This window comes from Lontra canadensis, unplaced genomic scaffold, assembly GCF_010015895.1.
Source record: "Lontra canadensis isolate GAN:19392208 unplaced genomic scaffold, GSC_riverotter_1.0 scaffold75, whole genome shotgun sequence".
Taxonomy (NCBI): Eukaryota; Metazoa; Chordata; class Mammalia; order Carnivora; family Mustelidae; genus Lontra; species Lontra canadensis.
In genome coordinates this window covers 1,205,335-1,327,230 of record NW_022631069.1, presented here as the reverse complement: position 1 = coordinate 1,327,230, position 121,896 = coordinate 1,205,335, and the positions used below count along the sequence as shown (strand labels likewise).

The window sequence follows — 121,896 nt, the reverse complement described above, 5'->3', positions numbered from 1 at the left end:
TGCATACAAAGTGATTAACATTTTACAAGCTTGCATAATGCAGGAATAGTTCGGTTACATGAGAAGTTCACTTGTGGAATAGTTTATTGTCCAACAGTGTTTTTAAATGAAGCATCACTGTATTTACTGGCACTATTTCACCACCGCTATTATTTTGGTTCATTGGTAAGCCAACGAACTTTAGTAAAATGATATATAAATGTTGTACTCAAAGCAGACTTTAGATACAATTAAAAACTTGTATAGTCCTATACTTTTGGCATACACTGTATGTCTACAGATGTTTGTGACTACAACTTTGAAAACTTGTTTAAAATTTGATTTCTCATCAACATTTTTATTTTATAATAAGTTCTGGTAATTCTGCTCTTTCCTTAACAGTGCCTGCAAATCTCATCTTGCTTGAAACAATAGATTAAAACCAGATTGGCAGTTGGGGAACGCTTTCTATTGCAACCATGTGTGTCAGAAGAAAGGATTAGGTTTCCTTGTCCAAGAACATCAAGGGGAACCTCCACCTCTGCAGACACACCTTTATTCCTCGGTAATGGAGAGTTTATATCTAGTTAGATTTAAATGGGATAAGGAAAGGGTTTAAATCCACTCTTAGCTCTAGCAGTGTAATCAGCCCTCCAGTCTCAAAGTATCTAATTTTGTTTTTCTAATTTAATTCTAAGTGTCAGGTTGGTATTAGATGCTGATCAAGGTAATGGAGAGTTGCCCTACATATTTATTCACTTAAGGAAGAATTTTGCAGACTGCAAATACTAGATGGCATCTATGTTCAAAACTTACTTAAAGCACAACCCATTCACCTCTGACCTTTCCTTTATATTAAATATGTTTTTCAAATATGGAGGAGGAGATTCCATAGTGGAGGTAAACCTAGCTCTTCATAAGTTGGGGTAGGGCCATGCCATCTTATGCTGGACTCAGATTCTAAGGACCTAAATCAAAGTGAGACAGAATCCACCTTTCTGTGAGATCACTTCTGAGTGTCACCAAAGTATGCAGGAAACTGTAATAATGACTGGGAGATTGCCTCCCCCCCCCCACCACCACCTTTGGCTTAATTCTAGTTCTGCCCCTCATTTCATAGCGATGAAAGTAATCCAAAGATACTAAGTACCTTGACAAAAATCACACAATGAATAAGAGTAGGATAGAAAGAACCACAATCTCTAGACAAGGTCTCTACATTAAGTGACACCAGTATAAAGTGAAGTAGTTAAGGCTAGGGCTGATCCAAAGGCAAGGTTTCACCTGAAGACACATATTTGTGTCACACGTCCAAGTCAAGGCAACTGAATGGTTTTTAAAGGGTTGATGTACTCATCTCTGACCCCTAACATTAAAAGATGCTGTCTTTCCCTAGCAGTCTGCGGGGAAGTGCATATTATACCATCTTCTTTGTGTGAGGATAATAAGCGGAGGCCTATCTGGTCTCTGGGAGAATGGCTTAGGAGGCTTAAGGGAGACTTTACTATCACTTTCCTGGAAGATGCCATCTAGCAAAATTAAGGGAGTGGCTGTGTGATGTGGGTAGCAAAATAGAATTATTCTCAGAGCGCATTTCCCTTAAAATTAAGAGCTAAGGCATAGTTTCTTCCAGATTCAACTTTTTTTTACCTTAAGAACCATCTTTCCTACTTCACAACTGGGAGTGGGAGAAGGTGACAAGGATGGAGAGAGCAGACATAACTGGATAATTTGCATGCACTGATCTTCAGAGAAATGACTCCATTACTGGTAGAGTCCTTAGCGTGGGGTACCAGGAAGAGGACTGATTTTATGGGGATGGTGCAGGCCCTGGAACTTTTGTTCATACTTAATCTTTTCTCTATATACTTTTTTCAAACTTCCACATCAGAGTACAGCTCTTCAAAGAAGACAGAGAATTGCTCCTGTAAGTATGGATCCAGAATGGGGAAAACAATTTTCTAGAAATGTAGGAGACTACTTTCAGTATTTTCTATTTCCATTGTTCACCCTCAGTCTTGGGATACATGTTCCATGGAAGAAAAGGAGCTTAGAAATCAGCGAATTAAAGTTTTGGAAGAGCATTTTACTTTGTTCTCTCTCTTTGCATGACGTATCTGTTCCAGAAGGTACGGCCCTGAAGACAAAACTTATATGTTACCTGAATACTCATTCTATTTTAAAATCACCCGTTGCTCCCAGCTACTTCATAATGGGTGAATAGGCTTCCCACTTCTGAGTCTATGTTTTACAAAAAGAACTAGGTCTCAACAAAGTTTCTTTGAATGTTTTTTAAATAGGCTCCTTTCTATTTTGTCTAGTAATCAAACTCTATTAGATCCTTTCCCATATTCTATCTCTGTGGTGTGATGCTAGGAACGACTGAAAGTGAGACACCATGGTTAGATCGTGATCTTTCTTAAAAAACAACATGAAAAGATAATCTTGATCTCCCTGAAACAGAGTGTTAAACCTCACTGCTTCAGTCAGATCCCATCTTAACTAGTTAGATCTGGAAAAGTTAGACTTTTCCAAAATCCACTGACAGTTGCAATCAGCTGAGATTTTCTTTACTTTTTGTCCTTAATAAGTAGAAGTGAGCATGAACTCGGAGAAAATTTGTATGCTGACCCCATTACTGATCTCAGTGAACCATTTAACCTTCATGTGCCTCTTTTGTCATATCTGTAAAGTGAGTAAAAATAGGAGGGTTACAAAGAAAATGAAAACTCTAATTTGGAAAGATCTTCTGTACCCCTATGTTTATTATAGTATTATTTATAATAGTCAAGATATGGAAGCAACGTGTCACCTGGTAGACAAGTGATTAAGGAAGATCTCTCACACACACACAGAGTATTATGCAGCCATGAAAAGGATGAGATCATGCCATTTGAGACAGCATGGATGAAACTAAGAAGGTATTGTGCTAAGTGAAGTAAGTCAGACTGAGAAAGACAAATACCATATGATTTCACTCATGTAGAATCTAAAAAAGCAAATGAGTAAAGAAAAAACAAAATCAGATCTATAAATACTATAAATACAGCTACTCTCCACCAGATAAAATGGGCCCTACTTGTCATCCTGTCACAGCCGGGTTAGATTTATGAAAAACAGGGAATATTAAACTTTTCTGACTTAACTGTGGCCATGAGATGGCTTTCCACATAATTTTTTTTTTTTTTTTGAGAGAGCATGCATGTGCGAGTGTGGGGAGGGGCAGCAGGAGAGGGGGAATCATAAGCAGGCGCCACGCTCAGTGTGGAACCCGACATGGGGCTCGATCTCACAACTCTGAGATCATGACCTGAACCAGAATCAAGAGTTGGATGCTTAACTGACTGAGCCACCCAGGTGCCCCCTCCACATAGCTTTTCAAAGGGTAAAACAAGAAAGGGTATCCTGACCCATTTTCATTTTTTCTAGCTGTCTTAGGTGGCAGTTCACATAGTTCCCAATCATATTGCTTTTGTTATTTCTCAGAAATGTATTCATTATTTTGTAATTGACATTCACAGTGATTTACATGCCTGAAGAGCTGCTAACCCAAGAGTTCTCGAAGAGGGTTATCTAGCAGGTGCTGTGATCTTAGGAGAGGAAGGTAGCCAATAGCCATCCATAGCCTGGCAGGTGTGGGGAATGAGATGATGGGGGTGATGGCATAGGGGTGATATCCCTGCCTCCCTCTCTTCTCATTCTCTGATCTTATCTTTTGGTTCCTCCCATTTGCTGAACCTTGGGTCAAAGGAAGATGATTTATCTAGTCCATAAAAGTCAGTCCTTGTACCCTATCCCCCATCTCCCAGAAGCCCAGAATAGACTGAAAAATGGTAACGGTGGATCTGGAAGGCCAAATGGAAACATTCACTACAGAGCTACTATCCACCTACAGAACAAGAAATACAACTCTGAAAAAACTAGATCTTATTAGGATAACTTTATAACCAGACATTGCATTTGAAGGCAAGGCTATGTTTTCATCTCTGACCTATCAGACTACTTGGGATGTCAGAGGGGGCCTCAGTAAATATTGGCAGATTGATTAAATGGACAAATGAACACATGTGAGGAAGAAGAGGGAGGTGTGCAGTGGGATATTTTAAAGATAATGCAGGGAATGGGGGTGGGGGGGATTTAAAGCCTAAAGTAAGCCCTGGAAGCATTTTAAAAATCTCTGATATATGTCTGCTTTCTTGTGGTTTGCTCTTTCCACTAAAAAGCAGAATGCATAAAATATTCTGATTAGTTGAGGGTGATTACTTAGGTTCCAACTAATGTTTTATATATAAATCTAAATTACTGCTTTTCCTCCATTCTGCTTCTCTTTCTGTTTGGTCAAATCCCTGTGGGAGGGAGAAACATTCCTGTGGTGGGTAAAATAACTTCTATGGAAATTATTCAAAACGCAATTTCTGTAAACACTATGTGAAGATATGATTTATTTCTGGATTCAGCCCTCGTGCTTGCATCATCTCACTATTTATCATCAGGCTCTCTGTTTGCCAGCATCTCTTCTCAAGGATCTGTCCTTATCAGTTCTGCATCTAAGTTGATGAACTTCCATCAGGAGGGTTAAAGCATTGGGAAACAAGAGAGAAGAAATTGTGTTCCAGTAGGCAATGGGTGTACTGAAAAGAACACTGGATTTTATACCCAGTTCTGACCCTGCTAAAACAAGCAAGGTGATATTGGAAAGTCCTTAACCTCTCAGGCTGCTTTTTACCTGGAAAAAAAATTGTGAGTGGTTGAACCAGCTAATTCTCAAGGTTTCTTCCAGCCCTTAACCCAATAAGCTTATGCTAACACAGGGATCTCATTTTTAACCAAGGATCTCCTGGTACTTTGGCTGATAGAATGAAATATGCTCTCGTTTTGACAGATGACCCAGCTGGGACCTCATGATTTCTTATCTATTAATTATTATGTTATTAAAATTAATCATGCCACTACCACTAATTATTATAACTATTAATTATTATCCTGCACTGTTCATGTGTGGAAGACCTAGAAACTGTCTTGGATAACCTGTTGGATGAATTGAGCCAAAATATGACTAACTTGAAGAGCATGTTGTTAGGAAATCATTTTGAGAGTAAATTCAAAGGAAAGGTGAAATAACGGGTCTTCTAATATGACATGCATCTCTGGGGTGGGGGACAGGTTGGCAGCTAGTGCCCAGGGAGAGAGCCTGGAGGTGGAGCAAGAGCTGGAGGAGAGGGGGAACCAGTTACTCTCAAGTTCACCCGGTCAAAGGCACCATTACTCTGTTCACACTATTTACTCATTTACTGCTTGCTTACTGCAAGCCCATAAAACTAAAGGACCAAAAAGGCGCTCTTGTGTTACCATAGGCACCACATACAATACTTCTTACAGTTACCACCTGTATCACCTTCTTTTCTTGGCTAGGGTTTCCTAGTTCCCACTCTGAAAACTTAAGAGACAGAAGGACCTGGAAAGCTGGCATTCCTTCCTTCCTCCCACCCATCTCCCATCCTTCCTTCTTCTTTCCCATACTTCATCCCTACTTCTTTCCCATACCACCTACTATTAACCTGAAACTATCTAAAGTACTGGGATCCACGGAGGAGAAAGATGAGGATCCCACCTTGGGGAAGCTGAGTACTGCAGGGAAGATTTGTCAACTTGTTAAAATACAACAGGGTAGATGCCGTTCTAGAGAATACACGTGGTAGTGGGAACTCAAGTCTCCCATTTAAAGAAAACATGAGCGGGTGCCTGGGTGGCTCAGTGGGTTAAAGCCTCTGCCTTCGGCTCAGGTCATGATCCCAGGGTCCTGGGATGGAGCCCCGCGTCGGGCTCTCTGCTCAGCCTGCTTCCCTTCCTCGCTCTCTGCCTGCCTCTCTGCCTACTTGTGGTCTCTGTCTGTCAAATAAATAAATAAAATCTTAAAAAAAAAAAAAAAAGAAAACATGAGCAACTAGGTGACTCAGTGTGAGTCCACAGGGTCACTAACAGAACAAGGATGCACTTCTTAGGGCCTGTCTACCAGTCAACACGTTGCACAGCTCCTACACCAACCCTGGTTACACTTAGCAATTACCTTGTCACTGTCAGCTTCCCCCTCAGTAAGAGCAAGACGTCCATGCCGAGGGCACAGAAGTTCACATGCAGTAGGACTGCTTTCTCCTTATTCTTCTCATCCTAGAATTGCTTAGGGATCAAGGAAGGAAGGAAAAAGAAAGGGTCTCTACACCGACCTTTACTGTGTTAGGAAGATCCCACTCCACTCCTTTTGTCAGAATAATAAGGCCTCATTTCCTAGAACACTGCGCTTAGCTCTCATAGATTCTTAGACCTTTCCAGTTGTCTGACATTTAACACTGTGAGGCAGCGGGTTGTAGTGGGGTGGGGAGAAACAATGCTTACAACATATAAACACAGACTCTTGAGGGCTTGACATTCTTTTATGTCCACATAAGCAAATACTTTTGGGGGTCTATCCTGTACCAGGCCCCATGCTAGGTGCCAAGTATACAATGCTGAGAAAGATGATCTCTGCACTCTTCAAAATCCCAGGTTAATGGGGGAAATGACAAGCAACAAAAGCATTTCAGGGAAAACGTCTTTGTATAAAGACTTTTTCATTTTGTTTGACTCCGATTCAGGGGCAGTCCTGGCTCTTCCCCTTGCTCTTTGTATGGACTTGGCCAGGCTTTTGAATGTCCTGGGCCCCTGTTCCCTCATCTGGAGATGGGGCAAAGGAAAACAAATTCCCTGAGTGCCCTTACAGCTCTGAGGTGAGAACTGAGCTGTTCCTGAAGGAGGGACTGAATGGAATTTCGAATTGGAAAGAGGACCAGGGTGCCCTTAGGAGGGGTAGCTGCAAAGGAAGCATGTCTGTGCGCCTGAATGAGGCATCCTGACAGGGGAAGTTGAAGAGAATAAGCTATGAACACCTCTCTGCCTGCTTCCTCCTTTAAACCCTTCGTCTACTCCTAATTAGCAGCTGGAACAACCCATTAAAATGTATGACAGATTATGGTCACCCACTCTCCTCAAAACCCTCCAGTGGCTTTACATGTTATTTGGAAAAAATCCCAAGTCCTTACCAAGGCCTGTAAGGCCCAAATGGTCTGCATTCTCCAACCGAGCCTCCCTTTCTGGCCTCTTCCCCCATTGCCTCCCTCTTACCTTACTCTGCCTGGGACATACGGGTCCCAGTCCTCAACCCTTGTTATCATCTGACATCTTCTACTTAATTTATTTGCTCCTCCTCTAGAATGTAACCATCACAACAGCAGAGAATTTTGTCTGTTTTATTCTGTATCTCTAAATCTTAGAATGGTGGATGGTTAGTAACGTATTTGTTGAGTGAATTTCCCCAGTTTACAGATAAGGAAGTTAAGATCCAAAGAAGGAAAGTGAGCGAGGTCAAACTGCACTCCAGAAGGAGAGTCCAGACTTGTGAGTACTTGATCTTCTCTCTCTCTGCCCCGTGGGCTCCATGGTAGACAGAATCATGGGCTCCAGAGATGCCTACATCCCACTCCCCAGAACCATGGCAGAAGGCACTGTGCAGATGTGATGAACTTAAGATCTTGAGATTGGGGAGATGATCCTTCTGATTGTTGAGTTGACTTCTGACATCCTTTCCCTTGGCTTCTTCAACTTGATTAGACTTGTTTGTTTATTGATTTATTAATTCACTTAACCAGTATTGACTGCAAATATTGATATATCCCTTTTTAGCAAAGGAAAAAGGAAGGATATGAATGGGGAACATTTATATCTCTATGTAATTTGTTTTAAAAGCAGTGGGACTAAGTGTGTATATATGTTTTACTTTAATTTGAGGATTTCCAGTATTTTTTTAATTTTAAAAATAAAAACAAATATTTTCTGAGAGTTACTCTGAACCAGGCATTATGGTAGACAACAGACATAAATGAAAATTCCTGAACGACACAGAGCTCAAGAGGGGTGACAAGTGAACAGAGGATTGCCCTACAGAAAGCAAGTGCCAGCAGGGGGCAGTCAGGGCTTTGATGGAGCCCCAGAGGGGTCATCTAACCTTGCCTGGAGGACAGCATCGGTGGGGGGGTGGGGGGTGCGTAGGGGAGAGCAAGTAGAGAATCCCAAAACTAACATCTCAGTTGAGTGGTCCAGTTGTTACCAAGGTTTGGGCCCTGTGGCCTTGTCTGTGTCCGGCCGTGCCTATTTTGTTAAACAGAGCCAGCCATTTTGTCAATGCCCTTTCCCCCAGTCCTGGTGTCCACCCCTGGTCCCTTCACTCACTGTGTCCCACGCCCTAGCATGACACAGCATTTTCAGACCTTTCCGAGGAATCTATTTAGAGCCAATATCCTGTGCAGCTCACGAGGAGTCAAGGCCATGATGAGATAAGGGAGGGGCTTATGATGAACACAGACAAAGCCAAGGGATGAATATGCATGATTTCATCCACCTTCCCCAGACAGGATGCTTTCATACCACTTTCTATAATTCAAACAGTATGTTTCTCCTTAACATACTGTGAAGATGTGATGGCTATCTATTTTCAAGCCACACAAGATATATTCTTCTCCCAAGATGGGGTTAGCACCTCTTCTGTTGCTCCCTTGGTTGGCACGCTGTGCTCCCATGTATTACAGGGTCTTTCACACCCTATCCCATCTCCTGACTGTGCTCCATGGACCCCTCAGATCCTTCTAGAGCAGCAACTGGTCTTGCTTGAGACATTGAACGTAAAAGAAAATTCCTGAACTACACACACTTAGAACTCAATAGGGGTGACAAGTGATAAGTGGGACACCCTCAGCACACAGAGTACTTAATAATCACTTCATTGAACTGAATAGTATACGATGTAAGCACTAGTTTGGGCAAATTTTGAAACCTCTGAAGCCACACTCTCATTCGGGAAGGCTGGAAAATGGTTTTCCAATTTAATGATTGCAAAGCAAAAAAAAAAAAAATGTTCTGGCAATTCTCAAATAAATATTCACCAATGATGTTTCAGCCTGATTTGACAGGCTGAGCAGGGATGCAAGTTGAGTACGTAACAAAAACCATATTTGAGTTGCCCTCTTCCTTGTGGTTGTATAGGAGAAAGAGCACAGGAGAGACGAGGGAAAAATGCTTTGAAAACTCTGAAGTGAGTTGCAGATGTTAGGTTTGCTTTCCCACAGCTGCAGCAGAATCTGCCCTGTGCTCAGTCACTAGCTGACTCAGTGCACATCAGTGGACATCACTGGATGGGACTCAGGAATGGTAAGTAGGAGCGGTGACTTGTTGCCTAAGCATTCAGCTGTCCTGGGCCTGGCCAGGGTACAGATGGCTTTCCACATCTGGAATTGCTAGAGGTTGGTGACGGAAGGACTCGGGCCCTGCTTTCACTTAATCGGTGATACAGTTTCCAGAAATCTTGGCCCAGTAACACTGTTCAGGTACCTACTTAAGGAAGTGAACTGTTGATTGATTTTTTTTTTTTAATGCAAACCAAACAAGTGACAGTGACACATCCTGGTACCATTTCATACCATTCCTGACTTCTCAGAAGCAGTCAACACCAGTTGCCTTTTCTGGCAGGGGTCAGCTAGCCCAAGGAGCCTGCAGTTCTCTAGAGGAATTGCAAAATACTCCTAAATATTCTAGAAATGAAATTAAATATTCATTTGATTTTAATTTACATATGCCATAGTTTTAGAAGATGTCAGGACTGTGGAAGGACACGGTCAACCATCACATGCAGCAACTCTGAGACACAGCTGTGAATTCTCAGACTACGGTCCTGATGGCCTGCCTTCCAATGCGTCCAATGTCTGTCTGATTTTCATCCTGCCCAACTATGAGGGTTAGCCAGTACTTTTCTCCCTGTGTGCCTGGGAAATTTTTGCAGGTCCAGGATGGTCAGATACTATTATTTCATAAAGCTTTCTTTAGTCTAGTCCGCTCTAGTACTTCTTGATCTTTCTCAAGTAAGTATCAGTCAAGTATTCCTCAATAACAAAGTAACTAAGTATCCACATTTTCTGATTGAAATGCAGTTTTGGTATGAGGACACTGTTTCCTGGTCTCCAGGATTTAGCATGTAAGCATGTAACAATTAGGAATGCTAGCTAGCATCATGGTCCAGGAGGGAGAGGATCTGCACTTCTCCATCCCAAGTGCCTCACTTGGAATTTCTTGCTCTTTTCCTTTTTGCTTAAGCATTCCTTGGTGTGTTGCCTGGGAAGTTAGATGTGTTGTTATAACATAATGAAGAATTACAGAAGACAAAGCCCAACTCACTTTTCTTTTCCCTACTGGTTCTGCTGTACCTTAGACAAAACTCAACCATTCTCTTTCATAATGTAGAATGGCTATTGCAAAGAAAGGAGGTAGAAAAAAGAAAATGTTCAGGGGACAGTGGGAAACAAATGCATTATGTTTTACTTAACAGGGAACTGTGAGTAGGAGTTATGTCCAAGAACATGAAAATTGCTTATTTAAAATACTTTTTCAATTTTTCTTTTCTTTGTTTTTCTTCTTTTCTCCCCCAGAAGAGCTATAGGTATAAGTTATATATATTTTTTCTGCTTTTTAAAATTAAGATATAATTGACCTACAGTGTTACATTAGTTTCAGGTGTACAGTAGCAATTCTATACATTTCTCAGTGCTCAAGATAAGTGTACTCTTTACCCCTTTTACCTACCTCACCCATCCCCCCACCTACCTCCCCTTTGGCAACCACCAGTTTGGTCTCTGTATTTAAGTCTATTTTTTTAAAAAAAGATTTTATTTATTTATTTGAGAGAGAGAGAGAGAGGGAGGGAGAGTGCACAAGCAGGGGGAGGGGGAGAGGGAGAGGAACAAGCAGACTCCCCACTTAGCAGGGAGTCCATCACAGGGCTTGATTCCAGGACCCTGAGATCATGACTGAACCGAAGGCAGACAGTTAACTGACTGAGCTACCCAGGCACTCCTAAGAGTCTATTTTTTGTCGCTTTTTTCTTTGTTCATTTGTTTTGTTTATGAAATCTCACATATGTGTGAAATCATATGGTATTTTTCTTTCTCTGACTGACTTATTTCACTTAGCATTATACTCTAGGCCTATCCATGTTATAGCAAATGCCATTCTTTTTATAGCTGAGTAATATTGTAATATTCAATTACATATATATATAGATAGATATACATCTATCTATCTATATCTATCTATCCATTTATCTTTCTCACATCTTCTTTATCCATTCATCTATGGATGGGCATTTGGGTTGCTCGTATATCTTGGCTCTTATAAATAATGCTGCAATAAACATAGGGTTGCACATATCTTAACCCACTGAGCCACCCAGGTGCCCCTAGGGTTGCACATATCTTTTTGAGTTAGTGTTTTTGTTTTCTTTGGGTAAATACCCAGTAGTGGAATTATTGGATCATGTGGTATTTATATTTTTATTTTTTAAATATATATATATATTTTTTTTAATTTTTTGAGGACTCTTCATACTGTTTTCCACAGTGACTGCACCAATTTACATTCCCACCAACAGTGCATGAGGGTACCTTTTTCTTCACATCCTCACCAACACTTGTTATTTCTTGTGTCCTTGAATTTTAGCCATTCCAGCAGGTGTGAGGTGATAGCTTATTGTGGTTTTAGTCTACATTTCCCTGATGATCCTGTTGAGCATGTTTTCACGTGTCTGTTGGACATCTGGATGTCTTCTGGAAAAGTGTCTATTCGCGTCCTCTGCTCATTTTAATCAAATTATTCTTTTTGTTGTTGTTGCTATTGTTGAGTTGTGTGAGTTCTCTCTATATTTTGGATATTAATCCTTTATTTTATATGTCATTTTCAAATATCTTCTATCATTTGATAGGTTGCCTTTTTGTTTTGTGGATCATTTCCTTCACTTTGCAAAAACTTTTTGTTGGGTATAATCCCAATAGCTTAATTTTGCTTTTGTTTCCCTTGCCTTAGGAGATTTATCTAGAAAAATGTTTCTATGCCAGATGTCAAAGAAATTACTGCCTATGTTTTCTTCTATGAGTTTTGTGGTTTGAGGTCTCACGTTTATATCTTTAATCCATTTTGAGTTTATTTTTGTGTATACTGTGAGAAAGTGGCCCAGTTCCATTCTTTTGCATGTATTTGTCCCATTTTCCTAGCACCATTTGTTGAAGAGACCATCTTTTCAATATTGTGTATTCCTGCTTCCTTTGTTGTGGATTAATTGACCATGTAAGTGTGTGTTTATTTCTGGGCTCTCTATTCTGTTTCATTGATCTCTATATCTATTTTTGTTCCAGTATCATTTTAAAAAGAACACACAAACATGCTAATGGAAAAGAAAAATCTAAATGTAAAGGAAAATACAAAACAAAAGTAAATGTTCTGTTTTCCAACATCCTACCCCAAGTCTCCAGGGCCAAAAGAAACACTGTTAGCCATTGGTTTTGCATCCCTCCTGAAGAAGTCCATGCATATTACAAAAAGGTCACAAAAAAATCACATGCTGTCTTTCTGTACAAGTCCCTCAACTTGATGCTTTTCCCTTATTGTGTCTTAAACATCTTTAATTATCAGTAAAATTTTGTATCTTGGTTTAAAAGAAAATTACAAGCTTGATAGTATTCCATTGAGTGAAAGTATTATTATTTGCTTATATAATCTCTTTTTGGATTGTTTTTTCATCATTACTATTGCAAGCAATACTTCAGTGAACACTTTTGTAAATATATACTTGTGCACAAAAGAAAATAAATCTAATATCTTCAGGGTAAACTTCTAAAAGTGGAATGGCTAATTCTGAGATTACATGCATTTGCATCTTGATAATTATCTCCTAATTTAGCCTCCAACCTGTTAACCAATGTATACACTCAGCAACAATGCATGAGAGTGTGTTTCTCAACTGTTCCCATCCCTGGAAATTTGTTATCTCTGGGTTCAGGGAAATACTTTAACTTTTTACTTTCATAGACATCTGTACTATATAAACAGGATATAAGAGGATGTTTCCTTTTATAATTAAGAAAGATTAAAGAGATTTAGAGCACTTGTTTGTAACTGTTCGGGGAATAAGATTCTACTTGCAAATTACAGCCCAGAAGAGAAGACCATTCATCAAAAGAAGACCACAGGAGGGGGAAGTTAGAGACAGAGCTCTGGTAAGAGCAGACTCACAGAGGGGAAGGGAATATGTCTTACTGGCTACCTACAGGTAAACACTGAGGGAGGTAACCCTATGGTAACAAGATGCAGAAGGCTAGAGATAGCTATAAATCTCTAACAATGTTACTATCTCCCCCATGAGATCATAGCCCTAAAATGAGAATTGATTTTTACAGGATATACCTACAAAGCAGGGACAACGGTCAAGTACTGCCCTTCGTTCTCCTCTTGTACCCTAAGGACAGTACAATCTGGATTTCTCATTTTAAATTCTTCTAGAATGAAGTGTGCTCAGTTCCCTTTTTCTCACACAGGCTGGAACACTTGGATCTATGCCCACATGAAGACATTTTCTTTAATACCCCACCCTCAGAATCATAACTGTAGAGAAGATTTTCTGGGCAGGAATTTTTTGCAAAACAATATCCAGATTCAAGGGGGAAAAAAAAAAAAACCTTAGTCACAAGAATGTAAAGTCCTGTCTGGTCTGCTACAAAAGATATTTCTATAACATCCAGTATCTCATATGCAATCAGTAAATAGGAAATTAATGTCGGTATTAGATGGAATCTGTGGAACTCAAACATGGTTATCCTGGGCAAGGGCAGCAGGAATAGCAAGAATAAAACTATAACCTTCAGTATGAAAGGAAAAACTTTTAGGGTGCCCATTGCTACGCAGTAGGTCTTTCCAGATATTTTAAGAAATTTAAAAAATAAGTACTTAATTGCTAATGGTAGTACAGAATTGTATTAACCCAATGAAGTGGAACTTGACAATTCTAGCATTTACTCTTGGTTATGGGCTTGAACTGTGTCCCCTCCCAAATTCATTTATGCTCAGTGCCTCAGAAGGTGATTGTATTTGCAGATAGGACCTCTAAAGAGGTAATTAAGGCAAAACGAAGTTGTATGTGTGCTTCCTATTCCAATACGACTGGTGTCCTTATAAGAAGGGAGATTTGGACATGGACAATACACAGTAAAAGGAAAGACCATGTCCGCACACAGCAAGCGGGTGACCATCTGCAAGCCACGGGGAGAGGCCTCAGAAGATATTAAACTTGCTGGCACCTTGATTTTGGACAGTCTCTAGAACTATGAAAAACTAAATTTCTGTTGTTTAAGCTACCTAGTCTACAGTATTTTGCCACAGTAGCCCTAGCAAGCTAATACACTCTTGGACACATAAAAAGGAAACAACAACAACAAAGAGGAAACAATATAATTAACATTATTCATTGTGATAATATTTATGAGAGCAATTAAAATGGAAACAACCTAATTTCCTTCCTGTGGAGACTAGTCAGCTATGGTATATCCACGCATTGGGGTGTGATGAAGCCATGAAAGACAGTGAGGAAGACCTCTGTGACCCAATATGAAGTGATTTTTGGGATATGCTCTTAAGTGAAAAAAGCAAGATGCAACAGAGTTTATGGAATATGTTAACTTTTGTGTTAGAAAGAAGGAAAAATAAAAATATTTTTGCAAAAAATAGAAACACAGGAAGGACAAATCCAAAATGATAGGCTACCCACCTGTAACCTTAGGTGGGATAAGGGGCAGGTAATGAGCTAGATGGGATGGAGCTGTGGGCAAGGTGTCTGTGGGTTTATCTTTTTATGTAACATGAATTTTTGAGTATGTAAATGTTTTACAAATTCAAAACTAAATTGAATTGAAAAGACTGAAAGAAGCAAACCCTGAAAGTGAATACAACCAGGAAAAAAAAAAATAAACCTAACCGTTTATCAAATTGATACTATAACAATGCAGGTTAACAGAATTAAAGTAAATTTTGGACACAGTAACCCGAACAGGATATTGTCTAAGGATCAAAAGATTTGTAACAAACTCTGGAATTTAGGTTTGTTGTTAGGATTCGTTTGGAGTACAGAAATTACTTTATTTGTAATGTAGGATAGAGCAAAAGAAGAAAATACGTTGAGATGGTTAAGAGCTCGGGTTCTTCCTGTTTAAGATAAATGTACAATAGGGAAGGGTGAGGAAGGATGTGGAAATTGGAGGATTCCATTATGAACTCTGTGTCAGTAGCAGTAAGTACACCTGGAAATTCGGTCTTGGTGCCTAAATACTGTTCCTTACTAAAAACAACAGGGCTCTCTGGGAAAATGGCCAGTTCGAAGTTTGGAGCAGAAGAAGCACAAGATGTACCCAAAATAGGTAGTACCAGAAATCAAATCAAGGGAGTGTTCAAAGACTAAGAAGTCATGTCTAAAGGACACAGGAGCAGTTCTGAAGGGGCTGCCAATGGCAAAATTTGAGACAATCTGAGCAACACAAAGAATAACATATATTGACATATATATCATGTAATAACATATAACACATTAGTAATATATTGTATTAAATATTATAATAATATAATAGCATGACAAATTGAACTTTTAAAAAAAGATTTTATTTATTTATTTGACAGAGATTACAAGTAGGTGGAGAGGCAGGCAGAGAGAGAGGGGGAAGCAGGCTCCCCACTGAGCAGAGAGCCCGACGAGGGGCTCGATCCCACAACCCTGGGATCATGACCCGAGCTGAAGGCAGAGGCTTAACCCACTGATCCATCCAGGTGCCCCAACAAATTGAACTTTTAAAAGTCCCTGTGTCCATGGTGATACTACTAAAAAAAAAAAAAAAAAAAACAAGGCAGGAGGAAGGAGAAAATCTCTTTTTTTTATTGAAGAATGTCAACTAATACATATAGAAGAGATGATAAAATTATAAATTTACCATTTTTCAACCACCAATGGAAGAACTGATTCAGATAGAGATCTTCTTTTTTTTTTTCTTTAAAGATTTTATTTATTTGACACAGAGAGAGAGAGAGAGAGAGATCACAAGTAGGCAGAGAGGCAGGCAGAGAAAGAGGGGGAAGCAGGCTCCCTGCCGATCCCAGGACTCTGGGATCATGACCTGAGCCGAAGGCAGAGGCTTAACCAACTGAGCCACACTGACACCCCAGGTAGAGATCTTCAGTATTGGCTGTTAACTAGACTTATTTTGAGGATCATTTCACAGTACATACATGTGTTGAATCATTATGTTGTACACCTGAAACTAATACAATGTTGTATGTCAATTATATCTCAATTTAAAAATAGAAGACTGAAAAAGGATTGTTAATGGTGAACTGTTATTGGAGAGCACAGTATTCATATATTTCAAAATATCACATCATAGATTGCTTATTAATTACAAAGACAAAAGATATCTTTATGATGAATAAATTTAGCAGATGCCACTCAACCAAAGGATTAAACTTAGCTTCACCAATGCAGCAAATGACATTAGCTGTAGGTACGGTGATACAGCAGGAAATGTGTGGCATCACTTAAGTAATATACTTGTCAAAAATATTTAACCTGCATCAGAACTCGAGGAACCAATATGAGAATCCAGATTGTTAAACATCCTTCAAGACTACTGGCATGGACTTTTGAAAAATGTCAATGTCATGAAATTATTTAAAGACTTAGGAGAGGAGGACTATCTGAGAATATAGAAGATAAAGAGACATGGAAGCTTAATGTAATCATAATCCTTGGTTTGGTCCTACATTAAAAAAAATAACAAGAAAAGGATATAACTGCATCAATGGAGAAGATCTGAATGTGGATTCTATATGAGATAATATTTTATCAGTGTTAAGGTTACTGGTATGATAACAATAACATGGAAATACAGTAATTTTTCAGATACATGCTGAAGTACTCAGGGTTGGAATGTCATGATATCTGTAACTTACATCAGATGGTTTGACAAATAATCTCTTATAGTTTTATAATTTTAGGTTTCACATTTTGATGTATAGTCTTTATTGAGTTAATTTTCAGTATCTGTGTGAGTTATGGATCAAAGTTGACTTCTTCGCATATGAATTATAAAATTGTGCCAGCACTATTTCTAGAAAGACTTTCTTTTCTGTTCTTAATTGCCTTTGCACCTTGGCCAAAAATGAAGGGACCATACATGGGGCACCTGGGTGACCCAGTTGGTTAAGCGACTGACTCTTGATTTCAGTTCAGGTCGTGAGCTCAGAGTCCTGAGATCGAGCCCCGCGTTGGGCTCTGTGCCCAAGGGGATTCCGGATTCCGCTGGAAGTTTCTCTCTCTCCCTCGGCTCCTCCCCCTCAAATAAATAAGTAAATAAATAAATAAATCTTTAAAATAAAATCAATGGATGATATGTGTGTGGGTCTAGCTCTGGCCTCCCTGTTCTGTTCCATAGATCTATTTGTTTTCCTTAACTCTGATACCACAACCTCTTGATCACTGTGGCTTTATGATACGTCTTAAAATTAGATAGTCTAAGTTCTGCTTTGTCCTGCCACTTCCAAGTGTTTTAAGTATTCTCGAGTCTTGTCATTTTCATATAAATTCTCAAATCATCTTGTCAAATTCTACAAAAAACCTGGGGGTATTCTGACTGGGAAAGCATCGAATCTATCAATTTGGAGAGAACTGACATGCTAACGATATTGAAACTTCTGATTCATGAATGCAGTGTATTGCTCCATTTACAGGTCTTTTCAAGTTTCCTTCAGTGATATTCTGTAGTTCGCAGTATAGAAATATTAAACACCTTTTGTCAGGTTTATCCCTAAGTACTTCGTATTTTTGACGCTATTATAAATAGCATTTTAAAGTTTCTAATTGTTGCTGGCATATAGAAATGCGATTGTATTTTGTGTATTGATCTTCTGTCTTCCAAGCTTGCTAACCTAATTAGTTCTAGTAGCTTTTTTGTAGCTTCCCTAGGATTTTCTACATAGACAATGTCATCCATGAATAAAGACAGTTTTACTTCTCTCGTCCCAATTGGACACCTTTTATTTCCTTTTCTTCCCTCTGTACTGGCTAGAACCTCCAGTATAATGTTCAGAAGTGATGGAGCAGAGATCTTTGACTTATTCCTGATTTTGAAGGCAAAGCATTTAGTCTTTCACCATTAAGCATGATTTCTCAGCTATAGGTTTCTTTGTTGGTGCCATGTATCAAGTTGAGAAAGTTTTCTTCTTTTCTTTCTTTCTTTTTTTTTTTTTTTCCAAAAATCAGGACTGAATATGGGAATTTGTCAAATGATTTTTCCTCTGTCTATTGGGAGGATCACAAGCAGACCATTTTTTAGTTTAAGTCTGTTTTCTGTGAGTACTTTAAAGCTGTTCAATACTAGCTTCTTGCTTGCATAGTATCTGACAGAACTCTGTGTCGTCCTTACTTCTATAACTGTGTGTGAAATGTCATTCTCAGACTTCTAAGATTTCCCCTTTATCACTAGTTTTAAGTAATTTGATTATGATGTGCCTTAGGGTCATTTTCTTCATGTTTCTTTGGCTTGAAATCCATTGAGTTTCTCAGAACTACGGGTTTATATTCTTTAGCGAGTCTGAAAATACTGCAGACATTCGTTTTTCAAATACTTGGTATCTCCCCCTGCCCCAACTTTCCTTTCACAGCTCCAATTTCACACATATTTGGCTGCTTGAAGTTGTCCCATGGTTCAATAACACTTTCTTTCTCTCTTGTTCCTCTTCTTCTTTTTAATCTTTTCTGCTTCAATTTGGATTGTTTCTATTTCTGTGTCTCTACATTCACCCGTCTTTGCTTCCATGATGTCTCATCTGCTGTTAATCCCATCCAATGTATTTTTCATTTTAGACATGTTTGTTGTCAACTGTAGAAGTTCTGTTTAACAAAATTACACTTCAATTTAAAAATCTTTCGTATCTTTTTTAATATGTCGATATTCTAATTTTTTGAACATATGGTGTACACATATCTTAACAGTTTTCCTGTCCTTATTTAGTAATGCTAGGTCATTTGGGGATACATTTTAATTGTTTGTGTTTTTTTTCTCCTCATTATGGGTTTTATTTTTCTGATTCTTGGCATGCCTGGTCATTTTTTATTAGATGAGCAACATTATGAGTTTTATCTTATGAGATGGGGGATATTTTTATATTCTTAAAAATATTATAAAACTTTGTTCTGGAATATGGCCAAATTATCTGAAAGCAGTTTGATAACACTTGGGCCTTGCTTTCAGGCTATGTTTGGTGGGACCAGAGCAATATCTAGCCTAGGCTTAGTTCTTCCCCACTGCTGAGGTAGGAACCTTTTCATTACTAACCCTGGCCTCATGAATCATGAGGTTTTCCACGCTGGAGGATAGGAATGGCTGCTGTCCTGGCTCTGTATGAACCCTGGGACAGCTTGTTCTTTGTCTATAAAGTGATCTGTTCTGTAGTCTCAGGTAGTTTCCCTACTCCCATGATTAATCCGTTATGGACTGAAACCATGAAGAGGGCCCACTGTAGTTCTCAGGTCTCTCTCTGCAATTTTCTCATCTTCCCTTCTCTATGATGAGCACTCTAGCCACGTTGGCTTACCTGGATGCCCAGCTCCATCTCCTCAAGTCAGGGAGACCGCCAAGTCCTTCTCTCTGTGTCACGGGCTGGAAACATTCTTCAGACAAGCTAGGCAATCCTAGGGCTCACCTTTTTAGTTTTCCATCACTCAGAGACCTTTGGCCATCATTGCTTGTTTCTAATCATCTTGAGAGCTACTGTTTCATGTATTTGTCTAGGTTTTTATTTTTGGTAAATCTAGTCCCTGATACTCCATCTCAGCCAGAAGCAGAAGTCACATTATTGTTTTTTCTTTTTTTTTTAAAGATTTTATTTATTTATTTGACAGAGATCACAAGTAGGCAGAGAGGCAGGCAGAGAGAGAGGAGGAAGCAGGCTCCCTGCTGAGCAGAGAGCCCGATGCAGGGCTCCATCCCTCATGACCCAAGCTGAAGACAGAGGCTTAACCCACTGAGCCACCCAGGTGCCCCACATTATTGTTTTTATGTATCTTTACATTTCCTCTGAGGCAGTCTCCAGCTGATCTGCTTTCCTGGGCTTCTCTCCCACATCATCAATACTAGTCTTGTTAGTGGTCTGGTTACAAAGCTGAATATGTTTTTCTCCATTTCCCTTCCATTGGAACATGTAATTTTTTGGTATGCAGTGTTTCTGAGGAGTAAGTATATTGTGGAAGAGCAGTTATAACCTGCACAATTCAAGAACCTATGCTATGATTGGGACGTTATTTTACACAAAACCAGAGAATATATAAAGACATATTTTTAATAACATTTTCAAAAATGAAACTTAATGGGCAGATCTTTGAGGGTAAATTTCATTTTGTGTAAATCACGGTGTTTTTGCCTTTCCTCTGGTGCCCAGCACATTGATCCTCAAGACCCTTTGTTGATATATGGGTAGTCAAGGAATGTATTATTTTCATTCCCATGATTATGCCTCGCTTTTATATATGAACTGTCTACTGTAAATTAGGTATTCTGCCAGGCACTTTACACAATATCTAATTCAGTCTTCACTGCGGCTCTGTGATTCGGAGATTTTGTCCCCCAGGGAAATGGATTCAGGGAAGATTTATCTTGCTCAAGATCTCACAGCTAGAAACTGATACTATTGAGATTCTAAACCCAGGTCTGTCTGATTCCAAAGTCCAAGCTCCTTGTACTGCTTTGTTCTCTGTTTCATGAAACAGGACAAAGCTTAGTGGTTCTTTTCTCTAATAGGAACTCTCTTATTTCCTTTCCTTCTCTTAAAGAAGGGTATTTTTTAAAAAGTGCTTTAGGACAAGACAGTCCAACGTGCAGCAGAATTAGTTGAAGAAGCATGCACCTTGAGTTTTCTGAATTTACTCATGGATCAAATTTGAGTCCAGGGTGATTTCACATGACTTTATTAAACCTGAAAACCAGGAAGAGATTATGTTCAATAAACACAATAACCTAAAAATAGGCCAGAAAATCCCTGGTTCCTTTAAAAACAACCTTATGGTTTCTGCCAATAGAGATACACTTACCCTTCAAGCACCACCCCAGTTCCTTCAGTCATGACAGGAAACGTTCACTCAGAGACTCTTTCCAGAGCTATGCAAGGGCTTCTCTTAGGAAGGGCCTAAACTTGATGAAAAATGGAGTTTTGATCTCAAATAGTTTTCTTAATAATGTTGTGGTATGGGTTGAGCAGGCATGTTCCCCGAAAGGGAGAGGATAAAATTATATTGACCGCACAATGGCGCATTTTACGGTCTCCCACATGTTGTTCCTCTGCAACCAGGAAGCTAGACTTCAAGTAACTTGGGGGTTGGGCTTGAGCCTGCAGGAGCTATAAACGGTCTGGTCAGTGGAGGTCAGTGGAGGAAGTCAAGGAACATGGGCCCAGATTGTCCTCACCAGGGGAAAAGAAGCCCAAATTCATGGACAAGGCCCAAAGTTTATCTGAATTGCCTTCCATTTCTGTCAAGGTTTCGCATCAGGTCACTGGTGTCTATCACTGTGGCAAGGAAGGATTATTTTTATTAAGCATTTTGTGTTTGCCTAAGAGCTTTAAGTCATTAATCATTTAACTCTTGCTCCCCATGAGACTTTTGTGAAGTAAATGGGAAAGAAATAGCACAATTCTTATTTCACAGATAGAGAAACTGAAGCATTTTTGTTTGCCACTATTACCCACTGAAAGAATTAAAGCCATGCATTAGAACATGGGAGAACCAGGCCAGTGTCTCAGCATCTGATGAGCTTTTGTTTCACCACAGAAGTGAGGTTTTCTGTTTTTATACAAAATGAACTTGTATATTTTTCATTTTGGAAGCAACATGATGGATACTGAGATGTACTGAAGAAAAAAACAGACTTTGGTTCCTTTCATACAGTATGAACGTTTCACGGAGTTCCCACAACAATTTTGGAATCCAAATATGTGTTTAAGTTTAAGAAGTAAAGATTGTAAGGCATTGCTAATCTTGAGTTTTCTAATAAGAAAGAGAATATAAGCAAACACATCCAGTGTGGTTGTGAATAGCCAATAGCAAGTCATAAAGGGACTTTGAGAGGATGGCATGGGGATTTTGCTGCCTGAAATGAATGTGGTGGGCTTCTTGGAGGAAGTGTGTTTTGAATTTTAATTAAAAAAGAAAGTCTTCAGAGATGATATGTTCTTCCACCCGGATGAATTGAAGTATCTTTCCTCTTCCTTTAATGAAGTGTAAACACCATCAAAAAACAGTCAAATATCACAAGAAGAAGTTGACCAAGAGGTCCACAGGGCAGATTTCATAGTAATGGAGAGGAAATGAAGAAAAGTTGTCTGGCAGTGAGAGCTATCAGATCTATTAACAATGAGGTAGTTCAGGAGGCAGATGGTTTAGGGTGGGAAGGAGAAGGGTGTTGGTGGAAGCCTTTTAAACCAGACTAGATAAAGCACAGAAAGATCACTTTAGGACTCAGCATGCCCTCTGGTGGGGGTAGGGAATACAGTAAGGGCCAGACTAATTTATTTCCTTTCACGTAAGGCAGACCCTGGATTCAAATCCATATAGAAACCATGACTAAACGTCTCAGGTTCCTCTTTTCTAAAATGATATCAAGAAGGCCTACCTTATAAGTTGATGAATGAAATTAAAAAAAAATGGTTGTGTTAACATAGTGCATAGAGCTAGAAGCAAATTTGGGTATATTGGGTCTAAAGCTTATATAATATTGGAGGACTTCTTTAAGAAAAAGAATACACAAGTCTGATTATAAAATATAAATATCTTATAAAAAAGATAGTAAAGTGAGTATTTACTTAGAATAAGAAAATAAATCACAACAAATCACTTTAAAAAACACAACAAACTAACAAATATCAAGATCGTCACAAAATTCAGGAAAACAACACGATGTTTTAATTTATTAGTTACCTGAAATACCTGTTTTTTGTGTGTGTATAGATATACATTACATATATATATATTTGCTCTATATTCTGATGGCCTCTTCATTTGACAAAAATTCTGTAATATATGTAGAGAATGAGAACATATTTTAACTTTCATATGATTGATCAAAATTTGTTTTCTATTATTGATAGTTTAGAAGAATTTTTTTCAGCATCACAACTTGCATATAGTGTCACACAAAATTTCATGATTGTTGTCAAATTTGGGAAAAGTTCTATCAAGGTTTTTCATGCAAGAGTTGCAAGATTAGGTAAGTCTTTCATGGGTTAGCTTCTGACTCTGTACATTTCAATTCTTGTTTCTCCTTCTTGGTCCTCCTCATCTTGGGGCTGGGCATTGTAGACAACACTCCGATCCCGGCATGATACGCTCTGGTCTCCAGCTCACTAAATGAATAGATAATGAATGATAAGAGTGTTGAAATCCATTCCTACAATGCGGGGGGTTGGGGGGGCTAGCATCAACTATAGACAAAAGTGATGTGAGCTACAGAATACTTCCCACGCCACTCAAGCTAAATGGATCTTCAACTCAACTCTAAAGCCAACCTACATGAAGGGAGATGTGGCAGAGGGAAAGTCAGTCACCAATTAATGAATTAGTGTTAAGTACTTTAATTTTATAAACTTTACCAAACATATAACCATGCCCACACATTGATAGAGCCCCTACCAGGGCCTTCGAGGGTCTCATGCCTTTAGCTTTGTGGTCACCAACCTCTATATGCCCTATAAATGTGCTGAACAATTCTGTCCCCCAGACTGGCAAGTATTACTCAAAATGAGCAAGATGGTAGCAGGGATTTAAGGTTACAAATTCAGGAGACTCTGGAAGGCAACAACTCCAAACACAGAGATGAGCTATGTCTCCTTCAGCAGTGGTGAATCTAAATTAAATGGAGTCTTGAGTATGTGATGGTGGCATGTCAGAAGGAAACTCTTTGTTCTTTCCATATTTTGCTGGGTTCCCCACCTCCCAACATCAGCTGGTTACATTTGAGTTCACAGCTCCTCTTTGAAATCGCTGTGATTTACCTGACTCTGAACTCTTTCATCTTTCAGAAAATCCCTTCTTGAAGCACCATGATCCACCTAGAGCACTATGATACCTGGAGGTAGTAGAGGTAAGCTGGTAAGTTTGTCAAACCTGCCTCAAGGCCACTCCATGTGGTCCTGGGCTGAGACACTTTTGAGGCTGGTGCAAGCAACGGGGAAGAAATGGGCAAGAAACGGGGGCCTAGAGGTATGGTGGTCATTCCAGAAATGTAACCCCTCAGAAACGTGCTACCCAGCCTCTTACAAGAAGGGTAAAACAAACAAAGCTGCTGCCTATTTGGAACATACGCTGGCTCCTTCCACATCTGTAGGACATTTAGCTCCTTGCATCTGGTAATGTTTGTGCAAATATAATTCCATATTCACTAATAATTCCTGGGGCTAAAGGCCCCCCCTCGGGTAACCTTGTTAATATTCTCTCAAGGCCTGGTGTGAACGCCTCATAGCATTTTGATTAGAATTCAATCTTGTGTTTTTTTCCCTCTCTGTCTTTCTCCCTCTCTCCTCTCATGCTTTTCTGGCCCCCGGTTTCCTGGCCACCCACATCAGGAGACATTCTCCCTCCCTTCCACTCTCCATTCTCAGTTTCAAGGAATTTCCTTGTGTCAAAGGCAAAGTGTGATTGACATATTTTTCCCCTCTTAAGAGCAGTCATCTCGGTGTTTGATTTAACCATCTCCTTATGGGGCTCGTACAATCATTACCTGGGTGAAAAAGAGACCTCCTGCTCACCCTCACGCTCAGACTCACATAGCTCAGTATTTTTGTAGACTTTTAAATTGCTGTTCTCCTTCCTCTTTTTTCTACCCTTTTCTTTCTTTTTTGGTTGGCACTAGCAAATGCTTCCCTGGTGTGTTGTACCCTGAGCCTTGAAGGATTTTAGTTGTCGGCAAACAGGTAGACCAGCTGCCTCCTGCCAGTGCCCTCTGCCTGCCAAGAAAAGCATTTGCTGTTCTTCAGATCTGGGGGAAAGAATGGATACAGAATGAGCTGTCTAGTTTTGAATTCACCAACTTTGGGCAGGTTGTGTTCCTTTGGTTCCTTAGTCTTCCAGCTTATTTGTCTCTCAGGAGAAAAAAATAGAAAACAAAAACAAAAGCAAATTGGCCATAGCATGAAGAATTGTATTTAAACCCAAGAGGAATTTCTTGGCAACGAAGTTCTTAACGTTGGAATGATTCTGGAATGCAGGCCCTGTCTCTCAGGCTGCCTTATCATCGAATTACTATGGGTTCTAAGGGTTTGTGCCTGAAGGGGATGAACTAGATGACCTTGGAAGGTCACTTGCAGCTTTTCAATTCAAAGGCAATCCCCGTTTTTTCAGTGAAGGACCACACTTTTAAGTATTGGAGCAGACTCTGTCTTGAGAGGTTTGCTCGTGCCTCTCTCCAGCATCCTGAATCACATCTCCTACCCTGATTATGATAAGGTGCCTACTCAGAGCTCTCAGCTGCCCACAGCTCTGTTACCCCACAATAACTGCATTCTTAAATAACCTCCTTGCCCCAATCCCGTGGTTTCAGAAGGAAACCAAGCGCTAGAAGATAGAGCCTTGGATTGGTAGGAACAAAGTCGATTTTTTTTTTCCTGCAGGAATTTCAGCAGTAAAGATAGTTCTAATAAAATGCTATCTGTATATAGCTATACTACCTTAACTCATTGTCCAAAGCATTCAGTGTGACATTTCACTTTTAATCGGGAATAATGACCTGTGATAGCGATTACTAAAAGCACTCTTATTAATAGAGCATGACATAAGTACTTGCTGGTCATAATTATCATCTGTGTTATGGTAAACAAAGCATAATGCCAACCAAGCAAAGCATGCATATGTTCTTATGTCGAGAGTAGCAGCAGTATGTGTACTATAAATTGTGCTTTGATTGACATTATATCTCATTGCTTTAGGAAAATTTGGCTGAAGAGGAAATGCCAGTACTCCCCATTATGTAAACACTCATAAGAATCCATGTCAGTCCATGGTCCTCCCAGACCAGTATCTGAGTCTGAAAGTAGAATGATGGTATTGTATGTGAAAAGTCATGATTACCCTAAAAAACACTGGCTCAAAAAGGTTGGAATGGACTCTACGACATTTGTAGATTATAATCTCCTATTAGAGTTCCAAGAGCCACTCACTGAAGTCAGGACCCACAAGAACGCATGTGGTCCATAATGTCTCTCAATCTTTTCTGTACCCAATTTATATTTTCATTCTGTAGGGAAGGAGTGGTACTTCCTTTTGTGTGTTGTATATCTGCTTCTTTCAGACTCAAATTTCACCATGTCTGGTATTCCCAAATTTGGTTAAAGAATCTATGACTCTCCATTTCTTTATCCTCCATAACCTGGAAAACTTTAATCAGATTTTTACTGCACTCTCCACCCATCCACTCATTCCCTCCACCACTACTTTCATCTTTTCAGATGGATAATTAGAAGCTTTCAAAGCTTGTCCTCATGTAGAATCCCTTCCTCTCTTCCTAAATGTTGTAGTTGATGATGTCCAGAAAATTCTTTCATACCTAAATCATGGCGACTGGCATGACATATCTCAATGTATGCTGTTCAGGCTGGGATTTTTTAAAAAAAGATTTATTTATTTTAAAGAGAGAAAGAGAGAGGGAGAGAGCAGGAGGAGGGGCAGAGGGAGAAGAAAGAGAATCCTCAAATAGGCTCCCCACTGAGCATGAACCCTGATTTCATTCCAAGACCCTGAGATCAAGCTATGAGCTGAAATCAAGAATTGAACACTTAATTGACTGAGCCACCCAGGCACCCTGGGATTCTTTTTTTTTTTTTTTCCCCAGAAGAGAAGGTATAATAAATCCACACCCTCTTATTCAGTTTTTCTGCAATTTTTCTGTGTTTAAGGTAATGAGACCAAGTTTATTAGATAATCACCATTAATAAGTTTAATACTAATGCCAGAAATCTTTAATCTTTTGAGCAGTGGGAATAATTTTTCAAATGAAAATTTATATGGAATGCAAAAATATGAATATGTTGTAAGCTATGTGATATTTGGGGACCAAAGCCTAGCCCCTTTGGCCTCCCTCTGGTCTCTGAGGTACTCCACAATACTAGAGAGTTCCTCGAAACACGCTTTGAAGATCACCAAGCTTACCGGAGTGAGCATCAACCACTGTTTAAAAAGCTGGAATTTAGCCTAAAATGCAGGCAGCCGCATTTTCTTAACCAATTCTTTCTTTACAGAACATACAGTTTTGAAATGCATCCTTTGTTTCGGGTCATGCAAATGTCCTTTGGGCTCACCTGTCCGTGGTTGTAAATGAGCTCACATGCATAGTGTGGCACGGAGCTCACCCTCACCTGCACAACAGCAATCCCAGCCCGCTTCTGAGGAGTTCCTACCCTCTTATGTTTCTCAGGGAGCCTCTAAAAGGGGTCTTGCTTGTGTCCCCCTCATCAGCAAGGACCACTTCGATCCAGGGGCTGAGTCTGAAGGCACTCCACTGCTGCAGAAAGCTCTGTGTGGTTCTGCACAGCCAGGGCTGTCTCTTGGGTCGCTGTGGAGATCAACACCATAGCCTCTGGGTGCCACTCTCGCCTCTGCCCAAGAGCGGACACACACCCTTTCTTGAAGGCCTCACAGCACAGCCAAGAACAGACGGTAACACTTAATGTCACTTTTGGTATAGCCCCAGACAGAACGAAAAGGGAGCACACACCAAAATCATCCTTCAGCTGGCAGCTAGCCATCCTTAAGTGGTCCGCTACAGGACACACTTCTGCCCTGATACTTCAGAAAAACTTTCCACCCCATATCCATTCTCTCCTTGTTTTGTTACAGAAAAACAATTTTATTTGAGATGGTGATGAACCATGCTAAAAGGATGTCATTCCCAGTCGTTCTTGCAGCTAGGTATGGTCACAAGCCTGAGTTCTGGCTAAGCCAATCGAAGTGGGCTTCTGGAAAATCTCCTTGCAGGGGCTGGTCAAACTGGGAGATGCTTCCCTTTTCCCTTCCTGCTGCCTGAAATGAGTGTGAGTGCCATGACATGCGTTATGGCAACCATATTGGAACATGAGGCAGTCTTGAGGCTTCAAGGCAAATGCTGAGGATGGTAGAGTGGAAGGACAGTGGAGTCACTGACTACCTGGGGAAGTTACCATAGTATCCTTGGAAGAATCACTTCTGGACTTCTTTGTGTGTGTTTGGGTATTCTGAAATCTGTAGGCAAACCTAATCATGGCATAGCTGCCAGGAGTCTGCTTTCTTCCCTTGCTACTGGGTGTGCTTTTCTCCTGACCTGGTTGCATATGGCAGAGTCCGGCTCCTACCCATTATGTGGGAAAGCCCTTTAGCATGCTAGCCTCCCCAGGGCCTCTTCCTCAGAGAACCAGAGCCCAGAAAGAAGTCATTTTCTCCTTATCCACAGTCTAGGACCCAACTGCCAATTTTTCATCTCCTCACCCAGAAGACTTTTTAGGATAATTGAGAATTATACTTATTATTCCTTCAGACCCTCTTATTCTCCCCACAGGGGTGTGGCCTCACCTGCTGCTGCCCACAGTAAGCACATCGGGCCCAGTTTCCGCCACAGCTCAGTTCCTTCGTCTGATAAATGGGGAAAACTTTAAATAAACATAAGCCACAAATGGTTTTAAAATATACTCTTAGGTATTAGTTTTGGAATCCCTGCCAGAGTGCTTCTTAAATTTTATTTTTGACTCATCTTGGTTTTGGCTCATCTTGCCCATATGTGCATCTTCTTAGATACAGAGCAACACATGGATATTAACCCAGAGACACACAAACATACTGTTGCCTTTATACATAGATGCACACAAAATTTTTATATAGTCTACCACATTGCTGCGTTTATCCATTAGCATATATCCTGGCACATTGATACACAAATTCAAAGGAATTTGGATTGAGGTTTAGTTAATAGGAAATACAAGGGATGGGATAGATACAACAACTAAAGAGACCAGGCAGCTGGATTTTCGAAATGAGCAAAATTACCTCCATGGGACTAATTTTTAATGGCGTTGCAGTAATGTAAATTTTCCATGGGCTCCAGGGTCAAGCCTAATGAGAGACTAATCAGAGAGTTGGACCTGATGGACAGCCCAGTACTGTTGCTGAGCTGATCTGTGTCAACCTGGTCATCTCAACAATCATTTGTTGATAGTAGAACCATCATGAGCTATCACGAACTCCTTGATAGTAGCAGGGAAGGGCAGTCTTATTTTCCAGCCTTATCACAGGCACCCAACAAGATTTTGAAATATGAATAAATGATTCATATACTCTGCACAGACCCCTCCCCTTGCAAGACTGTCTGACCTTCATTGGGTATGCTTATGGAAGGGAGAAAAAGCAAGTGAGGTGGCCACTTGGATCCAGGAGATGGCAGAGGGAAAGGGAGCTAAAGTCCAGCCTCCGTGTTGACATCTAAACCCCAGCCTGGGAGCCAATGTGGGCTTTACATTCTGCAAAGGTAAAGATTTTCTAGGATGTTGTGCAAGGAACAAGACATCCACTGCTTTCCTGGAGAGGCTCCTCTGGAGATAGAGACAGACAGAAAGACCGAGACACTTTATTTTTCTTTTCATATTTTCATTTTTTCCCTCTTTATGTCCATGAATGTTCTTCTCCTGTCCCGGTGTTTGAATACTTGTATGTGCTAACCGCAGCCCGGCCCTGCTGTCACTTAGCCAAATTACACACATTTAGATCTTTTCATCTTTCTTTATGAACCAGCCTCTCCAGTCTATTTAATCATGTTGGCAGTTCTTTTCTAAATTCCACCAATTTAAAAATAAGCTAAATTCTCCACCCCTGTGGATTGAAAAGCAGGCGGTTGCGAACCCATGCAGAGCTCCAACCTCGGTTTGAGGCATGTAGAGGAAAGATATCCCCCTGTCTGAAACTCTCTATTCGGCAGCTTGGAAAGGGCCAGGGGAGGAGGGAAAAGGGGAAGGAAGCTTGGCTGGTCAGAGTTGGAGACCAGGGTGACCCTGCTGGGGTTTGTTTTCAAATTAGGTGTTGGTCCAATTTGGTTCAGAATCCAAAATGTTCAAAAATATATGTCCAACGAATGGAAAGTATTGCTTCCATGTTTGCTACCTAATCACCCAACCCTGAGGAAGCACCCGAAGTTACTCATGTCCATATCATTCCAGAGAGATTTTATGCACATGCGACCAAATATGCATTTATGTGTGACTGTGTATCTCCCCACCGCCATTTTTATACCAATGATGATATACTATATGCATTGCTCTCCTCTTCACTCTTTCTCTTAGCAATATATTTTGCAGATCTGGAGATTGCTCCATATTCACACATAAAGAGCTCCTTCAGTACTTTTTATGGCTATATAGTATCCATACCATAAATGTTCAATAATTTTGTGGTCCACAGTTAATGGGTATTTATATTCTTTCTGACTTTTTATAGTCACTATCAACAAACATCTAAGGGTCTTAGCAGTTTTTTATTCCTGGCAATGCCTCTCTGAATAACTTACACATTTTGTACATGTGTGAGTAGTTACGTAGGATAAAATTCCTGGGTTGAAAGGTGCGTGCATCGGGTTTTCTAATTCAAACCTGACTGATTCGTCAACTTACACACCCATCACTAACATGTGAGAATATGTTTTTCCCCATACCCACACACATACACAACTTTTTAGAACTTTGACAATCTGATAGAGGTGAAAAGTAAGTCATCTTTGTGTATTTCTGTTATTATGAGTAAGATTGGTTTCTTTTCACAAACTTAAGAGCCACTTGAATTCCCTTTTCAATGGACAGTCCATTTCCTTTCTTTATATCTCTATCGAGTTGTTGGTCTTCTATTGATTTAGAGGGGCTCTTTCTATATTAGGGAGATTCACTCCTTGTGATTTAAGTTGGAAATATATTTTCCTATTTGTCATTCTTTTCTATTTACCTAGCTGAATATATTCACTTTTTATTTCATAAGTCCTGGGTTTTGGTTTTGTGAAATACTTAGAAAAGTTTCTTCCACTTTGAGATTGCTTTTTCAAAATTCCGTGGTTTCTTCTAGTATATGTATAAATGACAGGTAAATCAAATTTTATGTTTTCCAGAGGGCTACCCAGTTGTCCCAATATCATTTATCAAATAATCTATCTTTTGTCCATAGATTTTAAATGTTACCTTTAACATATATAAAATCTCCATTGCATTAGTGCCCCCCCTTTTTAAAAAGATTTTATTTATTTATTTGAGAGAGAGAGAATGAGAGAGAGAGAGCATAAGTGGAGAAAGGTCAGCGGGAGAAACAGACTCCCTGCCAAGCAGGGAGTCCGATGCGGAACTCGATTCCAGGACTCCAGGATCATGACCTGAGCTGAAGGCAGCAGCTTAACCAACTGAGCCATGCAGGAGCCCTTGTGCCTCTTTTTGATTCTAGTTTGTTCCAGTTATCTTTCATGCCAATGTCACATTATTTTAAATATCTGTATCTTCAAAAATTGTGTTTTTTTTAAAGCTTTTATTTATTTATTTGACAGAGATCACAAGTAGGTAGGGGGCAGGCAGAGAAAGGAAGGGAAGCAGGCTCCCCACTGAGCAGAGAGCCTGATGTGGGGCTTGATCCCAGGACCCTGGGATCATCAAAAATTGTTTTATTATTTTAAAGAAAAGACTAGAAGTCCACCCAAGAAACATTTAACTATTTACTTCTGAGTGATGGAATTAGAAAAAACTTGTCTTCCTTCTTCTTTACTATTTATAGATTGTATAATAAACTGGATTTTATAAACTAACTGGTTTTAGTTTATAAAATAATACACCAAAAATAAATAAATAATTATTTGATTGCTCAGTAAAAATAATTTCCCTTTATTACTCTTGTCTTTCATAATTTTCCCATTTTCCTTGTTGTTGTTTTCTTTCATATGAATTTTAGAATCAGGTTGTCTAGTTCAAAAAAAAGTCATTTTGACATTTAAAAAACCAGGGCATGTGAAGTTTATAGATTTAGTGTAAGTAGGCATCTTTATGATATTGCTTGCTTCTCCCCAAGAATATGATGTGCTTTTTTATTTGTCATATGTGTTTCTGTGTGTGTGCTCATTTTAAAGTTTTATTTAAATGCTTACTTAAAAATTATATTTAAACTTGCTTAAATTATGCCCATTTCTTGAATTTTTTTTATTGCTATTATAAACTGAGATCTTCCATCATCTCCTCTAAGCAATTGTGTGTGTGTGCTTTTACTCTCTGCTGACTGAAAATATTTTGTAATCATCAGGCATATTCCCAAATTCTCTTCTGTTCTGTTCTTCTGTTCTATTTCTCTTAAAGTTTCTTTCAGGCCAGAGTTTCTCAACCCTGTTCTATTGGCATTTTGGTCCAGATAATTCTTTATTGTTGGGGAGCTGGGGATGGGGAGGGAGGTATTATCCTGTGCATCGAAGGATGTTTAGCAGCCTTCCTCTTCTCTGGTGGTGATGGTTGGTGGATTGCCTCTGATTAAGCACCATTGTTCTAGTCCTTAATCTAGGGAAGGTCTCCATTATTCCCACCCACTCCCTGCTCACTGCTTTATTAGGCACTGTTGGGTCTAATCACAAGAGTGGAAATAGCTAAAGCCCAATGTTCTGTTATGAGACCAAACTGTCTAGAAATAGCCATGGAGGTGATGGTTATTCATAGTTTATTGCCAAACTACATGTGGAAGTCAGTCACAGGCACAAATTTCAAGAATTTAAAAGTTAGGGGTGCCTGGGTGACTCAGTTGTTAAGTGTCTGTCTTCAGCTCAGGTCATGATCCCAGGATCCTGGGATCGAGCCCCGGATCGGGCTCCCTGCTTGACTTGAAACCTGCTTCTCTGTCTCCCACTCCCCCTGCTGTGTTCCCTCCTCGCTGTCTCTCTCTCTGTCAAATAAATAAAATCTTAAAAATAAATGAATAAAAGTTAAAAGTAACACAAAGAGGGAGGCAGAATCTATACTTCCATATCAAACAGCTTTGATCTCAAGTGCATGGTGTTTGGTACATTCTCTGGCTGGTTTGATTATTTGTTTTAAGATTTTATTTATCCATTCATGAGAAACAGAGAGAGAGAGAGGCAGAGGGGAAGGAGGATTCCCGCAGAGCAGCGAGCCTGATGCGGGACTTGATCCCAGTACCCTGGGGGACCATGGCCCCAGCCGAAGGCAGACATCCAACCGACTGAGCCACCCAGGCGGCCTTTCCAGCGGTTTAATGTGTGGCCACTGTCTTTGCCGTTGGCTTGGATCATAGCATCTCAGGCTTGGAGAGATACCATCATGTTCCTTAAGGCATGACTTTATGTCATCCCTTCAACACTCTCAACTATGCCTTACCCCTTCTGTGTTTTCTACTGTGCTGGGTCCATGGCAGGTGTTCAGTGAGATTAATATTTTGCTAATCTAATACTTTCAGCTTGACATACTTTGGGTTTTTCAGGGAAAACAATGTGGTGTAGGAGAAAACATTAATGTTGGAAATCAAAAAGTTCTGCTTTCAAGTCCTAGCTAAGAGCCATTAGATTATTAGCCATATATACAAATTACCTAAACTGTGTGAATGTCACCTGCAAAACCATTATAAATACACTAGCACTGTAGGGTTGCAGTGGACTTTGGATCAGACCACATATATAATGCATAAGAGCAGAGCAAGAGCATAATGCATTTTTAATCCTCAGGTAAAACTCAGGCAATCAATATGTGAACACTGTTATCTTCATTATTATTATGTGAATACAAGTTCTTTATCTGGAGAGCTAAGACAAAAACAATCTAAATTTTCTATTAAAAAATGTCAAAGTATACATTGAAATATTGGGAAACTGGTTCAATACTACTGAAGGTCAGATATTTCTGTAAACAACATTCCTATCATTTCTTACTTATTGAAGATAGATTTTTTTTTTTTTTTTTTTTTTTTACTGTAGCACCTAGCATTCCCGGGTAGTCTCCCATCCAAATCCTAACCAGGTCTGACCCTGTGTAGCTTCTAAGATTGGGTGTATTCGGGGTGGTATGGCCATAGACCTGGAGGTAGATTCTTTGAGAAACTAAATATTCTGGGCCTTAGGGTTAAATCAGTCAGCTTTATGGGTGTTCTATGGAGTTCAGTGTTGACTGCAGAATAACATATGATACGAAGGGGAAAACTTTGTTATTAATCATATTTTCTATGAAATGAAGCAGAGTTTAACAGTAGATTGTTTAGCTGACCTTGCCTCATCTTTTGTTAAAGCCTTTTTCAAGTTTTGGAATGTCATAAACATGTAGAAACATACATAGAACTTAAATGTACTGTATTCAAAGAAGTAATGGGTAACCTCTGTGCAGATTAAGAAATAGTACATTACCAGCCCTCAGAACAGTCCTTGTTTCTCTTTATGAATAGGTACCTTATAAATATAGTTTATGATTTGTTCTGTCCTATTTTAAAGTTTACATAAACGTAATTATTCTTTTGTGTCTGACTTCCTTAGGTCTGTCTGTATAATTTTTTTGCTGTATAATACTCCATTCTATGAAGGTAACATAATTTGTTCACCCATTCTACTGTTGATGGACAGGTGAGTTATTTTAACCGTGGGGCAAATATGAATCATGTTGCTATGAGCATTCTTGTACATGTATTGTAGTTGACAAGTACAGGAGTTGCTTGAGCTTAGGTACCCAGAAGTAGAATTCTGGCCATAGGGTATGTATAACTTCAAATTTAACAACAGTTTTCAAAACAGGTTGCACTAATCTGTACTCTCACTAACTGAGAATTCCAAGAGCTCTACATTCTCATCACATCTGACATTACTAGACTTAATCAATTCTATGAACCTGGTGAGCCTGGGGTAAAATTTCATTGTAGTTTTTTAATTTGCATTTCCTTAAGGTTGAGAGCCTGAGGATATGCTAATTGGCCAATTAAAAATGTCCTCTTTTGTGAATTGTGTCTTTAAGTCTTTTGGCTCTATCCCTGATGGACTGATTTTGTTTGTGTTTTACTTATCTATTTGTATGAATTCCTTTTATATTCTGGATGCTCTTCATTTGTCAGTTAGATATGTTGCAAATACATCCTCAAATTCTGTGATTTGTTCTTTCCCATTTTTTTGTGTTTTTTATGGATAACATAGTGCGTAGTTAAAAATAGTCAATTTATTAATCTTTTCCTCTTACCATTAGTGTTTTTATGTCATGTTTAATAAATAATTCTCATTATGAAGATCAGGAAGATATACTATTTTCTAAAGGCTTAAATAATTTGCCTTTTATATTCAAGTTTATAAATTGACATTTGGTATTGTTTGAGAGAGTGATCCAGTTTCATTTTCCTCTCTCTTCCCCACCATATGCATATTGAATTGCCCCAGCACCATTTATGAAAAGACTATAATTTCCCCACTGGCCTGCAGTTCCATTTCTGTCACATGTCAAATTCCTACATATATATGATATTTTGGGGGCTCTCTAAAAGAATTTTTGTATATTGATTTTGTATCCAGCAGCTTTTTAAAATTCTTATTAAATATCATTAGCTACAGATAATATTGGTTTTTCTACATATATAATCATGTCATCTTCCAATTATGAATTTTGGTTTCTTATTTTTTTTTTTACCAAGTATCCTTTTACTTATTATTTCTGTTTCCTGCCTTATTGTACTGGTTAAGACCTCTGTTGTAATGTTAAAAGAAAGTAGAAGATAGAAATTGTTGGACATCTTTCTTGTTACTTACCTCAAAGGAGATTTTAATTTATACACAATTAAAATAACTTCATTGTTATGTGTGATGTTGATGTATATTCCTTTGTCATATTAAAGATTTCCTTTTTATCATGAGTGGATGTTTAATATTGTCAAATAGCTTTTCTGCATCTATTGAGATGATAACTCACCAAACAAAATAATGTGCCTGGTCCTAAGAACATAATACAAAATAAGATATGATACCTAGCATCAATGATCCCAGAGTTTAGTGGGAAGATGGGCATGTTAACAAGTAATTTAAATGAACTGTAGTAAATGTTACAATAGATAGATGTATACAATGTCAGGTTGATGAAAAAGTAGGAAATGATTAAAAATGAATTAGGAGAAGGCTTCATAGAGAAAATGCCATTTGATCTGATTTTAAAATATTATCAGGAATTTTCCAGCTATAAAAAGAATGGAAGCAATTCATGGCAGAGGAAATAATATGTGTAACAGTCTAGTGGAATGAATGAACTTGAAGCAAATCCCCCTCAAGAGAGGCCTACAGACTGTGGCCCCTGTGGATAGCTTGACTGCAACCTCATGAGATCTGGAACCTCTCCTATAAGTCACTCTGCATCCTTGACGCAGAGAAGCCCTGAAAGAGTAGGTATTTGTCATTCATTTTTAAACTGCTAAATTTTGGGGGTAATCTGCTGTATAGCAATATATAATTATACAACATGCTTTTCTCATTTTTCCAAATGAGAAAAATTGTTCATTTTTCCCCTACTGATCTTAAGAACCTTTGTAATTTTAGGGGGGAACTGGGTGGCTCAGTCAATTAAGGACCTGCCTTTGGCTCAGGTCATGCTCTCAGGGTCCTGGGATAGAGCCCCACACCTGCTTCTCCCTCTCCTCCCTACTTGTGCTCTCACTCTCTCTCTCTCTCTCAAATAAATAAGTAAAGTCTTAAAAAAAAGAATCTTTGTAATTTTAGAAGGTTAGCTTGGACTCTCAAATATACTGTTCATATTTTCAACCCACTTTGTTATGTGTCTTTTAAAACTTTCGTTCAGTTTTTATGTCAAGCAACTTTTAATTTTCATGTCACATAGGGCAGTCTTTTTTCCTCTGAAGCTCTTCTGCTTTATTTAATATGTTAAAATACATGCATAATTTCAAAATTATTTTTTAAGAAATCAAGAATGCTTACTTCTATTGTTATGTCTTTCAGTTCACTAAGACTTTCTTCTGCAGTGTCTGATTTGCTGTCATTTCCATCCAATGTATTTTTCACTTCAGACATTATAGTTTTCACCCCTAGGAATTTGAGCTGGGTCCTTTTTATAATTTTCAAGTCTAAACTTGGAATGCTTTATCTTTTCTTTAGCTTCTTGAATGTGTAGATTGTATTTATAATAAATGAGTTAATGTCCTTACATACGAATTCTATTGTCTTAGTCATTTCTGGATCTGTTTCTATGTACTGACTTTTCTTCTCATTATGGTTCATGTTTTCCTGCTTCGTTGCATGCCTGGTAAGTTTTTTTATTGGATGCCAGACATTGTGAATTTCACCTTGTTGGATGCTGATTATTTTGAAATATTCCAGTGAATATTCTTGAGTTTTGTTCTAGGACACAGTTAAGTTACTTGGAAAATACTAATCCATTTAAAGCTTGTTGTTAAGCTTTGTTAGGTAGAACCAGAGCAGTGTTCAGCCTAGAACTAGATTTTCTCCATTAATAAGGCAAACTCTTCTGAGTACTTTACCTGATTCTCTGTGAGTTTTGAGGTTTTTCCACTGTGGTAGTTGGCAGCAGGAATGGTTTCCAGCCCTTTATGAGGCATTGTTCTCTCTAGACTTTTCACATGGTTGCTTCCCCAGTATCTGGGGCTTCTACTAGTTTACTCACACACATTTACTGAGCAGTACTGACCTGCATACTGCAAGGGGATCTTCTGAAGACCTCTGAGCTCTTTCCCTATGTTCAGCCCTTTTCTCTATAGTGGCTTCAGTGGCCTTGGTCCTTCTGGATTCCCAGCTCCATCTCTCCAATGTAGAAAGATCACTGAACTATACCTGGTTCCCCCTTCCCTATAGTGCAGCCTTGAAACTCTCTCTAGGCATGGAGCTGGGCAATCCTGGGGCTCGTGTCATCTGTGTCCATCTTTCAAAGATTACTGTCCTTTGTTGCCTGATGTCCAATGTTTTAAAATCTTGTTGTTTCTATGTGTCTTACTTTTTTTCAGTTATCTCAGGGTATAAGGTAAGATTGCTGTTATTCCTTATGTTCTTCTAAATCTTTTCTTTTATATGTTTATATCTTTATTCCATCTGGAATTTATTTTTGATGAGAGAAATATAGTTTTAATATTTTTTCTAATGGGATTAGCCAGTTGTCCAACATCATATTTTGAATTCTTCCTTCCTCTCCTCACCCACTTTGAAATGTCACCTTTATCATAAGCCAAAATTTCATAGATATTTGAGTCCACTCTTTATTCTATTCCTTTGGTTTTTCCTTTTTTATTAAATAGCAAACATTTTTATTTACTGATGTTTCAAGATATATTGTATTGTCTAGTAGAGTTAATTATCTCTCATTTCTTTTTATTTTCAAGATTTCTTTGAATATATATATACATCTTTTCCTGCATTTTAACATTTCTAAAATATTTTAATGTCATTTTCAATTTCCTCCCATATATCATGGATGTTATTTATTGAGATTACATTAAATTTATAGGACCCAGACAAATTTAAAGGTGGCAAAGAGAAGAATTGGGAGAGTTCTACCTCAATGACTTCCATTTTTATAGTAAAGAAAGAGGCAAAGACAAGCTGGGTGTGAGTAGGTTAGGATGAGACACAGACTAATTGAAAATAACAAAAGTTTGAGTGAATCATATGTGCTATAATGATTATAGCATTGGATCCCAGATAAGGAAAGCTCTAGTAGGTATGCAAAACATTGACTGAATATCACAGCACTAAAAATAAAGAGTCATCAATGGGTATTTGTTGTTGTTGTTTTGTTGTTTAAAATATTTTTTTTATTTATTTGTCAGAGAGAGAGAGAGCACAAGAGAGCAAGCACAAGCAGGGAGAACAGCAGGCAGAGGCAGAAGCAGGCTCCCTAATGAGCAAGGAGCCTGATGTGGGACTTGATCCTAGGACCTTGGGATCATGACCTGAGCCAAAGGCAGTCGCATCACCAACTGAGCCACCCAGGCGTCCCATCATCAATGGGTATTTGTACATCCATGTTTCCTTTCTCTGAAAATACAAAACATGCCACCAAGGAGTCCTGGAATCAGTATTTGTTATTACCAAACCATGGCACTCCTAAACAAATCTCTAGTCATCTGATTTTTTTTTTTTTTTGAAAATGCATGTCTCTCTAGTTTACTCATATCACCAGTGCCCAATATACTGTCTCTCCAGAGTTGGCACTGAATAAATACTAGGAGGTGAATTAGTTAACTTCTGAACGGCTTCTTCCTCTGACTTCTGCTTAAGGTGTTATGTTGCCATCTTTGCCTGTGTGCCTTCAGATTCGAGGTAGTTTTTATCCAGCCAAAAACTGGAATGACCAGTTCTCCAATTTCCTGGAAATGGGAAACTTATGGTGGATTTCTTCTGTTTTCAAACTGTTGTTTGAGAAAGGTCTTCTTCACTCTTAAATTTCTTAAATAATCTTTCCAAATTACCCAAGTTGTTCATGTAAGTAGGTTCATGGGAAAATTAAGATAAAGCAGAGTTCAAGATAAAAATACCTGATTTCTTTTAACCATTCAGAGGCATTCATCTCAAAAATAGTGAAAAAGAAGAGGAATCCACTTTGTATTAATGTGTGATTCTACTTAATTTCACCTTTAGTGAACTGCACACTCAACTATTTGAACCACTCAATGGTTTTGAAAAAGTAGACTCTTAGTTAAGTATGGTTTTCCAATAATTGTCTCTTGGGCTAAACATATGGTTTAGATTGGTGTAATACCGTCTCTCTAAAACATCTCAAGGTAGTTTCTGGTAGAGAAAAACAGGGTGTTCTGGTTTTAGGGTTTTCTTTTTCTGATAAAAGATAGATTTTTGAGCACTCGAGCAGTCTTCATGGGCACTCTTCCTGGGAAAAGGAAAATTTCAAAAATTCAGAACTCAGTTAGATGTTTCAAGTGTTAGACTGTTGCGAACTTTTGTAGACCAAGTAGATTCACTTGGAACCACTTCCTCCATGTTAACTTTTATTTTATTATTCTATTTTAAGGGAAGCAAGGCTTGAAGTGCTTTAATAGCCCCTTAGAGACTGTTTGGCTATTACATAACCCATAAAAAGCAATATTGGGATGATTTAAAGGGAAATGAATCAGAAATTTAAAGGTTCAATTTTCTTCATAGGACAGAAGATTTTTTTCTCCCCAGAGTCAGTAAAAATGGTCCTGAGGGTAAAACACATCTTGGGTTTTATTGACACAAAAATTATTCTATATGCATGTGCAGATAGTTATGTTTACTCTAAAATATTTTTACTTAAAAATAGACAGTCAATCTTGTATTTTTCTATGGATTAACAAGGCATCTAACAACTTTCCCAATTTCTGCAGAAAAGATAGTTTTCTTGCATCAAACCTGGTCAATTAAATTCTGTGGATTCTGTAAAGTCAGAGCCAGATGGAAATGTGATCTGAGTTCCCCAGGCGATGTTCTCATGGAATTTCCCTCAAAAGCTATTTTAAGCTTCTCAGTTACACCCAAAGTGGGTGACGGTGACATGGTCCAGAGTATCCGTGTAACTGGTTTGCAATATTTTAAATTTGGTTATTCCTCATACATTTAATTTTTATGTCTCCTTACATTTAAACAAGATTTTCATTTAGTCACTGGACTTGGAAGACATAAGCATTTCTATGTGGGTTAAGAAATGGCTTCATCCTCCACTGACGTAAAGGAAATGGGAGTCAGCAAACCTAATTTTTTCTCCCATGTTCTGCCCTGAGGGACACTGGACAAATTCTATCATGTTTCAAGCCCCAGTCTCCTCATCTGTAAATTAGGGTGATTAGATGATCTCTAGGATCCTTTTCACAACTGATGTACAATTTTGGTATGTAGTAACTATTTATTAAATGGTAACATTTGCTTTTATTGATGAACTTGCTTCATGGTGAGTATTGAAATACTTTAATTTTAAATTCCTAAAGAGCTTAGAAGTTGACTCAAAAGTCTTGGACGTGTTTGTTGCCTCACTGTGTACTACTGTGTAATCTTAGGGAAATTTCTGCATTTTTTAAAGAACCAATTTCTTCATCTGTAAAAAGGTAATACTACTAGACACAGTTTTTGTTGTTGTTGTTGTTGTTGTTGTTGTTGTTGCAAATAATAGAATCCACTCTGGTTAGGCTAGGCAGAAAAATAATTTGTACAAATATTAAGCAACTCCCAGAATCCCCTGGAGGGCAAGAAAACCAGACTTAGAAATGACGAGGCCAGAAACAACACCAAATCAGACTATAGAGTTTGCTCCAGTGAAAATACCATTGCTGCCAACACTTGACAACCACTCCTTTTCTTGGAGAGACACTGTAGCTTGCATTGATAATGCTTGGTCCTGGATGCCAGGAGCTCAGCCACTGAGCCCCCCATGTTCATGTTCAGCTGGGATGGATGCCATTCATGTCTACCTCCATGTAGCTTTAGCTTCCAAGCTAAGGATGCGCATGGGTGTTTCTCATGGGCAACACCTAATTCGCATGTCTGATGTCAGCAACAAGGGAGTCTAGGATAGTAACTTCTGGCTCTGTTTTGGGGGTTACAATGTAGGACACTCCTCAAAACTCAGAAAAGATGTCCAGAAGTAATCAGGCAGCTTCAGACTACTCTATCAAGGTGAAAAACAATGCCCCAGGTAAGAAACTCTCCACTAAATGAATGGTGACCGCCATCTTTTAAAGCTTATGCTGTTCAAAGAGAAATAATGTAGGCGAAGCATGTAAATGAAAGCTGCCAGGAAATCTAGCTAGATGTGTTTTCTTTTTAAATTTTGTGTATACATGCATGCACACACACAGGATTGTAAAATATATTACTATAAAAAATTCATTGGTTTCGCTTATTTGTGGAGCATAAGGAATAACATGGAGGACATGGGGAGATGGAGAAGAGAAGTGAGTTGGGGGAAATCTGAGGGGGAGATGAACCATGAGAGACTGTGGACTCTGAGAAACAATCTGAGGGTTTGAGGGTGAGGGGAGGTTGGGTGAGCCTGGTGGTGGGTATTATGGAGGGCACGTATTGCATGGAGCACTGGGTGTGGTGCATAAACAATGAATTCTGGAACACTGAAAAGAAATAAAATAAAATACATAAATTTTTTTAAAAGACACTTAAACCATAAGCCACCCAGGCACCCCTGGATACACTTACTTAATATTTAAGTCTTATGCAAATTTGCTACTGCACGGAAGGTCTGGCCAGTGCTGTAAGACAGAAAAGGAAATTAGATCTAAGTCTGAAAGGGAGAAATAAAATTACTATTATTTACAAAAAAAAATTCATGAGGTAGAGAAAAATTATAGGGAAGAAATAAGTATCATCCAATAGTCCTACCTGCAGATAACATCCAGCTAATGAAGTTATAATTATATAATATATATTATACATATTTATCTATATCATGCATATGAATAACATGCATGAATATCATGCATATGAATACCCACATAATAACATATGATTTTATACCCAATTAGAAAAATTAAATATATTATAGGCATCTCCATGCTAATAAATATTGATCAGCATCATTATTTTTTAAGGTGGCATGTCACGCTATTGTATGAATATACAATAATTTTCCCACTAATCAACTATGCAGGGGTAATTTCCAAATTTTTGCTTTTATCAAGAGATATGGTGAACATGGGTATAGCCAAATACATTTGTGGAATAATTCCATAAGATGAATTTAGAGAAATGGAATCACCATTTAAATATACAGTTGAGTGGGGCACCTGGGTGGCTCAGTCACTTAAGCTTCCAACTCTTGATTTTGGCTGAGGTCATGATCTCAGGGTCGTGAGATCAAGCCCCAAGTTAGGCTCCATGCTGGGTGTGGAGCCGGCTTAGGATTCTCTCTATCCTTCTGCCTCTCTCTATCCCATCACGCACCCTCTCTCTCTCTAAAAATAAAGTATCTACAATTGAAAAGATTCTTGATACATTCAATAAAATTGGCTTGAGAAAATTGGTAACAATTTATATGTGCAACATTTGAGTGTGAATTTCCCCACATTATCATAGCACGTGGTATTATCAACTTTTTTAAAAAATCAATTTGTTAGGAGAAAAATATTTCATTAATATTTAACTTGCATTCTTAGTTTTTGACTTAGATTTCATATATATTTATTTTCCACTTATATTTCTTTATTTATGAAATGTCTATTTACGTCCGTCATCTGCTAATAGATTGATTTTTAAATTCTTTTATTGTTTTTTACTGGTTTTCAGGGTTCTTTCTCTATAAAGATATTAAATTTTTGTGTCTTCCCAATGCCTTTCCCAAGAATGTCATTGCCTTTCATTAAAACTGAGGTAAAATAGGGGCGCCTGGGTGGCTCAGTGGGTTAAGCCACTGCCTTCGGCTCAGGTCATGATCTCAGAATCCTGGGATTGAGCCCCGCATCGGGCTCTCTGCTCAGCAGGGACCCTGCTTCCTCCTCTCTCTCTGCCTGCCTCTCTGCCTGCTTGTGATCTCTCTGTCAAATAAATAAATAAAATCTTAAAAAAAAAACTGAGGTAAAATATATATAGTAAAGTGCACAAATCTGAAGTTTACAATGGGTTGGTATGTATATATCATGTAAAAATCACCTACATCTAGAAAAAGAACATTTCCAGCACCCAAGAAAGCTGCTTCACTTTCTCTCCCAATCACTATTTCCCCCCAGGTGTAACCCCTATTTTGACACCATAGATGTCATAGGTTTCCTATTCTTGAACTTCATATAGATGGAATCATATGTGGGAAGAAGTTTCTGGCTTCTTCTATTTATTATTATGTCCCAGAGAGTCATTCACATTGATACTGTTCAAGTAGTTCCTTTTCTGAACCACAATTTATTCATCAGTAAAATGAGGATAATAATAGTACTTATGTGGTAGTCATGGAGATAAATGAATTAATATAAGTAATTAAGTTATGCTTCAGTTAAGAAGTTAATGCAAATACCAGGAGAGTGTTCATCCTGTGGTAAATGTTGATACTTAATACAGGCTAGCTGCTAGAATTACACTACTGGATCAGATTTGCCAATTTTTTATTTAGAGTTTTTATATCAATATTCATAAATGAGTCCAGTCGTGCTTCAGCATTTGTGCACATATATGCTAGTCTTGTCTTGTTTGGATACTGGGTTATGCTCATATCAGTGGCACATTCAGCTACCCAAGTGCTCTTCAAGAAGTCATGGAATGAACCTTTACTGCTCACATCCAGGCACCATTCCTACCAAATCTGCTTCCCATAGACATCTCAGAGCTGCTGTCTTTTCTCCATTACCACCTTCTCTGCTCTGGTCCATCGTTCCTCTGTCACTCCTTTTGTCTTTTGTCCACTGCGTTTGTCACCTAATGGGTCTCCCCCTTTCTAAGTGTGTGCTCCTTCTCATGGCACGTATGTTAAAAATCTAAGATCCTTATCAGAGTTGACCAGGTTCTTCACCTTATGGTCCTGTCTACCCTTCCATCCCTGGCTTGTCTCCATCACCCTCATGCTCTGGACACACTCCCCGCCCAATGACATGCTCTCCACAGCTGGCCTGGCCAATCCCCACTTAACACTTTCTCACTGAAGCCTTTCCTGGCAATATCACACAGGCCTCCCTATAATCACTTGTCTTGCCTTTTCTTTTCTTTCTTATCCCTCACAATATGTGTACTTACACATATATTTGTAGGTTTGTCTAATATCTCTCTCTTAGCTCAATGAGTACTATTTTATTTGCCACTTTATCTAGCATAATGCTTTGCACATAAGAATTGCTCAATAAAGAAATTGAGTGAATGGCTGGCTCCCAGTCTAGTGGTGGAGACAGATATGTAGGCAATAGCAATGAGAAGAAAAGCCAAACAGATATATGGAACTAGGTGCCAGGGGCACAGAGGAGGAAGAAAGAAACCGTGCCTAGGGAACTCTCCCACAGGCGGGTTGCCTGTAGACAGTGTTGCTCACTGACTTACTAACATCCCCTGGAATATTATTCTTTCATAGTTGACATGCTGATGTCAGGGAAGGAGTTGGTTCTAAGCCAGATAGTAGATGCAAAAGTCCCAAGGGACTCAAGGAGGCAAAAATTTGTCTGAGCTCTTGGCTCACACAGAGCACAATGGCAGCTCTGAAAAGGGCAGAAGTCCTCTGCACCCACACGCCCTGTTTATTTTCTCCTCCAGCAGCAGGGGTGGCAGAGGTCAGCTGAAATGGCGCATCCTGATGAATATTTATTGACCCAAAATGTCACGCTGACAGACATGTGGGCAGGCAGACACAGAGGCCTCACTTCTCTGCTCCCAAGGTTGTGACACAGCTGACATTTCCCTGCACGGGTCCTGACTTCTCCAGCTGCTCCTGGGGATGCTGGGGTCTTGCTGATGAAGGTCAACACTGATACTGTGCCCCATGCTTTCCTTGCTGCTTCCCAGGCCTCTGCCAAATGGTGGTCTCAAGACACTTCACATTCTGCCGACCCACACGCCCTCTCACCTAGCCAGTCTCTTTTCCAATCCTTTCTCTGTGGGCTCTTCCATCTTCTTAATTGTATTGAAAGAGTTGCGGGTGGCCAAATTCATTGTGCATTTTACAGAGGGAAGTCCTGGGTGACACGGACTTTATGGTAGAGAAGTGGGTTCTGTTTTCTCTGTAAAAAGTAATTCTGTGGTCATAAATGTGACTTTTGCTCTGTTATTCTTAATGTTTTTCTCTTCATTTTCTGGGTTTTCTTTCCATCTCTTCCATCACAGCTGACTTCATTTAATCAATTTAATTTTTATTTTATAAACATTTTATTGGGTGTCTGGGTGTCTCAGTCGGTTAAGCGTCTGCCTTCAGGCCACACGTGTTCCCAGGGTCCTGGGATCGAGTCCTGCCACGGGATCCTTGCTCAGTGGGCTGTCTGCTTGTCCCTCTCCCTCTGCCCTGCTTGTGCTCTCTCTGTCTCTCACTCAAATAAGTAAATAAAATCTTTTTTTTTAAGAAATAATTTATTGTTATAACCCAAGTAACAGAAAACTGTAAAAAGCAAATGAACAGGTTGAAATAATTCCTTTAAGGTTAACACTCCTATAAACACCTGCCCATGATAAGCCCCCAGTATTCTCCCCTTACAACCACTACCCCCCTCTTCTGCCAGAATAACCACTATTCTAACTTATTACAACTAATTCCCACCTTTTTAATAGTCTTAACGCTCAAGTGTGCATTCCTAAATGCTTGTCTGGTTTTGCGCACATATATATCTGTACACCTTTTAAGCATCTTTTAGTCCATAGGTTTTCTCCTCCATCCCCTTATTTTTCCTTACAATTCATTTATTGAAGAAACCGGATCACTTATATGTGGTATCTCCTATGGTCTGGGTTTTGCTGATGGCTTCCCCAGAACAAAGTTTATTTAGTCTGTTCCTCTGGCCTCTATGTTTCAACTTATCCCAGCCCGGGTTCTTTTTGGCATGACAACCTCAAGGCTGATGTGTTCTTCGTCAGAAGGCACGTGTGGCTCGATGTCTCTCTTTTTGTGAAATTAGTACTCATTGGTGTCTTATACTCTGTTGCTTAATTCCTTAAGGTACCCTGGTATTCCAGTACTGTTTTGCTTTCTTTATGAATCCGTTGAAATCTTTTAATTAGGTACCCATGTGGTTTTTGCTTTTTAAGTGGTACAATTGGCCTAGAAAGGCATGATAAAAGCTATTTTCGAAAAGATAGTCAGTTCCCTAGCATCTTCCCTAGATATCAGTCTGATTTTTTAGAGCTGATTTTGTACATAGTTAAATAAACAACTGATCATGCAATACACTGACATCCCTTCCTAGGATGTCACAAGTCCTAGGAGAGAGAAGGGAGTTAAAGGCAGGGACGCAGCAGCCCCTGAACCAGGGGAGAGGTTAGGCCAGCAACGTGGGAACCCATATAGGGGTGCAGGAGGCAGACAAGCCTCGCATTTACTCAGAGCTGACCTTCCATCTTCTGGTCGAATATGTTTGTGTCGATTATATTGGCCACATTAACGTATAGTCAGTACTTGGGAAGGGATTCCCAACTGGCCTTTCTGGAGCCCCTCTGCCCTCCTTACATCTCAGCATGGGATCCCTTTGAGATCTAGCAGCTCATCTTCTGTTCTTCCCATTCCTCTGTTCGCTCTCCTCCCCACGCCCTCACAGAGAATGTCTGCTAATGCCAGGTGTGTCTCAGTCCTCCTCTAGTTGCTCACTGCAGTCTCTCTTAGTATGTTTTTCCTCTAGGAGTAGCTGAGGATTGTGGATTGCGGGCTGCGTTGGGGAGGGAGTTGTGGGGGGTGAGCGGTGAGGAGGCTGGTGCTCTTTGTAATTAGAAAAACTTTTCAAGTTGAGATTAGAGTTCCCAGCAGAGCCCTAGTTGTCCTTTAGCAATATCAAACTCTCCTTCTTTTAAAATTCTATTGATACATAATTCACATACCGTTTAAAATGTACCTTTGAGTGGTTTTAATATATTCAAATTTTGTGCATCTTATGTCGAATTCTAGAACATTTTCATTACCCCTAACAGAAACCCTGACCTATTAGCAATGAGTCTACATTATCCCTTTTCCCAACCCCCTGGTAACCACTAATCTACTTTTTCTCTGTATTTTCCTATTGTGGATGTTTCATATAAATGGAGTCATAGAATACATGAACTTTTGTATCTGGCTTCTTTCAGTTATGTTTTCAGAGTTCATCCATGTTGTGGCAGGTGTGAATGCTTCATTCCTTTCATGACTAAATAATATTTCGTTGTACGGATATAGAATTTTTTTTTTTAAAGATTTTATTTATTTATTTGACATCAGATCACAAGTAGGCAGAGAGGCAGGCAGAGAGAGAGAGGGGAAGCAGGCTCCCCACTGAGCAGAGAGCCCGATGCAGGGCTCGATCCCAGAACCCTGAGATCAGGGCCCGAGCCGAAGGCAGAGGCTTAACCCACTGAGCCACCCAGGCACCCCATGTATGGATATAGAACTTTTGATCTACCCATCAGCTGATGGACATTTGGGTTCATTCCATCTTTTGGTTATTATGAATAGCTCTTCTATGAATGTTTGTGTACAAGTTTTTGTGTGGACATATGTTTCCAATTTTCTTGGTGTATACTCAGTGGAATTTCTATTTTTCATTTTTTAAGGAACGTCCAAATTGTTTTTCAAAGAAGCTGCAGTATTTCCTATTCTAACTAGCAGTATACAAGGGTTCCAGTTTCTCCAGATTCTTATCAACACTTGTGATGTTCTGTCTTTCTTGTTTTAGACATCCTAGTGAGTGTGAAGTGGTGTCTCACTGTGGTTTTGATTTGCATTTCCCAAAGGACATGTTGAGCATGTTTTCACGTATTTATTGACCATTTATGTATTTTCTTTGGAAATTTTTTTTTGAAAAAAAATTTTTTTAAATACGTGTTCCTAGAGAGGTTTGTCTTTGGTTCTCTCTAGTTTTCTTCCTTTGCTTCTCCTCTGCCCCTTAGGATAGGAAAAAGTCCTAGAGTATTCTGCACACCTGCCCCTTGGTCCCCTCTTTGGTTAGAGAGGACTACACAGCAGCAGACTTGGAGTGGGAGTGGGGTGGGGAAAAGGGGTGCTGTTTCTCTGTGTGTATGTGATCTGGATAAACTCCCTGAAGGAGAGTGAAAGACATCCAATCTCTCAATATCTATCTTTCTCTTTGGGTCTTATTTTTGAACAGTTACTCCTTTGATATCTATGAGAGGCTGAGGGAAGGAGAGATCCTAGAAATCATGTTGTCTTATAAGAAGGAGAAAACTTAAAAAAAAAAATCCATGAAAAAGTTGATGAGACATCCATGGCCCGGACTGGCCCCAGTCACCTCTTCCTTTTCTGCTGTACTTCTTCCTCAGCCCTTCTTCTGGCTTCAGAACAGCTCTCAAGTATCCGCTCAACAAAGAACACAATGAACTCCTTAGTCTTGAGCCATAGGGACTCCATCTTGTCTTCAAGGCAACGTATGTTGTGAATGAGGCTCAGATATTATCTATGTGCTTCACACTGTACTGGGTACTGGGCGTTTACAAGAACGATGAGCTAGTTTCTTTTTCCCTCATTTATTCAACAAACCTCTTTGAGCACCTACTATGTGCCAGACTCCGTGCTTCCCTGAAGGAGACCAGCTTGGGAAAAAAAGTCATTCAGAACCCAAGTCAATGTTGGATGCATTCCACATACATGGTCCCCCTATGAAGCAGAGCTCCAGAAGAGAAGAGGCAGGTGTTGAGTGATGTCCCCATGAGGTACAGAATCATGGGGGAAGTGGCCTGGGTTACAGCTCCCACCACTGGCCGAAGAAACTTGAACGAGGAGCCCTAAGCTCAAGGAGGGAGGGATATCGATACCATGACAGGCAGGTAGAAACAATGTTTCTGAGCTTTTGCTTATCTTAAAGGAGGCTTATAGGAGGCTATCTTATTCCTTACCTTATAGGAGGTTTCCCTAGAGGAGGCATACCTTATAGGAGGCTATCTTACTCCATGTGCCATATTATTCATGGAGGCAAGAAGTAATGGTGATCCATCATCAACTCCTAGGAGAGTTTTACCTCTTTAAATCTAATCTCATTGAGCTCCCTGCACCTTTTTTTATTGCCATTTCCCTTTTAGTCATTGTCAATTAGCGCTCCGTTGCTGGTTTTAGTTTTCTACGTGATAACCAGAGGCTTTTGAATCCATCCTGATTAAAGCAGCAAGGCCCCAACCCCATCCTGCCAGCTTCCTTTGAAGTTCATGCAAACTCTATATTCAGATCAGCTGCCCAGGGCACAGAGAAAGATGAGCTATGAGCTGTGCAACATGAGGACGCCAGGCCAGATGCTTCAGGGCAGGCAGCTTCTTTCTGGGACTGGAATCACCAGAGTTCCATCGCTCCGGAATGGTTTGGGTGTGGCTGAGTGGGGAGAAAGCACAAAAATCAAAAAATGAAAACATGATTTCTCGGGTCTCTTCCAGACATTGTCCAAATTAAACTAGGATCTATTTGTTAAAGCTGGTGGCAGGCTTTTCAATGCTCAGGACTGCCCAGAAATATGGATTCTTCCAAGATGTCCCATTTGGTAAGGTGGAGGGTTGGCTCATTATATAGAGAAAATCAAAAAAGGAGAGCATGGGATGTTGTTAAATATATATCATGGTATTTTTCTCATGTTTCCACCCTCTTACAGACTGCCTCTTCACATCTTTTGTGTATTTCTTTATTCTCCCTCTGTCTCTTTCTCTCCATCTTACTCTCTCTGTGAAACCACTATCTCCCCCTTATTTACCTCTTCCTCTTCCACTTGTTTTTTCTCCTTATACATATTTTCATGTGGTTGTTTGTGGCTCTGAGAGTAATACATTTTATTTTATTTTATTTTATTTAGTAATTACATTTTTAAAAAGCCACTTTACTTTGGGGAAACAGCTCTTCATTTGTAAAAATATAATGACCCTTATATTTCCCTCTAACGCTAACATTCTATGACTCTCTGAAATACTTACTCTGTTCAAATAATGCATTTCCTTCTGACCCACCTAAAATCTGTGGAAATTGACCGTAGCATGGCTGACAAACCAAGTGATAAATAAATCCCCTTTTCTTTCTCTTTGGGGATCCCTTTACTCTGCATCAGTATGAGAGAGTCAAAACACAATCTCTGACACTCCCATGCCCCCCCAACACAATCCCCAAAGCCTGAGACTCATAATGATGTACCTCAGCAGCGGCAGCCTCCCACAGTCCATCAGAAGCTCGGGATCTAGGGAAAAGGGATAAAGAAGAGGAAAACGTCAGAAAATCCAATTTTTAAAAGGGAGAATTTTTTGTGGTGTTGAACTCCCGAAGATTATTATATGTGGTTCAGATTGTGTGCACTATTTTCTGTGCCACGTATTTTCAAAGTCCTCCCACAGATAGAATATCTAAAAGAGCACCCCCCGCCCCCGACAAGTGTGCTTTTTATTTTCCATATGGTACGTACTAGTAATTCTGGCATTTGACCACATTTATGTAAACATGCAGAGATACCTATAAATTATTGGACTTACCCCAGTTTGAGTTACCAACTATGTACTACAATCATTACAGCTGTTCTTACTTTAGGCTCAGAAGATATTTTGGTCCATTTATATGGCTGATTAGTCATTTAGACTGTAGACTACATTTATGACGTTGTTTGGGGGTGGGGAACATACCAGATAGTCACTGGAGACACCAAGAATCCATCCTTAAGCCAAGAGTTCTGCAGACTGGTGGGGGCCCCCTAACCTGAGCTCTCACACCCTAACAATTGACTGTCAGTCACCCACGGCTACCCCACGCCTTGAGATGACTTCAGGAGAACCCAGGCTCGCCCCCTCACACCCGCTTCTCAGAGTATTGAGACAGAAGAGAGTGAGAGGCCAGGAGAACTGAGAGCCTCACTTGTAAAAATCTGTGCCCTGCCCAACAGATCTGGGACTTGTCGGGTCAGGGGCGAGGGAGGGGGCTTAATAACAACATTTGTAGGTAGCTCGGCAGTGATGACTAAACTGAGCTTTCTCACTCAACTCTGTCCTGCTCATCCCCACCGCAGGCCTGGCTGCCTCGCCTGCCCCAGGGGAGCGCAGAGCCCGGGAAGGTCCCATGGGACCAGAAATCATGGGCTCTAGCCTGGTGCCAACATCGGGGCCAACCTGATGGGGGTGCCCTAAAGCAGCTGCTGCTCCCGCAGCTCTTCTGCTCCAGGACTCAAGAGTCAGGCCGCCATATTGTTTGTCAATAACCAAGCAATTTATTGACATAACATCTTAAGTTTTAGGCACTTCTCACCACCCCTCCCCCTAAACCCCTTTTCTATGTTTTCTTTAATTTTTCCTCTGCACCTCACGATCGCAAAGAAAGGTAACCTGTATAGAGAGGTGAAACGATTTCACTAAGCTCAGGTGGGACTCTGGGGTGGAGACTAGAGTGGGAGCCTAGTGTCCTGATTCCCCGACCTGTGTTCTTCCTACAAAAGTTCTTTACAGGGGGGATAATAATAAACAGAAAACGCGTCTGCTATCCCTTTTATTTTCTTTTCCTCTTTAAAACTTTGACATGTTTTATTTATGTCAGTTCTCCTGAGATCAGTTTTCATGAAACTCTAGTACTTGCCTGGCTGTCCTCCACGCTCAAACGATGTTGGGTAGGATCTCCAGTCTTGTTCTGATTCATTCAGCAGATGGAGAGTTATTATCAATATTTCTTCAGAGTTCGAGGGGGTATTTTTGGATGATAAAGTTTGTTTCCATTTATCATCATTTTATCCCTGGTGCTGCCTTTGGAGGGCTCTGATTTTTGCTGTGTGAATGTGAACCATGAGGTTGCATTCAACCTGGTTTGTTTTCAAAGCCCAAAGAAGAGAGAGCAGGATGCAGAAAATATATGGTGGCCTTCGGCAACTTGGTGGAAATTTTGACTTAAGGGAAAGCCAGTGTTGACTCAAATCTTTATTCTTTTCTCTTTAAAGCTGGAAGAGGTCACAGAAAACATTAAGTAATTCTGGTGCAAGGCTTTTGTTCTCACCGGGGCCGAAAATGAGACTCAGGTCAGGAGGTTTATCTGAGATCACATAGCTCCTGGCCAGGTAGTGCTGAACTAAGTCATGCACGTTGTTCCTTCTGGGCCTGAGGCAATGTCTGTGAAACCACAGGGCCTCTTAAGATAAGGGTGGGCTACATCTATAGAATCCTGAGGGACATTCTATGTGATTAATTCAATTCAGCCCAACAAGCACTCACTGAGGCCACCACAGGGCAGACCATCACAATATTGTGTGGAACCCCACAGTCCTCAAATGGCTGACCTGGCAAGTTGGCTTCATCCTCTCTCCCGTTCTCCTCCGGGGGGCCTGAGATCAGGCCTCCTGGGCTGTTGCTGTGTCTGCATTGAAAAATCCACCCTGTGGACTAAAATCTTTTACTGGGATGGATGGGGCCCACACCTTGTCCTTCTCTCCTGCGGTAACAAAAAGGAGGGCCATGGAGAGGCTTTCATACCAAACCACAGGGAGATTAAAGGACTAGAGAGGAGGGACCCATTTTGAGTGCGGAAGTCGCTGAGTTCTTGGGCCTGCAAAGGAGCCTTCCCATTATTAATGGTAGTTCTGCCACAGATGTGGCTTGGAAATGAGAAAGACAGGAGGCAGCAGAGACCCATGTGTGGGTTTGTGTGGCTCTGAACGCAGGCGTGTGCTTCAGACATGGGGTCCCACTGACACTCGCTGCCCACGTCAACCAGACTCCCTTCTGACCACCTCTCCCTCCCCCAGAGGCGGGAAGCCCGCTGGGGGAGGAGTTGAAATTGCTAAGAATAGCCATGGTCTTTGGGACTTGCTGTTTTTAAGGAATCAGTGGAATTAGAAATGAGATATTAGCTCTAATCAATCACATATGCTAGGAAAAGAATTTCTGACTGTAGCTCCGCACCCAGTGGGGAAAAAGCATCTACACCTGTGGATCTGGCGGGGCCCCTCTTCTGTCCTCTGGAGGGTCCAGGACGAAAGTACATGCTGTACTAAGTAGAGGCTGTCAGTCTGTCATCTGGTCTGATCCGAAGTGGCCAGACTTCTGACTAAGCATCCCCTATGTGGCTTTTCAACAAGTGTAGACGAATTTCAAGGCACACATAGATCCAGATGGAGCCAAGAACTGGGGGCTGGAAGAGAATTCCACCCTCCCCTTTGTCTTTTTCCTTAAGTTTCTGAGATGTGGGGGCGTTTGGAACATTAGGCACACCGTGAAAGTATGGGTTTTTGGTTTGGTTTGGCTTGACTTCCATTTTACAAAAATTTAAAAATATGAGAAGAGTCAAATGAACCCCTGGGTGCCCGTGATCTTGATGCCAGCCATATAGATGGTCAGCAGGTTTTCACGGAGCAGGCACGCTCCTCGGTAAGGCCCCTTGACTACCTGCGTCAGAATCAGCCCCAGACCTCTCCATCCGGGACCTCCAGGCAGGCTGGGACACTGCCCCGCACGTGGTCCCCAGGTACTGCTGGCTGTCAATAGCTCACAGTAGCTCAGGGATCTGTTAACTTGCCCCTGAGCTCTTTGTGTCACCATCTCCGCCAGTTCCAGTGAGTGGCCAGAATATTCTGCTCATGATACCATCTCTTTGCATTACACCTTTGAAAAACAAACACGAACAGGGAGAATCAGCCCTTTTCTTGTTCCTACACAGCACTCTTCCACATGGCTACTATGTGTGACCCTTGTTCAAACTTCACAGAGCTGCAGTGAAAATAAAACCTCATGTTAAGGGTCTTGCCAACTCTTTAATACTTACGTTTCATTTATGATTCGCGTTGAAAGTTGGCCGTATAGCCCTGGGCCTGGGCTTAACTAGAAATGCCTTGTGTGGATTGTTTGTGTATGGCTGATGCAGGCGAGTACCTACACACTCACGGAGAACACTAGGAGAACTTTTAAACGTCGACATTCAAGTTTTCCAAAGACAGCAAAGAGCAGAGTTAATTTTCTGGAGAGATTCTGAGTCCAAGGTCACATCTACAGTCGTCTAGAATTGGGAGACTGCATTATGTCATTTTAAAAAGAAGGAGGTAACAGGGGTGGCTGAAGTGGAAAAGGACAGGGGTGGGTGGTCAGGGAACAAAAGGCCGATTGGGCATTAGCACGTCCAAATCCCAGTCTGACAGCAGAATTGTGGCCAGGTAAGAGATCAGAGCCCCTTCCTGAAAGCTCCTCCAGATCAGTACCTGTTTCTCACACGTATCTGCCTTCCTCCCCACACCGTGCTCAGGACTGCCCGGAGCAGGTGCCTGGGGTTGGCTGAATGCTCGTATGAATGCTGTTTCTCAGCTGAAGTTTCACAACTTCAGGAACCACGTTCACTTACATAGAATAGGGGGTGAATGGAGCCCCTCAGCTGGGCACCAGCTAGCCCTGGATGCCTTCTGGAAGGACCACAGTGGCCACTATGAGCGCAGACTCTGGGTTAGCAGATTAGATCAGCGTGGTTTGCATTTGCCCTGCTGTTGTTCGCTCACTCACAAATGCTCCTCTTCTACAGGTTTATGCTACTTTCCCAGGGATGCCTGGGGGCCCGGTCCCATTTGGGAATTGACTCTCCTCCACCCCAGTACCTTTTATCCTCAGCCTTCCTATCCCTGTTCTTTAAGTATCACAAATGCTGAGAATATCTGGGATGCTTACAGTCGAAGACATTCACTTGATTGAGGTTCTAACAGAGGCTTTAAAGTTATGGCTCTTGGAGAAAGGAAGGATAAATATGATATTCTGGGCACACACTTTTTCAATTATGGGCAGCTCAAACCCGGTATTGCTTCTCATCCATCTCAATCTGAAGGCTGGTGGGGAAGCTGCTTCTAAACATCTTTGCACACTTAATCTCAAACCCCACTCATGCAGCTTCTAAATTTTTAAGATTAATCAAATCTAAGTCTTGCAAAGTGCACACTCTGATTTATACGAGTTTTGGCAAACAGGCACAGCGAATAAAAAGCTTCTTAGTTGGAAATGACAGCGCTAGGGGAACAAGGGATAGAAAACCATATAAGGGCACCCTGTTTTGATGAGTCAATGGCAGCTTCTGGAACTCAGTTAAAGGACTCTGAACATGCTGTTGTAGTAGATGGAGGCCTCTAGGCAACAAGGCAGGAATTGGTGTGTTCCCCCATCCTTAGATTTATTTTTGAGCTCTAGTTCCCATGAAGGAAACCCTAGGAATTCCGGTCTCAGAGGAAATGGCACAAAGGTGTGCAAGGATCTTGGGGTAGGAGCTGGAGGTGAAGGGCGAGAAGCTGGAATCAACTCTGGCTGAAGAACACATCTTCTAGAAAGATGCCCAAGTGTCCAATGCCCAGGGAGCAAAGGGCTCAGTGAATTTGAACTTGATTGAAGCTATTGCTGTCCAAGAAGTTCTGACATAATGAATCAACATGGCAGCAGTCAGTAGAGGATAGTAGCATGTTGTTAGGACTGACACTAAGTTCATGGTTCTGAGTTACTCTTCCATTAGAAGCATTTCCCAGCAGTTGAGTCAACCTTAATCCCAGCCTTAATCTTTAGCAAACTTAAGCTTGTCCCGTAAGAGCACTGAAAGTGGAAACCTTTTGGCTGACTGTGCCCTGTTCCCCTGCCAGGGGAGGGGCATGGACAGAGTTAGACTGGCTGGCTGAGTGGGCCGGGCGGAGGGCAGAGTGCCAGCCCACAAAGAAAGTATTCAGTAGGAAACAGAAGCAGGCAGAAGCCCAGCCACACAAATGGGGCCATCTGATGTGAGATGTGGGGGGAGTTACGGCTTGTCACACTCAGCACCAAGTACAACAGTTATGGCACAGAGATGTAGCAACAAGTTCCAGACCTAGCAGAGAAGGGTCTGAGCCCTTGGACGAACACTGGTCTTTGTCAGGCTGGCCTGAACATTGGGCGGGGCGGGGCGCTGCAGCTAACTTAGGGGGAAGGTCTCTTCCTTTCTAAGATTCATGTCAGAGGAGCAGTACCTCTATGAAAACAGAAGAGAGCTTAGAACCAACACCTCGAAAATAATTATTTCAAATAAACATCGGATGGATGCCTGGGTGGAGTCAGTCAGGAATCTTCCTTCAGCTCAAGTCCTGATACCAGGTTCCTGGGAGGGAGCCCCACGACGGCTCCCTGTTCAGTGGGATGTCTGCTTCTTCCTCTCCTGCTCCCCTTTGCTTGTGTTCTCTCTCTCTTGCAATTAAATAAATAAAATGTTTTTAAAAAAACAAATAAGATAAACATTTGAATAATACCTCTTGTGTGTTATTCTACATTTTCTTTTTGGGTCTTTTGTAATACATGCCTGTATTGTTCCAACCCACCACATGCACTGAAACTTTTCCTGAAGAGGCAGCGGAGCATCAGAGTAACAATCTGCGCCTCCTTCCATAGTGGGCAGCAAGAATTCGGCTCACAGTTTAATCCTGTGTGCCAGGCATCTGGCTTGCCCTTGCGGAGTTCATGCTCTTCTGAGACATGAGGTTAACATGCAGGAAACGATAGAGACCCATATAAGCCAGATGGTGAGTGCCACAGGGATTCAAAGAAATGGCTGATACATGAGGTTCACGATCATGGGGAAAAGACATACAGAACCCAAGCACAGGTAGGATGCAATTGCAGGGAAAGAGTGAGAGGCACAGAGCGCTCATGGGCTGGTGCATGGGCTGCAGCAACCCGATGAAGACCACGAATATCTCCCCTTTTGTCGACGAGGAAACTGGGCACAGCCAGTTCCTGCTTTAACCACCACCATCCCTTCCTCTCGTAAGCTACCGATAGGGTGACCACAGCGTGAGTCATTGGCAGGATCCTGCTCACAGGTGCTATGTTTGATTTCGCTTTTAATTATTAGCATCCCTTGTTCTTAGGTCCTGTGAGCGGTCCTGGAGGAAATACTTGAAACTGGTACCCTCCAGGAGCATCCCTTCTTCCCTGATGCGTCTGGGGATCTGGAGTGGTGAGCTACAGCACTGTCCCCCGTCTCACACTAGACTTGGCATTCCAGAATTGGAACTGGCTCCACATCAGGGACCACAGTCCGTGAGGAAAGGCTTCAAAGTACCTCTGCTCTTTGACCAGAAGATATAAAATTTCTATTACTGTATTTTACCATTCTCTTCGTGTAAGTAGATCGGATCTTTAAAGAAGTTCAGTTTCTTGATTGTTATTGTGTGTTTACTATGAGCGATGTATGGTAGGTTATAAGGGAGACGGTGATGAATAAGAAAAGGACTTGGGGGTGGGAAGAGTATATGGAAATAACTGAAACATGAAGCCAAACAAACAGCAAAGTGTCAGACCTGGAAGAACTGGGTTTGATTCCGGTCTTCACTACTTACAGGACTTACAGACTGTGTGATTTTAGGGTAAGTCACTCAATGGCACTGAACTCAATTTGCTGATCTGTTCAGGAGAAAGAATAAGAATTTGTCTTACTGGATCGTCGTGATGATTAAATTCAGTATTTTGATAGGCGCATTAAAAATGTCATACAAATATTAATTATTATATTTCAACTATATCAATGCTGCAGTAGAAATTGTCCATGTTAAAAGAATGGGAGCTATCTAGTGGGAATATCTGTTCAATTTGGTTGTGAATGGTGCACCTTCCTGTTTAGTCCTATTCTAATATTTTCCTCACTTTCTCTTTTAGGATACGGAGGCTCCTTCCTTGAGCATCCTTGAGCATCACCCTCATATGGAGAATTAAAAATAGCCCTGGGAAGGAAAGGCAGGGAGCAGAGGTGAAGAGAGTGGAACGTTGCTGTTGGTGAAATGACTGGCAGTGTTTATTTTCAATCACAGAGCTGTACACCCATGCTCACTGAGTGTCTGTCCACATCCAGGTCTTAGTCTGGGAATGTTCCAAATGAGGCAAAGCTTGAAATTACACCTGCTCTTCGGCAGGACAGGGGGACGAATCCTCAAGTATTATTCCTAATTATTTTGGTCCTTTAATGATGTCTAGCCTTCCAAATATGGGATCAGACATTTACCCACACCTAGCTCTCCTCATATCAACATTTTTTCATTTTTTTCCTTCAATAAATCTTAATTGAGAGCTTACTATGTGCTAAGCACCATACTGGGCACTAAGGCTTCCGACACACCTAAGACCTAGCCCCTGACCTTCCACCATTGAGAGCGTCATAGAAGATGGAAGTGGACAGTTTCAAAATGATGCATTAGGTACTCCCAAAATAAAATAAGATGCTCTGGGGCCTCACTTCCTCTGAGAAAACTTTCCTTTGGTGCCCTTAGGCTGCATTACACACTCTTTCTAAGGCAAGTCTCCAGACCACCTGATTTTTTCAGTTAAGATTTACTGAAAGAAAATACGAATGAATGAATGTTTGTAAGAGACAAGGTGGATAGAGGTGAGCCTGCTCATACAGAGACCTAACTGTCTATGAATGGTCTTGCAGGCTTTGTTCCATTTGGAGATATTCAAAAACTGCTTGTAAGATCAGGTTTTTTGTTTTTTTTTTAAGATTTATTTCTTTTATTTTTAAAATTTTTTCCATTTTATTTTATTTTATTTCTTTTCAGTATTCCAAGATTCATTGTTTATGCACCACACCCAGTGTCCCATGCAATATGTGCCCTCCATGATACCCACCACCCGGATAAGAGCAGTTTTTTAAAATGAAACACCATAACCTTGGGACAACACGGATCTAGCAGAAATTTCTTTTCAGGCATACAGACCAAGCAGAAGTTTGATTATTATAATGTCTACTGTTGACAAGCTCCCTTCGATGTTTTCTGTTCCTTACAATAACCCCATAAACGGTCTTAGTATCATCTCTATCTTACAAGTGATAGAGCCTAGCCATAGAGTGGCATTTATCCGCTCCCATAGGGTAACAACCTGTTAAATCAGATAATCAAAGGAAATAAGGAAGCAGTACTTGGGCAACCAGAACTCGAGTTTTTGTTGAATTAAAGTTCTAAAATGGTCCCAACTTTTGCTTCATTCAGATATCCGAGCTTCTACTGGATTCTATTTCATTCATAATAAACTAAAGAAGATTCTAATCCTTGTTTCTGGGTAGATGTGGATAGTATAATATGAAAAATTAGTACAAACATCATAAAACATTAAGTGGAATGTTGATAGTAAGTTTAAAAGTTGATCATTCAGTTAAGGAGACTGGTTGGAATTTGAAACTGTTAAAATGACCAGAAGATATTCTTCTAAAACTGATGATGCTGTGGCTATCCAGTTTTGGAACTTTCATCAGATTCAACCCAATAAACATTTCCCAGGCACCTACTATGTGGCAAGTGCTGGGACAGATACTGAAGATGCAAAGATGAAAAAGTGTCTCTTCCTGTTGTTGTCTGAAGTTGCTCTGATTTGAAGCCATGTGGACAGGCTCTAAGGAAGCCCAGAGGAGGGAAGGAATGATGCTGCTTGGTGCGTAGCTCACAGGAACGCTTTCTCGATGGGGCAACCATTGAGTCAGAACTAAGCCCTAGCTGGACTACAAGAAAGAAGGACACTTTTTTAAAAAAAAAACTTTATTTATTTGAGAGAGAGCACAGGCTGAGGGTTTGGGTACGGGGAGAGGCAGAGGTAAAGGGAGAAGCAGTCTCCTCCTGAGTGGGGAGCCCAATCTGGGACTCGATCCCAAGACCCTGAGATCATGACCTGAGCCGAAGGCAGATGCTTAATCAACTAAGCCACCTAGGCGCCCCAAGAAAGACACTCTTAGAGTAAGAAATGGTAAGAAAATCCACAGAGACACAGGAGAACATGGGTGTTTGGGTTTCAGGTTGCAGGAAGCTGGAAAGGGAGCCTGGAATTAAACTGGGAAGGCTTTGTCAGTTATGGTGTGGGGTTGTGAGAATGGGGTGGGGAATCAGAAGAAAAAATGGGCAATGAGCCCCTGAAATAGTTGACCCAGAACTTAATTATCTTCTGGGAATGGCACTGAAGAACTCAAGGGGTTTTAGAGGCCGGGGCCCTGGGTTTGAGTCCTATATCTGCCTATCACCAACCATGTGACTTTGGCCAGTTTATTTAACCTAGGCTGTAAAAGGAAGCTAACAAACATATGTATCCTACAAGGTCATTGTGAGAACAGAAGGAGATAATATCAGTCACAAACCGTGTCTATGAGGTAAAGCACTTTGTGAATGCTAATTACTATTATTATTTGATGTCGAAAAGAGAGAGGCTGGGAGTGTCCATTTGTTTAATATTCTTTCTTTGTGTTTTCAAGAATTCTTGTTTTTCTTTCCTTTTTTTTAAAAAGATTTTATTTATTTACTTGACAGAGAGAGTGTGAGCACAAGCAGGGAGAGGGGAAGAGGGAGAAGCAGGCTCCCCGCCGAGCAGGGAACCCAATGCGGGACTCAATCCCAGGACCTTGGGATCATGACCGGAGCCAAAGAGAGTCGCTTAATCGACTGAGCCACCCAGGCACCCCAAGAATTCTTGTTTTTCTACAGCACTGTGTAAATGCTAATGGTTTGCTTTCCACATGTCACAAAAACCCTTATTAATTGTGATACTTCTAAACTTGGTATACAGCCTAGTGTAGACAGGGGCAAAAGGAAGCTAGCATTTTTTAGTACTTGGCCATGCCAGTCAATTGGCAAACATCATCTCATTTGATCTGCACTGTGATACTTTGATGTATTTATTGTCCCTGTTCACCAGCTTAGAAAATCAATGTTGGGAGTTATTGAACTTGTCCAGATTAGTTAAGAAGTGGCAGAACCTGGATCTGAAAGTCTTGTCTGTGCTGATGCTGATCCCCATGCTTGTCCCCGCCCCTGCCCAATACACACTGTGCTGTGCAGAGCACATAGGTGTGCTTAAACTAAATACCCCACGTCTTTTTCCTCTGGTGCCTCCCCCGTGATGAAGCCGCTCCTGAACTGGTCATGCTGGCAACACATGGCTCCATGGCTGATTGGGCTGCTCCTGATCTAAGCAGCACCCGTCATCTTCCTCCTGAAATTTGGAATTGGGATATTTAGCATCTGAGCCTGTGGGAACCAGGCAGAAAGGACAAGCAGAGTCAGCGCCAACAGCAAGCAAGGTGGGCAAAGGGCTGTCTCAGCCTCCCGTGAACTCCCAGTTTCCAGCTCCAATTCAAGAGACATTTTGATACCCTTAACAAAAATTTCCCTTTTTTGAAACTAGCTTGTCCTGTAATCAAATAGCCTCGATCAAAGCAGCACACAGTGAATGTTTCTCTCCTGAGCAGCTTCCTGTGACACTCTATTGTTTTTATTAATTCTTTGGTCTGTAGGTCATTCTTGTCAGTTTGGTTCTGGAGCCCTTGCTCTCGTAGGATGAATGAATAATGTTTTGGAAATCACTCACCCGAGAAAGGTGGCAAATAGTGGAACAGAGGTATTTGGAAAACATAAGAGTTTTAGGCTATTTTAGATGGTCTGAATACCTATGAATAAATCATATAATATTTCTAAAATCCAAAGGATGCCTCATTTCAATGCATTTTTTTTGTTCTGTTTTGTTGTTGTTGTTTGAAAGAGAGAGTGAGAGAGCACGCAAACAGAGGGAGGGGCAGAGGGAGTGGGAGAGAGAATCTTCAAGCAGGTTCCATGTCCAGTGCAGAGCCTGAAGTAGGGCTTGATCTCACGACCCTGAGATCTTGACCTAAGCAGAAATCAAGACTCAGACGCTTAACCAACTGAGCCACCCACGCACCCAATTTCAATGTATTTTTTAAATTATTTGTTACAGGCTAGGATTTCTGGTTCCACTTTTAGTAATAACAACACATTTTTTAAATTTAAATTTAGTTAATTAATATATAGTGTATTATTAGTTTCAGAGCTAGAGTTTAGTGATTCATCAGTTGCATATAACACCCATTATTATTTAATGCCCATCAGCCAGCTACCCCATTCCCCACCCCCACCTCTCCTCCAGCATAAACATTTTTAAAGTAGAAAGGGCACTGAAAAGCAAAGACCCACCTGTCTGGAGACTAGCAAAAAAGCAACGACAGATAGCATATTTCCTTAGAGGAAAAGTCCTGTAGCAGACATTAAGTCAGGGAGAGGAATACTTTATGACCTTAATACAGTAGCTCAAAAGAATAGTTCAGCATTCCTTTTGGGTTTTTTTGTTTATATTTTTTTAAAGTTTATTTATTTATTTGACAGAGATCACAAGTAGGCAGAGAGGCAGGCAGAGAGAGAGAGGGAGGGGAGGAAGCAGGCTCCCTGCTGAGCAGAGAGCCCGATGTGAGGCTCCATCCCGGGACCCTGGGATCATGACCTAAGCGGAAGGCAGAGTCTTAACCTACTGAGCCACCCAGGTGCCCCTTGTTCAGCATTCCTTTTGAGCAGTATATGAATAGGAGGGAAAGGTGTTAAGTTGAAAAGGTTAACTCAACTTTATTGTGCCTGGGTGGTTCAGTCCATTAAGTGTCTGCCTTGGGCTCAGGTCATGATCCTCAGGGTCCTGGGATCGAGCCCCAGGACAGGATCCCTGTTCAGCAGGGAGCCTGCTTCTCCCTCTCCCTCTGCAGCTCCTCCTGCTTATGCTCTCTCTCTCTCTGTCAAATAAATAAGTAAAATATTTTATAAATAAATAAAGTAATGGTTCTATTTTGGGGAAATATTTCTGGAACTATTTTTGAGAAAAAAAGGCCTGTTTTAGAAAAGTGTGCTGCATTCTCTCTGACTCAGCTGACCAGGCCTAAGGGGATTTCGAGGGGTCTGGATTCAGAGGCTGCAACCAGATGGCGGCTTTGTTAGTACCTTGGCAGAAAGGGAGCATCACTGTTGAAATGGGGACTCCTGTTCATAGAACAGTGGCAGATATCATAGTACCAAAATGACTACTCCAGTGCACTGACTTTATTTCCAGTGTGAATTTTGAGTCTACAGAACCCTGGCCAGCTGTGGAGAAAGGGGAAGTACCTTGAACTTGGAGGCAGAGGGTCCAGTTGCCTGTGTCTGCTTCTTTGCTGTGTGATTTGGGCAAACCATTTAATTTCTCTGAACTCAGGGTTCTTGTTGGTAAAATTATGAGGACTGGACAAAGGGCCATGGAAAGTGTTCATGTTCTAGGAGCATGGTGTCAAATTTTCTAGAGAGGCTGTGGGTTGGATTAATAAAATCCCATATTTGACTGTGACTAGACTAGTACAATGCCTGGAGCCAAATGGGCACCCCAAAGCTGCTTTCTCTTCTCTTCATTGTTACTCTGAGCAAAGCACTGATGGCCGGCAGTATGTTGGGTCCTGCTGATCAGGAGCAACGTGAAAAATGGCCTCTACCCTAGCCAGCCACTATTTTCCTGCTACTTGGTGGGAGAGGAGGGTAGGAAGGATTCGTGCTAGCCGAGCAGGTGGAATCCATCCATGTGTCTCAGGACTTTAAGTGCTTGGGAAGCAACTGCATCTTTTCCATATTTGGGTTTCGAAATAAAATCTCCAGGGGCACCTGGATGGCTCAGTCGTTAAGCATCTGCCTTCTGCTGCTCAGGTCATGATCCCGGGGTCCTGGGATGGAGTCCTGCATGAGGCTCCCTGCTCCGTGGGAAGCCTGCTTCTCCCTCTCCCTCTGCCCCTGCTTTTTCCTACCTCTTGTGTGCTCTCTCTCTCTCTGCTCTCTCTTTCTCTCTCAAATAAATAAATAAAATCTTTTAAAAAAATGAAACAAAATCTCCAAAGTAGATAGAGATCTAGTGTAAAATTGGAATGCTCAAATGGTTCACAGGATGAGTGCCCGAGAATCCGAAAAGTCAGCTTCATCGGACATCTTCAGAAAAGGAGGCACGGGCAAAGGTGGGCTTGGCTTAGAGGGTGTCAACATGCAAATGGGGCATGGAGGGTGTGGGAGGGGGGCGCAGGATATCGAGAAGGGTGCCCCGACATTCCTTCAACGGCTGCAAAGTGCTTTGTAAGGGAGGATTCCCCACTCGGGATCAATAAGCAGTTCTCAGCTGATATTCTTTAAAGCATATAAAAGTGTGGAAGCAATCATACCACGGGGAAGTTTCCATGGGGCCCCTGGCAGGCTGAGGTAGAAGAATGAAAGCTGCCTTCCAGGGCTCAAGAGAGGGAGGAAGGGAAACAGCTGTGAGCATCTCTGGAAGATGGAAACCTGTAATATTCACACACAGGGTGAGAAAGAGAGAAAAGGAACAGGGACATAGGGCAGCAGGAAACAGCACATTTCCACTGATTTCACTTTTGAAAACATAATGGTCTTATTAAAAAAAAAATTGGGGAACTGGTGCACGTTGTATGAGGATTTGTTTTTAACCAAGGAGTCAACAATTCGGGCTTTAACTTTAAAAATGTAATTCCACCTTTACTGTGCAAGGTCTCCACAACCTGGGCTTGAGAAGGAGCGCTCAAAGTTTAACACTGTATCCACTGAATTTAACTTGGGTCTAGTTTGCCACCAGGTGAAACTGAAGACTGTTCCGAAGATGGAAATATGGTCTACACTGCTTGCTCCCTTTCCATGGGCTAGAAGACTACTGGTCTAGAACCTGGTCTAGAAACATCTACAACCAAGATGATAGGAACATATACTGGAAAATTCAAAGAAATGTGGACAAGGGGGAGGCAGATAACCCCTATTGTGCTGAGCACCCCTAAATCTTTCGGAGTCTTTTCCTCATCTGATAAATGAGGATAATAACATCCATCTCACAGCTGTTGTGAAAATAAGATTCAGCAAGGGCATGTAACAGGGCTCAAGCTGGAGGAGTAGATCCTGAGCAGATAAATGTTGGTGCACTTTCTCTGGCAGACCGGCAGGTGCCCCCGTGTTTTCCGGAGAAAACCTGTTACCTGCCATGTAGAAATGTGTTTCACGTCATCTAAGGCAAATGGGGTGTTGGTGATTGAATCTAAGTTTTCTCTTCTTCCAACCGCAAGGGACAAGAGTTAAGTTAGGAAAGTAGATATTTCGTGTTTCTTGCTGTGTCAGAGTTGTTGGTTGTGGGGAGTTTATGGAGGGTGGGGAGAATGATGGCTATTTTGATGTCTCTGTTAATCGTACACTAGACACTTGCCTGGCAGCTGAAACCACTACAATTTCTGGCCTGCTGGCCCATGGAGAGATAGCTTTAGAGAGGGTCCCCAAGGAAAGCCAACAGCAAGTTTCCCACTTCTCTCAGATACCATGCTGGGCACATTCAAATGCAATATTCCGGGGTGCCTGGGTGGCTCAGTTGGTTAAGCCACGGCCTTTGGCTCAGGTTGTGATCCCAGAATCCTGGGACTGAGTGTCGCATAGGGCTCCCAGCTCTGCAGGGAGTCTGCTTCTCCCTCTGACCTCCTTGCTTCTCGTTATGATCAGTGTTTGTACTCTAACCACAGAGAAACATTGAGCCCGAGATCCTTGTGAGCTGGTAGAAGAGGAGGGACAGAAGAGTAAGCAGCGAGTCTGTCAATGTTGATTCAAAATCCTCGTTGCTTCTGCTATGGACATCACCGTAGTGTGGTCAGAAAACTTCTGGAGGTTTCCGGCACACGTGGAGTCTCTCCAGCCACCCTCACAGCACATCCCCATGGCTCTGGCTCATAAGGTAAGCCACAGCCCTCTGTGTGCCGGGGAAGACAGCTATGGGCAACAGGGACTATTTCAGCATTAACTTCATTTCACTGATGAGTTTCATTTCATTGACAAATCGTCATGCCCTGGTTAGCCATGAGTGTGTCTCTAGGGAGGGACCAAGTTGTGGGACAATTTACAGGGATATTATTACTTTATATAATATTGCTCTTTTTACAGTGATAAAAGAAACTGCCACTTCTTAAATACGCCCTGCCAGACTGCATTTTACGCATATCACCTCATTTAATTCACACAATGACTCTATCTAGTAAATATTATCACTCTCATGTTATAGACAAAAAGGCTCAAGGAGGTTAAGAGGCTTGCCGAAGGTCACAATAAGTGGCAGAGCAGCAATGCACCGTGCCATCTTTTTAATGGTCAAGAGTGTGGTCTTTCCACCTCACTATAGAGTCTCTCAAATTAATGACTCCCTACATTGAAATGGGGCCTTATGCCCGGGCTCTGGGAGTTCAGGTCTGCTCTTCTCCTAAATGAAGTTCTTCCTCTGTGAAGTTAACTTGCATTCTCTAAATCTCTAAATCGAGATAAATTCGGGGATCAGAAATAGCAAAGATGATCTCTGCTCGTTGGAAGGCATCTTCCAAGTTTCCAGCCCTGAAACACAGGGCACTCCTGGGGATTTAGCTTTGAATTGTCACTTACCCTCCGTCCTGGATGCTACCAAGGTGTTGATTTTTCTTCCTAATGTTTCCTGTAGTCACTGCTGGCCCTCTCGCCCCATGTCACCGCTCTCTCGTGTTATTTCAGTAGTTTCCAAATTGCTCCTTGTGTGTGGGTTCTTCCCATTCCCAGTCCTGCTGCTAGACTGACCTTCCCCAAAGCATCATTTTGTAAATGTCAATCCTCATTCAAAAATATTCCATTGATATGATGCAGCCTTTTAGGCCGATATTGGTGAAGAATAGTTAATGACATGATATGGAAAAAATGTTCACAGTATGTTGTTAAATGAAAAAAAATGCTTACAAAATACAGCAAATGTTAATACAGGTGATCTGTGTGTGGTAGAATTATGGATAAGTTTATCATCTTTTTGCTTATCAAGAGTTCTTAAATTTTTTGCAATAAATGGTAGTTTATAAAAAGACAAAAAAGTAGAAGCTACTGTAAAAAAATCATAAAAGAGTCATTCAGAGTACTATAAAATAGAACAATGGTAGAATTCCATTTTTTACTATTCAATTGGCAAGGAGAGTTGAAGTTATACTGGCCAGCATTGGCAAAGGTGAAGACAGGGGCATCCTTGCACACTGTGGGTGGGAATGGAAACTGGTACAAACTTAGTGGGAGACAACGTGGAGGACACATCATCATGAAAAATGTGCATCAGCTTGAAACCAACAACTCAATTTTAGGAATCCATGGTGTAAAAAGATGGTTCTCAAAGTGTGATCTAATCCAACAATATCAGCTTCACATTAGGACTTGTTAAAAATGCCAATTCTCAGGCCCTACACCTGACCTACTAAATCAAACTCTGGGAGCAGGGTCTGGGAATCCATGCTTTAACCAGACCTCCAGGTAATTCTGAAGCACATTTAGTGTTTGGGGGTCATGCTCTAGAAATACCATCAGGTAGTAAATCTGTGTGAACATGAGCTGTAATGATATACGTTACTACCTTATTTGTAATGCCGTAACATTATAAACAATCTTTGTATTCAAGAGAGAAATTGCCAAATAGGTTAAACCAATCTATCTTGTGAAATACTACATACAGTTAAAGAGAAAAAGTATTAGCAGGGAAAAATTGTTAAGATAGGAGGTTTAGTAAAAATAAAAAGAGCGATTTGCAAAATTGTCTATAATATTATTAATCGTGAGCAAAGCCTGCTTTTATATACTCGTGTTTTAACTTTTCAAACAAATAGATTCATTTATCACATATGTAAAAAACAAAAAATCCTCCCATCAGCTCCTAGAAGATAGAACTCAGACTTCATAGACTGGCTAAGGGGATCCTCCTTTATCTGCTTCAAACCTGATTCTCCAAATCAGTGCCCCCAACCTAGTATTTCCATAAGGAAACTGTTTCTATTAAACGAGGCTTACTACTTAAGCCTTGATTCTACTTGTAGCTGAGGAAACTGAAAAATTTCTTTTTGGGAAAAATGATTCCTGAAAGTTGAGTGACTGCTTACCAGCCCCTGGTCACACGGGCTGTGCTGGAACCCGGGTCCGGTTTACTGTGTTCCAATGCTTGTTTGGCTCCCTATGCTGGGAAACCATGAATATGTTATGTTACATGCCAAATGAAACTTTGCAGATAGAATTAAAGTTACCTGAATTATCCCAGATTCCCTGAGTGAGCCCAGTGAAATGACATGGGCCTTTAAAGGTGGAAGAGGAAGAAGGGGAGTATAAAAAAAAAAAAAAAATGAGGCAAGGAATGGAGATACTGCAGAGTTTCAAATCATGAGAGGACTCAGCCTGCCATGGCTGGTGTTGAAGAGGGAATGGGGAAGGCATGAGCCGGCAGGCAAGTGGCCTCTCAACTGACACCAAGGGAATGGGGACCTTAATCCTACAGCCACGAGGAACTGAATTCTGCCAATTGCTGGAAGGCACAAGGAAGCAGATTCCCCCTAGAGACTCCAGAAAGCCATGGAGTCCCACAGACACCTTGACTTGAGCTGGGGGATGCCCATACCAGACTTCTACGGAAATGTGAGGTAATAAATGTGTGTTGTTTTGTTTTAAGCTGCTACATTTGTGGTAATTGTTATGGTGGCATATTTGCTTGCTAGGGCTGCCATGACAAAGTGCCACAAATTGGGTGTTGGAACATCAGCAATGTCTTCTGTCACAGCTCTGTCCAAGAACAATATACCAGCAGGCTTGGTCCCTCCTGAGGGCTGGGAGAGAAGGCTCTGGTCCAGGTCCCCCTCCTTGGCCTGCAGACAACTGTCTTCTCCCTATATCTTCATATCTCTTCCCCACCATATGCATCTCTGGGTCCCAATTTTCCCCTTCTGTAAGGACACCAGTCATGTTGGATGAAAACCCACCTTAATGACTTCATTTTAACATGATTACCTTGGTAAACACCCTATCTCCAAATAAGATCACACTCTGAGATACTTGGGGTTAGGGAACTTACTATATATACATATTTAAAAATATATAATTTATGTATATATAAAATTATATATAAATTATGTTGTATATAATTTATGTAATATAAAATATATATCTATATATAAAATTTTATATATATCATATATATGATACACACACACACACACATAAAACCACATCAACTTGGTGTAACTTGCTTTTATATACTCATGTTTTAACTTTTCAATAACATCAGCAATAACATCACTGTAGCAATGAGCACACCTAGAACCCAGATCTTGATTTCTAAATATCATTTCCCCCTAAAAAAATCAGGGCTCTTTGAAAAAATAACTGCTTCTGGCTCTGGCCCTGGTGTAGGGCAAATGCAGGTGAGCCTGGGGAATTGTGCTGTGCCTGAAAGAAAGGAAATACTTAAAGATTAATGAGGTCATGTCAAAAGGACGCAGGATCCTGCCTGAAGTGATTCCCCCTGGCCAAGTGTGGGATAATTTGAACATCAAAAAGAAAGTGACAGTAATGGATTATAATTCATTGAAGTTTTTTTTTTAAAAAGTCCATGAGTCCATAATCATATTAAAAAGAAAAGGACTTTCAAGAAAACGAGTTCTGTCTAATAAATGTAAAAGAAGTGATAGAAAAATCACTGTATTTCAGGCCCTAATGTGATAATTGATTTAGGCAAGCATCATACAGATGCTAACTACTGAGTAAAAGATTTTTGGACAAGAGGTTCACACAACATCAGCATGGTAACTCATACATTATTTATCAATTATATAGTGGGGAGTTACCTTCTTAACAAATTGAGTCATTTGGTGGTTACTACTTTAAGTAAATGATAAAACTTAGTGTCACCAAAAGTGGAACAATCTGACATTATTTGAGACTTTTGATTACGAGTGCCACCTGATACGAGGTAAGAGTATGGATTATTTTTGTCAAAAAGAATTTAATTTGCATGTAACCATGAGGAACAACCATACACATTCAGAATGTGGCACATTCTATAGACATTCACATGGGCTCTTCAAAAAAGGTCCATATCATAAAAAAAAGACAACTGAAAAAGAAGTCAGGGGGACCACTCTAGATTAAAAGAAACTAAAGAAAATAGCACAGGCAATATGCAACCTTCCCTGGATTCTCAGTTTTTTAAAAAATGCTATAAAAGACATTTGGGGAACAGTTGGGGATATTTTAGTGGGAAATGTCTATTGGATAATATTATGAAATGCATTGCTAATTTTTCCTTAAGTGTGATAATGGTGTTGTGATTACATTTGAGAACGTCCTTATTCCTAGAAGGCACATGCTGAAGTTATTTGGTTCAGTGCCACGGTGTCTGCAAGTTATTTAACGTAGTTCAGGAAAATGTGGTACACTGGAGCCTGCTCTTACCAGTTCCTGAGAGCATTTAAATATTCAGGAATTTTGCAAGCCATTTGTTAAACCAGTGGTTTAAAATTAGCCTGCAGTGAGCCATGGTGGGAATTTTTAGGTTATAGGAACTGGCGAATACTACCAAAGAAGGCTTTCCCCCGGCCAGAGACCGAGTTTATCAGCACAGCCCTGTCTACAGAAATCACATGTCAATAATGCTGAAATGGCTCAAAATGTACCCTGTTTTCAGAATGGTATTCTGTTGTGAAGGTTTAAAATTTTCAAAATAAAAAGTTGGGAAAAACAGAAGAGAAGTCCTTCCTTCCTGGGAATCCTGAAAACCATAGAGAGAAGGATATAGGAGAGAGAGAGAGAGTGAGGCAGAGACAGAGAGATGAGAGAAACAGAGAGAGACAGAGACACAGAAAGACAGAGAAAGACACAGTGAAAGATTGAGGAGACAGAGATATAGAGACGGAGAAGGAATGAGAGAATGAACTTGGGAATCTAGCAGGTCAGGCTCTGATAGGACTCGGTGTCTCAGGTGTGCTGACGGGAAACCTCTGCCCATTTTGCTTCTCCTCAGTATGTGAGTCCTCCTTCCCCTCTGGGCCTGGAATCTGGCTGCTGTGTTGATGGCTTGCCCAGGTTTACAGGACCCTATAGGAAGCTCCAATTCTAATTCCTTGGGATGAAAAGGTCTAAAGCAGCCCATGGCTTGTGTGGTGACTAAGACAACTGTGGGCCTCTCTTCATTTTCCTTTATTTTCCATGCATCTTTCTATCACTGATTCCCTGTTCCTCCACTGTACTCTGTACTAACACTTTCCTTCAGGAATGCCCTCCCCACACCTCCCCCCTAGTTCAGCTGACCCACCCTTCTAGAAGACACTCAAGACCCACCTCCTGTGTGTAAGACTGATGATTCACAGACCTGTACCCCTGAAACAAATAACACATTATATTTTAATAAATACATATATATATAATTTTATATATACATATATAAAATTAAAAAAAAAATAAAGACCCACCTACTCTACAGGAGAACCTCTGCCCTTCCTTATCGTGCCCCACGGCGCTGATGTCCGTATTATACCCTGTCATATTCCATTCCAGGACTAATTTGTATGGCTGATTTTTAAACTGGCCTGTAAGCTCTCAGAGGACAGGGACTGGAATCAATATATACTTGCTATGTAAAAAACAGTCCTTTGGAGGGGCACCTGGGAGGCTCAATTAGTTAAGTGTTTGCTTTCAGCTCAGGCCATGACCTCAGGATCTGAGGATCAAGCCCCATGTCAGGCTCCTTGTACAGTAGGGAGTCTGCTTCACCCTCTCCCTTTGCCCCTCCCCTTGCTCCTGCTCTCTCTCTCTGTGTCTCAAATAAATAAATAAAATCTTAAAAAAAAACCCACAACAACACTCCTTTCAAGTAGAGGTGAGCATAAAACATCTATTGGATTAAACGGGATTCCTTTCCTCTCATCTCTTCTCAATTCCCTTTTTTCCTTTTTCCATTGTTCTCTCTCCTTCTCTTCCTCCCATTTCATTGGCTGGATTTGTCCCAGGCCTGCCCTCTCTAGCTTTTTCTTTCCCCTTCTTGTCTCCCTCCACTTGGCCCACCAAGGCTGAAGGTGTGGCTGGCCCCTGGCTCTGGGCCTCTTTTCAGCCTGGGGCTTCCCCCAGCTCATGGAACTTTCACACACCTAATTCCCTGGCAAGAAGAAAAGCTGCCTCCGAGAAACATGCCTGCGTTATACACTGTCCTCATTCAGGCCATCCCTCCCCAAAGATCCGCACTGCACAAAGGAAGCGGTGTCGGGGCAGCACGAAACTCAGACATCTGCATCACACATTTTTTTTCTCTCCCATCCCCTCTCCACCCACCCACCCGCCCCCCCTTGAATTCTCTGGACTGAGACTTGCGGTAAAATCTCACACGTTTTCTCAATCTACATGCAAACCAGGTAGGATTGACAGCTGGAGAAAGCTGCACATGGCCCGGGCTCAAAGTTATCTGTTCTCCCTCTGAGGGAAAATCTTTGAGCTCCATGGCAGTGCCTCGAAGCCATGGCCCTTGTCCTAGACCCTGCCCCGGCCCAGGCGAGTGCCTGACCCCTGCTAATGTGTGGGGCCTTCAGCAGCAGAGAATCGGGGGGAGGTAACCAGAACCCCCGCATGCCAGTGATTCATGTTCTCTGAAGGGATCAGAGTGTTATTAGAAACCTCGCCTGCCAAATGCGGGGCAAATGTAACCAATTTATTAATGCTGAAAAACCAATGTGTGAAATTGGACCAAGAGGAGAGGGGCGCCAGCCCCTCTCGCCCCTCTTCCCACTTCCTGCTCTCTGGCAGCGGCAGATGGAGGGTGGTAGACAAAGGATTCTGTCTTCTGCAGGAGGACATTGCTGTGCTAATCACAAGTGATGGTGACAACAAATATTCCTGGCCAAAGCTTCAAAGGGCTGGGAGATAATTGTATCCACCATCCCCAGCTTGGCTGTAATGCTCAGCCTGCCCTTCACAGGTTGTGAGCCCACTGGGCAGGAAGCTAGGGAGCTTGGTCCTGCTCTGTCCCAGCTCTGCTGCTCACCGCGGGGACCTGGGAGAATGAAGGAGGAAGAGTGCTCTGCCATTTGTGTCCACAGTGTCTGTCAGTTTCCAAACTGATATTGGAGGATTTCCTGTGAATGGTCTCAGTGTTTCCAGGGTGGTTGCCATTTCTCCCCAGCGGAGAAGGTTCCTTCAGAGCGTGCATTATATGCCTCATTGTCACTGACTGTCCTCTAAACAGGTGATTGAGTTAAAGAAGATGTTCGCAGCCACCATTTGTTAAAGGATTGTTGTCTGCCGTGTCATTATTACACATTATCTCATTCAATCTCCATGTGAATAGGCTCTTGATGCAAGTATTGCTATTTTCAATTCTCAGTTGAGGAAACTGAGCTCAGAGAGTCAATGAACTTGCCCAAGCTTGTAGACTCAAGTGGATAGGATTGGAGCCTAGGTCTGTTAGACTATACTCTTTCCCACCCAAGTCTAAGGAGTAGAAATCCCATGAAATCCTTGGATAATCTGGTGGGATCATTGGGAGGCAAACAGGGAATTTTCTTGCTAAACCTGCCTTGGGAAATCTTATATTTCAGATTACCAATTTTCAAAGAATTGGTTTACCATAAAAACAATGGACATGCCTTTCACAAGACCGTAAATAAATCTTTATGGTGATTCACAGAAACTTCTAAGATGTCAGGCTTTTTTGGGTTGGCATCATTATCACTCTGCAAGGCTATAGGAGTAGAAGGGGAGATCTGGTTATTTTAGCTTCCTAGCTATTTAGATTCTGGAGGAATGTCATTTACTTTGTAACAATGTGTTACCATGTGTCATGTCTCAACACTAAAGGCAAGGTGGTATCTCTCAAGGAAGTCTGACTAGTGAACCTGGAATGGGTATCTTTTTTTTTTTTTTAAGATTTGATCTATTTATTTGAGAGAGAGAGAGAGAGAGAAAGCATAAGAGGGGTGAGGCAAAAGGAAAAGGAGAGACAGACTCCCTGCTGAACAGTGATCCTGATGTAAGACTGGAACCCAGGACCCTGAGATCATGACCTGAGCTGAAGGAAGAGGCTTAACCAGCTGACCCAGCCAGGTGCCAGAATGAATATCTTGTTAATAGCTCTTTTGTGAAGGTCTAAACCTTGTTAACTAAAGATAGCCTTTTTAGTTGATTATGGACATGATTATTTGAGGATGATGGTGGAGTCCTCATGCCAGAATGCTGTTGAATTCACAAGTTCATTTCTTCTGAAAAACGAGCTTCCTGCCCTAAAGTGTCATGCTCTGATTGCTACGATGTGCCTGAAGGGCAGAGCTGCCTTCCATTTCCGGGAGCTTTCTCTCCTTCTCCCCTTTCCACTGTGGTTTTAACAGGTGCTGAGGCTGCTGGGTGCCATGAGGCAGGAGTGGCTGTCTCTCCCATTTGGAGGGGAGGAGGGTCAATTTCAGCATCACTGAGGTCTAGGAGGAAAAGTTCAGTCTTCATTCGGAATTAAAATCCAGCTCAATTCCTCTTGTGCATTTTGGTATATGTACAAGAACATCCTTAATTCTTCCTCCCATTCCTGTAAGCTGTAACTCTCCCAAAACTTCTTATGGAAATAAATCATATCCACTAAAAAAGACAATCTGTAAACTAACAAAGTTATATTTATATATTTTAAAATAATGTCTTAACATCTGAAAAAAGTAAGAACAAAGGTGCTTTTTTTTTCATCCCTACGACATGGCAGCAATGAAAGACTCCCAGGACTTGAAAATTGGGTTGCCCTCTGAAAGCTGAATCAGTAAAATTCACACTCAATGGCAGCACCTAGCCATCTTGTCTAATAATGACAACTCCAAAAATAATAATGGACGTAATAATTAAATGCAAAGGGTTGAGTATGTAAACATCAATCCAACCAAAAGTTGAGCTAGGAATTCTCCCTGAAATGGCTGAAATGTAGGTATAAGTTAGTAAAAGGAAATGCATTGAAGTATATTCTATTCCACCTGGAGAAAGACTGTAAACAGAGGTTGGACTTAAAGGATCAAAAGGAAAATCTGAAGGGTGTGGATCTTGATCTTTGAGAGGTCCAGAAGCCATTTCTAACTGGCTTGGAGCATGTGGTTTTCTTGGGAAAAGACTTCTGCTGTGCAACATCACAACAGGCACTTGACCGGCCAAGCCTGGCCCACAGGCAAGCTTGCATGATCCACCTTGTATTGACTCATAGTATTTTTTAAGTTGTCAACTAATTTCACATAGAAAAATGCAGGTTTCTAGCTTTGATTAAAAAATTGGGAAGACCTGGATTAGCGGCGCCGGCAACAATGGGCCAGAGCTATAATGGATCATCTGCTCCCTTTAGAAAGGGATGCATTCTCCAGTTAGCCACAGTCCCCACTCATCTCTATTACACCTGCTTCCTGACCTGCTTTACTCTTTGTTTCTGTTACACTCTTTTCAGCCTCTATTGGATTTTGAGCATATGACCCCCTAGTGGGTAAGCTTGCCTTCAGCTACCTGAGTTGAAATTAACTTCTTAAGACCCTGAACTCTCCTTGCTCTGATTCCATGCTCAGCATGCAACCTTCTGAGAATTTAGCTTCCCGTGTAATTTGCCTGTAAGGAAAGAATGCATTGATGTTCTGCCCTGAGCATCTTGCTCTATACAAGATGATGCATGGAGTAAATGTAAAAAGGCTTTGGCTTTGGAGTCAGATGGGTCTGGTTCCAATTCCAGCACTGACACTTACTAGATAAGGTCACCATGAGGCTTCCTGGCACCCTGCCAGTTATCTTCTCCTGGAGATGTTGCCCTGGGTCATCTTGGGCCACATACCAGAATATTCAAATTGCAAAAACATTTTTATGGCAAAATTGATGCCCCCGAGTCACAAATGACAGTAGCCCCAAATTTAACCAACTGGCAAACAAACTTCAGTTTCTCTAGATATAGTAGATGATCTAAAAAGGATAGAAAGCTATTGATCAGAAACGCAAATTCCGTGGTCCTCTGTGGGCTAGAGAGGCAGGGGTGGCTAGAACTTGGATTTTGAACTTAGAAGATTTGTATTCAAGTCTTATTTTTTTTTCCTTTATTAGCCACTTGAACTTAAGAAAGTCATTAACTGCTCTGAGCCCCCACAAGAAAAGTTTCCTCCCTACCTAGTAGAAACTTGGTGAGGATTAAATGAAATAAGATAGGGCAGACCGTAGGTAAACTGTACAATGTACAGAACAGTTAAGGTCAAAAAATTTTTATAATGCCCAGTGAACCCAAGAGTGGGCATGGTAGAAGAGCCCAAGAAGCCCATCCCAGGAGTTTCCAGCTTGCCAGAGTAACTTTCACCACCAAAAGATTAGTGCCAGGCTCAGAACACCCATAACTATCAAAGTGTGGAGTGTACATCAGATCAGACTCTGGTTCATGAAGGGGAACAGTAATACCCAGAGATGATAAGAGTGAGAGCATAACCTGGAAAAAAGAAGACATTTGGCAGTACCTACTGCAATTTTAAGTGTGAGTAGCTGGTGACACAGGAATTCCCTTCTAGAAATTTATCCTGCAGAAACACCTGTACAGCAAGCGGAAGTACTACCTGCACAAGAATGTCCAAGGCAACATTACTTGTAATATAGGAGTAATATAGGGATGATAGTACGTGGCATATTCTTGCTATGACTACTATGTAGGCATTAATAGGAATGGAGCTGATACAACTATACTGAAATGAAACAGATGTGTATAATGCTCAATTCTGGCCTGTCCCATGACCTGGGTTTTCTTCAGGGGCTAGGTTTGGGAATCTTCTTCAGACTTGTTTCCAGCACCTAATCGTCTCCTGGCCCTGTATCTAACTCTGTCATCCTGACCCAGCATTGACCTAGCCAGTGAAGAGGTCAAACGTAACTGCAAACCCAAAAGCTATGAGACATGAGAACTCATGATGACTACACATATGGTGCCCTGGGACACTTGCTGTTTGGGAAGAAGTAGTCCTTCACTTCATGTGTAGTTCTCCTCCTCCTCCTCCTCCTCCTCCTCCTCCTCCTCCTCCTCCTTCTTCTTCTTCTTCTTCCTCCTCTTCTTTTTTAAGATTTTACTTATTTATTAGAGAGAGAGAGGGAGGGAGGCAGAGGGAGAGGGAGAAGCTGACTCCCTGCTCAGCAGAGAGCCCAATGTGGGACTCGATCCCAGGACCCCGGGTTCTTAATGAGATAACTGGGAAGCCAATGGGAATGGCGGTGCCATAGTCACAGTGCTGTTGTTTCTGTAGACCCCAACGCTTTAGGAGCAACTTGCCTGAGGTGGAATAAATTCTGTAAGTGATGACCACGTGAAGGGGGATGGGGGGCCACCCACTTGAGCCAATTGATCCCTCTTAGCTTCCACTGACCTCACAAAAGGATGTTCTTTATTTCTTTTTTATTTCGTGACATAGAAAGAACATGTGGGAAGATTCCAGGAGTGAACGTTTCTTCCTTCTTCCCTCCTTCCCTCCCTCCCTTCCTTCCTTCTTTTCTTTTCTTTTTTTCTTTCTTTTTATAAATCTTCTTTTTTAAAGATTTTATTTATTTATTTGACAGGGAGAGACACAGTGAGAGAGAGAATACAAGCAGGGGGAGTGGGAGAGGGAGAAGCAGGCTTCCCAAGGAGCAGGGAGCCTGATAGCTCAATCCCAGGACTCTGGGGGTCATGACCTGAGCTGAAGGCAGATGCTTAGCCACTGAGCCACCCAGGTGCCCCCGTAACTTTCTTTCAAACCATACAGTGTGAATCAAAACTGTGGCTCCAACACAGTTAAGGACCTTTCTTCTCAGACTTCTTGGCAAGCCAGACTGGATGAGATTTGCACATTGACAAGGGGGATGGTTGGTGAGATATGGCTTTTCCCAAGGCTGGAATTGAAACCCAACCTCAATTAAGTTAAGAAATCCTCAATTAAGACTGTCTGGCCTTCTTTGCCCTGCCAGTTTTTAGGGACTGAGACAGGATCTCCTTAGGACCCCGAACAGAAGCATTTTGTAATAAAATTCCTTATACATTTTCACTTCTCCATGACTCTTAAAATAATCCTTCAGCATGAAGGGTAATTTTCTTTTTGAATCCCAGGTCTGGATTTCCTGCCAAGAAAATAGACATTCAACACACAGTGCACCAAGAAACCATAAAGGAAATTAGTATATTACATTTGAGAACTTTAAAACATTTATATAGCAAAAAAAAAAAAAATTCATAGCCAAAGTCCAAATACAAATAACAAATTGATAAAAAATATTTAAAACAAACATGACAGATAAAAGGTTAATTTCCTGAATTCAAAGAGCTTTTCTTTTTTTTTTTTTTTTTAAAGATTTTTTATTTATTTATTTGACAGACAGAGATCACAAGTAGGCAGATAGGCAGGCAGAGAGAGAGGAAGGGAAGCAGGCTCCCTGCTGAGCAGAGAGCCCGATGCGGGACTCGATCCCAGGACCCTGAGATCATGACCTGAGCCGAAGGCAGCGGCCCAACCCGCTGAGCCACCCAGGCGCCCTCAAAGAGCTTTTCTAAATTAAAGGGAGAAAGAGAGAAGGAAGGAAGGAAAGATAGTAGGAAGGAAAAAAGGAAAGAAGGGAGGAAAGGAGATAGGCAATATTTGATATTGGAAAGAAAATATCAAAGTTATAAAATTTGTATACAGTCAGTAGGAATTTAAATTAGTGTGAACTCTTTGGAATGCAATTTGACAATAGGTTTCAAAATTTTTGAAAGTCCTTTGGACCACTCTTAAGAATTTATCCTAAAGCTTTACTCACAAAAGTAGCCTCAGATAGAGAAATAATATTTAAAAACCTGAAAATAACCCAAATATTCCTCAAGATGAGATTCATTAAATAAAGCTACTTGTATTACCACAATGCATCTATTTCAGTAAATGTCTATGTGTTGGACTGGAAATATTTTCTCATATAAGTGAAGAGTGTAAGAGGTAGTGCAGCTTGTTAGTATTAGTTTACTTATAAATACAACATATATCGTGATATATGCAAAAGCAATTTTTCAGAAAGTTCGATAAGAAAGGGTAAAGAGTTTGGCAGAGAGACCCTTCAGGAGGTCATATGAGACACCTGAACTTTTCTTTTTGTACCTTTCACCATCACCTTTTTCCATGTGGCTACATTCTTCATATTTAAAGAAAATAAGTTAAAAAGTTCACAGCATAGGGCGCTATGTGGTCTGACAAATGGAGGAGGTGAGGGCCACGGGACATAGGCAATGCACGCAGCAAGCAGGTAGGGCAAGAGGAATATCAAAGAAGACTTGCTGGATGGAAGAATGAGAAGCTGATAGATAAAGGTCAGGGTCGGAGTGCTCTGGATAAAGGAAATGGTATTTGCAAGGGAATGGAGGTGAGAAAAGGCAAGATATGTTTAGGGAATTACAAAACAACACCAAACAATGATCTTTAGAGTGGAGGGTGATTAAAAGACCAGAAAAACCTGGCTAAGTAGAGGCCTACAATCACTCTTTGTCTTAGGACTTCAGTCTTTCTAGAAGCATCAAAGCATTCTAAGTGAGTAACCTGTTAAAACCTATGAACCCATAAGGTGGTCCACCATGAGTTGGAGTAATAGCGGGGACAGTCATGGGACTTCAGAAGAGATGACAGGAGCTGGGACTGCAAAAGATAGAAGTTGCAAACAAGATTATTAGTTGGGAATCCAACAGGACCAAGGGTCACTGGACAGACACTGGGCATGTGGCAGGAGCCCCTTCAATGGGCATGGGCCCAGCAGTATAGTCTCGAGCCCTACAACAACCCAGGGTACATTGGCTGTGGGTACGCAGTGGTCGGTTTGATGTGACAGTTTGGCTAGACCACAGTGTTTGGGTATTCCATCGAACACTGATCAAGGTGTTGCTATGAAAAGATTTCGTACATATGAGTTAAGTCTACAATCAGCAGACTTAAGGGAAGGGAAGTTATGCTAGATAATCTGGGTGGGCCTGAATTTATCAGTCAAAAGGTCTTAAGATCAGAACCAAGGCTTCTCTGAAGAAGCAGACATTCTCCTGTGGACAACAGCCTCAGCTTTGGCCTGAGGGTTCCAGCCTCACCTCCTGACCGCCTGCACCACAGATTTCAGACTTCCCTCACCAGCCCCTGCCGTCATATAAGCCAGTTCCGTGTAAGAAGTCCCTTCATCTCTACGTCCTACTATTAATATATATTTCCTACTACTGCTATTCCTCCTGGATGGTTTCTCTGGTTGAACCCTGACTGATAGGGTATCACAAGACAGGATGAATATAATTCATAACAGAAGGGAAACACATATATGATCTTACCCAATAAATCACTGAGTACAATTTTTTGTTTGTCTGGTTTTTTTTTTTTTTTCCAGGGCAGCATGAATCCTCTTCAAATGTCCCTTACTCATACACTCAGAAGTTCAACTGCCATGCCTTCGTATTCCATCCCAAGTAAGCTCCATTAATCACTTTCCTGGGATCTCCCAGCTCAACTTGTTACAATAAAACTTTTATATTAGACAGGACTCTTTTTATTTGCCAGTAAGGTTAACTAACAGAAGCCAAAAAAGGGAGAATTATTGAAAGACATGAACTACAGAAGCTCAAAGAACCTCAAGGATCAGAACTCTCAGGACACCCATCTTACTTTACTTCTTCCTATGTGTTCTTTATCTGCTTTCTTTGATGTTGTTTCATGGCTACAAGCAGTCCTTAACCCAGATATTCCCAACATTTGTTTATTCATTTAACAAAAGTTCTTTGAGAAACTTCCCTACTTTGCACTGTTCTCAATGCTAGGGCTACGTCTGTGAATAAACACAGAAATTCTACCTTATGGAAGAGGAATCAGATAATGACCAACAGATAATATGATGACTGTACAATAATGGTTTTTGGAAGGGGAAGAGAACTCTTCCAGCTTCAATTTTTAAAAATTGCAGAGAAGGCTTCACATGGGATGTCTGTGGGTCTTGTCCCCACATCTCCACTATGACAAGCAGCCCTCATTCAAATTCCATGGTTGTAGTTGATGTGGGGGGAGGGGAACAAGGGTAGCAATTCCTGGAAGAGGGTACATTTCCCAGAAAAAAAAAGGAGTTGACTTGGTAGACAAAAACATCTTACATCTTTCTGCAATCATATGTTGGAATTCCTGGCTTACTATTTCATTATCCCCCAGATACTCAAAAATATATTTCCTATGAATTTAAGGATGATATTCTTTGGGGAACCAGAGTAAGACAAGAACAGAATAAGTGCAAAGTTGCTCAATTATCGTGTTATGTTAGAAGACCCACAGTATGTGAGACATCATAGACGGGCCATTCTGGGTCATAAAACCTGAATAGGATAGGTGAGACCAAATTCCTTGGCAACAACTTTAAAGACAGTGGTTGTTCAAAAACATTTGTTCATTCATTAATTCATTCATACCCATAAAAACAAGTACTGAGCCTATGTTATATGTGAAGCAAAGATTCTAAGCTCTGAGAACAAAGGCAAAATACACTCTTTCCATTGCCAAAGAACTCAAGATGAACAAGGAGGTAGGCATATTAAACCAATAATCAACATGCACCCTGGTAAGTTCTGTAGTGTACCTACTATGATGGGAACACTGGACCCAGCACTTAACTCTTGGAGGAATCACAAAGGGCCTGGTAAAAATGGTGTCATTTGAAACAAGCCTTAAAAGATAAAAGCTTCTCCCCAGGCACATGAGAGAGGGGCTGGCATTTCAGAGCCAGAAAACAGCAACTAAGCTCCAAAGGCACGGAAGTGAGTGAAAGCATATGGCAAGAAGAGCTTGGCGGAGGGCACAGCAGCAAAGGGAATGGAGATAAAATTGTGAAGAATGCACACCTGCCATTCAAATGACTTCAGACTTTTCAGGCCACAGGAGCTACCTGAGGGTTGACAGCATGAGAGAACCTGTGTCTTAGAAGGCTAATCCCAGAGGCTGTCAAGGAGGAGTCAAGTCTGCCGTTGGCCCTGTAGGAGACATTGAAACAATCTGGGCAAGAGACATTACACAACTAAATGCAGTCCAGAGCCATAGGATCAGAGAAGATGGGAGAGATCTAAGAAATAACTACAAAGACAGGAGAAGAGGATGTGACTGATTGAATTTCTGCCTTGCCCCCGGACACTGAGACAGGTGTTTTATATACCTTATTTCTTTTACTTTTTATAGCCACCCAGTGGTGTAATGTCCACTTTAAGAAATTGAACACAGTGAGGTGGATTTGCTCAAGGTCATGGAGGCATTAAGTGGCCCAGCCAAAACCCATGGTCTTTCACCTTACTCACATGGAATCAAAGAGCTTGGTGATAAGTTTCCATCATCCCTCCCTTCCCCAAACGCTATAGAAAGTGATGTGTATGCACCAGCCCTGAGCAGCCATGGGAGGAAGGTATTCTGGTAGGTTCCGTCATACACAGGAAGGAGTACTTCTTATATCAAGCAGACTTAGAGGCCAAGCCAGTGTTCACCCAAGCTAGGTCTGCTTAGTTTTGTGTTATGGCTGCTTCATCAACTTTGTGGCTTAAAACAATACGAATTTATTATCTTACAGAGGGTAAAGTTCTATAGGGTAGGAGTTTGACAAGGGTCTCACTGAGCTAAGATTGAGGTGTCAGTGGGGCTATATTCCTTTCTGGGGGCTTTAGGGGTGAATTCTTTCCTTGCCTTTTCCAGTTTCTAGAAGATCCCATTTTTGTTTGTGGATCCCTTCCTCCAGCAATGACAGCTCCAGTGTTTATCCCACTGCATCCTTTTGACCCTCTCTTCTGCTTCTCTCTTCCCTGTAAGGAAACTTCTGATCACATTGTGCCCTCCTGGATAATCCAAGATAGTCTTTCCATTTTGGGGTCAAGTGATTGGCAACTTTAAATCCATCAGTAACCTTAATTCTGTTTTGCCATGAAAAGACTCAGAGGTCCCAAGGATTAGGACATGGAAAGTTTTGAAGGGCCATTATTCAGAGTAGTTTCTTTGCATGGTTTTAGATTGGAATCTTGTTGTGCTAGAGATTTACAAGGAGAGACTCAGGGAGGCAATGGAAAGGAAAGAGTTAACTAGCCATCCAAAGAACACAATGACCTCTTGACAATGTTGAGGGTGGTGTAGACTTGTGGGCCACGAGCGAGCGGGGTTGTTGGGGGTAGGCAGCTCACATCTTGGAAGAAAAGCTCATCAAGCCATGACCAGTGGAAACCAGGATACCAGTCACCTGGGAAACCAAGTAAACATAAACATACAGCCATCCATCACTGCCATCTGGAAAAAATTGGGTAGTGAGGGTCTTCCTGTTAGGCCCTGTTCCAGTATTTATTTGTGTAGCTGTAGATCTCCGACCAGCCCTTCTGTCAGCGATGCTTCAGTGAGGTGTACAAGGCAGAATCCCAGTCTGGAATTAAAACACATCACCATCCTGTGTGAATGTAGATGTAAATATTACCAGCAGACAGGTCACTCAAGAGATAGGTGTCCATATTTCCAAGTCTAAACAGTCTCTGTTGGTCAGACGGGGAGGCTCCATGGGCTTGTTTGCAGCATCGTCTTTAGAAAAAAAGTCTGAATTCCCAGTGAATGCTGCATATGTTCTGCTCTGCCCAGGAGATTTGGTGCCCAGAAGGCTTGTCCTCCCAGCTCCTCCCTGGTCAATGACTTCAGGTAGAGATATACAGGGAAAAGGTGGTTTTAGTTGGGTCCACTATACAAAGTGTCCTCCTGAATCCTTACTATTGGCCAAGAAAGTGGTTGTTCCAACTGTGGTGAGAGATTTTCCCTGCCCCCTACATCATGCTCCCATCCTGTCTGCCAAATGACTCAAAGATACTTACAAGGCAGCTGGCTGGGCTTTGCAGGGGCAAATCCAAGGCACGGATCAGAGAAAAGGCAAGTGACCTGTGTAGGAAACAAACCTATGACCTTGGCCTCCTAAGCACTATATCCTGACAGATTGGGCCAACAGAGCCCATGAAAATTCACCCTTCGATTCGGGTTCATAGGCACCATTGAGGCCTTCAAAGGTGCCTGGCTGCATCAGGAAGGAGAACATTCAGATCGTGCTAGATTTCCTGATATTATGTTGTTTTGTCTTACCTTGAAGATACATTTGAGGACCCCTACTAGGATGATACGGAGTCAAAACCAAACCTATTCTTGGATGCCCAGGGAGTGCCATGGGCTCTCCCATCCTTATTCACAGTTACAGTGTGAGCTCCTAAAAGGCATTGATTATGCTGTATCCAGTCCTTGGCACAGAGTCAATGCTCAAAGTACGTCAATGAAATGAAATTTAAAAATGAATGAATGAATGAGATAAGTAAATTTTTCACATGTATCTCAACTTCACTTTGAAAGGTGGTTAAACTGCACCCCCGCCCCAGTCCTTATCACTTGTTTCATTGATGGCAAGGACCCTAGACCAGTCCTGCCTATTAGGAATATAATCCAAGCCCCAAGGGCAAGTCACACACAGACTTTTAAATTTTCTATTAGGTACTTTAAAATAAGTAAAATGAAACATAAGAATCATAACTCTAGTACTATCATATTTTATTTAACCCTCAATGTCTAAAGTATTATAATTTTACGTGTAAGTTATGTAACAGTTATCAAGATTTTTGTTTGTTTTTGGTGTCAACCTGAGCAGTCCATCTCAGTTCACACTAGCCACATTTCAAATAGCCACATGTGGCTTGTGGCTACTGTATTAAACAGTTTGGCTCTGGATACCATCCATGCTCATTGGTCAATGTCATTATGAACAACTGCATGGCCCTCCACAAAGAATCCTTCCTTTGAGTAGCTCATCAGTAGTGGCCATGTTGTTAAGTGCCATTATTTCCACTTTACAGTTGAAGAAACATACTTCATTTCCAGCTAGCAAAGAGTTGAGCCAGGATCACACACTAACCATTCCTGTAGGGAACCCCAATAGAATGTAGAACAGATGGGGTTGCTTCTGGGAAGACTCTGTCACAGGGACACTTAGTACTAATAATCTATTGTGTTATAGTTGATTTAGGTCAAATGGTTAAGGCAGATGCTGCCATATTATGAATGTCATGTAGTAAGTTCATTGTTTTAGTAGTTGTCCCAACTGTGACTGGCACCTCCTGACTCTGAGAAGAAAAGCAAGGCTTGTGGAAAGACATTTCTTCTGTACCATTACACACAGCTCCCTAATTTCCAATATTTTCATTTCAGAGTTCCAAGAAACTTGCCTGAATCTCTTAGTCTTGCTTTTGGACAGAAAATCGAACTCATTTTCCTTCTTCTGATTTCCAAACAATTACAGTATTTGATAACACTTCCCAATTTTATTTCCAGAGACCTATGGCCTCAACTCCCTTTCCTGTTATGCTCTCAGATAGACTTAAGTGTGGTTATTTTGCAGCATTAATTTTTGCATAGTCTAGCTGGTCTATAATGTAGCTTTGCTTGGAACTCTGAGGCTGTGATTTTCTTCTTAAAATCCAAATCGTCTTTGGAAAAGACAAATGGTTTCTCACCCAAGCCGTGTCCAAATAGGTGTGATCCCCAGACCATACCTTGCATAAAAGAAGCTCAGTAAGGTACACAATAAAGGACTATAGCCTGATTTTAGACTGGATGGTTCTGAAGACCATGTTTCTTCTCTCTTGACCCCAATTTCTTAGTCCCTGAGGGATCCTGACAGGCATCATGAACATCCAAGAATGAACACAAGGATTTTCTTAAAACACTATGTGATCCTGCTATCCTCTGATTAAGACACCTTAATGGCTTAGTACACTCTACAGGATAAAATCCAAACTTTTTAATCGTGCAACAAATCCCTCAATGTTAGGACTCTTTCCTGGCTCCTCAGCCTTCTATCCTGTCATACCACATGCCCCATGTTCCAATGGTACCAATATCCCTGAGCTTTTCCTGAAAACACCAGGAGGGTTCAGGCCTGTGATCTCTATACCCGAATGGCCAGTTCTCCCTCATTAATTTCTGTGCACCTTGCCAACACTTATTAATGGAGTCTCACCGGATCCTACCCGCCCCCACAAAATTGAAATTGACCGCTTTTTTCTTCCTGCCTCCCAACGCTTTCCACTCCTCCAGCACAAAACTTGCAACATGCTACTGAAATTTTTACTTAAAAGGCTAAACAAGGGGCAAGGACTATGTCTTAGTTATCACTGACCCTCCTTTGCTTATCTAAATGTCTGGTGCATGAACAAACATTTTATTTATTTACTTATGAAGAAAGAACAGACAGATATTATGGAGGTAGGGTGATACCTTACTTTAGGTAAATGGTTGTAATACTCAATTTGCCTGTTCCTTAGCTCCTCTCTCATCTAGGACATGCTTAGAAACCTAAGCATGAGTGAACTTCTGGGACCTTTTGGTGGCCTGTTAAGTAGAAGAAACCAGGTGAGACCAGGAGAAGAAAAACAGGTTGCTCATTGGGTAGCATTTCCTCTCAGCTTCAGGAAGAGTGAACAAAGGGATCCTCAAGTATACTGTTAGGTTTCCCACCTTAGCTCTGAAAGGAAGGGCAGAAAAAGAGGCAAGATCCAGGGCAAAAGTCTTTCTCTGAAATTAAATTTCCACTTGAGTGGAGCGTTTCCTATGTGGTACTTTCTGAAAGCATGATGCATAAAGTGCAGTAAAATGAAGACTCAGACTTATTCCCCTTCAAATCTAAGAAGTGCACGCACACACTCACGCACATACATATGCACACAGACTGGACAAAATATTTTTAAAAAAAGCTATCTTGAGATACTGGAGAGTGATTAAAAGCAGGAAGATCCCGGAGAGAGTCTATACATGGAAGAAGGAAATGGCACTGTTGAGTTTGCAGACTCTATAGTGGTTGGACCCATCTAGGCTCGACTCTGCACCAGGCAGAATGGCTAGAACTCCAACATAAAATCCACAGTCTCATTGGCTAGAAGAGCCAGAGTATGGGGCAAGAACAAGTAGAAAATTAAGGGGTAATCCTTAAAAGGATAGAGACAAGCAGAGGGAACCCCAACTGCCACATTTTTGACTGACCCTGAATTGCACTTATCCTAGGGCAGACACCAAGCCACCGAGTAAAGTGAAAAGTGCTGAACTGAGATTCAAGCTGTTACCCCCCAAAAGGGAAACATTAAAGTAATGTGGGTGGCTCATTTGGTTAAGTGTTTGACTCTTGAGTGTGGCTCAGGTCATGATCTCAGGGTCATGAGATCGAGCCCTGCGTTGGGCTCAGTGCTGGGTATGGAGCCTGCTTAAGATTCTCCCTGCCCTTCCCCACCATGCTCTGTCTCTAAAAATAAGGAGAAGAAAAATAAGGAAATATGAACATCTTTATACCAACAAGTTTGCTAATTTATATAAAATGGACAAATTCTTGGAAGATGTAAATCAGCAAAGCTTACTCAAGCTAAACTGCACAGTCCTATATTTATTTAAAAATTTGAATTCAGAGTTTAAAACTTTTCCCCAAAACAACCTGGCCAGATGCTTCACTGGTGAATTCTGCATTTAAGGGAGATTCATAACAATTATATAAAAGGAAAATAAACAGAATGGAAAGAAAAACTTCCAACCTATTGTATGAGTCCAGCATTACCTTGGCACCAAAGCCACACAAAGGCATTATAAAAAAATAAAACTAATATTCCTCATGAATACAGATGTAAAAAGCTTATATAAAATATTAGCAAATCAAATCCAGCAACATATTAAAATGATGATACCTCACATTCAAGTAGGGTTTGTCTTTGGAATGCGGTATTGCTCAGTATTTAAAAATCACTACCATATCAGTAGATAAAAAGAAAAAAATGATCATCTCACTAGGTACAAAAAGAGCATTTGACCAAATTCAATAACCATCTGTGATGAAAACTCTAAGCAAGCCAGGAATTATAAGTAACTTCTTCAAGTTGATAAAGAGCATCTATCAAAAACCTCTGGTTAATATCAAATGTAACAGTAAAATACTGAATAGTAATATTAACATCAGAAACAAGGTAAATATGCCCACTCTCACTACTCAAATTCAACATCATACCAAAAGTCCTTGTTGGTGCAATAAGGCAAGAAAAAGACGTAAAGTGCATAAATTTAAAAAATAAATAAAACTGTCTCTAATCACAGATAACATGATTGCTTACATAGAATCAACACAGAAAGTTGAAATACTTAAGGAAAAAAATCTAATAAAACATGTGCAAAATGTGTATGCTGAAACCATAAAAGTATCACGAGAGAAACAGAATACTTACAACAAATGGAAAGATATGTCATGTTCATTACCTGAAACTCAATATTGTTGTCAGTTTTCTCCAATATGATCTATAGAGTCAATACAATTCCAATCAAAATCCCAGCACATTTTTTTTGTCTCACTCCTTAAGCTGATCTTGAAATTTATAAGAAGAAATCAAAGGAATTAAAATAGTCGAAGCAATTTTGAAAAAAAAGACCAAAGTTAGAGGACTTATATTATGTGTTTTCAAAACCTTCTAGGAAACCACATTAATCAAGCCAGTGGGGGATTAGTGAAACGAGAAACAAAGATCAGTGAAGAATCCAGAAACAGACCAAAGCAATTCAATGGTGAAAAGATAATTTTCACAGCAAATGATGTGGGAACAGTTGGACATATACATATATCTTTACCCATACATTAAACTGTATACAAGAATTAACTGGAAAGCGGATCACAGACATGTAAAACTTAACAGTTGAAAAATTCTAGAAGAAAACATAAGAGAACATTTTTTTGTGACCTTGGGTTAGATAAGATTTATTAGGATACAAAAAGCACCACCCAGACATGAAAAATTTGATGAACTGGACTTCATCAAAATTAAAGACTTCTCATACTTGAACGACACTTTGCAGAAGATGTAAATATAAGATGTAGACTAGGGGAAAATATTTTCAGAACACATGTCAAAATATACGCGGGACCCTCACAATTCAGTAATAAGGAAACAAATAACACTTTCTCAAAGACCATACATAGATGGCAAAAAAAAAAAAGCACATGAAAGTGTACTCAACAATATGAGTAATTAGGGAAATTAAAATTTAGACAGAGATTAGGTATCACCTATTAGAAAAGCCACTGTCAAGAATGCAGAACAATGGGACCCTCATACATTGCTGATAGGAATGCAAACTGTACAACTACTTTGGAAAATAGTTTGACAGTTTCTTATAAAACAAAATATGCAATTACTGTATGACTCATCAATTCCACTCTTAGATATTTACCTAAAAGAAATGAGAACATAGGTCTACACACAAACAGATGCATAGATGTTTATACTGACTTTATTCATAATTGCAAAAACTGGCAATTATTCAAATGTCCATTAACTAGTGAATGAGTAAAGAAAATATGGTGGTACATCCATACAATGGAATATTACTTAGCAATAACATAGAATGAACTATTGATACATGCAACAACATTAGTAAATCTCAAATTCATTACAGTAAATGAAAAAAGCTAGGCTCAAAATGCTACATGACAAAACTGCATGATGACATTCTGGAAAAAGCAAGCATATTGGGACTAACAACTTAGTGGTTGTTTGTGAACTGGAAATGTTGGGAGGGATTTGACAAGGGGCATGAGGAAATTTCGGATTGAGGAAAATGTTCTGGACCTTGATTGTGCTGGTGGCTACTGGACAGTATGTTTGTCAAAATTATTTGCACCCAAAAAGGGTGGATTTTACCATACACAAATTACTCCTCAATAAACCTGACTTTAAAAAAAGAAAATAGAGCCATGTCTTTAGTGACAAAGTAAAGCAGTTTTTTTTTCATTCGACCCAAGAAGACATAGATCTAACCTCATACTTCCCATTTGACCTCACCCCTTGATAGAAAACAGGAATGGTGAAATTGATATTTGCTGAATGGAAAAGAAAACACGAGGTTATTTTAAGTGTAGAAAATTAAGTATAAGTTTCAAATAATGAATTAAGGATGCATTGTGATAACTGAATTATAGGTTATGACAAGGGAATGAACAAAGGATACTTGAGAAGAGTACAAAAACTTTCTCTTATTCCGTATAAGTAAAGTTTACTTCCCAGATGAGGTTACCATGGATCGTAACTTGAGAATTTAAATTCACAGAACCAGCCTTTTAAAACTTTTATTTGATTTTAAGTCAATATCTTTTTGCTATTTTTCCTTTTGGCTAGAAAACTGGAATGTAGATTTCATAAGAAAGCTACCTTTTAAGCAACACACTCTAATTCATTTATGACTGAACTACAGTGTCACCTTCAGAGGCCTTTTTTTATTACTAAAGACACAAGTAAAAGGCTCAGGCAATTTTCATATATAATTTATGAAGGGGCAATTAATCCATATTTTAACTTACAGATAATAATATTTTTAAAAATTAAGAATTTTTAAATTACTAAAACTATAATTTTAAAGACATTTTAATTTTTAAAAATTCCAGTCATTTAAATTTTATAAAGTTAAAGTCAAATGGATAATATAAGAATATAGAAATAAATGTCACACAATATTTTTAAAATACTTTTGGATTTAGATTTGGACAGTGCTCTAAAATTTTCTCTAGATTCCTACTCAGTTTCATATAAATTCAAAATATTTCATCTAAAAGAATATAGAGTAAGAGAGATTATAAACAACTATGTTAATACATTTGAAATTTTCAATTCAAATTCCTTGAGTAACATTTTTCAAATCTGGAACAAGAAAAAATAAGAAATCCAAATAGTTCTATACCTAAAAAAGAAATGCATAATTTGAAAACTTTCCATAGGTTACTCCAGTAATTTTGGAGTAGCTTGTATTAAATAAACTTTACTATAGAAAACAATGAGGGAGGGGCGCCTGGGTGGCTCAGTGGGTTAAAGCCTCTGCCTTCAGCTCAGGTCATGATCTCAGGGTCCTGGGATCGAGCCCCGCATTGGGCTCTCTGCTCAGCAGGAAGCCTGCTTCCTCCTCTCTCTCTGTCTGCCTCTCTGTCTACTTGTGATTTTTGTCTGTCAAATAAATAAATAAATAAATCTTTAAAAAAAAAAAAAAAAAAGAAAACAATGAGGGAAGGGTGTCTGGGTGGCTCAGTTGGTTAAGCAACTGCCTTCGGCTCAGGTCATGATCCTGGAGACCTGGGATAGAGTCCTGCATCAGGTTCGCAGCTCCATGGGGAGTTGGCTTCTCCCTCTGACCTTCTCCCCTCTCATGTTCTCTCTCTCTTAAATAAATAAATTAAATCTTAAAAAAAAAAAAAAGAAAACAATGAGGGGGGAAAAAAAACTACTTGAAGGCACTGAATAGTCACCAAAAGCAGACAAAAACTGGAGAGGAATTAGTCCGTTTGAGACAGCAATTTTTTTTAGAGGAGATCTGCCTTTATATGCTTCCTACCTAAAGGCACTCTTCAGTCCATACAATATAGGGCAAAAAGAATCCAACAAGGGAACACCAGACTTACCACTTTGAATAATCATCAAATGGACTTCGGGGTTATGACAGCAGATAGAGAGTGAGAGCAGACATCTCAGAAAGGTGGGAGCCAAAGCGGATCCCCAAAAATGTGCATGTAAGCTCTACCCAAAACCCAGGATGACCCATGAACTATGCATGTGAGGGACAGTCTCCAAGAAGCCCAATGAAAAGCACTAGTGGAAGTTTGAAAGAACTTAGTAGAGACTGGTGACTACCCAGCACAAGGGGGGGGGGAGTTTGGGGTTTGAGTCCAGCCAAGTTAATCCCCTGATTTAAAATGTCTAGTTCAAAACATCACCAAAGGCAAGGGAAGCAAGGGCAAAAATGAACTATTGGGACTTCATCAAGATCAAAAGCTTTTGCACAGCAAAGGAAATAGTCAATAAAACTAAAAGACAACTGACAGAATGGGAGAAGATATTTGCAAATGACACATCAGATAAAGGGCTGTATTCAAAATCTATAAAGAACTTATCAAACTCAACACCCAAAGAATAAATAATCCAATCAAGAAATGGGCAGAAGACATGAACAGACATTTCTGCAAAGACATCCTAATGGCCAACAGGCACATGAAAAACTGCTCAACATCACTCAGCATCAGGGAAATATAAATCAATACCACAGTGAGATACCACCTCACACCAGTCAGAATGGCTAAAATTAACAAGTCAGGAAATGACAGGTGTTGGCAAGGTTGTGGAGAAAGGGGAACTCTCTTACACTGTTAGTGGGAATGCAAGCTGGTGCAGCCACTCTGGAAAATAGCATGGAGGTTCCTCAAAAAGCTGAAAATAGAGCTACCCTACAACCCAGCAATCACGCTACTGGGTATTTACCCTAAAGATACAAATGTAATGATCCGAAGGGGCACGTGCACCTGAATGTTTATAGCAGCAATGTCCACAATAGCCAAACTATGGAAAGAATCTAGATGTCCATCAACAGATGAATGGATAAAGAAGATGTGACACATATAATGGAATATTATGCAGCCATCAAAAATGAAATCTTGCCATTTGCAATGAGAAGAAACTAGAGGGTATTATGTTAAACGAAATAAGCTAATCAGAGAAAGATAGTTTCATATGATCTCACTGATGTGAGGAATTTGAGAAACAAGGCAAAGAATTATAGGGGAAGGGAGAGGAAAATGAAACAAGATGAAACCAGAGAGGGAGACAAAGCATAAGATGCTCTTAATCTCAGGAAACAAACAGGTTTGCTGGAGTGGAGGAGAGTGGGAGGGATGCGGTGACTGGGTGATGGACATTGGGGAGGGTATGTGCTATGGTGTGTGCTGTGAATTGTGTAAGACTGATGAATCACAGACCTGTACCCCTGAAACAAATAATACATTATATGTTAATTTAAAAAAATTAAAATGTCTAGTTTACAATGAAAAGCTATTAGATGGGGTACATGAGTGGCTCAGTTGTTAAGCGTCTGCCTTTAGCTCAGGTCATGATTCCTGGGTCATGGGATTGAACCCCACATCAGGCTCCTTGTTCAAACATTAAGCCTAAGAAAGCTAGACTGGCTATATTAATATCAGCATAATATAAAATAAATCTCAAGGAGTGTCATCAGAGATAAAGAGGAATATTTCATGATGATAAAAAAGTGTTAATTATTGAGGAAGACATAACAATCATAAATGTGTGTGCACCCTAACTGGAAAGTACTTCAAAATTCTTAAAGCAAAACTGTGCAAAACAAAAGAAAGAACTGAGAAAGTCCACAATCATAGTTCAAGATTTTAACACTCCTTTCTGAGTAATTGATAGAACAACCAGAAAAAAGATCAGTAGAGGTAGAGATTTGAGAAACATTATCAACCACCTCGACCTAACTGATATTTATAAAACACTACATCCAACTATACAATACATATTCAAGTACAAATAGATTTTTCAAAAAAAAATAGAGCATTAAACAAGCCTCAGCAGATCTCTGAAAAACTAAAATCTCACAGATTATGTTCTCTAGGAAAAGAGTGTTAAATTAAAAATGTCTAGAGAAGCCCAAATATTAATTAAAGACCATCCTTCTAAATATTCCAAAGTCAAAGAAGTGATCACAAGAGGGACTAAAATTATTTTTATTTGAATAACAATGAAAATACAACATAACAAAATTGGAGAGTTGTAGCTGGATTTAGTAGAATGTAGAGGGAAATTTATAGCATTAAATGCTTATGTTAGAAAAGAAGAAAAGTTTTAATTCAATGATCTATGTTTCCACCCTAAAAAGCTGGAAAAATATGAGTGTATTAAACTTGAAGTAAGTAGAAATGAGGAAGAAAATGAGAGGTGAAATCATAAAATACAAAATAAAAAATAGAGAAATTTAACAAAGATCAAATGTGGTTCCTGGGAAAGAATAATAAAATGTATAAACCCCTGACACCCTGCTGGGGAAAAAAAGTAAGCACAAATTAACAAATATCAGAAGTGAAAGAAGGGCTATCACTACAGATCCCACAGTCATTCAAAGGGAGTATTATGAACAACTGGATAAAATAAACAAATTCCTTAAAAAGCATAATTTACCAACCGTAGCACTAAATAAAATAGTAAATCCAACTAGCTCCATATCTATTAAAGAAATTGAACTTGTTAGTTTAAAAAAAAACAAAAACAAAAAAAACTTCCCACGAGAAAGACTCTAGGCCCAGATGGTTTCACTGCTGATTTCTATGAAACAATTAAGGAAGAAATTTTACCCATAGAGTTGGCAGGAGCACTTCCCAGCTTGTTTTTATGAGAGCAACATAACCCTTATACTACAACCTGACAAAGGTGGGCAATTCAAGTCCGTAGTAATATAAGCAAAAAATGAATAAAACTTGAATTTACTTTGTTAACATAAAAAAGGACAAGGATCATATCCTATGTATTCAGTAAATACATAAAACACATTTGGTAAAATTTAGAACCCATTCATGATTAAAAATAAGTAAAACAAAGAAAAAAAGGAAAGAAAGAAAGAAAGAAAGAAAGAAAGAAAGAACATTCTGACTGGTGTGAGGTGATATCTCATTGTGGTTTTGATTTGTATTTCCCTGATGCCGAGTGATATGGAGCACTTTTTCATGTGTCTGTTGGCTATCTGGATATCTTTTTTGCAGAAATGTCTGTTCATGTCTTCTGCCCATTTCTTGATGAGATATCACCTCACACCAGTCAGAATGGCTAAAATTAACAAGTCAGGAAATGACAGATGCTGGCGAGGATGCGGAGAAAGGGGAACCCTCCTACACTGTTGGTGGGAATGCAAACTGGTGCAACCACTCTGGAAAACAGCATGGAGGTTCCTCAAAATGTTGAAAATAGAGCTACCCTATGACCCAGCAATTGCACTACTGGGTATTTACCCTAAAGATACAAACATAGTGGTCCGAAGGGGCACGTGCACCTGAATCGTTTATAGCAGCAATGTCTACAATAGCCAAACTACGGAAAGAGCCTAGCTTTCCATCAACAGATGAATGGATAAAGAAGAGGTGGTATATATACACAATGGAATACTATGCAGCCATCAAAAGAAATGAAATCTTGCCATTTGCGATGACGTGGATGGAACTAGAGGGTATCATGCTTAGCGAAATAAGTCAATCGGAAAGACAACTACCATATGATCTCCTAATATGAGGGAGTGGAGATGCAACATGGGGGGTTAAGGGGGTAGGAGAAGATTTAATGAAACAAGATGGGATTGGGAGGGAGACAAACCATAAGTGACTCTTAATCTCACAAAACAAACTGAGGGTTGCTGGGGGGAGGGGGGTTGGGGGGGGGGGGTGGGGTTATGGACATTGGGGAGGGTATGTGCTATGGTGAGTGCTGTGAAGTGTGCAAACCTGGCGATTCACAGACCTGTACCCCTGGGGATAAAAATATATGTTTATAAAAAATAAAAAATTAAAAATTAAAAAAAAAAAGAAAGAAAGAAAGAACAAACAAACAAACATATCACCTTGAATACCAGGAACAGAAAGGAATGGGAATGTCCTTAACCTGATAAAGGACATCTATCAAGAATTTACAATATCATACTAAATAGTGAAATATTCTATTTCCCCATGAGTGGAAATAAGACAAAGAACCCTACTCTCATCATTTCTGATTATCATATTATTAGAGTTCTAATTTTGCAATGGTGCAAGAAGGAAAGGAAAGGAAATAAAACATATGAGTATTGGGAAGAAAGAAGCAAATTTACTATTTGCAGGGAACATAATTGTGTATCTAAAAAATTCAAAGAAATTTATAGGCAAACTTTTAGAATTAAGAAGTTACTCTAGTAAGAAACTTACTAGATTCAAAGTCAATACATAAAAACCAAGTGTGTGTATAACAGCAACAAATAAATAGAAAATGAAATTTAAAGAAAATACTCACAATAGAATAAAAGAACATCAACTACCTAAGGATAAATATAATTAAAAATGTGTATTACATTACATAAAAACTATGGAACAGTAATTGAGAGAAATTAAAGAAGAGCGAAAACAAAGATTCACATTTAAGAAGACTTAGTATTGTAAAGATGTCAGTTCTCCCCCAAATTCAATGCAATCTCAATTGAAATTCTAACAGATTTTTTTGTTAGGAGTAAACAAAATTTACAAAGAATTTCATATGGAAACATAGAGGGGACAGGAATAGCTAAGAAAATCTTTAAGAAGAGTTGGAACACTTATTACCGTATGTAAGAATTATTATAAAAATATGGTAATTAATTCATTGTGTCGGTGGCATAGGGATAGATGAATAGAACTATAGAACAGAATAGGGAGTTTGGAGTCAGACCCACGCATATATGGACACCCACAGGCAGAGCAGAGGGAAAACAATGCTCATTTCAGTCAATGTTACAGTCAATTGGACATCCATATTTAAAAAAAAACCCTAGTCTTCACACTTATCTCACACATTATTTAAAAAACCAATTCCAGGTGATTTTTTGAAAGATTTCATTTATTTATTTATTTGACACAGAGATAGAGAGAGCACAGGCAGGGGGAGAAGGAGAGAGAGAAGCAGACTCCCCACTGAGCAAGGAGCCCGACTTGGGGCTCCATCCTAGCACCTTGGGATCATGACCAAATGCTTAACTGACTGAGCCACCCACGTCCCCCCATTTCCAGGTGATTTTAAATCTAAATGTGAAATATGAAACAATAAAGCTTCTAAAAAATAACATAGAAGAATATTTTCATGATCCTACAATAGAAAAGGATTTCTCAAGCAAGACACAAAAACTCTAATCCATAAAGGAAAATGTTAAAAGATTGCTAACTTCTGTTTATCAAAAGACACCATGAAGAGAATGAAAAGGAAAACCATAGTACAGGAGAAGAATTTGCAATACACAGTATCATAAATATTCCCTACACCCTAATAAGGTAAAGTCAGAAAACCTTGTAGAAACTGGACATTATTTCTTCTCAAAAGAAGATGTCTGCCTGAGCATAGGAGAAAAGAGGCGACCTCATTCGTTCTCAGGAAAGTGCAAGTGAAAACTACAACAGAGTAGAAGATACACCAACAACGTGGCCGCACAGAAAGGACTGGTAATGCCAAGTGTTGGTGAGCTTGCTGAGTACGGATGACCCGCATGCTGCTACTGGGAGTGTAAACTGAGCAACCATGAGGTACCCTCAAGTTGGAAGTTGGATATAGGCATGTCCTACTGTCTGGCAGTCCCGCTGCTGGACACGCACCACAAACAAATGCACACAAGTGTTCACAAAAAACCACATACCCGAATGTTCCCAGTAGCACTCATTACAATAGCCAAACCAGGAAACAACTTCATTGTCCCCCAAATAACAGTGAAAAGGAGAAATGAATTGGAGTATATCCATGCCACAGGAAAATGACCATGTTGACCATGATAGCAATGACCAGCAGTTACTCCTCTGGGTGATGGGTCTGCGTGGGATCTAGATGGTGGTTGTGCAGATAACATTTTGCTACATGGGCACTTTTCTGTATGTCTGTTTTACATCTCCAAAGGGTGTATTTTTAAAAATTGGGTTATGGAGACAGGATGGAAAGACCTGAAAGAAGAGGAAGCAAGGCACATTGCCTGTGTTGATACGGTCTTTGGCATCCAGTTGCCCAAGTGCTACAGAAATTTAGAAAAGAGAGAGGTCACAGAAGACCAGGTTGGTCAGAACATGTTCTGTTGAGCTAGGTGGAAATTGATTGGGGTGGTGAGTAATGATGGAATTTGGGCAGAAGGGAGGAGGGGCAAGGCATTCAGGCAGAAGGGCAGCCTGAGAAAGGGTGGGGAGAGCATTCTCTGTGGACTACCAGGGGTTCTGCCCAGTCACTATTCCGAGCGTGAGAACAATTCTCAGGGTAACTTCTCACCTTTCGGTAGGAAATTACAGTTTACAAAGCTCTTTTTCCCACTCTTATTTGATTATCCCAACAATTCCATTTCTTGCAGAAAAAGACCCAGGTTCAGGAAGATTAAGTCACTTGCCCAGAGCCACTTAACAGCTGGGGGGTTATTTTCCTGGTTTGAGGAACTGCTGGTCTGGATCCAGTCCTGGGTCCATCCAACCTAAGAAGCTAATGATCACAAAAGTGGAAGGAATGTGTCAAGAAATGGCCAATCAACAAATGCAAGGTGTAACCTACTGGCCCAGAAATGTTTGGGAGATAGATTGGTCGATGCGGTATTTTCCTCTACTGAGGGCAGCTCTGTGTCTCCCAAGTTGGATGGACCACATACTAAAATACCTCTCACCCCTAAATCTCAAAATCTCATGGAAAAGCCCTTACTGGAATTCCCAGGAAGGTTCTAAGAGAAGGACAACTTGCATTCAGGCTCCTGTCCCATTTGGGGCTTACAGGCTTCTGTGGCCAAGAGCCATGGTCTTTCCTAAGATGGTGGACAGCGGCCTTGTCACACCATGCTGCAGAAGCCACCCCAAGACCTACCCTCCCCCCAGCTCTAAAAGGAAAGTGAAGGTCACGTGCAGTGAACTGAGGAGGAGAAAATGCTGGACAGAGGAAGCTGTAATCACTGCGGCTTTGGCCCAATTTTCAGACCCATGGAATCTGAAGCTAGTAAGAGATGATCCCCCACTACCCTTTTCCTCACATAGACTAGTCTGTTCTTCTCAGTCTCCCCACCAAACGTTAGCTCTGATTTGTTCTTATAGGGAACAGTCTTCATCCCTGGTGCAGTCATGGAGATGGTCGGAGCATACAGCATTCTTTTGGCAGAATAAATAATGAATGAGTCACTAAAGACAACACACTCATGCAGGGCTCAGAGATAAAGCAAGGGATGGAAAGTAGAAGTGAGTACGTTCAGTGTAGACAACATGCTTCTTTCGCCTTTTTCTCCCTGAGCAATTCCCTTTTCTTCCCTTTGCCCAGCAACTGTAGTAACAGAACGATGGCTCTACATGTCTTTTGAGTTCAGAAGTTTTTTGATTTTGGGGCAATACTTGAAGAATACTTTCAGAAAATAAATAACACAGACAAATGCAAAAAATCAGAAATTATTCATAATTCAACTATCTTAAGACAAACATTGTAAGTCCTGGGGTGAACTTCCTTGTCTTTTTAATATATCTCTATGTAAATTTAGTATTGTCTAGCTAAATTTATAATATGTCTACAATTTTGTTTGTATCCAACGTTCTTCTAAAACCTAGAGGCTTGCTTGAGCCTAAGTGTGTTCAGTGGGTTAGAGATTGAACATAACATGGGTTATGGGTCATTCCCTTACCAGTATGCCAAGCGGAATTCCTGAGATTCACTCTGATTAGAACAGTTAAAGCCAGATGTCCACAGAGTGGACCTAGAGTTCAGCTGAACTCTAGCATGGGTTGGAGATGTTCTATTTTTAAAATAATGAGTCCCTTGTCAAGTCAGGTAAGAATCCTCTTAGTTTATTATTTTTTTAAAGATTTTATTTATTTATTGGACAGACAGAGATCACAAGTAGGCAGAGAGGCAGGCAGAGAGAGAGGAAGAGAAGCAGGCTCCCTGCTGAGCAGAGAGCCCGATGCGGGTCTCGATCCCAGAACACTGAGATCATGACCTGAGCCGAAGGCAGAGGCTTAACCCACTGAGCCACCCAGGCACCCCAGAATCCTCTTAGTTTAATACAATTAGTGTTGTTGGTGCTTTTTTTTTTTTTAAACTACAGATTTCATGGAGTCTTTAATATATTAACATCATCGTGTCTTAAGAGAGGTGTTATGTAAGATGACATTTATGTCTTCTTTGATTATGGAACAAATCTGTGTTGTGGCTTTATAACTTGATAATGTTCACACCTGTGTTTATAGCAGCCTGGGATATAACAGCCCATATTTAGAAACAACCAGAATATCCATTAACACATGAATGGATAAGCAATGGAATATTATTTGGCCATAAAAGGAACAAAGTTCTGATCTGACCTACAATGTGGATGGAACTTAGAAAACATGCTAAGTGAAATGAGCCAGACACAAAAAGACAAATATCATAAGGTTCTACTTTTATGGGTTACCTAGAATTGGCAAAGAGACAAAGGATAAAAGAGGTCCCCAGGGTCTGGGGTTGGGGATTAGAAATGGGCAATACTGTTCACTGGCTACAAAGCTTCTGTGTGGGATGATGAAAACAATTTAGGTGGGGGGTGCCTGGGTGGCTCAGTGGGTTAAGCCTCTGTCTTTGGCTCAGGTCATGATCTCAGGGTCCTGGGATCAAGCCCCGCATCAGGCTCTCTGCTCAACAGGGAGCCTGCCTCCCCCACTCTCTCTGCCTGCCTTTCTGCCTACTTGTGATCTCCATCTGTCAAATAAATAAATAAATAATCTAAAAAAAAAAAAGAAAGAAAACAGTTTGGAAATAGAGATGCACAATATTGTGAATTTGCTTAAAAGTATACTTTGAAATGGTGAAAATGATCAATTTCATGTTGTGTAGATGTGGCCACAATAAAAATAATTACAAAAAAAAATTCTAGAAGAATTTGATATACGATTTGGGGGAAATTGGCAAACATTTCCCCCGGATACTATACGGATTTATTGGTTGCATATGCCAATATACAACCAATTTCTTGTATTCCTCTTATGCCAATTTTTCACATTCCTCTTTTCAGTTTTGCTGTTTCTGTTTGAGGATCCTTGTGGTTTCAGGGAGCTGACTTCACTTCTCACTTCTGGGATACAATTCACACATGTTAGATCAGGGTTCAGCAAACTATAATCCACAGTCATACGTCCCTGCCCTTCATTTACACATTGTCTGTGTCTGCTTCTGTGCTACAATACCAGAGTTGACAACTAGTTGTGACAGAGATCATGGCCCCCAGCCCTACGGTATTTGAGATCTGGCCCTTTGCAGGAAAAAAAAAAAAAAAAAAGGTTGCCAACCTTGGGCTAGACTGAAAGCATATATTATATCTCTTGGACCAAGGATTGGTTCAAGTGTGGGCAACAACAGATGTTGGAGAGGATGCAGAAAAAGGGGAACCCTCCCACACTGCTGGTGGGAACACAAGCTGGTGCAGCCACTCTGGAAACAGTATGGAGTTTCCTCAAAAACTCAAAAATAGAGCTATGTTATGACCCTACAATTGGTCTAAACCCAGCTTTAACTGGTCTAATGAGAGTGAATCTTGGGAATTTTGCTTGGCATACTGGTGAGAGAAAGTCTCTCTCCCTCTGAATGGCAGTGGTTTGCAGATTTGAGACTTCGAAATACCTCAGCTAGTTTGGCTACCAGGGAAGCCAGACTGAGGAATTCACTGTACATGAAGAAGGGTGTGAGAGAAATGAAAAGCAATGTAGACAGAGACCAGATGATATTGTGGACCTCTGGATCCAACCATGCCTGAAGTCCTGCATTACTTCTGAACTTTCCTATTTCATGAGCCCATATATTCATTATTGCTTAAGGCAACTTGAGTTTGGTATTCTAAATTGCAACTAAAATCGTTTCAACTAATATATGTTGTTATGATCTCCATAAATCTTATTTCTAATGGCTGTGTAGAATCTTACCTTAATATTTTACTTAACCGTTGTCCTAATATTTGGTACTTAGACTGTTTAATTTTGAGTGATTATTATTAAGCCTGAAATAAGCCTGGTAATTAAAAACTTTTTTCTGAATCTCCAATTATTTTTTTCCAGTTGATTCCCAGGAGTGGAATTACTGGGTAAATAATATTCTTAAGGCTTTTGATATGTATTTCCAACTTTTTAAAAATATTACCAGAAAGGTATCTACTTGTCACATCTTATCATTTTTAATCTTTGCTATTTTGAGGATGAGTCATATTTCATTGTTAAGTTTGATTTTTCTAAACTACAGGTGAGAGTGAGTATATGTATATCTTTATCAACAACTTGCTTTATCTGTTTGCTGAATATTTGTTCATGTCCCATCCTATCTAGGGAGGACTACGCGTCATGTTCTGTTTTGAAAGAATAACCGCAGTTCTTCAGGTGGGCGGGAGAGGGAGCACAATCAAAGGCGAGGCAGTGGTATGTGGGAACGCAAAGGTGTGGAAAATGAGGTGTATTGTGGGGACCTAGCTGTTGTTTGGCATATCAGGCTGAAGGTACCGGGGAGGGCAGAGAAGAAAGGAAGGGGAGTTGTGGGATATGACGACGCTGGCAGCGACAGCAGCCAGCAGATCCTGGAAAGCCATGCGGGTTTTGTTGACTATAGGTCAGAAGTTAATAAACTTGTAGGGGGAATAGTTTGCCTACTGTTTTCAGCACTATGGCTGCTCTTGTATTCACACAAATTGTGTGTTCATTTCCAGCATTTTTTTTTCTCCTAGATTTTAATTTATTATTTATTTGACACAGAGATAGAGATCTCAAGTATGCAGAGCTACAGGCAGAGGGGGAGGGAGAAGCAGACTCCCCACTGAGCAAGGAGCCTGATGCAGAGCTCGATTCGGGGCTTGATCCCAGACTCTGGGATCATGACCCTAGCTAAAGGCAGTTGCTTAGCCAACTAAGCCACCCAGGCGCCCCTAATTTCCAGTGTTCTTATCTCCCTTTAATGTAGAGCTCTGTGTTAAGTGCCTTTGGCTTTGGTAGCAGTCAAGCCAACATTTAAATATTCTAACATTCAGGCTATTGATTAGCTTAAATGGTCTCACTCCTCCTGAGCTGAGATGTGCAAGATTTCTGTTTTAGCTACTAGAAGAGTGTGAGTGTGGGGGTGTCTCAGCACCCAAAAACTCAGGCTGCCTCCTTTCTGGTATTTCTGGAAGCCGAATCACCTGCTGGCTTCCGCAGGCGCTCCTGGAGGGTCTGGGGCCTCAGAGTCCAGCTCAGCACCTTTACAAGCCCGTCTTATGTATTCAGACTTTACTAAAACAAAATGCCACAGACTGAGTAGCTATTGTATTGGCACCCTAATTCCCACTTTTGTGTTTTAAATTTGCCAATAAAAAGTGAACTTTTGCACCCCGTGCTCAACCCCAAAAAAGGCAGAGTGCCAGTCCTCTTTCCCACCCCACCCCACCCCCTGCCACCCCACAAACTTGCTGTGTGGCCCCAGGCCCAGGGCTTGTGAGTAATGAACCTTGCTTTTTTTCAAGATTTCCTAATGGTTGCTGTGGAGATGCACCTTGCAGTCGTAATGAAAACCACAAGGGCTGGTCCAGCCACAGCACTGGCTCTGGTCAGGGAAATGTCGGTGGGGGCCCCCCCGCAAGTAGTAGGAGTCCAGGTGAGTGCCCCCAGGCATTGCTAGCACATGGCATCATTACGATAGGCCAAGACCCAAAGGAAACACTTACAAAAGACAGAAATTTGTTTCTCACAGTTCCGGAAGCTGAAGATAAAAGATTGGGTGCCAGCATGGCCAGGATCTGGTGAGAACCTTGTACCAGGCTCATGGCCTATGCATTCTTGCTGTGCCCTCACATGGTGGAAGGGACTAGGGATTTCTGTGGGATCTCCATGGGATCTCTACTGTAAAAGCACTAATCCCATTCATGAGGACACCACCCTAACTACTTGAGCATCTTCCAAAGGCACAGTCTCCTAACACCATCATCTTTGAGGGTTTGAATTGGGGTGGGGGGAGGGTGTTGCACACAGATATTCAGACCATAACAAAACTCTAGAGTTAAGCTTTCCACAGAGGGGCCGGATTGGTTTTTTCTCTGATTGCTTTCTGATCTGGCCAGGGTCATGTCCAAAGGGTTCTGGGCAGGAACAGGGCAGCAATCTATCAGTGACTACACTACAATCTCAAAAAGCAGAGGAGGCATAGGGACCTGATAGCTTCCAACTTGCGGCTCTTATGGCTGAGGACCCCAAGCGCCAAGGTTTAAATCCAAACCTATCACGAATGTGCTGATTAATCTTGGGAAAATTGGGAAACATCTTTATCTCTAGTATCTCCTGGGAGTAGATTCGCTAAATGTCACTGTGGCTGAAAAGATGGGTGCTGGTCGAGGAAGGTGGACACCTTGACAAATGTGTGGGACATTAACTCTTCCATGTCTTTCTCTTATTCCTTTAGGTAAGTGGTTTCTAGCTCTGAGCTGTACCCCCAAATCAACAGGGAACTTAAAAAAAATCCAATCCTGAGCCTCACCGCACAAGTTCTACTGTGCAACCAGAGAAGAGGACCTCTGGTGCAGGTCATGGTCCTCAATCTGGCAGCTATGAGGTCATTTGAAAACAGCCCCAGCTATGGTGGAAGGACAACAGGTCCACACAGATCACCCTTAATTGGGCTTCCCTGTCTCCCCAAAAGGCTCAACTCTCATCACTTGGTGACCAAAGTGGCCCTTACCACGAAAGACAATAACATGCCCAGAATCAGATACTTCTAGAAGAGGTGGAGTCATAACAAAGGTTCCCCTCCTAGGAACGGTCACTAGAATAATGCTTTATGGAGAAGAGAGCTGAACGGAAGCCAACTCTACCCATGACCAACAGATGGCGCTATTGGCTAATGCCCTGCCATTTAGGTCAGGGCCAACCATTTCTTTCCCTGGCGCTTGATATAGCAGCCGCATTTGTGGGTGAGTTTGAGATGTTTCACAAACACTTTTGACTTCACATGCCCTAGAAGTGCAAAAGCAGCAAGAATATTAAAATATTGTTGAAAAAAGGAGCACAGTTATGACAAAATGAAAGTAGAGATAATTCTTAAAAACAGAAGGTTGTAGAGAAATAAATGGAAGGTTGCACATCCGTCTGGTATTAATTGTTAGAGACTAGAAGCAGTCCCAAAGGCCAGAGTGAATCACGAAGCCTGAGAAAAGTTTTGTGCCTACACAACTGACCATAGTAAGCAAGAAATGCAGAGACGGATGAAATGGAAAACTTTACAGTGCGCAGCTAAAAGATTACAGTGCTTGGTATGCCACTCATCCTTACCACCAATCCCGTTTTCTTTTCTTCCATTATCAGCCAGAAGCCAAAGCTAGTTTCAGTTAGGCTGTTTTCAATTCTAGAGATGGCTGTGGGTGTTTTTCTAGAACTTGGAACTAAGCATGGTTAAAAAATGACACCACTCCAACGTCCAGAGTGAGTCACAGGCTGCTCTGTAATCTTCAAACCAGTTCAGATCTGGGCTACCTCACGGTGGCAAGGCAGCCCAATCTCATCTCACCTGAACTGCCAAGAAGGTCTGTTCACCACCACACCGGCAGAAGTGATTGAGGAAGTGGGTTGGATCAACGGATTTCTCATAGATCAAGCGGGTTCACCTTTGGAAAAGATACTTGATACAATGTATCATCAAGAAGGAGAAACAGAACTGCTGATACATTCTGGTATCAGTAAGAAAGATTTAAAGCTGTGAGAGCCTGACATCTTCTTATTTACTGGAAATGCATTGGGGAACTGCCAGCGCAAAACCTTTCAGGTATTTTGAATTTACAGAGTATCCATCAGGATTTGATCAAAGAAGCAAAACAAGTAGGAAATATCTATTAAGAGATTTATTGCAAGGAATCAGCTGATGTGATTGCAGGGGCTGGCTAGGCAAGCCCTAAGTCCATAGGGCAGGCTTGGGGGAGAGGGGGCAGGCTACTAAGCCAAAGCTGCTGTCCACAGGTGGAATTTCTTCAGAGAAGCCTCAGCTCTTCTTTTAACACCTTTCAACTGACTGAACCAGGTTGACCCAGATTATGTAAAATAATCTCCTTTACTGAAAGTCTATTGACTATAGACTTGAATTACATTTACAAAATACCTTCACTGCAGCACCAAGATTAGTAGATTGAATCACTGGGTACTGCAGTCTAGCCAAGTTGACACATCAAAAAGACTATCACAAATAATGTTTTGGAGCCTGGTCAGTTTCTAAAGAATTTTTAGATTACAAAAGAAAAAAAAAATACCCAAGAGGCTCTAGGAACTAGGTACTTTATATAGAAATCAGAGATGTCCTTATGGGGAGGATCGATACCTGGTGGTAAGTGTCCCTGGGTAGTTCAGGAAGGGCCTTTAACCTAGCTTGTGAAGTCCAGGAAGGCTTGCTGGAGGAGGCACTTAAGCAAGGTATAGAGTTAAACTTTGCGGAATGTGGCATTTAGGGGTGTGGCGTGAGGGATGGCAGAAAAGTCCTCGTAGTGATGGTCCTGGCCCCTAGACTGTGCTGACCCCACTCCGAGGTGGTGCTGACATTCTCAAACACATCATAAAAGGCAAGTGAGTCGTGGCATACTCACAGATCATTTCTACTTTACAGCATTTCCACCCCTGTGATTCTCAATGTGGCTGTTAATGGTGTAAACCTGGCCCCTCCCTCAAGTCTCCAAGCCCCCAGGGAGGTATTGCCTCCATCAAAAGCGAGAGTTTGCTGCCGAGGCTGCAGCACGCATGTGGTTCAGGTGCTCGGAATAACATCCTTCTCTTCCTGTCTCAGCTTGGCCGGTTCATCGGCTTCCTGAGCAAACATCCCTCTCCCAGACTGTTTCTCTGTTCCTTTACCCACGTCCTTCCTCTTCTTCCCACTTCCTTCAAGTCATCAGTCCTGGGCCCTGGTCATCTGTGCACTCATTAGCATGTGAGCCTCTACATTTTCAAAATGGATTAAGTAATGTTTTCCCCAGCTTCCTTTCAAGAAAGTGAGGGCAAAATGAGGCACTGTGTGAAGCCCCTTAATACAGGCACTACCTTGGGATGGGTGCCCGAGTGGCTCAGTCAGTTGGGCACTGCATTTGGTTCAGGTCATGATTCCAGGGTCCTGGGATCAAGCCCTGAGTTGGGCTCTCTGCTCAGCAAGGAGTCTGCTTCTCCCTCTCCCTCTGCCTTCTCCCCCATCTCATGTGGGCTCTCTCTCAAATAAATCAATAAAATCTTGAAAAAAAACCCTGACACTGCCAGACGAAACTATAGATGAGGTATTACCATTATGTGTGTATACACACACACACACATATAATCTATATATATATATATATATATATATATATATAATCTATCTCTCCATTCACTCATCACACCTAAATTGTGTGTCACTTAAGTATAGAGATTATCATTGAATCTATGATACCTAGCACAGTTTCCTGGGCAGAGTAATTGCTCATTAGCTGTCTGGTAAAGACAATGATAATGAAATCACCTTTAGGAGACAAATCGTTGCAAACAGCCACTCTGTGGTGTTAGAATGTTCCCATTCCCTGCCTCTGGCTAATTGGGTAAGATTGAGCTCATGGAACATCTTTGCTAAGAAAGCTTTGCCTCCCTATCCTCGTGTCTGAGTTTAGTACCTTCTCCTTTTCCTGTAGAATCATCTCTACACTTCAGTCATGTCTCTTGCTGTGGGGGGCTTTGTCTCTCAGCGGGCTGGGGAGCTCTCTGAGGTGAAGGATTGGGTTCTAAGGATCTTCGCCAGGATGAACCAGTTCCTGGCACAATGCAAGTGTGCCATCAACAATAAATTAATAGCACGACAGTCATCCCTCTTGATTTCTGTTTCCATAACAGCCTCATGCCAGAGAGACTCTTCGGAGAGGGAATAACGCTTAGACGTGTGCTTAGAAATTTCCTCTATGTCCATGTCAAGTGGATTGAAAATAAAATGGAGTCAAGAGGATGGGCCGAGCTCCTGACCCAGTATTCTCTCAGAGAAGACATGGTTCCCAGAGTTGTACCTCTTCGAAATTTCTCTTCATGGATTCTGTGACTTTCCTCAGCCTGTCCCTCACAGGTCGGGGCATGTAGGTAGTTAAGTTGCATCAAACAGTGACAGCAACGTGCACTGGACACCCAAGGAACTTCTAGAGGATGCTGGTGGAGGAAAGTTTCTTCTCCTGGCTTTGTTGTTGTTGTTTTAAAACCTCAAAGTGTTCATGCGTGTCTGTACCATGCGGCCTCTTTGAGGGTAGTCAAAATGTCTGAATCCATTTCTGTATGTCTCAGATCTAACCCAGAGTAAGCACTCAATAAATATTTGTTGTTTTAAGTATCTGTCCAGCATGTACCCTCGAGGTTGGGACAGGGTAGTGGTTTTATTGTCCCTGGTTAATAATCCATCTCTCGACTTGGCCACTTCCTGTTGCTCTGAGGAACCTGGCAACGGGATTCTGCAGCACATCCGTGGAGGAACCCACCAGGTCACCTTCTTGAGATGGTGAGTCAGCAATAGGAAGACAAAAGAATTCTGAGCTGCACATTCCGGGGGGGACCTACACACAAGGTGACTCATTTTTATTGTAGTTGTTTGTTTGTTTGTTTGTTTGTTTGTTTGGAACAGGCACGGAATTATGCATTCAAGCATTAACTAACACTCCGCTGTCTTCTGGAATGTGACCACCATTGCCATGGGGGAAAGTCTGCGTTGGTTCAGCAGCTGCCAAATGCCCGCTGGATTACAGGAAGAGTTCGGGGCGTTAAGTAATTTATGGGGTGTTAAGAAGTTCCTTAAGCCATTATTAAAAACACGCAAGCTCCTCCCTGGTCAGGCCTCTGGCAAGTCCGACTTCTAACTAAGCAGAACTGATAGGCCGTCTTTTGATGTTTAATGAGTTGGGCAGCAGATGGGAGATGTGACGGACGGGGCCGTGGTGGTGATTTACTGGTCATGAAACAGAATGATGAGAGCCTTGTCCTGAAGAAAAGAAAATGTAGCCGAAAGGACAGGTTTCCCCCTCGCCTTCCTCTCCCACCAATCCCTTCCCCTTTCCGTCTCGGTGCATGTGGTTTTGATTTCCTCACCCCCGTGCCCCTTAGAACTGGGCTCATTTCCATTCAGGCGCACACAGAACACTGCAAAATAATTAGCCTTGGATGCTGCCACAGGAAGTCAGGCTGCCAAGTCCTCTTTCCCCACGATTCCTCAACTCTCTCAGCCAGTCTCGGGCCCACGGCCTTGCACTGGGCCTCTCTGTACAAGTTGCCAGTTCTAATTTTGCAATTTCCCTTCACCTTATCAGCTATGCCCCGAGCCTGCCAGGGACGGACGGGGGACAGATCTGGACTTGGGCTTGTCCTCTGGATTCTTTCCTCTGGCCCCTTCTCTGCTCTCTCCCCACAATTAGGGAGTCTTGTTTGGATACAGTTTCAGTGTTGACTTGTTAATCTGACCTTGGTTAATGCTTTTAAAAGGAGAGTATTGCCCACCATGCAAGACTCGAAAGAGTTCCCCACTCGCATGGCCACCCCCCGGGAGCCCGGTACCTCAGACTTTTCTCAAAGGTTAACCCATTTTCTCACGGGCTCTTCCTCCAAGCAGTCTCAAATGAGAGCCCTTGACAATTCCTGGAATAAGGTGTGAAAGCAGGGTGGAGGGAGGAGAGGGGCTGAGGGATGGAGAGATTATGGGCTCTGGGACACCAGCAGGGGAGGCTTGGCACACAGACTCCTGCTAACGGGTATCCCCTTCTATGGAAACCTTGAATCAAACATGGAAACCCAGTAGCTCGAAGGCCAGATCTGAGCCACCGAAACAGAAAATTGGTTGTCAGCATTTGGAAATCAGGTTTCACATACAAATCCAAACTGCTTGATTCCTAGGAAAAAATTAGATGTGGCGACACTGGGCCAGCATTCAGGCCTGCATGACCCCAGTTGGCTGGATCTGGGCAGAGCCTGCTCCCTAGAGCTCGAGCGTGAACTCTCCAGGTCACTCCAGCCCCCACTTGTCTCCATTATCTTATTAATCTCACCTACCCGGCTCCTGCAAGCAGTTGAGTTGGCCATTCTTGCTCTAAATGGAGAAAGGGAAATTTAATATTGACTCCTAAGAGACTTGACAGGGCTTTCTGCATGAAGTTTCTTCTTTTCCACTCTCTTTTTATCACCTCAAAATATCCACCATGCCACAGCGAGAGCCTACTGGGTCCTTTGGCTCCCTTCTCCATCAAGACCATGAGCTCCCTGAGGGCTGGGTTCATGGCTGTCTTGGTCATTGTTATATTCCCAATGCCTTACACAGGCCTGGATGCTCGACACATTCTTCTTGGCAGATGACGATAATATTCTTTCTCATTCAGCAAATGTTTATTGAATGTCCCCATGCATCGTGCTAGGTCAGTGTGAAGTGGGATTCAAAGGCCATGAGACGTGTGTCTCTTAATGAGCTCTGAGAGGAGGAAATGGAGAAGTGGCAAATAAGATATGCACAGAAAGGACAGAATTCAAGAGGGTTAAAAAAAAAAGTGTGGTTCAATGAACCAAGTCCTAAGAGAGCTTCGCCGAGGGAAACACACCCGTAGGGTTTTCTCAGTTGGGTAGGATTGGGGCCCAGGACTCACTTTTTTCACTACACCCTTGGTCTCACCTTTGCATTTCAGGGCTTATCTTCTGAACTCCCAGTTTTTATCTATCCAAATCTGCCAGTGACTGAACTATATTCTTTTCTAATAGTTGCTTCATGGCTTTGTTTCTGCGTGGTAGGAAGCCAGCTGGTCTGGAAAACCCTGAGCTCCAGCCTGCTCTGTGGTGTGCCAACATGAGCAAAAAGAAGCACATGATAAATGCAACAGTCAGAGGGAGAAGGCTCAACAAAAGTCTTGACAACGATGAATAATGGAACAGCATGGGCAGAAGGCTGAAACATTAAACATGCAAAATGTGAAATGCAAAGAAGGAAAACGATCCTATCTTCATGAGCTGCAGTGACAGAAATGTTCCATGTCACCTAACAGCAACTGCTTTCCTGGACCTATTGTCACTGACGCAGCCTACTCAATCTTTGTGAATCAAGGAAATTTCTCTCTGAAATATGGTGAAAAAAGAAAATCTACGCCTAACATGTTTTCTTTCCTCAACATTGGCTAGCACTTGGCTTATTTTAACACTGAGATAGAGCCATCAAATATACGCTTAAACTATGTTCAGATTATGGTGAGTATCATCAGAAAAACAATACCGAAGGGAAGGGATTAGCAACTTACTCTATAGACTTCATAGAAATATTCATTCCAGAAGCCCTGTAGAAAGATATTGGAGATAGTCATGATCTTTAAGAGCTTGAATTTGTTGTATATACCATCTACAAAAAAAAAAAAAAAAAAAAGATTTTGAACTTGTTGAAAAAGAATCCTTAAATTACATAAAATTTAACTGGGCAACTGGGTGGCTCAGTTGGTTAAGCAACTGCCTTCGGCTCAGGTCATGATCCTGGAGTCCCGGGATCGAGTCCCACATCAGGCTCCCTGCTCGGCAGGGAGTCTGCTTCTCCCTTTGGCCCTCCCCCCTCTCATGCTCTCTCTCTCATTCTCTCTTTCTCAAATAAATAAATAAATAAAATCTTTTAAAAGTTTTAATTATGTAAAATTTATATATATTTATATACAAGTATAGATATAGATATACCTAAGTTATATATTTATATATGATATGTATTATTAGATATTATAAATTATATATGTATATAGTGTGTGTGTGTGTGTGTACCTATCTCTCATAATATTAAAGACTCATTTACTATAAAGTGGAAACTTCAGGGGGATTTGAATCTTCACATTAGACATTTTGTCATCTACAAGAAATACACATGCTGCCACTCACCCCTCCATGTTCATTACAGACATCACTAATTGATCGCAAAGCTTGTTGTACTAAGATTTGTCAGCAAAAAGAGTTCTCAGCGCTACACGCAGCTACCACTTCCAACCTATATTCATGTTGAAACTTATTTGCCATCATCATCTAGAGCTTCACAAAATCAGAATCTAGATCCTCACAAAAGCAGAATATTTTTTGATGATATGTTTTAGATGACAGAATACTCAGAGTACTTCACAATCCATACACATTACACAGTTTAACCCACTTAACATCCTTGCAAAGATATTACGATTCCTATTTTACGGATAAGGACACTGACATTTGACTCCTATGAATGATGATATTAAAGAAACATGGGTACTTCACTGCTTCTGAGCTTCTGAGCTTCTGATCTTAGAGCCGGTAGAGACCTGATCATATAAGGAGAACTTCTGACTGCTATACTCTACTGGGATTTACACAGTAGAATTTCTTAGATTAATCTAAACTTTCAATCTCTCTTCCCAATATCTCACTTCCCTTTTTTGAAACACACACACACACACACACACGACACACATTCTCTCTTTTGTCTTTTCATTTAACCATTATGTTTTTCCTTTTGCTTTTCTCCACAAAGCTGTATATCCTATAGAGGATAGCATGAGACAAGACTTCCCATGATCAGTGTAGAAATGAAGTCCTTGCCCAGACCCGTTCAACCCTCATCCTGGTTAAATGTCCTCAAATTGACAATTTATGTACAATAGAGATCTGTGCCATTGACATTTCAGGTCAGAAGGATCCAGACACAACTGTGTTGTATGTGGGCAACCGGGCTGATTTGTCTTCTGGTTGTTAAAGAAGAATCTGTTGTTGTTGTTGTTCTAAGATTTTATTTATTTATTTGACAGACAAAGATCACAAGTAGGCAGAGAGGCAGGCAGAGAAAGAGAGGGGGAAGCAGGCTCCCTGCTGAGCAGAAAGCCCAATGCAGGGCTCGATCCCAGGACCCTGAGATCATGACCTGAGGGGAAGGCAGAGGCTTTAACCACTGAGCCACCCAGGCACCCCAGGAAGAATTTGTTTTTTAAAGGTAGAATGATCTGCTTGAAATTAGCTGCACATCTCATCTCCAATTCTAGGAGCAGTTAGGCAGTTAGACATTTCCCAGCCACTCATGGCCCTTCCTCTATGTGTACCACAGAATAAGACAGGATTTGAGTATCTCCAGATTCCATGAGAGAGCACCTAAGACAAGCTGCTGAGTAGGGGACAAATTTGGCCCACATATTACCTTGAAACACATCAGTCTAAGAACTGGCATGAGCCTTAGAGGCTCTCTCTCTCCCTCCCATCTCTCCCTTCCTTTCTCTTTCTCTGTCATACCAGTATAAGTAATTTTGAAAAGGCATCACCCTTCAAAGGGACCAGATTTTTCCCTGGTACTTGAGACAAATGGGTACCTCCACAGTTTACCAATATGGGTTTTCCAAGGCTTCAGTAGTATTCAATCGCCAGACTAATTAAAAATCCAGGTGAGTACAGTTGTCAAGGGATGATAATCCTAATACAAATACAAGTCAAAATCTACATACCTGGGGGCGCCTGGGTGGCTCAGTAGGTTAAGCCTCTGCCTTCCGCTCAGGTCATGATCTCAGAGTCCTGGGATCAAGCCCTGCATCAGGCTCTCTTCTCAGCAGGGAGCCTGCTTCCCCTTCTCTCTCTCTGCCTGCCTCTCTGCCTACTTGTGATCTCTGTCAAATAAATAAATAAAATCTTTTAAAAAAATCTACATACCTGGACTTTTTAATCAGGAGCTTAAATTTCGAAGTAGGCTATATCTACGTAGATCAAACTGAGCAATGACCGAGTGCTATCTGACCTGTATATAATCTATATAATTTAAATCAATCTTCTATTATATTAAACATAATCCATATAATATCTATATAATTAGTTTTCTCAGTTTTTTAGTAGATAAATTGGAAACTACATTTTTCCAGTAATGGTGAAAATTGAACTTGAGAATCAACTTGTCTAAAGCCCTCCTTCAAGTCCTAGGAATGACCTTCTGAGGCTACCCAATTCCTAATCTCATATGGTCATGGTGCAGAAATAACAATATCTCCTTTTAGGGAGTTATGTGGATAACAAGATGTTTTTGTGGGATCTCCTTATTGCTAATGTAATCAGAGAATTATCACTCACTAGGCAAGAATTGTGCATTCTACACCTTCTTGCAGTCATTAATTCACTATTCCCTTTAAATAAATGAACAATGAGAAAATACATTTCCACTATATTATTAATTTGAAACCATATCGCTTTCTATAGACTTGTTTTTCTGTGACAAATGATAAGTTGAGCTGCAGATTTGGATACTAGTTCAGAATATCTGGGTTACATTTGACTAAATGTACTTAGACTAGGACCCTTCTGGGCAACAGGGCTTAAACTCAAAAAGAATTGTTAATTTATTATTTAATAGAAAACAGAACCTAATAGTTTATTGTTTAATCAAAAAACATTCCATTATTGGAGTTAGCCATTGTCGATAAATAAAGCCATTGTCAAGTACCGGTCTAGAACAACTACTTCCTTTTTCCTGTTATCCGTTTATATCGCATATGGTCCTGTTCTGACTATAACAATAACACCCTCTATTGCTGAGAAGCGAAACCTCACAGAGCATATAGGCTACGCCTGCCTCCAAATGTCCTAAATTGTTTACTCTAAGGCAAGTTCTTAAAATCAGATGGATAACATTTTAGCTCAATTTATTCTATGTTCGGGCAGGAAACCATCTATGAATGGATGTTATCCTTCTTGTCACCATCACTGTCATTATCCTCAAAAGTTCATCTTCATGCTTTTGAAACCTGAACTATTTATTCGGTATAGCTGGCTGCTGAGGATAACCCTGATTATAAATAATTAATTGAGAAAATTGGACACTTTTAAGATTCAAAAGTGCAGGTAAAGAAATACATTTTTATTCATGAAATAATGATTTCTTGAGTCTGTACTCGGTGCCAGCAAAGAGCTAGATGTTGGAATACAGTAATAAAGGAGACAGACATAGTCACTCCCTTTGTGGAACTTCCATTCTTGTAGAAAGACAAGCAATCAAACAAATAACATAGTTATTTAATTAAGACAAGTTAATAGCTGTCTGTGATTTCAGTTCACTTGAATCAGAATTTCAAAAAGACCGATCTTTGGACACGATGCTGCAGATGTCAATCAGACAATGGCTGATGTTTACTTCTCTTCAAGTGTTCACTCTCTATGTACCCTGCTATATTAGTGTCTTAGGCACAGAGTCCTAAACTCAGTAGGGAGGGAGAGAGGCAAGAGAGTGACTGGTTTTCTTTCTGTTGGTCACTGCTGGATGCATCATGTGTTTTTAGCAAATCTCTTGTTTTCTCCAGCGTTCAGTTGTGCTGCTTATAAAACGTACTCCTTTACAAAAGTAAAGCAACTGGGCACAATACGATTTCTGGAACCACTGCAGTCATATTCTGCCGCACGTAAAGAGGGAATAGGGCTGGAAATGGGTCTGACCCTAAAAGATTCCCAAAAGACTACACTCCTTTGGGATGATGGAGCCCTGGTGCAGGGCTCTGGAGGAGTGGACTATGACTCCAACCAAGCCAGCTTTTGTAAACAAACTATTGGTCTTAATTTCCCCTAAAATGAGGGGAAATGTAAGTGATTAGAGTCTTTCATATTCCTCTTAGCAACACAAATTATTCTTTTGTTAACTTTACACAAAATCCATCATCTATCTATCTATCATCTATCTATCTATTATCTATCTATCAGTCCCCTATCGTATATAAATTAAGTGGACAGTCTCAAAGAGTTTAATGGAAGGTGGGGATAAGAGAGTGGGTATGAGGAGATGGGTCCCTGAAACCTCAGCCTATCTTACTTCACTCCCTGTAATGACTCTCAAAATACTTCTTTTGAACCCCTTGGGCTCAATGATGCACAGTTTGAGAGGCTTTAATCCTTTCCTTGCTGATACCATGGGAGTTAGTATGGGCACCAAGAGGCAGACATCCCCAAAATGCCAAATCCCAAATGGCAACTCAAGTCAACTAGCCTCTAGTCAACAGACCAAGACTGGGGAGAGGCACCAAGTCAAGGAGCACGGAAATCTGTTTTAGTGACAGGACCCTCCCGTCCGCCAGACCCAACCCTGCACCCACTGTGTGCAAAACATCACATCACACCACTAGGTGGAGCCCAGGTCTTGGCAGAAGGAAGAGTGCTGAGATCTCTGGAAGGCTGTGCACATGGTGCCTGAGAACTGGATTCCTTGGGATGTTTAAAAGAGGAAAGGGACGAGACACCTGGGTAGCTCAGGTGGTTAAGCCCCTGCCTTCAGCTCAGGTCATGATCCCTGGGTCCTGGGATCGAGTTCCGCATCGGGCTCCTTGTACAGCAGGGAGCCTGCTTCTCTCTGTGTCTCTGCCTGCCACTCTGCCTGCTTGTGCTCTCTCTCTATGACATATAAATAAATAAAATCTTAAAAAAATAATAAAATAAAAGAGAAAAGGGTAGAGGGTTGAGGGGGGGATTGTGGGAGGTGACGTGGCTATATTTGTCTCTGGCTATAGAGAGAGTACTTGAATTGAGACATCTCTTCTCTATTCCACCAAAAGCCTTTGTGAAATTTAAGAGTAAAAGTCTTTAAGTATTTATCCACTGATTCATCTCCATTACCACATATAGAGTGCTTAGAGGTCCCATCAGACGCTGGTTTAACAGAACTCTGGTCCACAGGAAGAACGTGTGAGGATGCAAGCAGTCTTGGAGGTCATCAAATCCAACCATCCCAAAGTGGCCTTCTAACCTTGGCTTATACACCTCAAGTGATAGGCATCTCACCAACACTGGAGGCAGTGCATTTCCTCATCTGCCACATATATTTATCGTAAAATCCTTCTTTTGTATTAAGCCAAAATGAGCTCCCCTGTTTGTTTAGCTTCCACTGCTTGTTTCTGATTCTGGCCTCTAAAGGTGCAGGGAATGAGCTTAATCGCCTTCATGATTGTCCTTCAAGTATTTGACAAGAACTACCATGTTTCCTGAGCGTCTTCCAATTTTCCAAAGCAAAACCTGTCTTATTGCTTGTTTCTTGAAGCAGTAGTCTTTTTATGGTGACATTAAGATCATCTTTTAGGAACTGATTGATATAACATAGCAAAGGATTTTTGTCTTAGAGCAACAGCAATAGGAGTAGCAAACACAGCATCACCTTATCGTAACAAGTAGCTCGAGGTGAACAGAATGTGGGAAATGGAGCTGGGAAAGGCAGACAGGGCCAGTTAGGCAAGGGTCACACCTCACCATCCATCTGTCACCCATCCCTCTTTGGTGCAAGGAGAGTCTGAGGGAGGGAGAGTAACCAAGGAGAGATGTTGAGGGCTGAACTAAAGCCACGATGGATCATGGCTGCAGAACCTACCAGAGAGGAAGCTAGAACAGCCGCTATACCTCTTATTGCATGACTGGAGCCCTGAAAGGGACAGAATTTTAATGACTTACTCAAAATCATATAGTTAGCTGGTAGCAGAGAGAATATCAGAAGCAGGGACCAAACTAAACAACAGTCTGCTAGTCACCCCACTTTTTCTTTCTTGAAAAGATTAACTGGGACATGTCAGGAATGGATAATGTCTAGTGAAGTGTTTCTCAGAAAGGAAATATAGGTGCTGAAAACCAACCGTTCATTGAAACATGGGTTTCTTTCTTTTTTAAAAAAATATTTTATTTATTTATTTGACACAGAGAGAGAGATCACAAGTAGGCAGAAAGGCAGGCAGAGAGAGGGGGAAAGCAGGCTCCCCCCTGAGCAGGGAGCCTGATGCAGGCTCGATCCCAGGACCCCAAGACCATGACCTGAGCTGAAGGCAGAAGCTTAACCCACTGAGCCACCCAGGTGCCCTGAAACATGGGTTTCTTAAATAGGAACTGGGGCTTCCACAATTTTAAACCTTGAATAGGAGACTTGTGGGTTTTAGGGATGCTCTTCATCCATTTGGCTTGTTATTCTCCCCGTCTGCTGTCATGATTATAAAAATAGATATTAGGTCCAGAAGGGATCTGGGCCAACATTGAGTCTGGTAGTTTTTAATCCTAGCTCAGTGGGGGAGTGCACCCCATTCAGAGATGGGCTGCCAAATGTTCACTAACACAAGGAATCTCTTTACATGAATCTGCTTTACATGAATTGCTGTATGGCAGTGCTGTCCGACAAGAATACCGGATTGAACAGGTCGTGTGATCTGGTAGGAAGAGATCCCTGGGACTGAGAGGTAAGAGTGTGACCTTCAGCAGAACACATGAGAATGCTGAGAGTAGTTAGAAGTCAAGACCAGGGCAGTGATTGGTTCCAAGAACAGCCACCCAGAACTAAAGGGAGCTTGTGTGTGTAGAGCCTTAAGAAGACACTGTTACAGGGACTGTGAGACATGCCTTCACTCATTACACAGTAATTAACTGTGGACAGCGATCCAAGAGGTAAATGTTATTGTTACTTTCATTTTCCAGATGAAAGACCCACCCTCAGACTGCATAGGTAATACCCATAGTCACAAAGAGTATAAAAGCAGCAAAGCCAAGTTCACCTGAGTACAAAGTGCTTGCCCCCTGCCTACTACACAGCCAGCTCCCTGTCCAAGTATGTCATTCAGGATGGCAGGTGACCACCACTCAGTTCATGAGTAGGAAACATGGTGGCCTCAGGGTGAGAAGAGGGTAAGAACCACCCACACTATCTTCAGCCTCCCTGTTGTACCCCTCTGTGGCTTGGGAAACCTTGCTCAGTGACATTCTTCCTTACAAACAGGTGGGAAGGAGGAGCACTGGCTATGTGTGTGGTGGGGGTGGGGGTGGGGGGCATTTCCTTCCTTCAGTAGATCCTGGGAACCCCAGGGGAGGAAAGGGGGCATCAGAGGACATGGACACCAGTTTTTCTCTCTGTACCCAGGAGCTGGTCTCATCCCTGCTGTACCACCTTCAACCAGAACTTGACCATCTGCCTCTGTTTCGTCAGGCTTTTGTCCATTTACTCCCTCCCATTTTATTTGGACTCGTTTTCCCCACTGAGGGGACACCTACAAGCTCTGTTTTTTGCCTCTGGTCCAGGCAACTGTTTTTTGCCTCTGGTCCAACTGCCGTTGGGCAGCAACCTTCCCTTCCATTCTGCCCCCCATCCCCCAGGCTTCCCTGAGCTCTGCTCAACCTCCTCAGCCTTCAGCCCCTTCCTGGCTCCTCCTGCCTCCCCACCCAACCAAGTGTGCCGTGCCTGCCTCTGCACCCTCAGGACATCCGAATCTTGGCCTGGAAAGAGTCTTGCCCCTGCAGCCTCATAGTCAGCACCACACTGAATGAGGCCAACAGTCCATGTGCAAAATGATATGACTGGCCTCTTCTAGCAGCCTGTCCCCCACTGGGGCACCCCAGCCCCTCTCTTCTCTATTCTTCACACTGCCCCCTTCATTGGAAACCTGCAGAGCAGAAAGAAAGCAGATACACAATGAGGACGTTTTCATTCATTCATTTACATGAGAAGCCATTTCAAGGCCTACTCTTTGTCCGCACCTGGGTAACGGGTGAGTGTGATTTTCATCTTGACCTTGGGATAGCATTTCATCCTGGAGGACAGCGTGTCCTAGGGGAGGAAAGAACAATTGCTCAGATGTGGGCGGAAAAGTCGCAACTGCTAGAGATGAATGGTTGGTCAGGGAGGGACAGACCAGTGTGCCCTGTGGTAAGGCCCTCAGCCTTTCCCCTGCGGTCAGGTCACCAGAGCCCATTCCTCTGCAGTCAGGTCACTGGAGCCCAGAAGGTCTGAGATGCATTCTAAAAATGGCATTTCTTGGTAGGATAATATGGCTTACGTTATCACCTCTCCCAGGAGAGGTTTCTATTCTAAAAAGAGTTAAGACTCAAGCTAAGTAAACGAACTCTAGTATTAGAAGTCAGGAATTACCACAGAGGTAGGGGAGGGATTTGGGGAAGACAGGCTGAGGCGCCAGGGGCCGTGGAAACCACACTAGGAGAATCCCTCGAAGCTTCCACATTGCCTCAGTCTGCTTGCTGCTGCCGCTGCTTCTGGGTAGTTAACTCAAAGAACATTCACAGCAGAAAGAAAAAGATAAACCCCAAGCCCAGCTCCCACCCGCAGCTCCCTCTCTCTTTTGCTGAAAGTCTTTGTAGAAAGCAGTGACTGAGAGGATCAAAGCGTCCACTTCCTCCCCTTTGATGTGTGGTCGGAGTCGGGTTCTGATGGCAGAAGCGTGTTGCGTTTCATTAGACCTGATACGCTTTCTCGAGGTCACTGTGACCACGCTGCTTTAAGCGAGTTCACAGTCACTGGAGATAGCAGAGCTCCCCGGCAGCCCTCAGGCCTAGTGGGAAATAATACAGGTAAAGAGACTCGGATGTAAATATCTCTCCTGGCTCCCTACTGCTTTGCCTGAAGGGGCTCTCTCTTGGAGAGTCCTCTGTGGCCCAAACAGCCCCAATTCTGCTTTCATTTGCCTTACTCCTGTCAAATTCTGGAGCCTCAAGTGGGTCTGGGAAGGGCAAGTCTGGGTCTGAAATACATTGTTTTCAGGGGCACCAGCCCTTCCTTTCTCTAAAAGGACCGCAACCCCAGCTGATTGTAGGAAGGGCCCTGGTTGTCGTCTGGCCTCGTTAGGTGAGCTCCAGGTAATGGCACCAGAGTTGCTAGTGATACTTACTGGAAGAACACAGTGCAAACCCCAGTTAGCCTCTCTCCAGAGAAAATATTTACCATAAATTTTCTCCTATTTATAGGACAAACTGTTTAAGCTACAACGCTGCGCTTAGGCTCCCAAGGAACATGTTTCTTGGCACATCCTGATTTCAGGCTGCATTCGAAATTTGCTACGGGAAAGCGCTTTTAGTAGAAAATCAGAGACTTTCATAAGTTAGGGCGACTCACTTCCCAGGCCAGATAAAGGCTCAGGCAAATGACTGGATTCTTCTCACCCGAGACTGAACTCATCTTGTCTGCAAAATGGTGAAACAGTCCTTAACAGCACTCAGTGGGTGTCAGATTCCCCACAGACATTCTTGGGATATTGAAAAATATAAATAAGAGTTGTCATCCAGGAGGAAAGAAAGAATGAGAATTGTGCTGGACTTGCTTATAATTATTTTATGCTCTCTTAAGTCTTTTCATTTTCCATTACTGGAGAAAGGGATTACCCTCTTTCCAGGGCTTAGGGCTTCTGAAAGTCTTTACCTCATCCCAAGGGGGCCTGGGCCTCCTGGCCTCATCCCATGGCCCCTTTTCTTGTCTCTGCGAGTCCCAGGGCTGGGCCTTCTATCTTCCTCTCTAACCCGCTTAGGTCTGTGTTCCTCTCAAGTCTCGTTCCTGCCACTGGAGAGCAGACCAGATGTCCCTGCCTAGACATTGCCCCTAAGAACAATTACAAGAGCCTTCTCCTTGGTGTTTGCTCCCTGATAGTTTTGTTGTTGTTGTTAGAGATAGGGGCCAGGGGAAAAACCGAGTGTGGGGAATTTATTACAGTCCTTGCTCCTGGTGCTCTCAGCTGATATCTGAAGACAAGTCCTGGGGCAGACGAGCTGGGCTAAACACATGGCTCTGCCTCTCCCCTCCTTTGGGAACTCTCTTAACCATCCTGGGCCCAGTCTCCTCACCTACAAAACCTGCCCAAGGTACTGTGTGGGGATTAAGTGAACCAAGGCAGCCTTCACTTCCCTTCGGAAAATAAACACTCACTCCTCTTTGTCCTCCTCCCCCCGCTCCCTCTAGTCTTCACAGAGACCACAACAAACTGAAGATGGCGTCCCTCATTTGGGCCTTGGCCTAAGCTTCCCTCTTGGGCCATTTTCCCTTTCCCCACTTCCTTCCTATCCTCAAAACTCAGTTCTATTTTCTCTGAGAACTTAGAAAAGCCCCCTTCTGTGATGCTGTAATATTTCAAAGATACGTTATAATGTGATAACCACCACAAATTTATTTACCTCCTTCAACTGGAGAAAGAGCTCCTCAAGACAGGGAGCAAGTCATTTGCGTCCTTCTTTCCTTATGTAGCACTTCTGTTAATAATAATAGCTACCTTGAATTTACTATGTGCTAGGCAATGTGCTACTCATTCATTCATTCTTTGCTCACCCACAAATGTTTATTGAGTACCTGTAGTAGTCCGTAAAGCCTATTTTAAATGCTTACCATATGGATATGTCCACACATTCCAAAAAGTCGAGCCTTTGCCATTTGGAATACACAGGATATTCATGGCCATCTGCCCTCTGTACTAGTTAGTGGGCCTTCATAA

The 121,896-nt window shown here is 41.2% G+C and overlaps 1 long non-coding RNA gene across 3 annotated transcripts; it reads left to right on the top strand.

The window, feature by feature from the left end:
• The first annotated feature begins 384 nt into the window (after window positions 1-384).
• Window positions 385-58,330, top strand: LOC116881522. Of its 3 annotated transcripts, XR_004385428.1 has the most exons (6): window positions 385-544; window positions 23,992-24,053; window positions 34,467-34,553; window positions 34,722-34,829; window positions 36,191-36,340; window positions 38,752-38,765. It is a non-coding gene; the product is annotated as an uncharacterized LOC116881522 (long non-coding RNA). The 3 variants fall into 3 exon arrangements; XR_004385429.1 differs by lacking the exons at window positions 385-544; window positions 38,752-38,765 and adding an exon at window positions 58,137-58,330 and having other exon boundaries at window positions 23,459-24,053; XR_004385427.1 differs by lacking the exon at window positions 385-544 and having other exon boundaries at window positions 23,459-24,053.
• The last annotated feature ends 63,566 nt before the right edge of the window (window positions 58,331-121,896 follow it).